The sequence below is a fragment of the Canis aureus genome, chromosome 32, assembly GCF_053574225.1.
Source record: "Canis aureus isolate CA01 chromosome 32, VMU_Caureus_v.1.0, whole genome shotgun sequence".
NCBI lineage: Eukaryota > Metazoa > Chordata > Mammalia > Carnivora > Canidae > Canis > Canis aureus.
Genome location: NC_135642.1, coordinates 42,837,901 through 42,981,294, shown reverse-complemented (window position 1 = coordinate 42,981,294; position 143,394 = coordinate 42,837,901). Strand labels below are relative to the sequence as shown.

Genomic DNA, 143,394 nt, shown 5'->3' with positions numbered 1-143,394 from the left:
CTCTTGAGCTTCAGTAATCTGCCCTAATATGAATATACCCCAGAGAGTGCTGCTCTTTCCTTCTGTATCCTGGAATGAGTCTCCAGGATCAGCCCATTTGGCCTGGATACCACTGGTCCAAGGAGAATGACAGCCATGTCGAGCACGCCTGAACTCAGCCTGTAGCTTGGAGCATGAAGCTAGTCCAGTCGAGGGACCGCTGACCTACAGACCCATGAGCATGACAATTTGTTTGTTTGTTTGTTTTGGGTATAGCACAAATAATCATTTTATGATGACATTTAGCAGGCTTTTACAACCTCAACCGTCATTTGGCTAATAGCAGTTTTCCATCCGGAAACATTCAATCCCAAAGACAGAAGGCTTTCCAGAGGCAGTCAAGAGAGTGCCGAGATGGTTTCAACCCACGAACATTCATGTACAGACTATGGGTGAAAGCAGAGTAAAGAATCCCAGGATATCATTTCATAGATGGGAGGGAATATAGTACCTAAGACCTAAGCTCAGTCGGGATGGAGGTATGATCTCTATAGGAAAACATGATTAACAGCTCTTAGTACACATAACCTTTCTGGAGTGACTTGAGTCTGGAGATTAAAATTAGTAGATTTCTTACTGGTTGGTATTATTTGGTTAAGATGCTGTTTGGAATAAGTGTTAATCCATAATCCAGTAAGTGTTAATGAATCACTGGCCCTTGCAGGATGGAAGCAGCCCAGAATCGTTAGCTCCCCTTCTGGTTAACATGCTACTGAGGAGGCGGTTGATCTCCTTGAGGAATAGTACTAAATGGGGGACGAGGTGGACGGTCTTCAGCAGCAGTAGCTAAGTCACCCTTTAGTGGGTGCCTCTGCTGTTTGTTGGGTCCATGCATAGCCTCTGTCCCTCTGATTGTGGCTATTTCCCTTATGTATCCTTTATGCCAGCATTAGAGTGGCCAATGATGTCAGATGGCCAAGTCATCTTGATAGTTAAGCATCTCTTTAAAGGTGGACAAACTTCTGAGTTTTGGAGGGCCGGTTGTTACACAGTCACATTGCAGCTATAACAGACTAATACAGAAGTGTTAAAAAACTTACTGTGGAAAATCTCAGACATATACAAAAATAGAAGAAATAGTATGAATCTCCAGGCACGTCTGTATCAAATGGCCAATCTTGTTTCACCTATACCCTTACCCACACCTCCTACAACCCCTGGATTACTTGAAGCAAGCTCAAGACATATAATTTCATCTGTAAATATGTATGTAGCTTCAAAAGATAAGAAATTTTATTTTCTTATTTTTTAAAAGATTTTTATTTCTTTATTTATTCATGAGAGACACCCAGAGGGAGAGGCAGAGACACAGGCAGAGGGAGAAGCAGACTCCATGCAGGGAGCCTGATGAAGGACTCAAACCCAGAACTCTGGGATCACGCCCTGAGCCAAAGGCAGACGCTCCACCACTGAGCCATCCAAGCGTCCCTTCAACATTGGACAATTTTAGAAGCAATATTAAAGTACATATTAAGCATTTTGAAAATAGTGACATTATTTCTGTATCAGGCAACATGCAGACTAGTTGAATAGTGAAATCTCTTCCTAAAAATGCTGAATATAAAATCATGTTTGTTAAAGCACAGACGAACTGGTGTTAAGAAAATCAATCAGGGATCCCTGGGTGGCGCAGGGGTTTAGCGCCTGCCTTTGGCCCAGGGCGCGATCCTGGAGACCCGGGATCGAATCCCACATCGGGCTCCCGGTGCATGGAGCCTGCTTCTCCCTCTGCCTATGTCTCTGCATCTCTCTCTCTCTCTGTTTGTGACTATCATAAATAAATTAAAAAAAAAAAAAAGAAAAGAAAAGAAAAAAGAAAATCAATCAGAAGCCAGAATAACAGGAGAATGTGATCCCCCAGAGATAGGCCTACACTAGAGCCTGTGCTCCTCTGTGGTCCTGGGTTGTAAATGGTGCCCCCTCAGCACTACTGCTGTCCTTTCGGCTTCCACTCTGATTCTGCCCACTGCAGAATTTTACCCACTGCCCACTTTTGTATGGATTTTGACCAGCCTCATGTAGGTGCCACCCACCTTGGGCACTTGTGTTCTACTTCTCACTTCCTGCCCAAGTCTATTCTGACTCCACAGGGTAGGGTCCCCTTGGGAATCTCTTGGACCTTCACACCTGTACAACTGGGGAGGTTAATGTCTACAGGGCCACTCTTGACCAATGGGTGACAAAAGCAAACAATAAATGTTTCTCCCTTTAAACCTCCATTTCACAAGGCTCCTCAGAAGGTCCTGTGATAATCAAGAAATATCAGAGGCCCCTTGATAAGGTGACCTTGTACTGGCTTCTCTTCTTTCTTTGTTCCACTCTTCCCATCCCTGACTCATGCTCTCTGGAACTGCTTCCCAAATTAACTATATGCAAACTTTCGTGTTTAGCTCTGATGTTAGGAGAATCAAAACAAAGAAGGAAAAAGAAGACAAAGCCTAGGTTGGCTTTTTAGCCAGAAGGGACCCTACACCTTCTGATTCCCCAAATTTGGGGCTTCTCAAAAGTCAGTGCTCTAGGGGAGAAACAGGGGGGGAAATTCACCCACACGAGGCTTTTCCATACCTACTTAGCTTTGGGTGGAGTAGGAACACAGGGAACAAAATAAGCTAACACTCATACAGAAGGAAGGCCCAAATCATATTCCCCGTGTGACTAGATAAATCCCAAGCCAAAAATTCACTTAAAAGTAGTTGTGAGTTGGAAGTAGCCCTGAGTGACTAGGCAGAAGCAAACAAAATTCTCTCTGGAATAATAGATTTTAAACACAATCTCAAAGAATTCCAACAAACATAAGCTCAAAATAAAAAAAATCAATAAACTCACGAGGAAAAAAAACACAGGACCATGAATTAGTGGAAACAACACATAACATGGTGAAATCTGCAAATGCTCCATAAATGGAATAAGAAACAAAACAGGAAAACGTTCTTTAATATGTTTTTAAAAGTTTTAAAAATATATTGAAAATACAATGGCAGATAATAAACTATCAAAAGTAACTAGACATATTTGAATACGAGCCAGATAAAACTTCTAGAAATGAAAACTGTGATAATTCAAATCAAAAACCTCAAAGGACAAAATCAAAAGAGTAGAAAAAGTCAAAGAGAGAGTTACTAAACTGAAATATAAAGCCTAGAAAATTACCAAAAATTCAATAATGAATGATAAAAATATGAAATATAAAAAAGAAGTTAAGAGGAATAGTTAAGAGGGATCCCTGGGTGGCTCAGCGGTTTAGCACCTGCCTTCCGCCCCGGGTGTGATCCTGGGGTCCCGGGATAGAGTCCCGCATCAGGCTCCCTGTGTGGAGCCTGCTTCTCCCTCTGCCTGTGTCTCTGTCTCTCTCTCTGTGTGTCTTTCACAAATAAATAAATAAAATCTAAAAAAAAAAGTTTAAAGGAACTTCCTCAATTCAATTAAAGATATCCACTAAAAACCTACACCTACTGTCATATTCTATGGTGAAACATTGAATGCTTTTCTAAGTACAAGAACAAGAAAGGATCTACGCTCTTATCACTCCTGTTGAACATTTAAATGGATGTCTTAAACAGTATAACAGTCAAGAACAAGAAATGAAAGGCATATAAATTAGAAAGGAAGAAATAAAACTGTCTCTGTTAGCAAAGAACATAATTGTCTATGTAGAAAATCACAAACATCTACAAAAAAAGCTACTCTAATAAATGAGGTTACCAAAGTTACAGGATGCAAAGTCTACAAGAAATCAATTGTATTTATATACCTGCAGTGAAAAATTCCACTGGAAATTTTTTAAATAGTACCATTACAATAGCATAAAAAGCACAAAATACTTGGTATAAATTAACAAAATATATGCAAGCTTGATATACTGAAAACAACAAAATAAGAGAAACTAAAGAAGACCTAAATAAATATTTATGGATTGGAAAAATCAGTATTGTTAAGAGGTCAATCCTTCCCAATTTACTTAATTTATTTTTTTTCTTCCCAACTTAATTTATAGATTTAATGCAATTCCACTTAAAATCCCAGCAGGGTTTTTTTTTTTTTTTTCATAGAAATTAACAAGGTGATTTAAAAATATTGATGGAAATAAAAAGGAATTCGAATACCCAAAACAATATTGACAAATAAAACCCTCTATTTTCAAGATTTACTATAAAACTATAATACTGAACACAATGTAATATTGACATAAGGATAGATACACATGTCAATGAAACTGTTAAGTAATCAAACAAGATGGACATTTGACCAAGGAGGCTCTAATGCTTTGGCATCCTACATAAGCAAACTGAACCCAATCCAGAGTAAATTCCTGTAACTGCCTCATCATTAAGAAGTCAAAATTTCAGGGGTATCTGGGTGACTCAGTGGCTGAATGTCTGTCTGCCTTTGGCCCAGGGCGTGACCCTGGAGTCCCAGGATTGAGTCCCACGTCGGGCTCCCTGCATGGAGCCTGCTTCTCCCTCTGCCTGTATCTGCCTATCTCTCTGTGTCTCTCATGAATAAATAAAAAAAATATTTTTAAAAAGAAGTCAAAATTTCAGAACAACCAATTACAAATAGCCAATTAGACTTTCCCACATAAGGAAACTGAGGTGTCTGAGTGGCTTAGTTGGTTAAGTGACCAAGTCCTAGTGTTGGCTCAGGTCATGATCTCAGTCATGAGACAGAGCCCCACCTCAGGCTACTGGCTAAGCAGGGAGCCTACTTGGGATTCTGTGTCTCCCTCTCCTTCTGCCCCTCCCCACCACTACCACCACCACCACCACCACCACCGCCGCCGCCACTGGCACATGTATACAGGCATAGGTGCTTTCTCTCTCTCTCTCAAAAAAAAAAAAAAAAGAAAAAAAAATCCAAATAAGGCAACTACTTAAGCCATACTGACTCGAACAATTTCCTTGCTTTGTTTCCACGTCTGCTTTATAAAATAAAAGTCTTTCCCCATAGCTCTTGCAGGTGGAAGGCGTCTCACCATTTTCATTTCCAGCAATCTCTTACATGGGCTCCCAGAGAGGGGGAAAAAAATACTGTGTCCCTCCCCCATCATTAAAAAATTACAAATGTAGCTTTATTCCTGATGGTCAAATTTCAGTGTTCATATTTCCTTCCTTCTATGAGTAAATGTGTTTATATAATTTGTCCTAAATGTTTAAGATATTGTTAAACCACATCAGATATAATTTTTCTTTAATTAAAAATTTTTCTACTTAAAAAAAAAGGAATAAGAATTGAGAATCCAATGAGTTATACTCATACATGTATGGTCAATTGATTTTTGAAAAAGGTGCTAAGTAAATTCTATGGACAATTAATATTCTCAGCAAATTGTGCTGGGACATTCATTAAAAAAAACTTCAATCCATAAATCATGTCCTATTAAAAAGTTACTTTAAATTGGACCATGGACAGATATATAAAACCTAAAACTATAAACCTTCTAAAAGAAAACAGGGTAGAAAAATCTTTGTGGCCTTGGTGAGGCAAAGCTTTCTTAGATATTACACCAAAAGTACAATCTATAAAGAAAAAAAATCAATAAACCATATTTTATAAAAATTTTTTTAAGAAAAAAAATTTTTTTAAGGTTTTCCTCTTCAAAACACACAAGTAGATAAAAAGGCAAGCCACGGCCTTGAAGAAAATATTTGCAACACACATATCTGATAAAGAACTAGCATCCAGAATGTGCAAAGAGTTCTCAAAAGTCAATAACAGGAAGGGGGCCTTCTGGCTGAGGTGACACGGAGAGGCTGGCAAACATTCTCCCCACAAAACAAGTCGAAAACGACACATTAAAAAAAAAAAAACAACAAACCAACCTTTAGAGTGTTCTGGAGATCAACCAAAGGCAAACCACAAATTGAGAAGCATTTATTCATGAAAAAAATGTTAGAACTTGGAAAAGCAACAATGGAATTTTGCAGTTTCCTTCTCAGGGCTGTTCCCCCTGCCTCCCAGCTCGGTCATTAAGAATGATAACGTTACCAGAGCGAGGATAGTAATGAAAACCAGAAGGATATCCACAAGAGGGGAGATACTTGAAGTAAGTAAAAACTTAAGCCAGCAGCATTGTTAGTAAAAGTAGGAAACAAGTGGGAAAAGTCTGCAGCTTTGCCAGCGCCTACCTGAGGTGAGTAGCCAACCACTGAGAAATTTATTTATTTATTTATTTATTTATTTATTTATTTATTTATTTACCACTGAGAAATTTAATGGGGAGACTCTTGAACATTAGGGAGCCATGGAAGGGTTATAGACAGACTCCATACCTGCCTGGCTGACTGAGAAAGCATAAACATTCACAAAGGGGATCCATGAGAGGTCTAGTGAAAAGTAAAAGTAAAGGCAGCCTTGACAACTGGGTGAACTGTGAATAAATTCCACCACCCATACACAGGTTCCCTGGCAAAGGGTGAAACCTCACCGATTCAAGGTGTTTGAGCACATCCTCTACCCAATTTCTTGGCTGATCGCTAAGCTATGGAGATGAAGGGCAATCACTAGGAGGCCAGGATAAGCATGAAAATAATAAAGGAATGTGAGAAAACCCCTCTAAGCAGAGATGCCAGTGGAGATACACCACAGGGGAGACCATCCGCAATTTAAGTCCAGGTAAATTACAAACAGAAGCAAAAACAAAACAAGCAAAAGCCTTTTTTAGGAAAAAGTAAAATCATAACCCAGAGTTTCTATAAATTATTATCAATAAAAAATCAGGAGATATAGAAATAAATAAGGAATACAATCCACACACGGGGAAAAAGATGACTAGGAACAGACTGATTGGGTGTGGATGCTGGTTTTATCAGACAAACTTTCAGAGGTGCTATTATAAATGTGTTCAAATAATTAGGGAAAATATGATGACAATAATCCAACAAACAGAAATTCTCAATAGAAAAAGAGAAAATTTTAAACCTGAAAAAGTGAGACTCCTGAGTCACTCAGCGGTTGAACATCTGCCTTCAGCTCAGGGCGTAATCCTGGGGTCCCAGGATCTAGTTCACCATCAGACTCCGTACAGGGAGCCTGCTTCTCCCTCTGCCTGTGTCTCTGCCTCTCTCTGTGCGTCTGGGGAATAAATAAAATATTTTTTATTTTTATTTTTTAAAGATTTTATTTATTTATTCATCAGGGACACACACAGAGAGAGAGGGGCAGAGTCACAGGCAGAGGGAGGAGCAGGCTCCATGCAGGGAGCCTGATGTGGGACTCGATCCCAGGTCTCCAGGATCATGCCCTGGGCTGAAGGCTGCGCTAAACCGCTGAGCCACCCGGGCTGCCCAAAAAAATATTTTTTAAAAAACACCTGAAAAAGCTAGAGTTGAGTTTCTGAAAAGAAAAATTCACTGTAAAGGCTGAACTGCAGATCTGAGGTAGTAGAAGAAACAGTGGATTTAAAAACAGATCAAAAGAAACGATCCAAGCTAAAGAACAGAAAGAAAGATTGAAGAAAATTGAAACTCTGTACCTGTCAAACACATTCCTCATTCTTCCTACCTCCCGGCACTGGCGATCACCATTCCACTTTTGTCCCTATAAATTTGACTACTCTAGGAACCTTATATAACTGATATCTTACGATATTTGTACTTTTATAACTGGCTTGCTTCATTTAATTTCCTTAAGAAGAACAAAATTATATAAAACAGTAATTACAACACTATTTTTTTTAAGATTTTATTTATTTATTCATGAGAGATACAGAGAGAGAGAGAGGCTGAGAGAGAAGCAGGCCCCATGCAGGGAGCCCGATGTAGGACTCGATCCCAGGACCCCAGGATCACGCTGTGAGCCGAAGGCAGGTGCTAAACCGCTGAGCCACCCATGGATCCCCAACATTGTATTATTAAGATTATTATATATATATGTATCCATATATATATACATATTGTATATATCCCCTAAAGAAGAGAGGAGGTATAGAGTTGTATTAGAGGAAAGTTTGTATATTTTACCAGAGGTTTTTTTTTTTTAAGATTTTACTTATTTATTTGAGAGACAGAACGAGAGAGAGAGAGAGAGAGAGAGAGAGAGATCAAGAGCAGAGGGGAAGGGCAGAGGGAGAAGCAGACTCTCTGCTGAGCAAGGACCACCCCCTACCTCCCCACCCTCCCCACCACCCCCCTCCTCACCCCGGCACCCCATGCAGGGACTCAATCCCAGGATGTCAGGATCATAATCTGAGCTGAAGGCAGACATTTAACCAACTAAGCGGCCAAGGTGCCCACAAGGGGCACATTTTTTAATTTAAAGACATAACGAGGTTGAAAGTAGAAAGGATAGAAACAAATATATCATGTAAACAGTAACCATAAAAGAGTGGTAGTAGCTATATTAATATCAGACAAAATTAGACTTTAAGATAAGAAACATTACTACAGACAAGGAGGTACTAGACAATGATAAAAAGAAATTGCTACATCAGGAAGATAAAACAATTATAAATAAATAACTATGCGCCTAATAACATGGTCCCAGCATTTAGGAAGCAAAACCTGACAGAATTAAAAGGAGAAATAGACAATTCAACTCTTATAGCAGGAGATATATTTCAGTATGCCTCTCACAGTAACTGATAGAACACATTACCACAAAATATGAAGGATGTAGAAGACTTGAGCAACACTATCAAACAACTTGATCTAACTTTTACAGAAAACTCAAATCAGTAACAGTGGAACAACACATTTTCAAGCAAACATGTAACATTCTCTAGGGGAGACAAAATTTTTAAAAATTGAGATCATACAAAGTATGCTCTCCATATGCAACAGAATCAAATTAGAAATCAAAAAAGACAAAAGACAAAAAAAAAGGCAAAAGAATTGTGAAATCTTCAAGGATTTGGAAATTAAACCAGGCATTTAATAACTCATGAGTAAAAAAAATTAAAAAAAATAACTCATGAGTCAGAAAATAAAATAAAATGCAAGTTAAAGAATAAATTGAATTCAAACATAGCACATCAATGTGTATAGGATGTCATTAAAGCAATGCTTAGAGAGAAATTTATAGTTTTAAGATTTTATTTATTTATTTATTTATTTATTTATTTATTTATTCATAAAAGACACAGAATGAGAGAGGGAGAGAGGCAGAGGGAGAAGTAGGCTCCCTGTGGGAGTCCTAATGTGAGACTTGATCCCAGGACCCCAGGATCACAACCTGAGCCAAAGGCAGACGCTCAACCACAGAGCCACCCAGGTGCCCCAATTTTATAGTTTTAAATGTTTACATTAGATTGAGAGAAAAATCAGATACTAATAACATAAGCTTTCGCCTCAAGGAGTTAAAAAAAAAAACGAATCAAGTACAAAATAAGAAGGGAGAGTAAATAATAAAAATAAAAGCAGAAATCTGTGAAATAGCAAATAACTACAGACAACCAGTGAAACCAAAAGTTGGTTCTTTAAAATGATCAACAGAAGTGTTGGGATGCCTGGTGGCCCAGAGATTGGGCATCTGCCTTGGGCTCAGGGTGTGATCCCGTGATCCCAGGATCGAGTCCCATATCAGGCTCCTTGCATGGGGCCTGCTTTTCCCTCTGACTATGTCTCTGCCTCTCTGTGTGTTTCTCATGAATACATAAATAATTTTTTTTTTTAAATTGCTAAATTGAGGGCGCCTGGATGGCTCAGTAGGTTAAGTGTATGCCTTTGGCTCAGGTCATGATCCCAGGGTCCTGAGCGAAGCCCCACATCAGCTTCAGTGGGGAGTCTGCTTCTCCCTCTCCCTCTGTCCTTCCCTTTGCTTATGCTCTCTTTCTCTCACTCTCTCTCTCTCAAGTAAATAAATAAAATCTTTTTTAAAAATTGTTAAAGCTGACCAAGAACAAAGGAGAGAATATACAAAGTACCAATATCAGCAATGAATGAGGGGACGTCAAAACACACCATTTACAAAAAGCTTACAAGTAACCTAATAATGCAAATTGAATGTTTCCTAAGATCAGGAATAAGGCAAGGATTCTCTCTCCTGCACTTTTAAAAAAAGTTTGAATTATTTAAGTAATCTCTATACCCAATATGGAGCTCACCACCCCAAGATCAAGAGTAGCATGCTCTTCTGATTGAGCCTGTCAGACACCCCCATGTCTCTCCTGCATTTCTATTCAACATTGTTCTGGAGGTTTCAGCCAGTACAACAAGAGAAGAAAAAGAAATTAAAGGGATGCAGATTGGAAAGTAAGAAATAAAACTGTCTTTAATCAGAGAGGACATGATACTAAATGTAGATAATTCTAAGGAATGTACTTTACAAATTTTTTTTTAATTTTTATTTACTTATGATAGTCACAGAGAGAGAGAGAGAGGCAGAGACACAGGCAGAGGGAGAAGTAGGCTCCATGCACTGGGAGCCCGACGTGGGATTCGATCCCGGGTCTCCAGGATCGCGTCCTGGGCCAAAGGCAGGCGCCAAACTGCTGCGCCACCCAGGGATCCCTACTTTACAAATTAATAGAACTAATAAGCAAGTTTAACAGGGTCACAGTGTACAAGATCAATATATATGATTTTTTAAAATTCCCACAAAGAAAAGCTGAGGCACAGATGACATCACCAGTAAATTCTATCAAATGTTTGAAGAAGAATTAACATCAATTCTCTATAAACTCTTTGAAAAATTAGAGAAGGAAGGAAAACGTCCCAGTTCTCTCTATGAGGCCACTATTACCCTGATAACAGAACTAAACAGAGACATCACAGGAAAAAACAGAACAAAACAAAACAAAACTATAGACCAATATCTCTCATAAATTAGATGCAAAAATATTCAACAAAATATTATCAAACTGAATCCAGCAACATCTGAAAAAGATTATACACCATGACCAAATGACATTTTCCTCAAGAATGCAAGGTTGGCTCAACATATGAAAATCAATAATGTAATACAGTATATTAATAGAATAAAAGATGAAAACCATATGATTATCTCAATGATGCAAAAAAGGCATTTGACAAAATCCAAACCCTTTCATGAAAAAAGTACTCAGAAAACTAGGAATGAAAAGTAACTCCTAAAAAAAAAAAAAAAAAAAAAAAAAAAAAAAAAAAAAGAAAAGTAACTCCTTCATTCTGATATAGGTTTTTCTGTATGAAAAATCCACTCAGTGTTAAAAGACTGAAAGGTTTTCCCCTAAGATCAGGCACAAGGAAAGGATGCTCAATTTCACCACTTCCAATCAAATATTGTATTGAAGATAATATCAAGGCAAATAGAAAAGAAAAGAGAGAGAGATCATATTAGAAAGGAAGAATTTCTATCTCTATTCTCAGATAATATAATCATATATATAGAAAATCTTATTGAAGTCACAAATGCAAAAAAAGTTACTATAAATAATAACCAAATTCTGCAAGTTTACAGGGTTTAAGATCAGTAAACAAATATAAATCGCATAAGCAATAACCAATCCAAAAATGAAATCAAGAAAACAATTCCATACTCAATAGCATAAAAATAATAAATTACTTAGGAATAAATTAAACAAAAGAAGTATAAGATGTACACTGAAAACTACAAGCCATCATTGAAAAAAATTAAAGAAACATCATTGGAAGAAATTAAAGACATGAATAAATAGAAAAACATCCCACAAAAAAAAAAAAAAAAGAAAGAAAGAAAGAAAAAGAAAAGAAAAGAAAAACATCCCACATTCAGGGATTCAAAGACTTAATATTTGTTGAGATGGCAATATTCTCAGGATGCCTGGGTGGCTCAGCCGTTGAATGTCTGCCTTCAGCTCAGAGAATCGGTTCAGAGTCCCAGGATCAAGTCCCTCGTTGGGCTTCCTGTGAGAAGGCGGCTTCTCCCTCTGCCTATGTCTCTGCCTCTCTCTCTGAGTCTCTCATAAATAAATAAATAAAATCTTTTTTTTTAAATGGCAATATTCTCCAATATTCTCCAAACTGAATCTACAGATTCAATGGAATCTCTATCAAACTCCCAGTTATCTTTCTTACAGAAACTGAAAAGCTGATTCTTAAATCCGCTTAGAAATTTAAGAAACCCAGAATAGCCAAAACAATCTTGAAAAAGAAGAACAAGTTTGGAGAACTCACATTTCCTGATTTCAAAACTCCCTACAAAGCTATGGTAACAAAGACTGTGTAGTACTGCTATAGGACAGACATATAAGTCAATGGAATATAATTGACAGTCTGGAAATAAACCCTTATATTATAATCAATTAATTTTCAGTATGGGTTGCAAGACAATTCAATAAGGGAAAAAGTAGTCTTTTTAAAAAATGATGCTAGGACAATTTGGATCTCTATATGCAAAAGAATGAAGTTAATCTATTCATTCCAACACACACAAAAATTAGCCCCAAATGGATCATATACCTAGATATAACACTTAAAACTATAAAGCATTTAGAAGGGAATATAGGGATAAACTATTATGACTTTAGCTTAGGCAAATCCTTTTTAGATGAAAGAGCCAAAGCACAAGTAATGAAAGAAGAAATAGAGAAACTATACTTTAAAAATTAAAAACTCTTGCGGCACCTGGTTGGCTTAGTCAGTAGAGCATGCAACTCTTGATCTTGGTGTCATAAGTTCAAACCCCATTTTGGGCATAGAACTTACTTTTAAAAACCTTTTTAAAAAAAATCTTGGCTTCAAAGGACAGTACCAAGAAATAGAAAAAAATAAGCCAGAGAATGGGTGAAATTATTTGTAAATTATACATCTGCTAAGAGACTCACATCCAGAGTACATAAAGAGCTTTACAATTCAACAATAATGACCCAGTTTAAAAATGGGAAATCAGAGTTAGGTACCTGGGTGGCTCATTTGGTCAAACATCTGACTCGTGATCCCAGCTCAGGTCTTGATCTCAGGGTTGTGAGTTCAAGCCCCACATTGGCACCCAGATGGAGACTATTAAAAAAATGGACAAAAGGTTAAATATTTTACCAAAGAAAGTTTCCTAAAAATTTAAACATATACAATCAAGGAAAAACACTCTTAGTTATCTACCCAAGAGAAATGAAAACATATGTTCAATCAAAGACTTATATGTGAACAGTCATAGTAGCATTGTTCGTAATAGCTGAAAACTGGTCACAATCCAAATGTCCATCAACTGATGAATGGATATACAAAATGTGATATATCCTTAAAATGTAATATTATTGAGCAATAAGAAAGAAACAAACTATTGGTAGATGCTATAACATCAAAGAATCTCAAAAACAAGGACACCTGGGTGGCTCAGCAACTGAGCACCTGCCTTCAGCCCAGGGCGTGATCCTGGAGTCCTGGGATTGAGTCCCACATCAGGCTCCCTGCATGGAACCTGCTTCTCTCTCTGCCTATGTCTCTGCCCTCTCTGTGTGTCTCTCATGAATAAATAAATAAAATCTTTTTTAGAAATCTCAAAAACATTAAAGTAAATGGAAGAAACCTGACATAAAATATTACAAATTGCATCATTCCATTTATATAAAATTCAAATAATGCATCTCTATAAATACATAAAATAGATAAGTTGCATGGGCTTTCAGGTGGGAGCAGAGATTGAGAGCAAATGTGCACAAGAGAAGTTTTGGGGTAATACAAATGTTCTAAAACTGTATTGTGCTGATAGTTGTACAACTTTACGCATATGATGAGTTCATTTTATGTCATGTAAATAATACTTCATTAAAGCTGCTTCTTAATATTCAATCATAAGACCAAAAACCAACCTAGTTTTAAAAATTGGGAAAATATTTTAACAGAAACCTCCTCAAAGGCAATATATGGATAGCAATAAGCACTATTTTAAATGCTCAAATCATTAGTCATTAGGGAAATGAAAATTTAAGTCACAATGTGATACCATTACACACCTATTAGAATGACTTAAAGAAAAATGGAGAGGATGGAGAACATCTGGAATTCTTATGTTACAGAGTGAAATTATAAAATAGTGCACATGTTACTGGGAACATCCCAATACCCACAGAGCTGGGAATAGTTCATGTTCCCAACAGCAGAGTGGAAAGTCCTTCTGACAAACCAGGCATCACACAGGGGTCTCAGAAGGGTATTGCCAAGGGAGTTCTAGATTAGAGACTATCCTGGACACATGCAAAAAAGCTTACAAGTAAGTCTCAAGAGTCAGATTGTTTCCAAGTAACTTAACTGCTTCCAAGATCAAAGCTCAAAATGAAAAGAATACAAAAAACTCCAGAACCCAACAACTTAAAATGACAATATTTGATATCTAATAAAAGATTGCCAGGCTAGGGGAGTATTCTGGGATGATGTAAGAAGAGTAAGAAGCACCAAGAATCTGTCTTCTCAAAAAAAAAAAAAAAAAAAAAAAAAGAATCTGTCTTCTCACCTAGACAACAGTTGCACTGGCACAACATGTTTAATACAGCCATTGTAGAGCTCTGAAGTCTGTTGAAGGCCTCCAGTTTCCAGGGAAGGATTTGGATGGTAAATTGTGGTTAATTCCAGTCAATTTCAGCTCTCAGCACTGTAGCAGCTAGTCATCCTCCACCTCCAACTACATGGCAGGCAGCTGTACACATATCCTGGGAGTTGCTAGCACATAACTTAAGAGAGCTAGAGAGCACAAAAAGGGCCCTGTCCTCCAATGTCAGGGATCTCTATTCTGATTGCTGATTGCTACTTGTAATCATAGAGGTGCAGACAGAGGAGGGCAGCCATTGTGTTTGCAACACCCCCTCTGGCTCAAGTGACTTCGAAGAGATTTAAAGAGTTAGCACCCTACTATTCCTCCCTTTATTTTTCTCTTTTTCCCCTTCTGAAAACCAGACATTAAAAACTAGTACATTCAAAAACAACTGCATATAGAGGGAAAATTAGAAAGTAATGCAGGGGTCCCTGGATGGCTCAGTTGGTTAAGTGTCTGACTCTTGATTTCAGCTCAGGTCATGATCTCAGGGCCATGAGATCAAGCTTTTTTTTTTTTTTTTTTTTTTTTAAGAAAGCAACCATGCATATGCAGAGAAAGGCTCAGAAAACACCTGAAAAAACCTTAAGTTGGGATCCCTGGGTGGCACAGCGGTTTAGCACCTGCCTTTGGCCCAGGGCGTGATCCTGGAGACCCGGGATCAAATCCCACGTCGGGCTCCCGGTGCATGGAGCCTGCTTCTCCCTCTGCCTGCGTCTCTGCCTCTCTCTCTCTCTCTCTGTGTGACTATCATAAATAAATAAAAAATTAAAAAAAAAAAACCTTAAGTTTACACCTCAGGCTGACCCTCAGCACAGAGACAGCATATAACAATATAAATAAATAAATAATCAAAGAATAGCAAACCCTGGGGAAAGGAGAGAATCTGACTTTCAAAGGTACCACATAACTAGATTAAAATGTCCATTTACCAACAAAAAATGACAAGGTATATAAAAACACAAAACAAAAATAGGAAAGTGTGGACCATTCAAAAGCAAAACAAACAAAAAAGCAAAAGCAAAAAACCCCACAGATACTATTGCTGAAAAAGACATTATGGCACATACACTAGGCAAAAAGTTAAAACAACTGTCTTTTTTTTTTAAAGATTTATTTATTTATTTATGATAGACAGAGAGAGAGAGAGAGAGAGAGAGAGAGAGAGGCAGTGACACAGGAGGAGGGAAAAGCAGGCTCCATATCAGGAGCCTGACGTGGGACTCAATCCTGGGACTCCAGGATCACACCCAGGGCCAAAAGCAGGCGCTAAACCACTGAGCCACCCAGGGATCCCTTAAAGCAACTGTCTTAAAGATGCTCAAAAGAACTAAAGGATGATATCAAGAAAGTCAAGAAAATGATGTGTGAGCAAAGTGGAAAAATCAACAAAGTGATAGAAAACCTAAAAGTGAACCAAAAAGAAATTCTGAAGCTATGAGCACAATAACGAAAATGAAAAATCACTAGAGGAATTAAAATACAGATTGAATGGGCAGGAGAAAGACTCCGTGAACTTGAAGACAGGGTAATGGGCATTATCGAGTCTAAGGAACACGAAGGAAAAAGACTGAGAAAAGATGAACAGAGCCTCAGAGACCTGGAGGACATCATCAATCACACCAACATATACTTTGTGGGAATACCAGAATACCATAACGAGAAAGGGGAACAGAGAATATTTGAAGAAATAATGGCTGAGAACTTCCCAAATTTGATGAAAGATATGAATATAAACATCCAAGAAGCTCAACAAACTCCAAGAAAGATGAGCTACAAGAGACCACACTGAGGGACATTACAACGAAACTTTCAAAAGACAAAGACAGAATCTTGAAAGTGGCAAGAGAAAAAGCAAAGCATCACATGCAAGGGATCCTCAATAAGATAGATATAGACTTCTCATCAGAGACTTTGGAGACCAGGAGGTAGTGAACCAATATATTCAAAGTACTAAAAGAAAAAAAAAAGTCAACCAAATATACTCTATCCAGCAAAACTTCAAATCCTAGGGGTACCTGCGTGGTACAGTTGGCTGGACATCTGACTTTTGGTGTTGGCTCATACCATGATCTCAGTGTGGGGAGATCAAGCTCCGTTCAGGCTCCATGCGCAGCTCAGTCTGCAGGAGATCCTCTCTCTCTTTCCCTTTGCCCCTCCCACTCATGTGCTAGGTCTCTCTCCCTCTCTGGAATAAATAAATAAATCTTAAAGAAAAAAAACCTTCAAATCCTATACCTTCAAAAGTGATGTAGAAAGTAAGAAATTCCCAGAATTTACAAAGAGGTGAAGAAGTTTGTGACCACTAGGCCCGTCCTGCAAGAAATATTAAAGAGAATCCTACAAGGTGAAATGAAAGGACATTAGACTCAAACCCGTTAGAGAAATAAAGATCTCAATAAAAGTAGGTGGAGCAATTATAAAAGCTGGTGTTATTGTAACAATAGTTTATAGCTCTACCTCTAGTTCTCTACATGACTTAAGAGACTGATATGTTTAAATAAAATTATTAGAGTAAAAGTTAGTATTAATGTAAATTGGTCTTGTTTAAAGATTTTATTTATTTATTCATACACACAAGAGGCAGAGACACAGGCAGAGAGAGAAGTGGGCTCCCTGCAGGAGTCCAATGTGGGACTCGATCCCAGGCCCTGGGGTCATGACCTGAGCCAAAGGCAGATGCTCAACCGCTGAGCCACCCAAAGTTACAGGTGCCCTTGTAACTTGGTTTTAACTCCAAATCTTGTTTTCTACACAATTAATATTAATGCATTTTATTTATTTCTTAAGATTTTATTCATTTATTGGAGAGAGAGACAGAGAGAAAGAGAGGGAATGAGCTAAGGGAGGGGCAGAGGGAGAAAGATAAGCATACTCCCCCCTGAGTGTGGAGCCTGACATGGGGCTCAATCTCAGAACCCTGAAATCATGACTTGACCCAGGATCAGACACTGAGCCACCCAGGTGCCCTAACACTAACGCATTTTTTTTTTACACTAATGCATTTTAAAGAATCATTAACTTATGTTTGGGGACATGCAATGTATTGAGATATAATTGCATGATATCAACAACTGAAAGAAATGGATAAGGACCTGCATAGGGAGAGAGTTTTTGTATGTAATTAAAGTTAAGCTGGTATAAATTCAAATTAGAGTGTTATAACTTTAAGGTGTTAGGTGTGATCCCCATGGTAACCACAAAGAAAATAGCTATAGAATATACACAAAAGGAAATGGGAAAAGAATTTAAATATTTCACTACAAAAAACAAAAAACCCACAAAAGAAGACAGTAACACAAGAAATGAGTGACAAAAAGGTTATAAGACATGTAGAAAATGAATGACACAATGACAGGATTCCCTGCTTATCAGTAGTTACTTTAAAGGTTTTATGGGGATCCCTGTGTGGCTCAGCGGTTTAGCACCTGCCTTTGGCCCAGGACGTGATCCTGGAGTCCCGGGATCGAGTCCCACGTCGGGCTCCCGGCATGGAGCCTGCTTCTCTCTTCCTCCTGTGTCTCTGCCTCTCTCTCTCTTTATAAATAAGTAAATAAATCTTAAAAAGAAATAAAGATTTCATTTATTTATTCACGAGAGACACACGGAGAGAGAAGCAGAGACACAGGCAGAGGGAGAAGCAGGCTCCATGCAAGGGAGCCTGATGTGGGACTGGATCCCGGGTCTCCAGGTCACTGCTAAACCACTGAGCCACCCGGGATGCCCCAGCAATTACTTTATAAGTAAATAGATTGAACTCTCCAAAAGACAGAGATTGGAAAAATGGATGAAAACACACGGTCCAACTATATGCTTTCTATAAGAGACTCACCTGATATCCAAAGACACAGCAGGCTGATATTGAAAGGATGAAAAAAGATGCTCCATGAAAATAGTACCCAAAAGAGAATAGGGGTGGCTATACTGCTATCAGACTTTAAATGAATAAAAATTTTTTATATATTTTTTATTGGATTTCGATTTGCCAACATATGGCATAACACCCAGTGCTCATCCCATCAAGTGCCCCCCTCAGTGCCGGTCCCCCCGTGCCCCCATCCCCACGTCCAACTCCCTTCCCCAACCCCTTGTTCATTTCCCAGAATTAAGAGTCTCTCATGTGCTGTCTCCCTCTCTGATATTTCCCACTCAATTTCTCTCCTTTCTCCTTTATTCCCTTTCACTATTTTTTATATTCCCCAAATGAAGGAGACCATATAATGTTTGTCCTTCTCCGATTGACTTACTTCACTCAGAGTAATACCCTCCAGTTCCATCCACAGTGAAGCAAATGGTGGGTGTTCCTCGTTTCTGATGGCTGAGGAATATTCCATTGTATACATAGACCACAGCTTCTTTATCCATTCATCTGTCGATGGACACCGAGGCTCCTTCCAGTTGTGGGGTCATAGGGTAGTTCTTTTTTTTTTTTTTTTAAGATTTTGTTTATTTATTCATGAGAGACACAGAGAGAGAGAGAGAGGCAGAGACACAGGCAGAGGGAGAAGCAGGCTCCATGTGGGGAGCCCGACGTGGGACTTGATCTCCAGTCTCCAGGATCATGCCCTGGGCCAAAGGTGGCGCTAAACCACTGGGCCACCGGGGCTGCCCAGGGTAGTTCTATTTTTAACACTGAGGAACCTCCACACAATTTTCCAGAGTGGCTGCACCAGTTCACATTCCCACCAACAGTGCAAGAGGGTTCCCCTTTCTCCACATCCTCTCCAACATTTGTTGTTTCCTGTCTTGTGAATTTTCCCCATTCTCACTGGTGTGAGGTGGGATCTCATTGTGGTTTGGGTTTGTATTTCCCTGATGGCCAGTGATGCGGAGCATTTTCTCATGTGCTTGTTGGCCATGTCTATGTCTTCCTCTGTGAGATTTCTGTTCGTGTCTTTGGCCCATTTCATGATTGGATTGTTTGTTTCTTTGCTTTTGAGTTGAATAAGTTCTTTATAGATCTTGCATCCTAGCCCTTTATCTGATGTGTCATTTGCAAATATCTCCTCCCATTCTGTAGGTTGTCTTTGAGTTTTGCTGACTGTTTCCTTTGCTGTGCAGAAGCTTTTTATCCTGATTAAGTCCCAATAGTTCATTTTTGCTTTTGTTTCCCTCACCTTCCTAGATGGATCTTGCAAGAAGTTGCTGTGGCCAAGTTCAAAAAGGATGTTCCCTGTGTTGTCCTCTAGGATTTTGATGGATTCTTGTCTCACATTTCGATCTTTCAGCCATTTGAGTGTATCTCTGTGTCTGGTATAAGAGAATGGTCTGGTTTCATTCTGCTGCACGTGGCTGTCCAATTTTCCCAGCACCATTTATTGAAGAGACTGTCCTTTTTCCAGTGGAGAGGGTCTTTCCTGTTTGTTGAATATTAGTTGACCATAGAGTTGAGGGCCCATCTCTGGGTCCTCTATTCTGTTCCATTGATCTGTGTCTGTTTTTGTGCCAGGACCACACTGTCTTGATGACCACAGCTTTGTAGTACAGCTTGAAATCCACCATTGTGATGCCCCCGGCTCTGGTTTTCTTTTTCAATATTCCCCTGGCTATTCGGGGTCTTTTCTGATTCCACACAAATCTTAAGATGATTTGTTCCAACTCTCTGAAGAAAGTCCATGGTATTTTGATAGGGATTGCATTGAACGTGTACATTGCCCTGGGTAGCATTGACACTTTCACAATATTAATTCTTCCAATCCACGAGCACGGAGTGTTTTTTCATCTCTGTGTGTCTTCCTCAATTTCTTTCAAAGGTGTTCTGTAGTTTTTAGGGTACAGATCCCTTACCTCTTTGATTAGATTTATTCGTAAGTATGTTATGGTTTGGGGTGCAATTGTAAATGGGATTGACTCCTTAATTTCTCTTTCTTCAGTCTCATTGTTAGTGTATAGAAATGCCACTGATTTCTGGGCATTGATTTTGTATCCTGCCACACTGCCCAATTGCTGTATGAGTTCTAACAATCTTGGGGTGGAGTCTTTTGGGTTTTTATGTACAGTATCATGTCATCTGTGAAGAGGGAGAGTTTGACTTCTTCTTTGCCAATTTGAATGCCTTTAATGTCTTTTTGTTGTCTGATTGCTGAGGCTAGGACTTCCAGTACTATGTCGAATAGTAGTGGTGAGAGTGGACATCCCTGTCTTGTTCCTGATCTTAGGGGAAAGGCTCCCAGTGCTTCCCCATTGAGAATGATATTTGCTGTGGGCTTTTCGTAGATGGCTTTTAAGATGCTGAGGAATGTTCCCTCTATCCCTACACTCTGAGGAGTTTTGATCAGGAATGGATGCTGTATTTTGTCAAATGCTTTCTCTGCATCTATTGAGAGGATCATATGGTTCTTGTTTTTTCTCTTGTTGATATGATCTATCATGTTGATTGCTTTATGAGTGTTGAACCAGCCTTGCGTCCTGGGGATAAATCCCACTTGGTCACGGTGAATAATTTTTTAATGTACTGTTGGATCCTATTGGCTAGTATCTTGTTGAGAATTTTTGCATCTGTGTTCATCAGGGATATTGGCCTGTAATTCTCCTTTTTGGTGGGGTCTTTGTCTGGTTTTGAAATTAAGGTGATGCTGACCTCATAAAATGAATTTGGAAGTACTCCATCCCTTTCTGTCTTTCAGAACAGCTTTAGTAGAATGGGTATTGTTTCTTCTTTAAATGTTTGATAGAATTCCCCTGGGAAGCCATCTGGCCCTGGACTTTTGTGTCTTGGGAGGTTTTTGATGACTGCTTCAATTTCCTCCCTGGTTATTGGCCTGTCCAGGTTTTCTATTTCTTCCTGTTCCAGTTTTGGTAGTTTGTGGTTTTCCAGAAACGCGTCCATTTCTTCTAGATTGCCTAATTTATTGGCGTATAGCTGCTCATAATATGTTTTTAAAATTGTTTGTATTTCCTTGGTATTGGTTGTGATCTCTCCTTTCTCATTCATGATTTTATTAATTTGAGTCTTTTCTCTTTTGTTTTCTAATAAGGCTGGCTAATGGTTTATCTCTTATTAATTCTTTCAAAGAACCAACTCCTGGTTTTGTTGATCTGTTCTACAGTTCTTCTGGTCTCTATTTCATTGAGTTCTGCTTGAATCTTTATTAACTCTCTTCTTCTGCTGGGTGTAGGTTTTATTTCCTGTTCTTTCTCCAGTTTCTTTAGGCGCAAGGTTAGCTTGTGTATTTGAGTTTTTTTCCAATTTTTTGAGGGATGCTTGTATTGCGATGTATTTCCCTCTCAGGACTGCTTTTGCTGTATCCCAAAGATTTTGAACGATTGTATCTTCATTCTCATTAGTTTCCATGAATCTTTTTAATTCTTCTCTAATTTCCTGGTTGACCCTTTCATCTTTTAGCAGGATGCTCTTTAACCTCCACGTGTTTGAGCTTCTCCCAAATTTCTTCTTGTGATTGAGTTGTAGTTTCAAAGCGTTATGGTCTGAATATATGCAGGAGACAATCCCAATCTTTTGGTATCAGTTGAGACCTGATTTGTGACCCAGTATGTGGTCTATTCGGGAGAAAGTTCCATGTGCACTTGAGAAGAATGTGTATTCAGTTGCATTTGGATGTAAAGTTCTGTAAATATCTGAAATCCATCTGGTCCAGTGTATCATTCAAAGCTCTTTTTTCTTTGGAGATGTTGTGCTTAGATTTGTCATTTGCAGAAAGGGCCGTGTTGACGTCTCTTACTATTAGTGTATTATTATTATCTAACTATGTCTTTACTTTGGTTACTAATTGATTGATATACTTGGGAGCTCCCACATTAGGGTCATAAATATTCATGATTGTTAGGTCCTCTTGTTGGACAGATCCTTTAGGTATGATATAGTGTCCCACTTCATCTCTTACCACAGTCTTTGGGATAAACTCTAATTTATCTGATATGAGGACTGATATCCCTGCTTTCTTTTGAGAACCATTTGAATGGTAAATGGTTCTCCAACTTTTCATTTTCAGGCTAGAGTTGTCTTTAGGTCTAAAATGAGTCTCTTGTAGACAGCAAATAGATGGGTCTCACTTTTTTATCCAGTCTGAAACCCTGCGTCTTTTGATGGGATCATTCAGCCCATTCACGTTCAGAGTTACTATTGAAAGATATGAATTTAGTGTCATCATAATACCAATCCCTGTTTTTGTGGATTGTTTCTTTGGGCATCCTCTTTCTTTTACAGAGTCCCCCTTAATATTTCTTACAGAACTGGTTTGGTGGTCACGGATTCTTTCAGTTTCTGCCTGTCTTGGAAGCTCTTTATCTCTCCTTCTATTCTGAATGAGAGCCTTGCTGGATAAAGTTTTTTTTTTTTTTTTTTTTTTTTGGATAAAGTATTCTTTTTTTTTTTTTTAAACAATTTTTTTAAATTTTTTATTTATTTATGATAGTCACGCAGAGAGAGAGAGAGAGAGAGGCAGAGACACAGGCAGAGGGAGAAGCAGGCTCCATGCACTGGGAGCCTGACGTGGGATTCGATCCCGGGTCTCCAGGATCGCGCCCTGGGCCAAAGGCAGGTGCCAAACCACTGCGCCACCCAGGGATCCCTGGATAAAGTATTCTTGACTGAGGTTCTTCTCATTTAGGGCTATGACTATATCCTGCCAGCCCTTTCTGGCCTGCCAGGTCTCTGTGGAGAGGTCTGCTGTTAATCTAATATTTCTCCCCATATAAGTTAGGGATCTCTTGTCTCTTGCCACTTTGAGGATTTTCTCTTTATCTTTGGAATTTTCAAGTTTCACTATTAAATGTTGAGGTGTTGAACAGTTTTTATTGATTTTAGGGGGGTTACCTCTCTATCTCCAGGGTCTGAATGGGTCTGAATGCCTGTTTCCCTCCCCAAATTAGGGAAGTTCTCAGCTATGATTTGTTCAAATATGCTTTCTGGTCCTCTGTCCCTCTTGGTGTCTTCTGGACCCCCAATTAAACATAGATTTTTCCTTCTGAGGCTGTCATTTATTTCCCTTAACCTTTCCTCAGGGTCTTTTAATTATTTTTCTTTTTTCCTCAGCTTCCTTCCTTGCCATCAATTTGTCTTCTACGTCACTCACTCTTTCTTCCACCTCATTAACCCTCATCATTAGGACCTCCAGTTTGGGGCAGCTCAGTGGTTTAGCGCCGCCTGCAGCCCAGGGCGTGATCCTGGAGACCCTGGATCGAGTCCCACGTCAGGTTCTCTGTATGATGCCTGCTTCTCCCTCTGCCTGTGTCTCTGCCTGTCTCTCACGAATAAATAAATAAAATCTTAAAAAAAAAAAAAAAAGGACCTCCAGTTTGGATTGCATCTCATTTAATTGATTTTTAATTTTGGCCTGATTAGATCTAAATTCGGCAGACATGAAGTGTCTTGAATCCTTTATGCTTTTTTCTAGAGCCACCAGTAGCTTTGTAATTGTGCTTCTGAATTGATTTTCTGACATTGAATTGTAATCCAAATTCTGTAACTCTGTGGCAGATTCAACTGTTCTGATTCTTTCTTTTGTGGTGAGTTCTCTAGTCATTTTGCTCAGTGCAGAGTGGTTAAAAAACGAGTTGTACTTGTTAGAAGTGCAAACTCTTCTCTCTGTAGCGTTCCAGCTGTTCTCTCTTTAAATCTCAGGTTGAATTCATAGGTTTTCAGGATAATTTGAAGGTTATCTAGGTAAGTTGGTGGGAACAGGTGATTGGGGACCCTACTCCTCTGCCATCCCACCCCTAAATTAATAAATTATTAACTAAAATACACTTTAAATAAAAAATAGATTATAAGAGGGGTACCTGGGTGGCTCAATCAGTTGAGCGCTCGGATCTTGATTTCAGCTCAGCTCATGATCTCAGGTTCATGGGATCAAGCCCTTGTCAGGTTCCCCACTCAGTGAGGAGGCTGCTTCTCTCCCCCTCCCTCTGCCTCTCCCCCACTCTCTCTCTCTCTCACTAAAATAAATAAATAAAATATTTTTAAAAACAGGTTGTAGAGGAAGGACAGTATATATTTTAAATATGTATTTATTTATTTGAGAGAGTGAGCATGACGGGGGTGGGGCAGGGGCAGAAGAGAGAGAGATATCCTCTAGCAGACTTCCTGCTGAGTACGGAGCCTGATACAGGGCTTGATCCCATGACCCTGAGATCATGACCTGAGCCAAAATCGAGTCAGCGGCTTAACCGACTGAGCCACTCAGGCACCCCATGGGACAGTATATATTAATAAAAGGTTTACTACAACAAGAAAATGTAACAATTATAAACATTTATGCCCTTGATGATTGACTATCAAAATACATGAAGCAAAAAAACTGACAAAGAAAAGAAAGTCTTTAAAAAATATATTGGCATTCTAGCCAGAGCAATTAAACAAGAAAAATAAATAAATGGCATCTAAATCAGAAAGGAAGAAGTACAATGATCTACAGATTGTACAAATTGTACATTGTACAGAAGTACAATGATGTACAGATTCTACAAATAATATAATGTCATAGTTTGAAAACCTTAAAATTCCACAAAAATAAACTGTTAAAATGAGTGAATCCAGCAAAGTAGCAGGATACAGTCAACACACAAAAATCAGTTGCATTTCTATACAAAATGTGCAATCTGAAAATGAAATTATAAAAACAATTCCATTTATAATAGCATCAAAAACAGTAAAATATTAAGAATTAACTTAAACAAGGAGGTGGAAGGCTTGTACAAAGTCAAAGAAAACTACAAAATGCTGCTGAAAGAAATTAAAGAAAACAAGTACATGGAAATACATCCCACATTCATGAAGTGGAACAGTTGATATCTTTAAAATATCAGAAGTGATCTACAGAGTCACTGTAATCCTATCCAAATCTCATTTTGGGGGGAAGAAATAGGAAAATTCATCCTAAAATTCAAACAGAATCTTAAGGGACCCCAATTAGGAAAACAATCTTGTAAAAGAAGATCAAAACTGGAGGACTCATGTTTCCTAATTTCAAGACTAACTACAAAGGTACAGTAGTCAAAGCACTGTGGTATTGGCATAAAGACAGACATATAGAGCAACAGAATAAAAGAGAGAGCCCAGAAATAAACCCTCACACATACAGACAAATGATCTTTGACAAGGGTACCAAGACCATTCAATGGGAGAAAGGATAGTCTTTTCAGTAAATGGTGCTGGAAAAATTGGGTATCCACATGCCAAAGAATGAAGTTGAACCCTTATTTGACATTGTATACAAAAAAATAATTCAAAATGGATCAAGGGGCAGCCTGGGTGGCTCAGCGGTTTAGCACGGCCTTCAGCCCAGGGCGTGATCCTGGAGGCCCGGGATCGAGTCCCGCATCGGGCTCCCTGTATTCAAGAAAAGCCTGCTTCTCCCTCTGCCTGTTTCTCTGCCCCTCTCTCTCTGTGTCTCTCATGAATAAATAAATAAAATCTTTAAAAAAAATAAAAGGATCAAAGAAGGACCTCAATGTAAGACCTAAAACAATCAAACTCAGAAGAAATCATAGGACAGAAGCTTCATGATACTGGATTTAGCAATGGTTTCTTGGATATGACACAAAAGGCACAGGTAACAAAAGAAAAAAAATAGATGTATTGGGCTTCATGAAAATTAAAAGATTTTGTGCATTAAAAGACATCGCCACACAGTAAAGGGTCAACTCACAGAACAGGAGAAAATAGTTGCAAACGGGGATTAATATCCAAAATATATAGAGAACTGTACATTGTGAGTGTATTGAATACCACTGAACTGTACACTTAAAAAAGATGACGTTGGTAAATGTTATGTGTATTTTACCACAATTTTAGAAAAGGAGGGGTGGGGTCCCTGGGTGGCTGAGTCTGTGAAGCATCCAATTCTTGATATAGGCTCAGGTCATGATCTCAAGATCCTGATATGAACAGGGAGTGGGGCTCCTCTCTCAGCAGGAAGCCTGCTAGAGATTCTCTCCCTCTCCCTCTGCTCCTCCCCCCTTTTCTCTAAAATAAATAAATAAATCTAAAAAAAAAAAAGAGGAGGAAGAAACTGGAGAACCCTGGGGACTACAATGGCCACAGGCACCATGGGGTTCATAGAAGACATTTGTGTGAGTAGCTCTGGAAGGACAACTGAGTGATGGTGAGAAGTAGAGAAAGAGCTTGGCTCCTGGAGAGGCTGGGAGGGGAGAGGGCTGGCAAGAGCAGAGGTCAGGCTGGCACACACTAAGAAATTCCATGGCATAGTCACAGCAAGGCCATACTGCAGGCATCACTAGCAGTGATATTCTAGAAAGGTCATCAGAAATACAGCGGGCAGGCGAGCTGGAGCGCACCAGCCACGGGTCAGAAGCTGTGAGCCCAAAGGATTTGAACTAAGGAGGAGCAGCCAAAATAGGGAGGGGGAGGGAAGGAGTAAAGAAGGATGGATAGAGGGAGAAAAGGAGAGAAAGGGACTGATTTAGTGAGAGAAGAAATGGTAGGCCTGAAGAAGAAAAAGGCAGAGCCAACCAAGGTTGGCCCAATGGAATCACTGCCAACAGAACAGGCGTCCTAGGGAGCACTAGTAAGACATCCCACCGTGCTCTCGGATCCTGCCATGCCCAGAAGAGTACAAAAGAGAGGCTGCTCATGTAAGAGAGTAAAAGTGCCCCTCGCCCTGGCCCTGGCAGGTGCTGTGCCACAGAGCCTGCAGGCTAGCGTCCCCAGGCCACCGGGGAGAGGGCAGCGGTCTAACTCGGTGGCACAAAGTGCGTGTGGTGGGCATGAGGGTGCACAGAGAGGGCGACACTGGCCAGCACTTGGGAGGAGCCCGCCCAGGAACCTGCAGCCCCCTCTGCCCCCAGCAGGGGCGTAGGTCGGAGCTGGGCCTAAGGGCAGGCTGATGGGACCCCGCGAGGCAAAGCCAGGGGCCGGGCGCTGGGGGGCCACAGGTAAAGACACACCAGGAGCAAAGGGACTCTGGCTGGAGCCAGACCTGGAGGAAGCTTTGATGCCGTCCTCTTGTGAGTGGGCTGCCTGCAAGAGAGCCACGGGAGTGAAGCAGACACCAGTGGTTGCGGAGGCGCAGGTGCTGACCGGGGCGCAGCGAGGAGTTCCCGCAGAAATGGGGCTGCATGGAGACCCCCGCTTGTCCCAACACTCAGGGTTGGGTAACCTGAGCAAAAGCCCTGGCAGTAGCCTGCGCCAGGTTCCAATCCCCTCCTGTGCCGAGGTGACACCGCTTCCTCCCTTCTAATCCACCCAGAGACACTCCTGGTTGTTGAGGCCTGTGGGTCCAATTCACACACAATGTGTGTTCATCCTCATCGTGCCTTTCTGCTACTGATGACAGGCACCGCAGGCCACCTGACACAGGGTTTCTCTGTTGACAACTGATAAAATGATATAGACTTCATGTTGCTGTGATCTTGCCCAAAGAACTGCCCCCTTTCCTACATATGCAATGTTCTGCTTAGGCAAGTGTCTATAGCCATACTATTTCACTCCTCCTTCTCACACCCTCCCTGAAGCAGCATACTTTGGTCAGCTTGCTGGCTCCTTGCTATCAAGTTAATAAACTTGACATACTCTCAAGAAAAAAAAAAAAAAGAAATTACTAGGTATATAAAGAAGTAGGAAAATATGACCCAAAAGGAGAAAAATAAGTCCAGAAGACGGACTCAGAAACTACGCAGATGATAGAATTAGTAGACAAGAACATTAAAACAATTATGAATATATTCTATATCTTCAAAAAAGTAGACAAAAGCCTAAGCATAGTAAGAGACACGAAATCTATTTCTAAAAACCCAAATTTAATCACTAGATAAGAAAAATACAATATGTGAGATTAAAAGTACACTTGATAGAATTAGCAGCAGACTAGACAATGAAGAATGATTAGTGAATTTGAAAATATAGCAGTAGAAACTATCCAAAATGTAATACAGACAGAAAAAAAGAGAGAAAAATCTAATATACATGTAATTGAGTTTCCAGAAGAAGAGAAGAGAGAGGGAGACACAGAAAATGGTTGGAAGAAATAATGGCAGCGTAAAATTCCCAAATTTATTAAAATTACCAGTAATTGCAAAAAAGCTCAATGAACCCCAAACAGGAAAAATGTGAAGAAAATTATACCAAGGGACATCATAATCAAAATGCTTAAAATCTTCATTATCAAAATGACCTTCAAGACACTTTACAAAATGAAAAGGCAATCCAGAGCCTGAAAGAAGATATTAATCCAACGTCCAAAAAATAGAAGTCTATTGAATTTATAAACATCAATAAAGTTAGAAAATGAAATAAAAAATTTACAATAGCAATGAAAAATATAAGGTAGTTGAAAATAATTCTAACAAAAGATGTGCAAAACATTTATGTGGAAAATTATAACACCTTGTTGGAAGATAGAAAACCAAATAGAGGACAATACCATGTTCATTGATAGAAAGTTTCGATACTGTAAAGTTGTTATTTCTCCCCAATTGATTTATAGTTTTATTGCTATTCTAATCAAATCCTAACAAAAAATTTTACACACATAAAACTCCCCAAATTTTATTATTATGTAAAGATTTTATTTAGAGAGCATGAGCAAGGGGAGCAGCAGAGGGAGAGGGAGAAGCAGGCTCTCCGTTGAGCAGTGAGCCCAACGCAGGGCTCCATCCCAGCACCCTGAGATCATGACCGGAGCCGAAGGCAGATGTTTATCTGACTGAGCCACCCAGGCATCTCCCCCCAAAACTTAGTAGTCAGATCCCATAAATCTATTAAGAAGACAATCAGTCCAATAGAACATTTTTCAAAAACATAAGCAGACATTTCCCAGAATAGAAAACACAAATGGCCCATTAAATTTATGAAAGTATACCAAAACTTATAAATAAAAAGAGAAATGCAAATAAAACCACAAATTACCATTTTATGCCTCCTGATGTGAAAAAAAAAATGAAAAGATTGACAGAATCCTGGTGAAATGTAACTACTAAACTGCTGTGGGACTAGAAGTTAGTGCACTCACTCTGAAGAACAAATTGACATTATTTGGTCACGGTAAACATTAACACCCTAATGATCCAGCAATTCTATTTCTGGAGACGTGAGCAGAATATTCATTGAACATCGTTTGTAATAAAGGTGGGGGGAGACAACCCAAATATTATAGTAAAATGAATAAATTAGGGCTCAATCATGCAATAGGATAGTAGTGAAATAGAAAACTATAGCTCCGTGCATCAACATGGATGAGGCCAATTATATTTGCCAAAGATGGCCACCACAATATAGCCATCTCACATGCTCTTCTCTCCTTAGATGAAAATGACATGAATATTAGATCTTTTGTTATAGTCCTACAGGTTCCTGAGGATTTGTTTACTTTTATTTTTGGCCTATTTTCCCAAACCAAAGTTGTTCAGATTAGGATTTCTATTGTTGTATCTTCCAGTTCACAGATTCTTCTGTCCACTCTGTTCTGCTGATGAGCACATCCACTGAGTTTTTATTGTGGTTATTGTATTTTTTAAATTCTAAAATTTCCATTTGGTTTGCCTTTATACCTTCTATTTCTTTGCTGAGATTCCTCTTTTTTCATGTTTCTAGTGTGTTTGCAGTTGTTTATTAATGCATTTTATGATGATTGCTTTAAAACCTTCCTCAGATAGGAAATTTTATTCTTTTAAAAATTTTTTTATTTTTATTTTTTTTTATTTATGATAGTCACAGAGAGAGAGGGAGAGAGGCAGAGACATAGGCAGAGGGAGAAGCAGGCTCCATGCACCGGGAGCCCGACTGGGATTCGACCCCGAGTCTTCAGGATCGCACCCTGGGCCAAAGGCAGGCGCTAAACTGCTGCGCCACCCAGGGATCCCAGATAGGAAATTTTAAAAATACATAGAGAAAATGAAAACACAATGGTCCAAAATCTTTGAGACGAAGCAAAAATTGTTTTAAGAGGGAAGTTTAGAGCAACACAGGCCTACCTCAAGAAGCAAGAAAAATCTCAAATAAACCTAACCATACACCTAAAGGAGCTAGAAAAACAACAACAACAGCAAAAAAAACAAACAAACAAACAAACAAAAAAACCCCCAAAACAAAAAACAAAAACCAGCAGAAGAAAGGAAAAAATAAAGATTAGAGTAGAAATAAATGAAATAGAAACTAAAAAACAAAAGCAAAAACACACATACACACAATAAAACAGATCAATGAAACCAGGAGCTGGTTCTTCGAAAAGATCAACAAAATGGATTAACCTTTAGCCAGACTCATCAAAAACAGAGAGAAGACTCAAACAAAATCAGAAATGAAAGAGGAGAAATAATGACTGACACCACAGAAATACAAAGAATTGTAAGAGAATGTTATGAAAAATTACATGCCAACATATTGGACAACCTAGAAAAAATGGATAAATTCCCAGAAACATATAACCTCCCAAAACTGAACCAGGAAGAAACAGAAAATTTGAACAGAACAATTACCAGCAGTGAAATTGAATCAATAATTTAACCACCCCCCCAAAAAAAAAATTAAAAACCCCAACAACAAAAGTCCAGGACCAGATGGCTTCACAGGCAAATTCTACCAAACATTTAAAGAAGAGTAAATACCTATTATTCTAAAAACATCCCAAAAAATAGAAGAGAAAGAAAAGCTTCCAAATTCATTCTATGAAGGCAGCATTACCCTGATACCAAAACCAGATAAAGACACCACAGGAAGAGAGAACTACAGGCCAACATCTCTGTTGAATATAGATGCAAAAATCCTTGACAAAACATTACCAAACCAAATCCAACAATACATTAAAAAATCACTTACCATGAGCATGTGGGATTTATTCCCAGGATGCAAGGGTTGATCAGTATTTGCAAATCAGTCAACATGATACATCACATCAACAAGAAAAAGGATAAAAACCATATGATCATTTCAATAGATGCAGAAAAAGCATTTGACAGAGTGCAACATCCATTCATGATACAAACCTTCAACAAAGTATTTTTATTTATTTATTTTTTTTTTAATTTTTTTTATTTATTTATGATAGTCACAAACACAGAGAGAGAGAGAGTGGCAGAGACACAGGCAGAGGGAGAAGCAGGCTCCATGCACCGGGAGCCCGACGTGGGATTCGATCCCGGATCTCCAGGATCGCGCCCTGGGCCAAAGGCAGGCGCCGAACCGCTGCGCCACTAAGGGATCCCAACAAAGTATTTTTAGAAGGAACATATCTCAACACAATAAAGGCCATCTATGAAAAACTGACAGATAACATCATACTCAATGGTGAAAAACTGAGCTTTTCCCCTAAGGTCAGGAATAAGACAAAGATGTCCATTCTCACCACTTTTATTCAACATAGTACTGGAAATCCTAGCCACAGTTATTAGACAATAAAAAGGAATAAAAAGCATCCAAACTAGTAAGGAAGAAGTAAAAATTTCAGTATTTGCAGATGACATGATATTATACGTAGAAAACCCTAAGGACTCCATCAAAAACTACTAGAGCTGATAAATGAATTCAGTAAGGTGCACGATACAAAATCAATTTACAGAAGTCCATTGCATTTCTATACACTAATAATAAAGCAACAGAAAGAGAAATTAAGAAAACAACTTCATTTACAACTGTACTAAAAACAATAAGACACCCAGAAATAAACCTAACCAAGTAGTGAAACACCTGTACTCTGAAAACTATAAAACATTGATGAAATAATTAAAGATGACACAAACAAATGGAAAGATATTCCATGCTCATGGATTGGAAGAACAAATATTGTCAAAATGTCCATTCTACCCAAAGTAATCTACAGATTTAATGCAATCCCTATCAAAACACCAACAGCATTTTTTCACAGTAGAACAATTCTAAAATTAATATGGAACTGTGAAAGACCCTGAGTAGCCAAAGCAATCTTGAAAACGAAAAGCAAAACAGGAGGCATCATGGCTCCAGATTTCAAGTTATAGTACAAAGTTATGTAGTCAAAATAGTATGGTGCTGGCACAAAAATAGACACATAAATCAATGGATAGGATAGAAAGCCCAGAAACAAACCCACAATTATATGGTTGAGTAATATTTGACAAAGGAGGCAAGAATATGCTGTGGAAAAAAGACAATATCTTCAACAAATGGTACCGGGGAAACTGGACAGCTACATGCAAAAGAATGAAACTGGACTGTTTTCCTACACCATACACAAAAATAAATTAAAAATAGATTAAGGACCTACATGCGAGACCTGAAACCATAAAAACTCTAGGGGAGAGCACAGGTGGTTATTTCTCTGACATCAGCCATTGCAACATTTTTCTCAATATGTCTCCTGGGACAAAGGAAACCAAAGAAAAACTATTGGGACTACATCAAAATAAAAAGCTTCTGCACAGCAGAGGAAACAATCAACAAAACTAAAAAGACAACCTATTGCATAGGAGAGGATATTTGCAAATGACACATTCCATAAGGGGTGAATATCTAAAATATATAAAGAACTGATAAAATTCAACACCAAAAAAACAAATAATCCAATTTAAAAGTGGACAGAAGACATGAACAGATATTTCTCCAAAGAAGACAAATGATGGCCAAGAGACACATGAAAAGATGCTCAGCATCCTTCATCATCTGGGAAATGCAAATCAAAACTGCAGTAAGATATCACCTCACACCTGTCAGAATGGCTAAAATAAAAAACACAAGAAAGAAGTGTCAGGGAGGATGTGGAGAAAAAAGAACCCTCATGCATTGCTGGTGGAAATGCAGACTGGTGCAGCCACTGTGGAAGACAGTATGGAGGTTCTTCAAAAAATAGAAATCCCTATGACCCAGTAATCACAGTACCAGGCATTTAGCCAAAGGATATAAAAATGCTAATTCAAAAGGATACATGCAACCCTATGTTTATCACAGCATTATTAGTTTTTAATTACTTACTTACTTAACTAATGTCTACACTCAACGTGAGGCCAAACTCACAAACCTGAGATCAAGAGTCACATATTCCCCAAACTGAGCCAGCCAGGTGCCCCTACAGCATTATTTACAGTAGTCAAGACATGAAAGCAACCTAAGTGTCCATCAGTGGATGAATGGATAAAGATGTGATATATATATATATATATAATGGAATATTATTCAGTCATAAGAAAGAATGAAATCTTGCCATTTGCAACAACATGACTGGTTCTAGAGAGTATAAAGCTAAGTGAAATAAGTCAGAGAGAGACCAATACCATATGATTTCACTTATATGTGGAATTTAAGAAACAAAATAAATGAACAAGAGGGTAAAGGAGACAAAATAAACAAAAACAGACTCTAAGGGACCTGGGTGGCTCAGTGGTTGAGCATCTGCCTTTGGCTAAGGTCATAGTCCTGGTTCCTGGGATGGAGGACCGCATCAGGCACCCCACAGGGAGCCTGCTTATCCCTCTGCCTGTGTCTCTGCCTTTCTCTGTGTGTCTTGCATAAATAAATAAAAATCTTAAAAAAAAAAAAAAAAACAGACTCTTAACTATAGAGAACAGATGGTTAACAGGTGAAGGGGATTAAGTACACTTATCATGATGAGCACTGAGTAATGCATAGAATGGTTGAATCACTATATTTTACACCTGCAACTAATATTAACACAGTATGTTAACTATACTGGAATTAAAATTAAAGTTAAAATTTTTTAATTCAGGAAAACAAAAACCTTCCTTAGATAATTGTAACATTTCTTGTCATCTTCATTGTCTTTTTTCAGTGTGAGGCTTCCCTGGTTTTTGGTATGACAAGCAATCTACTGAAACCTTCACAGCTGATGGTGACTTGGTACCTCGTCTGGCTGTAAAGTGGGCCAAATAGTCTCTTAGGAATTTCATTGTTTTTTTTTTTAAGAGATTTTATTTATTTATTCATGAGAAATACAGGAGGAGCAGGCAGCAGGAGAAGCAGGCTCCCCACAAGGAGCCTGATGTGGGACTCGATCCTGACCCCGGGATCACGCCCTGGGCCAAAGGCAGATGCTCAACCACTGAGCCACCCAGGAGTCCCAGGAATTTCATTGTTACAAAATATTCCTCTTTTCCTCATAATACTTCTTAAAGTCTTTCTTTTTTAAAGATCGATTGATTGATTGATTGATTTATGAAAAGAGAGAATGTGCATACATGTGCACTCAGCAGGGGGAGAGGGAGAGAGAGAATCCCAAGCAGACTCCCCACTGAGTGCAAAGCCCACACAGGGTTTGATCCCATGACCCTGAGATCATGACCTGAACTGAAATCAAGGGTCAAATGCCCAGCCAACTGAGCCACCCAGGCACCCCAAAGTCTTTATTTCTAATATTAATGTGTCCATATCAGCTTTCTTTGGTTAACATTTGTAGACATGCTGCTCTATAAACTTTCTTTTTTTTTTTTTAAAGATTTTTATTTATTTATTTATTTTTTAAATTTTTATTTATTTATTTATTTTAAAAAGATTTTATTCATTTATTCTAGAGAGAGGCAGAAACACAGGCAAAGGGAGAAGCAGGCTCCTTGCAGGGGCCCGATGTGGGACTCAATCCCCAGGACGCTGGGATCATAAGCTGAGCCAAAAGTAGGCGCCCAACCACTGAGCCACCCAGATGTCCCTATTTATTTATTTAAGAGAGAGAGAGGAGAAAGCATGAGCAGGGGAAGCCGCAGAGAGAGAAGCAGGCTGCCCTCTGAGCAGGGAGCCTGATGTGGGGCTCTTTTTTGAGTTCTAGCTATTCATAAAGATTGATGTTTTATAGCTTTCTTTCACAGAGGTCTTCCAAAAATCGAAGTGAAATTTGAATTTCTTTTTAATAGAATGAGCCTATTCTATCTCACAATTACCATATCAATCCATTGGATCCTTTATTTAATCCAAAACATATCCTTTCACAAAGATGGCATTGAAGGTGAAGAGGGAAGTGCCTGCTCCTCCCAAAGCCAAAGCCAAAGCCAAAGCAAAGGCTTTGAAAACCAAGAAAGCAATGCTGCAAGGTGTCCACAGTCAAGAAGAAGAAGGAGGAGGAGGAGGAGGAGGAGGAGGAGGAGGAGGAGGAGGAGGAGGAGGAGGAGAAGATCTGCACATCACCTACCTTCCGATGCGATGGGCCAAGACACTGTGTCTCTGAAGGCAGCCCAATTATACTAGAAAGAGAACCTCCAGGAGGAACAAGCTTGACCACTATGCCTTCAAACTAGCCCCTGCCTATGGAGTCAGCTATGAAGAAAATAGATGACAACACACTTGTGTTCATTGTGGATTCAAGGTCCACAAGTACCAGGTCAAACAGGCTGTGAAGGAGATGATGTGGCCAAGGTCAACACCCTGATCAGGCCCAATGGAGAGAAGAAGGCATATATTTATCTGGCTCCTGACTATGATGCTTTGGATGTTGCCAACAGAATTGGGATCATCTAAACTGAGTCCAGCTGGCTAAATCTAAATATAAATGTGATCACCATCCAAAAATAAATAAAACATATCATTGGACTTGAGTGATCTTTTTTTCCTAGATCTTAAAATATTTTGCTATTCCATCTCCTACCTACTATTTCATCATTACTCATCAATTATTCTCAATCATATTTATATGAAAGAGAGGGAGACTAAAATAATAAGAAAACAGAAGAATGATGGAGATGCCTGGAAGACTGATTTGATAGTGACATGAATCATTCCTATTCCATCATCCTTCAGTTTTCTTACTGTTTCGTCCAAAGCATTAGATCATCTTTTAAGAAAATGTAAAAGAAGTCTGGAGACATTAACTTTGTACCTTTTTTTTTTTTTAGCTTCCATTTCACACAGATGAGAATTCAGAATATTTCATTTTCCTACAAAGAAGAAGAAGAAGAAAATGAACAGAAGAAGACATTTCACACTTAATCCAGGAATCAGTAGATGAATGCAATGTGATGGACGGCAGCTCTCCAGACTGTAATGATGATGGTAAAATTATTGTATAAGCAAAGTTGCAGACTCTGTGTCTTCAGGTGAAGACATCCTAGATGAATTTTCCCAAATTCAAGAATTATCCCTATTTTCCTGGGGGACCAGGGAGGAGGAAACCAAAGAGCAGTGGTTCTTTTCCCAGGCTCTTGTTCTTGCTCTGTTACACCGAGATCTGTGACTGAGCCATTCTTTGTCAGGGCGTACGATAGGTTATGCCCTGCCAGATGGGTCAGGGATGGCTCTTGAGGTGAGGAGACTATCCAAATGCTCATTTCCTGAGTGCTGGCTCTCACCCAGCTTACCTGCCACCTCTCCTTGAGCCTTGGGGCTCTTGAAGCTGTGGTTTTCCTCTGGGTTGGGTGGTGACTCAGTGGCCAGGGCTCACCCTGCAAATGATCTTTTTCCCTGAGCCTCACTGACCACCCTGAGGAGAAGGCAGCTGTGGTTTCCCCTGAAGCAGCAACCACAAACTGCCAAGCCCACTCCACCTACCCTCCATTTCCCACTCCACCCCTCAATGCCCTAGTCCTAACCTCAGGGTGTCAACTGTAAGAGAACTGAAGGCCCTACATTCATAGGCAGTGGTGTTTTTAATGGGCTTAGCCTTTCACAGCATGAGTGTAGAAGACATACCCACTAAATAGATGGAGAGAATGAGGTCAAAAAATTTTTTTTTAAGATTTTATTTATTTATTCATGAGAGACACAGAGAGAGGCAGAGACATAGGCAGAGGGAGAAGCAGGCTCCATTCAGGGATACGGGACTCAATCCCCAGACCCTGGGATCATGCCCTGAGCTGAAGGCAGACACTCAACTGCTGAACCACCCAGGTGTCCCTCAGGAGTTTCTTTCAAAGTAGTTCATTCATTCATTCATTCATTCATTCAGCACTCCTCAAAAATGCACTAAAAAGCAGGACAGTAGGCACAGAGATGCAATGTCCATGTTCCCCTTCAGAGAAAGACTTGGTGCCCAAGAGAGGTGAAAGGTCAGGGTGGGGCTGTGGCAGACGATGGGTCTGGTCTCAGCTACCTAGAGGGGAGAAAACAAGGGGCCAGCAGGGAGCAGGTACAGAATCATGAGCTTGATATACCATTGAATCATAAAATGTCAAGGCAGTCAGGAAGCTGTAAGACTCTTTTCTGCTCCCGCACCAGACCAAGAGAGAAGTGAGGTCCCTGGCAGAGGTACTTTCCTAAGATCCTACAGTGACTTAGGAGCAGAGGGGGGCCCCCAAAGTATGGATTATTGTTCCTAAAATCAGCCTTGGGCAGAGGGGCAGACCACATGGCCCCCAAGGCCAGCTGAGGACTCTTGGAGAAGGTCCAGGGAGACAGAAGGAGGGGACAGAAAGAAATCCTTCCTAATTATCTGACTTATCTAGCTCTGAGACCTCTCCTAGGGCTGATAAGAGATGAGAGTGGTTAAAAGTCAGCCTCCTCTCCCAACTGGCCCTAGACGACTGCCTAGAGGAGATGTCCATCGCTAAGAACAGGGCAGCAGCTGCAACAAGCCAGCCTTCTGGAACCCCTGGAAATCATGTTGAAGAAATGCTGACCTGGTGAGGGACAGGAGTGAAGAGTCCAAGGTGGGAAACAGCCAGTTCAAGGTGGTACTTTAACATTTTGATTGTGAGGTTCCTCCCTTGCCCTCCCTGTGGGGACAACGGGCCCCACAGTCCTCCACCACACAAGGAGCAGTGGGAGGGGACAGAAATGGACTAGCCACAGATTGTGGCTTTGATTCTAGTCCAGGATGGAGGGAAACCACGTCAGAGAGTTTAGCCAAGCTGCAGCTGCACCAACTCTGCCCCTGAGACAACACTGGAGAGGGATGGAACTCAGCCACCCATGACTTCTAGGCCAAGCCCAACTCAAGTGCAGTTGTAGACACTATTAAGGAAGCTAGTGAGTGGCAAGTGAGGGCTCAGTCTGCAACCAGCATCAGGATTGTCTCTGACCGGGATCAAGGTTTAGGGTGTGACCAGGATGACCAGGATGAGAGCTCAGTCTGTGACGGCATCAAGGGCCTCTCATTAAGGATCACCCTCCAGAGCCAGGGAAGTTGTACACCGTGTCTGAAGACAAGGGGCTGCCAGCTAGCAGGGAGGGGTGAGGAGGAAACATGAGTGCTAAGACGAGGCTGGGCCTGATTGATGTCAGCTGAGTAAAAACAGGACAGGGGGTCAGAACCCCAGCTCTGCCACTACCTGGCTGTGTGATTTGGGGGGGGGTTCTCTATTTTTGTGTATGTGAAATGGGGAATTTCCTTCTGTCATGCCCGATAGCAACCATCTGAACAACCTGGAATTCCCTATTGTGCAAGTGCCATCTCTTGACCCTCACAAGAACCCTATCAGGGTCTGCCTCCCAGGAACACTTATGAGGGTGAGAATGTGCTTTATGGCACAACTGAAAAACTGGATAGAACCGTTTGCTCAGTTTTAAAGGAAGAATTGCTTCAGAGGACAGGAAACTCTCAAGAGGGAAGACCCTTATTGTTGTCATGGTTTCTCCTTATACGTCTTTTAATTAATTTTTATTTTCCCAAAGTAATACGTGCAAAGCACTTACAGAGTCAAACTGTGCTAAAGGGCTATAACAAAAATAGCACTCTCCTACCCCCCTCCATCCTGTTCTTCAAAAGCAGCCACTCCAACCCATTCTGTTATTTCCTCTGGTTCCTATCTCCTAAATAAAGTATTTATTGCTATTATTGCTATCTCCAGAGAGGTCTGATTTAGATACTGTCTCTCTGGCCTCCCTACCATGACAAGTGAAGTTCACTTACACTCTCTCTCCTCTCCTTTCAATATCACAACATCACATTTCTTAATTACCTTCTCAATCAGTAAATAGTGTTCACTGCTGTTGAAGCAAAATGAATGAAGCTTTTAGAATTTCTAAAGATGGGATGACTGGGTGGCTCAGCAGTTGAGCTTCTGCCTTTGGCTCAGGTTGTGATCCCGGGGCCTTGGGATCGAGTCCCACATTGGGCTCCCTGCACGGAGCCTGCTTCTCCCTCTGCCTGTGTCACTGCCTCTCTCTCTCTCTCTCTCTCTCTCTCTCTCGGTCTCTCATGAATAAATAACTAAAATATTTTTTTAAAAAAATAATTTCTAAAAAAAAAAAAAAGGAATTTCTAAAGAGAAGGAAGAGTTTTATTGGAGCCCAAGTTAGGACGGCTACCCAGGATACACAATCTTTACAAAGCAGAGAGTGCTCCAGCAAGGGAACATTTGGGGTAGGGTCATATACATTTTTTACATGAAAAGTTACAAATCATTAGACAAAGACATTTCCAAAAGATGCAGATTTGGTTTCCAGTATATGCAGGGCTATATGACTCTAATCTTATGGGGATCAGGGAGGTTGACTGCTTTTTATTTTGTGTTCAGAATACTCCTTTTTGGTTATTTTCTTTAATGAAGATGTACAGTGTGTGCTCAGGGTAGATATAGAGCCCATGCTTGGAGGTTTTGCCCAGTCATTTTTTAACTTGGTGAATTTTTAAAAATATTTTACTTATAAATATTTATTAATATTGCTTCTATATATTTTTTGACCCATAGTTAAACCTTCCTACATCCTGTGAAAGCCCTACAAAATGACTGTCATTACACATTTTCACTATCAGTTCCAGTTCCTTTAAAATATTTTTTTTTCCTCTGAGACACTCCTCCTGAGCCTTTGGTTCTCCTGCCTCCACCTGAACTAAAGGCTCTCTAGATCAACTACACAACTGTAATCCTGAAATTGGAATTGCTCTTTGCCATATCCTGAAATTTCTTTTTTCTTTACTTTCCTTAATGGATCTCTGTTTTTTCTGGATTCCATTTCTTTTTCTTCTTTTATGTATGCCCTTCTATGGCAGAGCACATCATCCTCCAGTAGCTTCCTGAGGAGGTTTGCTTGGAATATAACTTTTTCAAACCTTGCATATCTGAAAATATCTATATTCTACTCTTGTATTGTATTGATACGTTGGCTGGGTATAGAATTCTGAGTTGAAAATTATTTTCCCTCAGCATCTGTAAAGCAGACTTCTAGCTTCAAATGTTGCTATTGAGGGGTTTGATGCTGGTCTTATTCCTGATTGTTTGTATAAGATCTGATGTCACTTTCTGGACTTTTCTGGGATCTACTTTCCATTTTTAAAAACAGCTTTAAAAAAAAAGATTTTATTTATTTATTCATGAGAGACACACACACACACACACACACACACACAGAGATTGAGAGAGAGAGAGAGGCAGAGACATAGGCAGAGGGAAAACAAAGTTCCCTGTGGGAAACCTGATGCAGAACTCAATCCCAGGACCCCTGGATCATGACCTGAGCCAAAGGCAGACACTCAACCACTGAGCCACTCAGATGCTCCAGAAAACAGCTTTATTGCAGTACAATTCACACACCATCCAATTCACTCATTTAAATTAAACAATTTAATGGTTTTTAAGGTATTCATAGAGTTGTATAACTATCCACAATTGATTTTAGAATATTTTCATTACCCATAAAGAAACTACATCTATTACCAGTCACTCTCCACCTCCCCACAAATCGCTCAGCCTTAGGTAAACTCTAATCTACTTTCTCTATATATAGACCTGTCTATTCTGGACATATATATATATGTATAACTGGGATATATATATATATATATATATATATATATATATATATATATATATATATTTAACCGAACTGGGTTTTTCGATATTTTGACTATTATAAATATAGCTATTATGAGCATTCCTGTACAAGCTTTTGTGTAGACATATGTTTTCATTTCTCTTGGGGATATACCTAGGAGTAGAACTGCTATCATATATGATAACTCTACATTTCACCTTTGGAGAAGCATCCAAACCATTTTTCTTTTTTTTTTTTTTTTTCCAAACCATTTTTCAAAGCAAATGTGCCATTTTACGTTCCCAGCAGTATATATGAGGGTTCAAATTTCTCCACAGCATTGCCAACACTTGTTACCTATCCTTTTTATTATAGTGGTTATGACATGGTATTTCATTGTGGTTTTGATTTGCATTTTCCTAATGGTTAATGATGTTGACATTGTCTTCATGCACTTATTGGCTATTTGTATATCTTCTTTGGAGAGATGTCTATTCATATCTCTTGCCCATTTTTAATTGGATTAAATTTGTCTTTTTATTATTGGGTTGAAGGAGTTCTTTATATATGCTAAATACAAGTCCCTTATCAGACCCATACATTTTAAGTACTTTCTCCCATTCTATACGTTGTCTTTTTACTTTCTTGACCAGTGTATGCTATGGGTTGAATTGTGTTCCCCAAAAAGATATGTTGAAATCCTAACCACCCAGTATCTCAGGATGTGGTGACCTTATTTGGAAAGAGTCACCGCAGATCATAATACAAGCCTGTGGCATTAAACTTTTGATTCCTGAGGCATCCATTTCAAAGACATCTTGAATAAATATATTTCCAGCTCTATATGCAGCTACTAGTTAAACAACTAGATAAGGAGTCAGGCCACCCCCACCCGTGAAGTTTCCCTTTCAGAAAATCCTGAGTAACCTTGATAATGGACATTTGATTGATCCCTGTTTTTCTCTTCCCATACTCTAATTCCCACTCTTATGTTTTAAATTTTCTCTCTCTTTTTTTTTAAAGATTTTATTTATTTATTCATGAGACACACACACACACACACAGAGGGAGAGGCAGAGACACAGGCAGAGGGAGAAGCAGGCTCCATGCAGGGAGCCCAACATGGGACTCGATCCTGGGTCTCCAGGATCACGCCCTGGGCTGAAGGCAGTGCTAAACCGCTGAGCCACCCAGGCTGCTCTGTTTTTAATTTTCCAATACAAAGCAAATTCATGAAACTCTAGGCACCCACCCCAACCCCAAGGGCAGAACCCCAGGTCTTCACATTTCCTCTACCTCTTTCTCTCTATCTGCAGCTTTGCTGTGTGACCCTCAGGGAGGGCATGTATCCTCCAAAACCTGCCAAGTTATAAGCCTTGTTTTTATTCAAAGTCCTCTGATGGTTATTGCTGAGGTATGTCTTGAAATCATAAGACCCACAAGGGCCAGTCTAGCTTCAGCATTGACTCTAGATGGAGAAATGTTGGCAGGATGGTGGTGGTGGTCAGTACAGTAGTATGGGCCCAGGCAAGTGTCTTGGGCCTTTCTATTCAATAATTCAATAGTATCACTATGGATAGACTGAAACCAACAGAAAATGGTCCTTTGAAGCAAAAAGGATTTTAATTTTGATGGTCTTTGTTTCGTTGCTTATGTTTTTAGTGTCATATCTAACAATACCAAATTCATGATCATGAAGCTTTACCTTATATTTTCTTCTAAGAGTTTTTTTTTTAGCTTTTATATTTGACTCTTTGATCCATTTTGAGTCAATTTTTGTGTAATGTGTGAGGTAAGGACTCAATGCCATTCTCCACATGTGGATACCCAGATTCTCAGAACCATTTGTTAGAAAGACTATTCTTTCCCCATTGGATGGTCTTGGCACCCCAATGGAAAATCAATTGACCTTAGATATATGGGTTTATTACTGGACTATCAATTCTATTGCATTTATCCATATGTCTATTTTTGCGTTAGTACCACATTGTCTTAATTACTATTGACTTGTGTTAAGTTTTGAAATCTGGAAATGTGACTCTTCTAACTTTACTTTTTTTCAAGATTGTTTGATTACTCTGGGTTCCTTGAATTTCCATATGAATTTTATAATCAGCTTGTCAATTTATGCAAAGATGCCAATTGTATTCAATCTGCAGATCAGTTTGGGGGAATATTACTATCTTAATATTAAGTCTTCCAATTCACAGACACAGGATGTCTATTTATTTAAATCATCTTTATTTTATTTAATTTTATTTTTAAGTAATCTCTACACTCAATATGGAGCTCAAACTCACAACCCTGACATTAAGAGTCTCACACTCCACCAATTGAGCCAGCCAGGTGCTCCTAGGATCATCTTTAATTTCTTTCAGCAATGTTTGTGTTTTCAGAGTATAAAATTTGCATCTCTTTTTAAAAATTTACTCTGACAGGGGTGCCTGGGTGGCTTAGTTGGTTGGGTATCTGACTCTTGATTTCTGTTCAGGTTGTAATTTCAGGGTTGTGGGATCAAGCCCCACATCAGGCTCCATGCTCAATGTGGAGTCTGCTTGTCCCTCTCTCTCTCTCTCTCTGCTTCTCCACCCATTCTTTCTCTCTTTCTCTCTCTCAAATAAATTTTTAAGATCTTTAAAAGTAATAATAAAAAAATAAAAATTTACCCCTAAATACTTTATTCTGCTATAGTAAATGGAATTTTTCACGTGTTAATTGCTAATGCATAAAAAGATAGTTGATTTTTGTATATTAATACTATACTCTGCAAACTTACTGAACTTGTTTATTAGTTCTAGCAGTTTTTTAGTGGATTCTTAGAATTTTCAACATTCAAGATCATGTCTTCTGCAAATAGAAGTTCCTTTCCAATTTCAATGTCTTATATTTCATTTTCTTGGCTAATTGCCCTGGGAAAACCTTTAGTACCATGTTGAACAGAACTGATGAGAGTAAACATCCTTGTCTTGTTCCCAATCATAGGGGGAAGTTTTCAGACTTTTACCATTAAGTACATAGATACCCTATATCAGGTTGAGACACTTCCCTCTCCCAGTTTGCTGAGTGGTTTTTGTTTTTTTGTTTTTTGTTTTTTGTTTTTCTGAGTGGTTTTTTAATCATGAAAGTGTGTTGTATTTTGTCAAATGCTTTCTGTATCTATTGAAATGATTGTGTAGCTTTTGTTCTTTATTCTATTAATGTGGCGTATTTTATTAAGCAAACCTTACATTCCAGGAAAAATTCCGCTTGGTCATGGTGTTTCTAGATTTTTTAAAAAGAATTTACAAAAGAATCTAGATTCTTTTCATAGTCTAGATTTAGTTTGCTAGCATTTTGATGATGCTTTTTCATATCTATATTCAAAGAGATACTAGTTTGTAATTTTATTTTCTCATAATGTCCTTGGTTTTCATATCAGGGTAGTACTGGCTTCATAGAATGAGTTGGAAGTTTTCCCTTCTATTTGTTGTAAGAGTTTATAAAGAATTGGTATTAATTCTTCTTCAAATGTTTGGTAGAGGGATCCCTGGGTGGCTCAGCGGTTTAGTGCCTGCCTTCGGCCCAGGGTGTGATCCTGGAGACCCGGGATCGAGTCCCGCGTTGGGCTCCCTGCATGGAGCCTGCTTCTCCCTCTGCCTGTGTTTCTGCCTCTCTTTCTCTCTGTGTCTCTCATGAATAAATGGATAAAATCTTTTTAAAAAAATGTTTGGTAGAATTCACTAGTGAAATCTGGGCTTGGGCTTTTCTTGTGAGAAGTTTCAAAATTACTAATTCAAATCTATTCATATTTTCTGTTTCTTCTGGAATCAGTTTCAGTCGTTGTCTTTCTGAGAGTTTTTCCATTTCATCTAATTTATCTAACTTATTGGCATACAGTTGTTCATAATATTCACTTATAACCCTTTTTATGTTTCTAAGGTCAGTAGTGTGGTTTTATCTTTCATTTCTGATTTTAGAATTTTGAGCCTTCTTTCTCTTTTCTTGGTTAGTCTAGCTAAAAGTTTGTTCAATTTTATTGGTCTTTTCAAAGAAGTGACTTATTTCATTGGCTTTCTGTTTTTCTAATCTTTATTCCATTAATTTCTACTCTATATACTTTCCTTCCATCTGCTCACTTTATGTTCAGCTTGATCTCCTTTTCTAATGTCTCAAAGTAGAAAGTGGAGTTATGGATTGATATTTCTTGTTATTTATTTTATATATATATTTGGGGGGGGCACCTGGGTGGCTCAGTGGTTGAGCATCTGCCTTTGGCTCAGGTTGTGATCCCAGGGTTCTGGGATCAAATCCTGCATCCAGCTTCCTGCAGGGAGCCTGCTTCTCCCTCTGCCTATGTCTCTGCCTCTCTGTCTCTCTCATGAATAAATAAATAAAAATTTTTAAAAAGAGAGGGAGAAACAATGGGAGGGGGGGTGTAGGGCAGAGGGAGAAGGAAAGAGAGAATCTTTTTTATTTATTTATTTTTTATTTTTATTTTTTATTTTTTTTGGAAAGAGAGAATCTTAAGCAGGCTCCAGACTCAATGTGGAGCTGAGCATTGGGCTTAATCTAATGACCCTGAAATCATGACCTAAGCTGAAATCAAGAGTTGGATGTTTAATTGACTGAGCCACCCAGGTGCCCCACTTGTTTAATATAGGCATTTAAAGCTATAAATTTACCTTGAAGCCCTGCCTAGCTGCATCCCAGTTTTGATATATTATGTCTTCTCTGTTATTCACTTTAAAATATCTTCTAATTTCCCTTGTGATTTCTTATTTGGTTCTTCAGGGGGTTGTTTTAGAAGTATGTTCTGAAATGTAGGGGAACTGAGTGGGAAAAATGTAGGGGAACTGAGTGGGAAAACCATGAGAGACTCCTAACTCTGGGAAACAAAGAATTGCGGAAGGGGAGGAAGGTGGGGGGATGGGGTGACTGGGTGACAGGTACTAAGGAGGGCACATGATGGGATGAGCACTGAGTGTTATATATATGTTGGCAAGTTGAATTTCAATTTTTTTTAAAGGAGTATATTCTTATTTTCCGCATATTGTGAAATGCTCAAATTTCTTTGTGCTATTGATTTCTATTTGTATTCCATCATGGTCAGAGAACATACATTTTATAATTTCAATCTACAGCTACAGAGGCTTGTTTTATGGCCTAGCATATGGCTTACTTCAGAGAATGTTCTATGTGCATTTGAGAAGAATATATATTTTGCTGTTTGGGTGGAGAGTCCCTAAACGTCTGTTGGATCTATGGGGTTTACAGTATTGTTCAACTCTTATTTCCTTGTTGATCTTCTGCTTAATTGTTCTTCCCATTATTTATAGTCGGACATTGAAGTCTTCAACTCTTATTGCTGAATTGTGTATTTATCCCTTCAATTCTGTTAAGGTTTTGCTTAACATACGTTGTTGCCCTGTTTCCAGGTGATTGTATATTTGTAATTGCTATGTCTTCCTGACAGATTGGCCCTTTTATCACTATAAAATATCTAGTTACATATTTGTTTTGAAGTCTATTTTGACTATTAGCAAGGCCAGTCCAGCTTTGTTTGCAGCTGTTGTTGTTTTACATAAGATCTTCATCCATAATTTTACTTTCAATCTATTAGTATCTTTGATTCTGAAGTGTGTCTCTTATAGACAGCATAGTTAGGTGCAGCTTGCTTTTTCAGACCAGTATGACCATCTCTACCTTTGATCAGATTGTGTAACCCACTCACATTTAGTGTAATTTTTAAAAAATCAGTTTAAGGCTATGTAGCTTATATACACTAATAACCACTTTTTATATATACAGTACAATTCAATGACTTATTTAAAATTCTGGGGATGCCTGGGTGGCTCAGCGGTTGAGCCACTGCCTTCAGCCCAGGGTGTGATCCTGGAGTCCCGGGATGGGGTCCCACATCGGGTTCCCTGCATGGAGCATGCTCCTCTCTCTGCCTGTGTCTCTACCTCTCTCTCTGTGTATCTCTCGTGAATAAATAAATAAAATCTTTTAATAAATAAATAAATAAATAAATAAATAAATAAATAAATAAATAAATAATATTCTGATTATAGCTGACACATTTAGTGTAATATTGACATAGTTGGATTTATGTCTACCATTTTACTTTTTGTTTTCCGTATATTTAACCATTTTTCTCTCTTCCTCCTTTACTACTTTGTTTTGCATAAATGTATACTTGCTAGTGTAACACTTTAATTTCTTTAATAATTTTTCACTATATTTTAATTATATTTTTAGTTATTTTCTGAGTAGTCGTTCTAGGATCTCCATTTACATCTTAACTTATCAGAATCGATTTCAAATTTATTCTACCTTAATCAGAGTGAGCTATAAGAATATTATTCCTATACAGCTTTGTTCCCATTTCCTTGTGTTATTATATTATATGTTACATATTGTTATGGATATGTTAATATGTTTATAAATTATGTGTTTAAAATGTCTATGCAAGTTACAAACTCAACACTACATTGTTGAGATTATTACATTTATATATTTGTATGTATTTTAAAGAAGCCGAGAGAAGGAGAACCAGTATATATTTACAGAGTTTATTACTTACCAATTTTTATCTCATTTGTTCCTGTGGATCCAAGTTACAAGCTGTTGTCATTTACTTACTCCAATACAGCTTTGTTTCCACCTACTTTCTTTCTGCTGTTATTATCAAATTTATTACATTTCTATATGTTATAGACTCAATAATACAACTATAGACATATTGTTCTATACAACTGTTTTTAAATTAGTTAAGAGAAGAAAGAAAAAATATACACTTACATTGTCTTTTACATAATTACCTTTACCTTCACTCTGATTTTTCACATGGTTTTGAATTACTTTCTGGGTTCACTTGCTTTTAGCCTGATAAACTTCCTTTAGTATATCTTGCAAGATAGGTCAGCTAATAACAAATTCCCTCAATTCTTATTTGAGAATGTCTTTATTTTGCTTTCATTTTTGAAAGCTAGTTTTGCTGAATGTAAGATTCTTGGTTGACAGGGTTTTTTTTTTTTTTCTTTTTTTTTCTTTTAGCATTTTTAATATGTCATACCTCTGTCTTCTGGCCTCCATTGCTTCTGGTGAGAAGGCAGCTGTTACTTCCATTAGGGCTTCCTTGGATATGACAAGTCATTTTTCTCTTGCTATTCTCAAGATTTTCTTTGTCCTTGACTTTCAAAAGTTATTTCAATGTGTGTGTGCAGATCTCTTCATGTTTATCCTATCTGAAGTTCATTAAGCATCTTAGATGTGTAGATCAATGTTTTTCATCAAATTTGTGAAGTTATATTTCTTCAAATATTTTTATGTTCTTTCTCCTTTCTTTCTGATACTCCTATTATGCTTATGTTGGTACATTTAACAGTATCCCACTTTTCTCTAAAGCCATGTTCATTTTTCTTAAATCCTTTTTTCTCTCTACTTCAGATTGCATATTCTCTATAAATCTGTTTTCAAGTTTGCTGATTCCTTCTTCTGTGAGCTCAAATCTACTATCAGTAGAGCCTCTCTACTGGATTTTTCATTTCAGTTCTTACATTCTTCAACTTCAGAATTTCCATCTGGTCCTTTCTTATACTGTCTATCTCTCTATTGATATTATCTATGTAATGAGATATTATCATTACACCTTCTTTTACTTCTGTATATAGTTTGCTTTCATTCTTTGAACATAATTTATAATGATTCCTGTGAGGTCTTTCTATGCTATGTTTAACATTGGATCCTCTAAGAGGAAGCTCTGTTCCTTGCTCTTTTTTTCTTGTATGTTTGTCACACTTTCCTGCTTCTTTGCATGTTTCATAATTTTGTTGAAAACTGTAGTTTGTTTTTTATTTACTATATAATAATGTAAATGTATAATATATTTGTAATATAAAAATATATTAACATTTTAGGGGATCCCTGGGTGGCTCAGCAGTCTAGTGCCTGCTTTTGGCCCAGGGTGTGATCCTGGAGTCTGGGGATTGAGTCCCACATCAGCCTCTCTGCATGGAACCTGCCTCTCCCTCGGCCTGTGTCTGCCTCTCTCTCTCTCTCTCTGTCTCTCATGAATAAATAAAACCTTTAATATATATATATATGTATATGTATATATACATATATATATATTAACATTTTAGATAAGATAATGCAGCAACTGGATACTAGCCTCAACTCCAACACAGAGTTTCCTCTTGCAGTTTGCTTGTTTATTTATTTAGTGATCTGGCTGGACTTAATAAATTAAGTCCCTTTGCTGGGGCAGTATTTGAGACTAGACTTTGAGATTTTGAACCCAGAGGACTTTTTTTTTTTTTTTTTTAATAACTGAGCATCTTCTTTTTCGTTTTGTTTTGTTTTTATTGAAGTTTGATTTGCCAATATACAGTATAACACCCAGTGCTCATCTTATCAAGTGCCCTCCTCAGTGCCTGTCACCCAGTTACACCATCCCCCCGCCCACCTCCCCTTCCACAACTCTTTGTTCATTTCCCAGAGTTAGGAGTCTCTCATGGTTTGTCTCCCTCTCTAATTTTCCCCACTCATTTTCCCTTATAATCTCTTCCACTGCTGTCTCTTTCCCTGCTCCTCTCCGGCAATCTTCTAGCTGGTTAAATGTTTAGTTTGTTTTTCTCATGGAGCTACCAGCTTTCTCCTCATTGCTTAACACCAATATTGCCATTGTTTTTGAGAGCACCTGCAGGCTTGAACTTTCCCACCCTCTATTCCAAGCAAAGTCAGTTCCTTTGGGGAGAGAATCAGAGTTCTGTTTCAAAGGTCTTCCTCCCTCCCTGTACAAAACCTTTGTGCCACTGCTCTAAAGTGTGTGTGTTGGGGTGAGACCCCTACTTTATTAAAGGTGGTGGGTTGGATCTAAACTGGCCTCTCCTAGTTTAGAAATTGTGGAAACCCTGTTCTATGAATGAACCAGGGTGAAGAAGATTGGGGCTTCCATATTCTCAGCCTGCTATGCTTGGGGTAGATAGGGGTTCCACCCTATGAGTTGGGGATGTGTTGGGGAAGAAAACCCCAATCCTCTCAGCTACTCTTCCCTGGAATAGAACTTCTGCAACACAGGGGTAAGGGAAACGGAAATGCTGGTGGTCTGTCACCCCCAGGGAGGTATAGTAGCTCTCAACTGGGAGCCAAGGGTAACAAGAACCCTATGTTCTTGGCTGTCCCTGCTTAGAAAGTATTTCTGTTACAATCAGCTGGAAGGGGAGAGGGAAGAAGCAAGTCATAGTTCAAATGCTACAGTCTCATTCTCTTCTTACCAAGTTTTAGTAGGTTTTCTTAATGTTTCTTTTCTTCTTCTTCTTCTTCTTCTTCTTCTTCTTCTTCTTCTTCTTTTTTTCTATATGCCTTTAGGATAGATTCTAGACAATTTAATTTTTAAATTAAGTTTCATCAGTTATGATTGTTTTACTGGGGAGAGGATCTGCAGGGCTCTTGTCACCATTCCAGGAAACATGTCCCTAAGATCTCTTAAATCTTGGTGTTCTAAGATTGGTGAGAGGTTTAGCTTTGTTTGGTTTTCATTGATTGAGCTGGATAGTCAGTGGACTCTTAATCTGAAAATGTTTATTGTGGGTTTTGGTGGTATATAAATATAGATTTATGATATCTATCTATATATACAATAATATATCTATCTATATCTATATATCTATCTATATACATATAGCCACACACACACAGTTGTCTCTGTCCTCTTTTTGAGGAAATGGTATCAGTCAGATGGTTAATCTCAGATTGATTAAATTTTCTTTCCTTTTTTTTTAAGACTTTATTTATTCATGAGAGACACACAGAGAGAAGCAGAGACACAGGCAGAGGGAGAAGCAGGCTCCTTGCAGGGAGCCCGATGTGGGACTCAATCCCAGGACTCCAGGATAATGACCTGAGCCAAAGACAGATGCTCAACCACTGAACAACCCAGGCATCCCTGATCTAATTTTCTTATCTCTTTTATTCCATTATCTATCTGTTTTTTTTTTCTGTTTAACTTTTTGAAAGATTTTCTTGACTATCTTTCTTATCACTTAACTTACTTGTTCTCAGATTGTTCCCCTTCTTGTGGCATCTTGTTCTTGTCTCAGGATACAGTATTTCTCCCAGTCTCTGAGATTATCAATGATAGTTTATTTGAGGTTTTCTTCTGCTCTTTGCAGCATCCTTGTTTCTGAGATCTTTGTTTCTAAGTTCTTTTTTTTTTTTTTTTTTTTTTTTTTGGCCTCTCTTACATGTTGAAGGCTTCCCTTGAATGTCTGGAGATTGGCTCTTTGTTTTGGAGCTAAATATCCCAACCTGAAGACATATTCAAGGCACCTGAAGATCACTTCCCATGGAGGAGAAAAAGAGCCAGCATTGCAGTTAGTCACATCTTCACATCTTCCTGTTTCTTGACGCTGATTGAGTAAATCCCCTGAGCATCAGTTTCTCTAAAAAGAAGGATAACAATACACCCTAGCAGGTCCCAGCCTTTCCCATTCATAAATTAACCTTTTTTTTTTCATAAATTAATCTAAGGTACTTTAGTTAATCTTTATCATCTGCATTAAGCATTGATGTGCACCTCCCCTCCTTTTCTCCCTCCTTTCCTATCTGACGTCATATGCTCACGATCATGCCTCTATCAATTACAGAGGGACAGGCCATCCCTGATAATAAGATTCTGCTGTCCTGCTGCCTTATGCAGAGTGGTTAAGAAGATGTTGGTGTTAGGTGGACCTGGGATGTAAGCCCTGTACTGAGCCCTGGAGTAACAGAGATGATATAAAAGCCAAGATTCAGCCAGGGTCCCCAAGCCTCATGTGAGACATATTTACTACAGTCAAAAAGATGAGAGGAAATCTGAACAATATAGTCTGAGGGATGCAGAGCTCACCCAAGGGGAAGACCCTCAGTGACAACTGGCATCTGGGCCCCAGAAAAGAGGTCCCTCTCTTTTCCCCAAAGAACTGGAGAGTTGTGTCTTAGAGCAAAGAGCAATCTTCAAGTGTCAATAGCCTGGGAACACAGTTCTCTGGGGCACTGCTGGACTTTGTGTGCCACATACACGTGCTGCCCGGCTTCCACACTTCCCTCCAATTCCTTCCTGCTATTCCCATTTTGCTGCTCAAGCCCAAGGCCAAAGCTCTATTTCCTTGCCGATATCATCTCCCAAGCAAGGTTATGGATTAAGAGGAGGGAAGGGACAGGCTATCCCAGGAAAAGGCAGCCAGCAGGGGAGGTCTTGGCCTCCCAGTGAGAACCCATGCCCTCTGACCTCCCTCAGGGCATTCTTTTTTTTTTTTTTTTTTTTTTTTTTTAGATTTTATTTATTTATTCATGAGAGACACAGAAAGAGAGTCAAGAGACACAGGCAGAGGGAGGAGAAGCAGGCTCCATGCAAGGATCCTGATGTGGGACTGGATTCTGGGAATCCAGGATCCGGCCCTGAGCCAAAGGCAGATCTCAACCGCTGAGCCACCCAGGCGTCCCTCCCTTAGGGCATTCTGCACCAGGCATTCAAACTCGCCTGAGTTGGGTCTGACCCTATTCCTTCAGCTCTCTGAACCAGCCAAGGTGAGTGCTCAAACCAGAGGCTTGGGAGCTGCCAGGCTGGGAGCTCTGCTAGCTCCATGCTATTGCCAGTGCCCTCAGGGAAGGGCATTCCATACAGGGCATTCCACACACCTGAGCCCTCTGTTGAGAATGTGCGCCTCCAGACCGGTACACATCACCCTGGGGTTGACAGGTCACCTGAACCGAACCAGCACACTCAGTGCTCAGGGATTCTCCTGCACTCCAGTGACCCCATCCTCCATCTCTGTCACCTCTCCCACATTTCTGAGGGACAACTGAGCACATAGTATGAGATATACTTGGCAAATTCTACATCCCTCCATCTAATGGGCCTCAAGGGGCACCTCCTATGGGCATGGCTCTGTGCTAGGCCAGGTGGGACAAGGAAAAACAGTAAACAGGATGCATTCCTGTCCTCCAGCTAGTTGGAATAAAAGGGAACACTTGCCAAGTGTCCAATAATAATGTAGTAGGAGTCTTGAGGATGGATCTCTTTTAAAAGGATAGACCTGGAAATGTTCTCTAGCTTGATCTGGGTGCTAGTTACATAGGTGCATGCACATGCAAAAATTATCAAGCTGTACACTTAAGATATATACACTTCAATTACAAAAAATTGCAATTGGCCCCAGCTCCAGAACTTAGCAGAGAGCAGACAGGCCAAGTGGGGAACAGAAGGCATGTGGCAGGGCCATGTGGAAGAACAGGTCTGGAGGTTATAGTGCCAGTGGGAAGGAGCAAAGGGCACAGGTTGGAGTTCTTGTCAAGAAAGAAGACAGGTCTGAGGTCTAACAGAATGTCAAAGACAGAGGGGAGGGAGACGTCTGGGTGGCTCAGCGGTTGAGCACCTGCCTTTGGCCCAGGGCGTGACCCCAGGGTCCCCGGATCAAGTCCCACGTCGGGCTCCCTGCATGGAGCCTGCTTCTCCCTCTGCCTGTGTCTCTGCCTCTCTCTGTGTGTCTCTCATGAATAAATAAATAAAATCTTCAAAAAAAGAAAAGACAGTGGGGATCAAGAGTGAGAGTTCTGGGTTATGAGAGCCACAGCAGCCCTCTCTTTAAAGAAACATAGGAGTTCTGGGAAGTATCAATATGCACACAGTTGGTAGGTAAGTGGAAGAGGGATTTGTTGGCTTCTCTTAGATTCTGACTGAGTGCAGACCATGTGACAGACAACTGGACCATCCCGGTTACCAAAAGTACTCCGGATTCTTAAAGAGGTGCCCTGGGAAACAGCTTTAGGTGGCAAACAGCAGCAGCCAGTGCGCAGGCCTAAGACCACCACCACCCTCGATGCCTGGTTTCCCCAGAGCAATCTACACAGAACAAAGCTAGAGCCCACCCTAGGCTAGCTAAGGTCACCACTGTGATTGTGGCCCAGGACCCTGTGTTCTTGGGACCTGCGTGGTGGGTCTCCAGCTCAGAGGGAGCAGGGGGAGGGCGGACAGTATGGACTGAAGCTAGACCACACATTAAGCTAAGCAGGCTCCTCCTCTATATCTCAGATCCCCCAGAGCAGGAGGCTCAGTGCCTCACAGTAGCTCACTCCGTCTTTCATAAACCTGAAGTGCCGGGATGCTTTGCTCTCTATGGAGTTGAACTGTGTCTCCAGGAGATTCCTCAGAGGTCTAGCACACACTCCTTTTACTGGGGCTACTCTTCTTGGCACATCCAGCTATTTTTGTAAATCTGTTCAGTATGCTTGCTCTTCTGTAGATATTGGACAGCAATGGCTCTGAGAGGATCACAACCCTTCAGGTGCAGTCTGGGTCAAAAAGAAAAACAAACACCTCCTTTGATCCGCATGCCATGCCACTATTAATGCAGCCCAAACTTTTGGGGACGCTACATGCATTGTTGTGTATTCTCATTTAGCTCATGGCAAACAGAGGAAGCTCTCATTTCACACGCGCCTGCCTCGGTTTCCCACAGCTACTTGCCGTGGCCCCCCAGGCCACACCCCATTAGGCTTCTGTGTATCCTATCCACCTTCACTTACTATTCTCTGCCCTTCTTTCAGTTTCCCCAACTAGCACTCTCCTTCCTACCTTTGCACAGGCAGTAACCTTGGCCTGGTGCATCTTCCCCAGCTAACTACTGGTCATTCATTTTTCCTCTGTTCGTTTCCTCCAGGAAGTCTTCCCTGAAACCCTCCCCTCTTGCCCTCATGAAATTAGGCCCTGTGGTCACCACTCCCATAGCATTCTGTACTTTTTTCTGTGGTGTTTATCAGAGTGCTTCTTCTTCCTCATCTGATAAAGGTCTGTCCCTCCCACTAGACAGCCAGCCCCCAGGGCAGGGAGCATATGTGGTTCTGCTCCTCCCTGTGTGCCTCCCCAACACCCAGCACAGTGCTGGCATAAGGAATATGTACAACAGAGAGGGAATCCAGCGATGAATGAATGAAGCACCGTGCTATTTGATTTGATTAGGCTACGCCCCTGCAGAGCCGCCCGGCTCCATCCTGCCCAGGTGGAGAAGGCTGCCCGGGGGCTTTAGACGCGGCCAGGCCTGGGCCTGTATTCCAAGCACCGCCACGTACCAGATTATGCCTTTGGTGAGTCACTTCACCTCTCTGAGCCTCAACTTACTCACCAGTAAAGTGGAGATGGTAACAGTGTCCACCTCACAGGATGACACGAAATAGTCATGTGTGCAGGATGCCTCGGGGGCTCAGCAGTTGAGCGGCTGCCTTCGGCTCAGGGTGTGATCTCAGGGTCTGGGATCGAGTCCCAGGTCAGGCTCCCTGCGTGGAGTCTGCTTCTCCCTCTGCCTGGGTCTCTGCCTCTGTGTGTCTCATGAATAAAATCTTGTAAAAAAGAAAAAAAGAAGAACTACTCATGTATGCAAAGAACCTGACCCCCGATGCTCAGAACACAAGCGTCCTGCCCACGACACTGGCGGGAGCAGCGCGTTGCCCCTCGGGCCCTGGCACGTCGGCCCCCAGGCCCGGGAGGGCTGGTCCGCAGCAGGCCCGGAGCAGCCGCGGGAGAGGTGTCCCTCGGGGGGGGGGGGAGGACGGCTCCGGGACTTCCCCACCTCGGACGTCTTCCCTCCCGGACCGCCTCAGCCCTTCGTCCTCGCCTCTCCTCCAGAATCCCAGGGCAAGGGCACACCTCCTGGCTCCTCTGCAGCCGAGGAAGCAGAGACCCGTCCGGGCCGCACGGGCCACGCGCACCTGCTCCGGGTGGCGACGCCGGTCAGGGCGACTCGGGCCGGGGACGCCGGCTGTGCCTCGGCCTCGCTGCAGACAGGAGTCGAGTCCTGGCCCTCTGGGTGCCTTGCTCACTTGGTCAGAAAGGGGTGTTCCCTTCTCTCACGCCCCTTCCCCACAACCACCCCCAGGGATAAGGACGTGGAGAAACCCGGACGGGACCCAGGAAGCCCTTCTGGGCACAGACCTGTGCCAGGTGCGGCTTCGCTGCTTCGGGGGACAAGACTGTTGGTCAAGGCTATTTCTGGGCAGAGGGGAGGGGGCATCGGCCCGTGGACCCTCAGAAAAACGGCCCATCCTCAAGGGACTCGCACTGGAGGCATCGGGGAACACCCCGAAAGCATGTTCAGAACACATTTAAGCCACAGGTTGCACAATCCAGTAGCTGAGTTCTCACAGATTTTTTTAAAGACTTTATTTATTTATTCATGAGAGACGAGAGAGAGAGAGAGAGAGAGAGAGAGAGAGAGAGAGAGGGGCAGAGACACAGGCAGAGGGAGAAGCAGGCTCCATGCAGGGAGCCCGACGTGGGACTCGCGGAACTCGATCCCGGGACCCTGGGGGCGCTCAGCCACTGAGGCCCCCCCACCCCGCGCCCTGCACAGACTCTTTCAAGGGCCTTTGCCGGCCCCCCCATGCCAGTCAGCCCCCCTGCCGGCTCTGGCCCACCGGGACTCTTCCTTCTCCGACTAAACCCTTTAGCTTCAGGCTCTGCAGGAAGGGAGTCCTCCTGCCTCCACCTACCACAGCCAGCCTCAAAGCCGGACCCAGAGCCCGGCTCAGATGCGAAGCGGGCCCGGGCCTCTGCACACACTGCCCCCCACTCCGGCCTCCCTGACCTCTTTGCTAAATGCCTCCCCCCTCTTAGAATTCAGCCCAAAAGAGCCTCCTGGAGAGCTCCTCCTTCCTCAGGCTGCCCCAGCAGGGAGTGGGCTGTCCTGCGCTCCGGCACCCTAGGACTACTTACCTCCATCCCTGAGCCCCTCCCGGGCTGGCCTATCTGCCCTTCCATCTACTTCACTAAGCTGGAAGTACCTTGAGGTGAGGGCTGGGCCTCGGTCCAGGACAGTGTCTGGACACAGAGTTCGAAGGATGAATGAATAGGAAGGGGCTGTGCGTGTGTTGGGGTTCGGGTACCGGGGAACTCACTATACTTTCCACACAGTTTTGCAGTGAACCTGAAGCTACTCTACAAAGTAAAAGTCTATTCATTTTTTTTTTTTAATGAATGAAGAAACATGATCAGCCTTCGATTATACAACATTGGCTTACAGAGGCCTCAGGCCATTGCACTTGTGTGAAGTGCCCCAGACTGACTGGTCCTCCCCAACGGAAAGGACTTCCTTCCCTTTGCCAGCCCTGCCTGCCTGCAACCCACCCCGGCGTGGGTGCTAACAGGTGGTGCGGACGGCCTGGCTGGACGACTGGCAGCCTAGGCTGCGCATCCACCTGTGATGCAATATGTCAAGGGGCCTGCAAAGGCCATCTGACCTTTGGCCCGGGCCCTCCATATCTGCCGCCACCTCCCAGCCCCCCGGAAGGCCAGCCTGGCTGGTGAAAGTCAGAAGGAAATAACCCGGAGGCTCACAAACCCTCCACCCATGCATGACCTTACCCACTGCCCATAACCGAGCGTATGCCTGCATCCCAGGCTACCAGTCTCCCCGGGAGCCCCGGGGGGCCAGTCCTGGCTCTGGGAAAGGTGCCCTGAGATCTCTCAGTGTTCCTATTCACCAATCCTGGAAATGGGCCAACTCAGTGAAGATGTTTTCTCCCCCCCAAAATTGCCTGCCTTGGCCACTGCCTCCCTGGAGGCCCAGGAAGCTCAGGGAATGCTACAGAAGCCTTTGGGGCCTCCACCCTGCTCAGTCCCCCACCACACACACTCAACTTCCTCAGCCACTGCTCACATGCCAGTCCTGGAAGAGGCCACCCAGAGACTGCAGGGACGGCCTGCCACACAGCCTGGCACACTCGAAGACTCGAGCTTTCTAGCTGCTTCTCCAGCTGCTCTCATCCTCTGGTCACCTCCAAAGGTTCAGGGCCTGAGAGGCAGCAGGGCTTGAAGCCAACTTCAAAGCTATGGGATCTTGAGGAAGTCAAGCCCCAGTTTGCTCATCTGCCAAATGGGTCTAATGTCCACCTCAGGGATTGCCATGAGGATTGCATTATAAACACTGGCGGTTACCCCTGAGCAGTGCTCGCGGGGTAGGGTGACCACACATCCTGGTTCACCCGGGTCAGTCCCAGTGGACGCCTGTTGTCCTGATGTGTTCACTGTCCCCTTTTTACTCTCAGAGGTGCTCACTCTGGGTGACAAAATACTCGGTTAGCTTACCTGTGCCTCTTTGTGTTCCCAGCTCAGGCCCAGCCCGTGAGAGCAGCACCCATTTCTGCACCCTCTAAGGGGCCGTGTCTCGGCTTGTAGTTCTCTCTGAGCCTCGGGTTCTTAATTTTAATGGGATCGCAATGCCTATCCGGAAGGACGGTGAGGACGAAGAAATGAGATAAAGAATGCAAAGCACATGCCAGGTGCCCGAGAGAAGCATGCCCGCTCCCCATGATGCCAGTTTCCCAGGAGTGGAGCTCCAGAGCTCAACTGCTCTCCTCTCGAGGGGGTGACTTTTAGGAGTTCCAGGCGACAAGTGAGCTGCCTAGCTGTGCTCTTTCCTGAGAGCAAGAAAGGGCCTCCACCCCCACCCCAAGCTCCACTGCAGGCTCAGGGGCGCCCCAGCCTCGCCTTCCGGCCTCAAGCGCTGCTGCGCGGCCAGGCCAGCCGGGAAGCCTCAGCCCCCACTCACACGGAGTGAAGGCACCTTTGAACTCTCCCCGCTCTTCCAGGAATCCGGAGACCCACAGGGAGTTTGTTGGGCCTCCAATCCCCCAGGGACCTGCTATCTGGGTCAGCAGGCAAAGGGTAACCACGAAACTTCAGCAGATAAAGCCACCATGAGACCAGCCTGTTGCAACCAGGGAAAAACATGCTCCCAGATCATAGCTGGATTAGCAGCATGTCCTCCACAGGCCCCAAAGCCCAAGTCTCCGAGCCTCTTGCCCTCGCACCCACCCACTCCTGACATTCCTTTGCTATTAGACAACTGGCAGTTCTGGCCTGCTCCTCGCCTTGCCCCAGGTAGTCCCAAACCTGCCTTGAATATTGTAGAATATTTGGTTCCACCAGGAAGCTCTTGGTGTAAACAAGCTGTCAGTCACTGGGATCTGATTCCAGGGCTCTTTGTTCAGGGGCATTTGCGTGACATTTCAGATTTCTGTGCTGCCCTAGAGACCACAATGTATGTGTGAAGGAAGCTATGGGAGGAAAAAGGTAATGAGGCAGCTACTAAATTGGGACTAAAAAAACCAAAACAGGTATCTGGTGGTAGTGGTGGTGTGTGGTGGAGAGAGCATCTCAAAGGACCTCAGCGAGGTAAGTGCTAATAAGGGTGGAGCTCGGGTTCTGCTGCAACAGCCAGAGGAGAGGCGCCCCTGGGCAGGGCGAGGAACTGGCCGGTGACTCTCACTGTCACGTCTGAAATATTCCAGCTGACCCCATCACCCAGCTGTGGTGTTAGGAGGGGAGAAGGAGATCCAGGAAACTCAGCAGGACACCCAACACGTGTACATGACCCAAACAGAAGCAGGGCTCCAGGTGGCTGAACCCTGCGCAGTCTCACTCAGAGAAGCACACGCTGGCCAAGGAACTGAAGAGCCTCCTGAAGAACCTAAAGTGTGTCCAACTCACAATCGTCAGCCACATTCCTTAAAAACTCCCATAGCCCCCACCCCCATCTTCTTGTACCCCCTCAGCAGCTCAAAGACTCTTAAGCCAAGTCCCAAATGGAGCCCCAACTCCTGGCCACCCACATGGCTCTGCTGCCCCCCTCCACTCAGGCCTCTCGGCCCCTTACTGGAGAGTTCATCAGCTCTCGGCTCCTTGCTTTAATTTCTCCCCCTCGACCCAGTACCGGAATTTGCCACTCAAAGGAGACACAATATAAAAACTAAGACTCCCTTCCCCTTTCTTGCCATCTCCCCAGTTCTGTAGCTCAGTCTGTTTTTTCCCTAATTCCCCACCACAAAATGCCCAGGAACCATGAGGGCAGACTAAACAATCCTGAGAGAAAAAAACTGTGGTAAGCGAAGCAAAATTCTTTTTAGTGGGTGGCACTAGGGGCTGTTAATAAATCTTGCAGCAACGCACACACAATTGTCATTAAGCATCCCCCAGCCCCACGCCCTCTAGCCACAGGGCAGTGGTTCTGCTACTTTCTAATCATGCCGGATTTTCTCACTCACTTTTGCACCCCCTTCCCCTCCAGAAGCACGGGGCTGGCCAAGGCCTTCAGCACACCTTGCTTCCCCAGCTTAGCATCTGGCTTCCTCCCTGACCCTCCAACGTGTCCCGCGAGCCACCCAGCGAGCCTCCACACCACACTGCACAGTCGCCGGGCTCCCTGCTGAAGCTCCGGCGTCCCCAGCACACGGAGCCCGGGTTCCTACACACGTGTCCCCCACCAGGTACGCGGCTGCAGGGCTTCCCCCCGTGTCCACTCTTCAGTCCTCCAGAAAGCATGGGCGCGGGTTCTACGGCCTCCAAAGGCCCACCCACACTACTCGATTCGGAGCCACACAGCTTAGACTAGCACAGTCGCACGCTGGATTCTCATGGTCACTTGATTGTTTTAAGGCCTTGGATCTTCCCGTAAGACCATCAGCTGCTTGAGATCAGGAGTCTCAAAGGCTTATGAGTAGCCCTCCGGGGTATTCAAAAGCTCTCCTCCTCTATTAATTAGCTCATGACAAGAAAACCAGACCCATTTCTACTCCAGAGGCCTCAATGGAAATCTCCAGATGCCCCCGTCAAGTCATTTTTAGGAACTTCTGGATAAAGGACAGAAATAACCCATTTTGAAATTTGTGTGGCTTGGGATCCAGGGGGGCTCAGCGGTTGAGCGTCCACCTTCAGCTCAGGATGTGATCCGGGGTCCTGGGATCGAGTCCCGCGTCGGGCTCCCTGCATGGAGCCCACTTCTCCCTCTGCCTGTGTCTCTGCCTCTCTCTGTCTTTCATGAATAAATAAATATTTAAAATAAAATAAAATGTGTGTGGCTCATTGAGTTACGCAGCTGCCTTCAGCTCAGGTCCTGACTCCAGGGTCCTGGGATCAAGCCCCGTGTTGGGCTCTCTGTTCAGAAGGGAGCCTGTTTCTCCTCTTCCTCTGCCTGCCGCTCCCCCTGCTTGTGCTCTCTCTCACTCTGTCAAATAAATAAAGAAAATCTTTTAAAAATAATAAAATAAAATGTGTGTATTTACTGCCTTTGTGGGAGATAATATACTCATCTGCCTCACAACTTAAAATGAAGCTGGCCTCCCACCTTTCTCAGTCACCTAGTTCTGCTGCCAAGAGGCAAACAATGGACTGGTTTCTTGTTTATTTTTCAATAGGTGTTTGATGCATCTACAAGCCAGCAGGAATACATCCTCCTTTCCAGCCCTCACTTTTTTTGCACACCAACTAGCATGCAATAGACATTTGTTCTGCAGCTTGCATTTTCTGTTTAGCAGCATATCTTGGATGGCACCTAGAGGGCTTCCTCACACTCCTCTTGTGGCTGCATTGTGTTCCAGTCCCTAACTGATGCAACCAATCTCCGGTAGTTAGTTAGTGAAGGTGCTCCCGGCCTTTTACTGCCACCTACAATGCTGTAATGAATAGCCTTATTCAGACTAGATACATCATATGTGTGAGTGTATCTGTGGGACGAATCCCTGGAAGCAGAATTGCTGAGTCTAAGAGTAAAGTACATATGTAAGTTTTTTAAAGATTTCATTTATTTATTCATGAGAGACACAGAGAAAGAGAGGCAGAGACACAGGCAGAGGGAGAAGCAGGCTCCATGCAGGGAGCCCGACATGGGACTTCATCCCGGGACCCCAGGATCACGCCCTGAGCCAAAGGCAGATGCTCAACTGCTGAGCCACCCAGGTGCCCCCAGTACATAATTTATAAAAATGTAATTTTGATAGATATTTCCAAATTGTTCTCCAGCAAGGTTGTATGCAGTCCTACTAGCAAAGTAGCAGGTGCCAGTCCCCTCGTCCTCACCAATCTAACAGACAGAAACCTCCGCTGCAGTGCAGTTTGGTTCACATCCCTCTCCCCATGAATGTGGTTGAGTGCTTTTTATGTTTAAGAGCCATGTGGGGTGTCTGTGTGTGTGCGTGCGCACACTCGAGCATACATATACATGTGGACTTGATTTCTTATCCTCTGCTCACTTTTCTTTTGTACTCTTGGTCCTTTTCCAGTCAATGAATAGCTCTTTATATATTAGGAGGTATTAGTCCTTTGTTATGTGAGCTGCAGATAATTTCCCATTTGTTTGCCTTCTGACCTTGCCTTTGGGCTATTGCTAGGCAGATTTGTTTATTTTTCTGTAAGCAAATTTATTAGTCTTTGTTTTTATGGCTCCTAGGTCGTTTTACTCAGAAAGGAGCTCCTTTCTGAGCAAGACTGCCCCCTCCTACACCCCCACACCTTTTTTGTTAATACAAGAAGCCTGGGGGGATCCCTGGGTGGCTCAGCGGTTTGGCGCCTGCCTTTGGCCCAGGGCGCGATCCTGAAGTCCCGGGATCGAGTCCCGCACTGGGCTCCCTGCATGGAGCCTGCTTCTCCCTCTGCCTGTGTCTCTGCCTCTCTCTCTCTGTGTCTCTCATGAATAAATAAATAAAATCTTTTTAAAAAGTCAGAGAAACTACCATATTCTCTGAGAAAACACTTCTAACTTCGATGCTGCCAACTTTAAGACCTTTGACTCCTTGTGGGGAAAGCTGTGGCTCCCACTCCCACCTCAACACTCCTCTTCAGTTGGGGCCAGGTAAGTGCAGCTTGACACTAACTCCCCTCTCCTCTTAACTCCAGCCTCAGGGGTTCAGGGGACAGCTGGGCTCTTCAGTAGCAGCTCAAGCCTCACCCCCATTCAAAACAGGCAGCAGGGATAAAGGATTGCAGCGATGGCCTGGGGGAGCCTAAGGATGGAGCCTGCAGCTGGCCCTTGCCATGGGGACCTCTCTCCTTCCAGCCAACAAGTCTCGGGCCCGCTCTGAGGAGCCACAGCTGTCTGCAGAAGTATTAGGTAGAAGCCTATCAACATCTCTGCTCCTGTGGCCTTCTAGAACAGGCATGGTGTAGCAGCTCTGCTGGGTAGCTGTCCTCCCCAAAGTGCCCAGCACAAAGCCTTTCATACAATAAGCACTCAGTAAATGGTGGCAGTTTCTTAAAATTGGAGCGTTTCATTACTCTTTAGCAGGCTGCTGAGGGAAAGAAAGGGAGATGTGGACATGGGGAGGGACATTGGAAACCACTTAAATAGAACTTTGGGACGGTCTCTGGATTTTAATCATTCAGGCCCTCCTCATGCTCCAACCCTCAAACCTGCCAGAGAGGTTGGGTCTGTGATGCTACTATTTTAGTTATATTTTCTTTATTGCCCTTAGGCAACTTTATCCCAAAGCACTTGATGAAGTCAAGTGCTGCAGAAATAAAGGCTCTTGGGAAGACTTGGTCCCAGTCAACAGGCTTACTGGTGCCCTTCAAAGGTAACCGCTACGCTCAGTGGTCCAAGGGCATGCATGGAGTGCTCACTCACCCCTGGCCTGGAAGGCAGCAAGCCAGCCCCCAACCTCAGCTCCAAATAGGCGAATAAGCCCCTCCCTCCCGCAGCCACCAAACTGCAATTAAGTCAAAGGCAGGGTGATGGGGTTTTCTAGGGCAGAACTGTTTCTCTGTAGAGTTTACTTCCCACCTTCATGTGTGCTGTTGGGTGGGGCTCAGGGAGAGGCACAGACACCCAGGTCCTAGTCTCAGGTGCACAAAGCTGATGAGGACATCGGGAAGCGAGGGGCCTGGATTCCAGGGCAGGTTCCAACCCAGCTGGCTATCTGCCTGTCATTTGCATAAAGGCCACGACAGCTAAGGGCTGGTTATTTTATTTTTCCCAAAATGAGAGGGTCTATTTAAGTAAATGTTAGAAAAGCTCTCTGGTGTGAATACATACTTAGCTTTAACTTCCCTTTATTTGACATTTACTAAGTAAGAGGCAGTGGGGTAGGGATCTTGCACACATAATCTCATTTAATCCTCTCAACAAGTCCATGAAGGCAGGATAATTGAGATGAGGAAAGTGAGAGAAAGGCTGAGCCCTGAGCCACGGTCCCACTGCTAGCACGTAACAGAGCTAGGATTTTTTTTTTTTTTTTTAATTTATCCATGAGAGACACAGAGAGAGGCAGAGACACAGGCAGAGGGAGAAGCAGGCTCCCTGCGGGGAGCCCGATGTGGGACTCGATCCCAGGACTCCAGGATCATGCCCTGGGCTGAAAGTGGGCGCCTAACCGCTGAGCCCCCTGGATGTCCCCAGAGCTAGGATTTGAACTAGGGTCCCCCTGCCTCGGTGCCCTCTGCCCTTAACAACCATTTGATAGTAGCTCGAAGATACGCTGGTCAGCTGTCCACCCCAACCCTTCCCCAGCCACACCAAGCAATGCCCCTGATCTCCAAGACTACAAACTGAGGTAAAGGAAGGACAGTCTCCCACAAGTCACTCTTCTCTATTCCCACGTACCCCTGACCTCACAGCATGGCCTGTGGAGAATCTCGGCGTCTTGCCAGTTCCAGGCTTCCCTGACTCTGCAAGCATGGCACCCGGGCAGCCCCCCACGGAGCTGAAGTGGCTCCCAGGAATAAGGGAGAATCGAGGTTTCTGCGACCTTCCCAGAGCACGGGGACATACAGCAGCTTGCTGTGCCAATCCTGGGGAAAGGTGAGCGGGTTCTGGAAAGCAGGCATCTCTAGTTGGAAAGAAGTTGGGACCTGGGCCTTTGGTCTAATTGAACCTGAGGCAAGTCAGGCCCCCGGGGAGGCTCTGGAGCAGGCCCAGGCCAAACCCCTACCCAGCAATCACAGAAGTCTTCACTGTATTTTGCCAATGTCCACCTTCTTCACAGATTGGCCTGGAAACACACTCAGTACAGAGGGATACACAAGCCAGAGATCCCAGCTTCAACTCTCCTGAGAGTCACCATGCCAGAAGAGGACTTCTTTCACTTTGTCCACAATGGTGCCCACCTCGGCCATGGCCCCTAGACCTAGGAGGCAAGGTTCTGCTGTGGCTCATAGACTGAGGCAGGGCCCATCCCCCACCCACCCTGCTCAATGCTCCCGAGTGCTCCACCCAGAGCCCAGCGCTTTGGAGGCCAGGACCATCTCTGCAAGAGCCAACTCATATCTTATATCTTATGACCCATCATATCCCTTCCAAGCCACCCACAGGACAGGCCCCGGAACAGTAACAGTAGCCACCATGAACTGCATATGGGCTACATGCCAAGGACACCAGACACTCGACATACACTCAAGCTTTCCCTGAGGTCACAACAGGCTGGGATGTAGACCCAGATCTGACCCCAGGGCTGAGCCCTTCTGGGACCCTGGGCTGTGAGGATGGGCTGTGGGCCTGCCCAGATGCCCACCTTGGTCTCCACACACCAACTTCTTGGCAACGCAAGGTATTTCAACATAGCCGAAGGCCTTGAGCTGGCCAACTTGCTGCGCAGTGATGGGATGCTCCCACATGACGGTGTTCATCGCTGGGCAGAAGAGCAGGGGCTTGCGGCAGTCCCAGGCCCGGATGACGCAGGTCTGTGAAGAAGGGCCAGGGTGGGACGGGTAAGTGCTCCCAAGCTCCTCTCCTGGCCAGCCCTCTCCAATGCTCCCAAATCCTGCCCCCCATCCTCTGGGTCACAGCCAGCCATGGGCTTAGGATGACTGGGTGCTACTTGTCTGTGTCCCTGCATCTCTCATCTCCTCATCCCCTCCATGTCCCTACAGCTGCCAGCACAGGGCCTACCCACAGGAGGGTCTCTACCAACACTTGCAATGGCCCAGCCACATCCACACAGACCCCTACTCCTGTGCAGAAAGCGCTCTCCGAGCTGGAGCACAAGGCCTCTCCACTGTGAGACACACTTCAGAGAGAGAAACCGGCCAGGGGAGCAGAGGTCAAGCTTTGCAGTTACCCCCAAAGCAAAGGCCCAGACCACTCATGGGGTGGGGACCCCTCTACCCCAACACCAGCCCTACTTCAAGGCCAACTAAAGCTTTTTTTTTTTTTTTAAAGGTTTTCCCTCTTTTTTTTTTTCCAAAGATTTTATTTATTCATGAGAGACACACAGAGAGAGAGAGAGGCAGAGACACAGGCAGAGGGAGAAGCAGGCTCCATGCAGGGAGCCCGACGTGGGACTCGATCCCAGGTCTCCAGAATCACACCCTGGGCTGAAGGCGGCGCTAAACCGCTGAGCCACCCGGGCTGCCCAAGGCCAACTAAACCTTGGTAGTGAGGACACCTTCCACATGACAAAACCCCTCTCATATGTAGTATCCCACACACCCCGCTGCAACCCTGTGAAGAGGGGCTGCCTGTTTCAAAGACGGGAAAGCTGTGCTCCCCAAGGTCCCACGGAGACAAAGATCAGGGCACTGCACACCGGCCCTGCCATCTTCCACCATAGCACACAGCCTCACTACCTCCCGAGTTCCAGCCATCCCACCAAGTCACACACCAGAGGAGTGTGAAAGGGACCTCCCAGCTCAGTGGGTGGCAGAATCACAGAGACCTGGGTTCAAATCCTGACTCTGCCATCTACTGTTACTACTAGCTGGGATAACTGGGAAGCTTGGAGGCCAGTTTCTTCCCTGCAACAGCCTCCCTCACTGGATGACTGTGGGGCATGGGCTGAAAAGGCTTAAAGCTCTTCACACAGGGCCTGGTATCCAGGACGGGCTCCAGAAGCATTAGCTCCTATTACTCCCCAGGCATAGGCTCCTGGGGCCAGGAGGTGCTCTTCTGTGCCCTGACTACTCCGGCTCCTCGCTCCAGCTGTGGGCCCCTTGAGGAGACAGTGGTTAGCACATCCCTTCCCTGAAGCAGCCCATCTGGGAAAAGAGGGGAGAGCCCAGAAAACAATGGCTTGGATGGACCAAAGCCGATGCCCGCCCCTCTCGGTGCCCCCATTTTCTCCCGGGGACAGGAAGGAAGTGGAACAGCACAGAGCCTCAGGATCTGGCTACCCGTGTAGCCCCAGACACCAGCGTCTGTTTCCCACCAAGTCCTCTCAATTTGGCAACCAGGCTGAGTGGACAGTTTCAGGCACACTTCCTCTTGGCCCTGTGCCACCTGCCGCTTCTGCAAAAGTCACAAACGTACCTAGAAGAGCCCCCCTGGCTTCGTGTGCAGTGTGGGGGTGGGGGTCAGGGTGGGGGTTAGGGTTTCTAAGTGTCTTCAGAGCAAAGCACACCAACCAGAGGACAAACCCAATACCTCCATGACCCATGCCTCTCTAGCTTTTCCCATCTCATGCCAAGCTCAGCGCTTCCAGACAAACCACAGCTCCTCTGAACCTTCTGGCAGCGGGAGGGATGAGAGGAGGCAGCAGTTCCCACGGTCACATCTGTTTGGCCAACGCTCTGTTCTGTACCTCAGGCTCTGCCCTGGGAAGCTGCCTGGCGGAAAGAAGACCTAGATCCCGAGCAGGAGACCAGCTCCCAGCTACACTGGTGACCCAAGGAAGTTACTCCTCTTTCTGGATCTCCTGGCTTCTTTTTTTCTCTCTTTTTTTTTTTTTTTAATTTTTTTTTATTTTTTTTTTTTAAGTAATCTCTACACCCAGTGTGGGACTCAAACTCACAACTCAGAGATCAAGAGTTGCATGCTCTACTGACGGAGCTAGCCAGGCACCCTTCTGCTCGGCTATTTAGCACAAAGAAGGGGCTAGGGCCTGCGTGGGCCAGAGGGCAGATGGAGATGCACGTCACCCAGGCTGAGGGCCCAGAGGCCTGGCGCACAGGTTCACACCCAGCACACTGCTCTACTGGCACCCAAGTTCTGGGCACTGGGACGGGAGATCTGAAAGCAAGGGGCAGCAGGGTGCTCTTTCCAAGAATAAAAAGACAAAACATCTTTTGAGTAAGGACAGAGCCGTGGAGTGAAGATGATGACTTAAAGCTTAAACTTTATGAGATTTGTAATTCCTTGAAATATTTGGGCCTTCAAAGGAAACCTTTTGAGGCAAATGGCCTGGAGATTGGTCATAGGAACATGTTCCACTGCTCAGCCCACTCAGGAGGAGGGAATCCCAAAGAATTCAGGGAGTGGGGGCAGCTTTGAAGGGAAAAAAGGGAAGCAGAGCTTTGGAGGGAAAGAAAGGAGCCCTCAGAGAGCCAGCGCAGCCCGGGGCATAATTCCTAGATGGCAGTGTGCTTCATCACATCAGCTGGTTCTGACCAGCCAGTGGAAAGCCTAGAAATTTGGTGAGATGGTGCAGGTCATGCACAAGTCAGACCTACTGAGATCAAAGTGGCCAGGAGCCTCACCTGCTCCAGCTGCCCTGTCAGCCATGCACCCACCTCACTGGGAAGCCTTCAGGATAACACTGCCACTAAGCTCGCCTTCCCTGTACTCCCCTCCCCCTGCTCCTGGCTATACAGTCTGTGTGCTGCCCTTCTTCTGGTCACCCTGTACTCTTATTCAAGTGATGTTTCAATCCCTAGCAGGTTCTTTGAGAAGTGCCCTACACACCCATCAACAAGCATACAAGACTAAGCTCCTATCTGACCCCCAAAATTGGGACCCAGCTTCATTATTCACTTCTTGATCCTATTAAACTCCGAAAAAGTCCTTGCTCTTTGCCAAAGTAGAGTAACTAATTACCTTATATATACAGTAAGTATTTATTGAACTTACTAAATGCTCAGCACTGTGCAAAGTGGTGACTCCATGGTCAAAGGACCAACTGGGGTGATTTAAGACTGTACCACACAGCACAGCATACTCCCTTCTCACCTGTACGGGTCACCAGAAACCCTCTCCTTCCAGACCATGAGCTCCTGTGTCCTGTGTGTCCCTCAGCATGGGGCCCAATTCATGTTAGGGAAAAGCTCAATGTATGAGGGAAGCAGGGTAATAATGGAGAGGGAGGGAGAAGAGAGATCACACACCTAGCTCCTCCCAGGATGATCAGATAAACAAGACCTTTTAGGACAACAGCTTCCTGGAGGTTCCTTAGGCCTAAAACAATCCCCACTTTGTGCAGCTGGACTTCTGCTCCTCTCCTCCACCATTCACCGGCTGGCACGCCTCACCCAGTCTTTCTCCTCCCGTCCCCTCTAAGCCTTCCCTAACACACAGGAAAACCACATTTCTGCCTTGTGGCCAATGCTACAGGAGAGATAAGTGTGCATAAGAGATCCATGAGGAAGTAAACACTCTTATCAGATTGCCCATGTGGATATCCAGATCCTGGGGAGAAGGCAGAGCTAAGAGGGGGCAGGCAAGGGGGCTGGGCAGGGAGACCAACAGAAGAGCTCATCAAGGGCAGCCAATGACAAAGGGAGAGGAGCTGAGCATCAAGGAGCAGGTGAGAGGTGCATGCCCTCAGAGAGCATACACAAGCCGAGCCCATTTACCTGCCCACCTGCCAGAACATAGGTGAGACCAGGAGGAGGGTAGGGGATCCAGGAGGACTGTGTTCTGAGCAAATCAGCCCACCATAAAAAGAATTCCAAGGCAAGAACCCTGCACAAAGGCAGTCTGCAGCTCAGCAAACCGGGAGGGAGGCCCAGGGAGGGAGGAGGGCAGAGTCACTCACAAGCAAGTTGTCACATATGCCACTGGCCACCTTCCCCAGGGTGTTGGCATCAAGAGGAGCCACCAGCATGAGGTCTGCCCACCTCCGCAGGTCAATGTGGAGAACAGGGTCGGATCGGCACTTCCACATCTGGCAGAGGGAAGGAAACAGAGTCATTGAGCTGCTACTCTCTCAGTGTGTGTGTGTGGGGGGTGCGCGACACGGGCCAGGTATGCTTAAGTCAGAAACAGAGGGAGACCCCCTGAGCGATGCCTGCCCACGTCCACCGCTGTTCCTCTCACTGCTAAGCTGGTGAGCACTGGCGGTGGAGCCAAGAGCCTGAGAGAAAGCAGGCCTGAGGAAACAAACGCCCCTTGTCTCTCCGAGCTATTCCCTTTATGGTTTGGTTTTCAAGAGAACTGACATCTGGCAGGGAACTCCTGGCCTGTCTGCTTGAGGCGGATGCTTGGGTTGTCCAAGCCAGTGGAAGGGCTCTGGGGCGGTGAGAATGGAGGGGGTGGGGTAGGGGAACGGGCCAGCCAGAAATGTTCTAGGCTGAGAGTGTTTAAAAATGCCTGGCAGGGCACCCCTGTGAGGCCCACACTCGATGTCTGGTGAATCGGCCGGGGCCTGCCCCTCTTCGGGGGAGCAGAAGCAGGGCCCACGTCCATGGGAAGCGAGGCATCTCGACAGCCCTGACACTGGGAGCCACGTGGACAAGGGTGGTGGGAACAGAGCTCCTCTGCGGTTTCATCAGCCCCGATAAGTACAAGGACACTCAACCGGAGGCACCCAGCCAGGCCTGAGCTCTGCCTGGGGTGGGAGGAGTCTCCCGGCCTCCTGCAGGCCAGAAGCTAGACAGATGTTTTCCTCATTGCCTCTGCCCAGAGGGCCCTGACCACTGACTTGAGACTGGCCTGTCTGCTCTGGCCTCCAGGACCACGGGCTGCAGAGAGGCCACTCCTGTCCTGTTGGTAGAAACACGATGGAACTCGGCCGTGGGGCCCCCGCGCACTGACCTCCCATTCATCAGCGTCGCCGTAGAGAGTGACGGGAATGTCCTGGGGGCTGTAGAAATGTTTGGCTCTCTCAGTTGTGACCACTGCTACTTCCAGCTGTCACAGAGAAAAAAACAGGCGGGCGGGGGAGAGAGGGAAAGGAAACTGTTACCAGAGCCACTGGCCTGGAAGCCACACGGGGCCAGGACAGGCAAGTGCTTTCTGCATGGCCTGGCTCTGGAAAAGGCTTCTCCCTCCCTGGCAGTGAGCCTCCTGTTTGCACAGCTACTTCCGCTGTCACCCAAAGGTCAGGCCCCAGCAGATGTGGCCGTTTCACTTCCCTATCTGAGGGGCTGCGGAAGAATGAGTCACCCAACTGCCCAGCGCATATAAAGCAGCAGGCTCCTGCCACTCAGGCCAAGAGGCAGAGGCAGACGGGAAGGAATGCAGGGCCAGAGGGCCACGGAAGGCAGGAGGGGTGGCAGGAGGGGCCGCCAAGGCTCGCAGGTCCTGAGCTCTGATGCGCGCCCCAACCCTGCCCTCTGCAGGCCACGCAGGGGCAGCCGGGCCTGGCGCGGTGGCCGCCTCCGGCCCCAGCGAGAGTCCCCTCTGTACTTCTAGGAACAGGGCCTCGTGGGCTCTGGCGGCAGACAGACTCCAGGAAACCCAAAGCCGAGGGCCTGACGCTCGCGGAGCAGCAATGAAATTCACTTTCACGCTCGTCATCCACAAGGAATCCATCGTGCCCGCGGGGAGGCTGGGCCGCCCAGGAGCCAAGGCCGCGCAGCACTAGGCCGGGCCATCATCTGCAGAATGAGACGCTGAACTGACAAGCTGGCCGAGTGGAAGAGCTCCGAGGAGGCGGCCGAGAGGGGAAGGGGGTAGAAAATCACAGGTCTGGGAGGGACATTCCTCCAGGAGACAGGAGAGTGAAGGGTGGCAAGGATCGTCACCTGGCTAGAGCAGGAACCACGGTGGCACAGAGGCCAGATCCAGCCTGCAGACGTGCCACTTGGCCTTCCTGAGGTTATAAACATTTTCGAGCCAATATATACAGATCGGGAGATTTCACACAGAAAATCCAATTTCCTGGCTTCTCTTGAAAAACTAAAAGCTTTGGCACCGTGGGGCCCGCGTTCCTACCTGATAACGGTGGCATCGCGCAAGGCTGCCACTTGGGATGGGGCTTGGGATGGCGGGCCCCTGCCAACTCACAGTAGCCCCATCCCTCCCTGTCGTCTGAGGCCCCCTCCTCCCGCTTCCCCGTCTGTCCTGCGGCAGCATTCCCCACAGCACGTAAGAGCCAAGTGGGGACCAGGGCGCAGAGTGTCAGAGAGGCGGAGCGCACGACTCCAGACTCCGAGCTCTCCAAGACAGCTCTCAGCCCGGTCCCGTCCCTCAGAATCCACCACCCCAGGACTTGCACCCTCCGACCTCAGCGACCTGTTTAAAGGTCACTCAAGCTACACTCCCTCCAGGACAGCTCTGAGCAAGGACGACAGACAGGGATGGAGTGGACACGGGACCAGCGCAGGTAGGGGAGCAGAGGGAGGCAGGGCAGGGCTGAGGCCCTCCAGATACAAGACAGAGACCAGGAAACACATGGCAATGGCCAGTTAGAGCTAAGCAGGGCAGGTGACTTTCAAACCAGCAGGAAACTCAATCTAGACAATAAAGGATTGGAATGGGGAAAAAAGAGCAGCAGAGAGAACACGTGACAAGTAGAAAGCATTCAACAAGAAGGCACAAGTGAAGTCCTAACAGAATAGCAACTATAGTAACACATAATGAGCTAAAATACCTGATCAGAACTCAGGCTCTCATACTGGATCTTTATAATCCACCGATCACATCAAAATGTGTCTGGAAAGGCACATTTAAAACATGAGGATACACTGGGGCACCTGGCTGGCTCAGACAATGAAGCGTGCGACTCTCAATCTTGGGGTTGTGAGTTCGAGCCCTACGCTGGGTGTAGAGATTACTTAAAATATTAAGAAATAAAAAGGTGGGGTGCCTGAGTCAATTAAGCATCTGCCTTCTGTTCCAGTCATGATCTTGGGTCCTGGGATTGAGCCCTCCAGCCAGTTCCCCTGCTCAGCAGGGTCTGCTCCTCCCTCTCCCTTTACCCCTCCCCACCCCCACTCCTGCTCTCTCAAATAAATAAATAAATCTTTTTTAAAAAGGTAAAAAAGGATATATAAATGTTAAGCAAAAGAATAAACTTTCAGTTTAATAAGGTAGATTCAACTCTGCTTCCTCCCAAAATCTCACTAAAATAAAAGGGATTTTTTTTTTTTAAGATTTTATTTATTTATTCACGTCAGACACACACACACACACACAGAGAGAGAGAGAGAGAGAGAGAGAGGCAGAGACACAGGCAGAGGGAGAAGCAGGCTCTATGCAGGGAGCCCAACGTGGGACTCGATCCCAGGACCCTGGAATCACACCCTGGGCTGAAGGCTACGCTAAACCACTGGGCCACCAGGGCTCCTCAAGGGATTTTTTTTTTTTTAACGATATGAACCAAGAACAAAGAGAAGACGACCAAAAAACAAAATTAAATTAAAACAAAGACCAGAAACCAGCAGGTAAGACATGTCCACACATTTCTGGAAGATGGAAGTGAAAGGAAGCATTAGCAGATCAGTTAAGATGAGACACTAAAGTTTCTTTCTTTTTCTTTTTTTTTTTGATGCTAAAGTTTCTTATGAATATTCAGGGAACAAAAAAGAACCCTTGGACACTAAAATTACAAACAGTGGGCAGCCCTGGTGGCTCAACAGTTCAGCTCCGCCTTCGGCCCAGGGCGTGATCCCAGAGACCCGGGATCCAGTCCCATGTCAGGCTCCCTGCTGGAGCCCACTTCTCCCTCTGCCTGTGTCTCTGCCTCTCTCTCTGTCTCTCATGAATAAATAAATAAAATCTTTAAAAATAAATAAATAAAATAAAATAAAATTACAAACAGTGAAATAAAAAACTCAGCATAAGTGTAGAAGAAATCTTCCAGAAAATAGAACAGAAAGATAAAGAAAAGACAGATGTTAGAAAAATAGATGAGAGCTGAGTGAAGTAAGTCAATCGGAGAAGGACAAACATTATATGTTCTCATTCATTTGGGGAATATAAATAATAGTGAAAGGGAATATAAGGGAAGGGAGAAGAAATGTGTGGGAAATATCAGAAAGGGAGACAGAACGTAAAGACTGCTAACTCTGGGAAACGAACTAGGGGTGGTAGAAGGGGAGGAGGGCGGGGGGTGGGAGTGAATGGGTGACGGGCACTGGGGGTTATTCTGTATGTTGGTAAATTGAGCACCAATAAAAAAAAAATAGCAACAACTTTCAAAGACAAACCTTAAAAAAAAATAAAATAAATAAAGTCAATAAAAACAAAAAGAGAAAGAAGCCAACCATTAAATATTTGTTTTACCTGAAAAAAAAAAAAAAAAAAGATGAGAAAAATCAGAAGATCAATTTAAGAGGTCCAAAATCTGCCTGAGGTGCAAAAAGAAGACAGAAAAATGAAGGTGAGAAAAATCACAAAAGGAATGGAATGGAATCTCCCAAAGCTGAAGAACTCAAGAGACAGGAGGCATCTCTTCTGCTTGCCTGGTGTCGTTCAGTCACTCAGGGGACCCAGAGCATCACGTCCCTGGTACCTGCTGAGTGTCTGTCTGTGGAGCCAGAGCCCACACCAGCTCTTCCGGAAGCCACATCCTCCTGCTGAGATATATGGGGTTTGCAATCAGCAAAGTCAAAAGAGTTCTTCTCTCCATGTTGCTGCTAAGCCACAAACCCCAGCCTGTACCTGCACAGCTACTTTCCTGGTCCTAAATGCAGCAAGTCACATTTCCCTGGTAAATTCCACTTTCCAGAGGGGGCCCACAGAGAGCCCCTAAGATCTCAGTCCTGTTCAGCCAGCACCACCATCCACAGCCCCCCACCCCCACCCTGAGACATGAATCCAAACCACAGACAGAACAAGGTTCAGAGTGGAGCTCTTCTCTGAGGTCCACAGGGTGGGGGTAGGAGTTGGGAAGGAATCAAGAACAAACCCTTTAAAGTGGGATCTTCCATTGCTTATAAACCCACAGACATCACCATCAGGTGGTCCAGGGGGATGTCCCAAGACTCTACTGAAGGCCTCACCTCAATCCAGAGTATTCTGATGTCCAAATAAATAAACTGAAGTTGTTAGGCCTTGTTCCCAATGAGCCATATCAAGCCCCAGTGACAACCACCTGCTGAGAGCTTTCCTAAGTGTTCCCAAATCTCCTCTATGGTAATCTGAGGAGCCCACCTCCTTTACCTTTTATTTTTTTATTTATATATTTTTTCTTTACCTTTTATCAAAAAGTCATGACATTAGTCATCTCCAGCTCCCAAGTCCTCTGCTGTTTCCCACACATCCTGTAGGCCCACCACCAGACAGAAATTGGCCCAGGTGATGAATCACCCAACCTGGGTTCAAGTTCCTCCTATCAACATTTGTCCTGCTCTTTCAAGCCCAAAAGATGGAAACAAAATGGGACACAAGAGTCTCTCTTGTTTCCTTCTGTTCCCTCCTAACATTATACCACTGGCCTCCAAGACCAGGTCTGGTTTCTTTTCCCAAATATACAGAACAGCCCTGTTGGTCATGCTGAGTTTCAGTGCAAGCTTCGGCTCACTCTGGTGGGCTCTGGGCCACGCTCCTAACTCCATATTTGGTTATATGTCCTTGTTTCCATTTAACAGTTTCCCATCTCCTTCAACAGAGACCTTCCCAGGTAGACATTGGCTTCTGGTCACTGCCTTCTTTTCCTCCTGGGGGCCATTGTCATTCATCTCTAAGAGCTTCCCAACCACCATGAATAATTTGCAACTTAAGAATATCCCAGTTCAGGGGCCCCTGGGTGGCTCAGTCAGTTAAGTATCTGCCTTCAACTCAGGTCATGATCCCAGGGTCCTGGGATTGAACCCCGCATCATGGTCCTCGCTTGGTGGGGAGCCTACTTCTCCCTCTCCCTCTGCTTGTGTGCTGTCAAATAAATAAATAAATAAAATCTTAAAAAGGAGTGGGAGTAGTGCCTGAATGGCTCAGTCAGTTGAGCATCTGCCTTCAGGTCAAGTCATGATCCTGGAGTTCCAGGATCCGTCTGCATTGGGCTCCGTGAGGAGTCTGCTTCTCTCTCTGCTCCTCACCCCATTCATGCTCTTGCTTTCTTTCGCTTCCCTCAAATAAATAACTAAAATCTTAAAAAAGAAAAAAAAGAAAAAAATCCCAGTTCATCTTCTATTCTGCAATCTGGAAGGCTGCTTCCTGAAAATCTAATTCCCCTATTTTCCCTAACTACCAAACTGCCTGTCAGTTCGCAAAAGTAAAGATTGTGCCAAGGGCTAAGAAACATTCCCAGTTTGGTAATGGCCCTGTTCTGGGGCTCCATCCTCCGTCTCAGCTCTGCCACGTCCCCCCTCACGGCATGAGGCTCCTCTGGTTCCTAGGGAGTTCTAACCAGGGGTCCAGGTGAGCCTCCCACTCTGGGCCCCTGCTTGAACTCTTCCCTCTGAGCTCTTCCCCAGGCTGAGTCCATCCTTTTCTGACTACCCTCCCAGGTTACAGTCGTTGTTAGGGAGCTTCCTGGGGTCAGTATCTTTACCTCAAGAGTAATCTGAAGCGTATGCGATGAGCCAATCCTTCCCAGTGCCCATCCCGACTCCACTGAAGCAGCTACCTTTCCTTGGCAGTGACCTGGCCCACATGTCCGGCAGGCCCAAGCCCGTTTTTCTGGTTTCAGAGGGATGTCACTTGATCTGATTCATCAGCCCTATGGGCTTTGTTCTTTCATTTTCATTTACTCTGTCAAATGTCCTGGGAGCCAAGGGCTAAGGCCTGGGTTTTCACACACTTCAAAAAAAGGAAGGGGGGCGGGGTGGGAAACATGTTTTGTTAACTTCTGAGACACTAAATAACTCAGACTATTCACTCATTCACCCTAACGTTTCCCCTAGCAAATGCCAAGGAGCCCTGGCAGGGCAGGAAGCTCCTAAGGGCAGGAACCCTCCTCGGCTTTCTCTGATACCCCTCGTGGGTCCTGGCAGAAGCAGGGCTGTGATTAAAACAATCTCCCACACACTGGAGAGTTCCTGAAAGGAAGCGCTGTGTTTGGTCCCCTGGTGAGACCTCTGCCAACAGTTTTTATATCTAATATTTAAAACCTGAACTTCTTTGGGTGATGTGACCAAGGCTTCGCGACCTTATATAAGCTGTCTACAGTTTGCCTGGCATTTATAGAGGTTCCTTCCTGAAACCAGCTGGCAAATCTAGTTTTCTTTTCTCTGTTGAAGGTCCATTAGCAATCCCATCAGGGGTTCCTGGAGAGTCAGGGAGGGGGTAATGGAAACCTCCACTTTTACTTCTAGGCCTAGTCTGGCCTGGGCTGCCTCTGGGGCCGACTACCAGAGGGACCTGGGGAGAAGCACTTTCACAGCCAGAGGATAAGACAAAGCCCATGGCCTGAATTTCCCCCACCAACCCTATCTCTGGCCTCTACCTACCATAACCAGGAGCCAGTAGCACCCGCTCCCCAAGTTAGGACGATGAAAAAGGTCCCTGAACAAAGTCCAATGTCCCCTGGGAGGCAAAACTGCCCCCAGTTGAGAACCACTGCTCTACAGGATTATCCAACAGAACTCTGCAGAGATAGAAACAGGTCACACCTGTGCCGTTCAGCACGGCAGCCAGTAACCACATGTGGCTTCTGAACACCCGAGGTGTGGCTAGTGTAACTAAGGAAATGAAATTTTGGTTTTAATAATTTAAATTTGGATATGGCTAGTGGCTACTGTATTAGATAGCACAGCCCTGGCATGCTGTGCCAAGTGAAGGAGAGACCCAGCTGGAACCCCCAACTGAGTGGCCCAAAAAGAGCGGGTGTTTCTAGTAAGGCAGGTGATGATAGCTTCACAGGATGCTGGTGAGGATTCTAAAGAGGAAGTGCCCGCCATGACTTAACCCGCCACAAGGCAAGGAACCAGAGCTTTGGTGGCTTGGGCCTCGGGGGCTGGCACACACAGCAGAGGACCCTGACACTGAGGTGACCAGTGTTGGCCCTGGCAGTGCCCAGAGCCTGAAGACCAGCCAGGAAGCTGACACGAACCTGAGCGTGGGGGTGGTGGATATACTCTAGGAAAAAGGACTCGTGGTGCCCAGGGCAGTCAGTACACAGGGTGGGGAGCTGTGGAGGAGTTGGCCTTAATGAATCCCTGAGGGGGTTCCGGTTGGCTGAGTGGGTGTCCCAACTCATCATATGCCAGCTCATAATGTCTTTTTTTTTTTTTTTTTAAGATTTTATTTATTTGAGAAAGAGAGAGAGAGAGGGAGAGAAGGACAGAGGGGTAAGCAGAATCCCTGCTGAGCAGGAAGCCCAATGTGGGGGCTCAATCCCAGGGCCCCAAGATCGTAAACTGAGCCAAAGGCAGAGGCTTAACCGACTGAACCACCCAGGTGATGATGTCTTAACTTGTCAAACATTTACTGAGCTTATGTATACATGGGGGCCACAGCTGGTAAGGTATGCGCTCTGCCCTCGGCAAGGACGCAGCCTGACAAGGGGGTGCGGTATATAGGACCTTGACCAAGAAGCAAGGCAGACCAGGTAAGAGCCTACAATTTCCTGGGAATTCTCATCCTCACGGCCATGGTCAGCTTGAGCAAGAATGCCCATGCTCCAGATCCACGTTCAAGTTCACTTGCTGACCGGAGTCGAGAAGGCTGGCCCCAAGCACCAGTTTTTCCAGCTCACTGCCCCAAGGGGGGGGTGGGGGGTGGGCCTAGGGCAAATCCCTCTTCCTCTCTGGCCCGGTTTCCTCTTCTGAGCCATGAGCCATTTAACCCACTAGGCCTTCAGGGGCCGTCTAGCGTCCAGCTCACTATGCCGTCCCAGCCCTCTTGCCCTTTCCCACCAGGCTCCGTGGGGAGAGCCATTCTCCACTGGCCTCCCAGTGGGCCTCCGGGGGAAGCTGGTGCTCTGGTCTCATCAGCCCTTCCTGCCATTCAAGCAGGACCACGCTTCCAATCCCTCTGTGCCCTTCCTCAGCTAGAGAAAATTCTCAAGGGTGCGACTCAAAAGGCAAACTGCAGAGCTCCCTCCCTGGAGGAGCCGGCCAGGCATGGAAGGGGCCAGCCGAACCAGCAGACACCTCAACAAATGCCTCAGAGCAGTACTATTGAACAGACCAGCTTCCACAACAGGACCACAGAGGAGGCAGGTAGCCTCTGTCCAGAAAAAAAGGAAAACCTCAAACCAGGCCTTGTGTCTCCTGCTTCCTTTTCTCAGCGAACATTGAAAAAAATAAATACATAAAGTTACAAAGAATGTTCCATAATATTCCCACCAAGAGTCCCAATGACTTTAAAAATACATACAGAGGTTAAAAAATTAAGACTGAACAGAATGATACAAGATACGAGTCTTCCTTCCTGCCCCCATTTCTACACAAAGGTGACTACCTCCAGAGGAAAATTTGCAGGCAGGAACTCAGATATGTGAACATATAAAAGGAACCAAACAATATGCTAGCGGTCAGCAAATTTTTTCTCTGAAGGGCCAGATGCTATTTTCAGTTTCGTCACAACTACTCAACTCTGTAATAGCAAGACTGCACTTGTGGGCAATACTTAGATGAATGTATGGCTGTGTTCCAACAAAACATTATGGACACTGAAATTTGAATTTCATGTAATTTTATGTGTCTCAAAATACTCTTGTTTTCGATTTTTTTAACCACTTAAAAATGCAAAAATCATTCTTAGCTCACAGACAAAAACAGGTGACGAGACCAGACTTGGCCTGTGGGCCCCGGTGTCAACCCCCATACCATGCGCACTTCATTTCCATCCTGAGGACGGTGCCACGCGGACACCGAGATGCAGCCATCCTCTGAACCGTGGCCCGTAATCCGTTATGAGGCTGGACCAAAAGTGCACCAGAGCTCTCTCTCCATCCCTGGACAGTCTGTTGTCAGTTTTGGTTTTTGTCTTGCTTTGAAATGATAAATAATGCTATAATGAACATCGTGTACATACAGTGAATCTCTGTACCCTACAGGATTCAATCCTACATGTGAATCAAGGGCACGAATGCACGGTCTTTCCAGATATTGCCAGCTGGTCCTCCACAGAGGCAGAATTCACTTCATGCTACATATGAGTGGGACCTTTTTTCCTAGAAACATGACCTTCTCTATGCCCAAGGCCCATCAGCTCCCCAAATGGGAGACTTTCTCCACCTTAAGAAATCCCCTGCTGTCTGCAGCCTGTTGACGCCGCCCTGGCAAAAGCTAGAGGTGTCGTCTTCTCCTCCAAGAGACAGGGTGCTGAGGCGGAACTACCGCCCGATCACATGACAATTGTGGAGCTGTGAGACACCCCGAAGCCCCTGCATTCCAGGACCTTCTCCCAGGCTCCTTCAGGTCCTATTCCTTTCTGCCCTCACATCTAGACTCTTCAAGCACTAGTGCCAGAAGAGGCTTTGGAGATGGATCGCTTAATACATGCCCACCACCCCCACTCCATTACAGGGCTAAGAAAACTGAGGCCACAAAGGAGACCTGAGCTGCCCAGAGTCCCAGCATGAGAAGTCCTCTATGCTCGGCTGCCTCGCTTGAGGTACAGCTGGCCCCCACTATCCAATTCCCCCCACCACAAAGAGTCTCCCAGGATTCTTTACAGTGGCCACTCTCCTCGACTGCTGGTGTGTGAGTCATGAGGCCAAACCCAGCTCCTCTCCAGCACCCCTCCACCATCTCCCTGGTCTGGATCTAGCCAGTGGCTCTCCTGGGATACGTGGACACACTGGTGAGTCAGGAATATAGGTATAGCTTGGGATATTACAAGTTTGGTTCCAGACCACTGCAACGAAGCAAATATCACAATAAAACCAGTCAAATGATTTTTTTTTTGTTTCCCAGTACACATAAAAGTCATGTTTACATCATACTGTGATCTCCTACATGTGCAATAGCATTATGTCTAGAAAAGCAACATACATACCTGTAGGAGTGTGGACAACAGTGACTCTATATTGGACTCTCCATCTTGTTCATGCCTGTGCAATGACCTCCCTCCAGGAGTGAGGTGGTTAATGTATGCCCTGACCAGAATGCAGGAAGCTTTGCTCTGATCTTCCCTAAAGTGATGCACAGAGGGCATCACTTTAGATAACCAGTAGAGATCCTCTGCTGCACAGATGGCACCACATTAGAAAACTACTCTTTGACCCCACCATGCCCCTCACTCTATAAAAGCTATAGGTGAAGGTCTGGACTTGGCAGAGAACAGCTGTGTAGCGCCCAGATCGTCATCCACCCAACCTGCCTGCCCTCCCACTCATCAGTTACCCTGAATAAATCTCTGTAAAGCTATGGAGTGGCTCAGTTTTCAGTCTCAAAGTGCCTTCTCCGTCTGGAGGACACTTTACTCTCCCTCCTCCACTTCTAACAACACCTTAATTAAAAGTAGTTTATTGCAAGGTGCCTGGGTGGTGCAGTCAGTTGAACATCCAACTCTTGGTTGTGATCTCAGGGTCATGATTTCAGGGTCGTGAGACTCACTCTCCCTCAGCCCCTGCCCACCCCCCCAAAAGAAATAAAATAAATAAATAAAAGTAGTTTATTACTGAACCTTCAGCAAGCTGTAATCATTGACCACAGGTTACCAAAACAGACATGATAATCAAAAAGTCTGAAATATTATGAGAATTACCAAAAGGTAACAAAAAGTGAGCAAATGCTGTTGGAAAAATGGCAGCAACAGACCTGCTCAATGCAGGGTTGGTACAAATCTTCAGTTTGTAAGAAAACTCAGTATCTGTGAAGCACAATAAAATGAGGCACACCTGCAGTTATGAGCCAGATCTGCAGAATCACCCAGCTCCCCGCAGCCCGCACTTCAGCTACTTGTTTGCTGGCCAAAATTTAGAGCTGCCTAGGGAGTTCAGGAAAGCCCTGAGCATATAAATTCATAATGTAGGCAAAGAGCTGAGAAGGACCTTCCATGGGACAAAGACCGCTCCTGGGGTGACCCAGAAAGAGGGCAATGGGGGGGATCAGTACCATCAGGGAGCATGGGGAGGCCACAGCAGCAGGCCAAGCAAGGACCCCCCTTTGGTTGCCAACACCTCACAAGGCCCCCACCAAGCAAATCCAGGCTTCTTGGAGAGCTGTTGTACCTGTAGGATGAGCTGGCAGGTGTGGTGTGGGCGGCGGGCCCCTCCACATGAGCAGATGGGCTCTGGCTCCTACAGCTCCTCCCCCATGGGCTGTCTCACCAACCCCAGCAACCCCACCACGTGGCTGGCCCAAAGGACACGGCAGGATGGGTGAAGGACAGGAAACAAACACCACCAGGCGCGTCTGTGTGCCAGGAGCTGTGCTCCAGGAGGCTAAGTCAGGGAGCCCGCCCTCCAAGGCCAGTGACCTTCTGGCTGCCAGCCTTTCAGCTTGACGCCGGCCAGGGAGGGAGAGCCCAGTTCCTGATCCAGGCGAGGCCTGTCCCCCTCAGAGGGCCAGGGCCTGCGGTGGGCTGGAGAGCCTCCCCGCTTCAGGCAACCCTTCCCTCAGCGCTGTAAGGCGGGCTGCAGGGCAGCAGGACGCGGGGGAGTTGCCATTTCCCCCAGCTCTAAGGCTGCCCATCTGTTTCCTGGGATAGGATGCCCTGCCCCCAGGCGCCCCCGCGCGCCCTCAGGCCGGAAACTCACTTGCTCCAGGGGTGTGGGAAAAGGGAACTGCCTGGCTGGCTCCCACCAGAGGGGCACAGGCTGTCACGGCTGCAACAATTCCTTGCAGCTCCCGGGGCCAGTTAACCAACTCCTACCAACAGTGCTGGGCCTTTCCGGGAGAGGGGACAGGCCACAGGTGGTACTGCCCACCAGCTCCAGTGCCCAGCAGCCACAAGACTCACCTCCTTTCCCCCATCTGGACTCGCTGCCATCCCTGGCTGCCTGCTTCACCGCTTGCCCAGCATGAGGGGGACAGTGAGGGGGTGACTTCCCAGGGGGAAGTTTGCGGAAAGTAAGGGTTATAAAAGAAAAAAAAAAAGTTCTCACCCCTGCCTGGAGTCCCCACACGGTCACCTGCAAGCGAGCACTGCCCCCTGCTGGACGCCCTGGCAACGTGCACCCGTGCCACCGCAGAAGGCGCAGTGCACCCCACAAGTTGTGCAGCAACGTGGGCAATGTCAAACGTGACCTGTGGTCCCTCATATCTCGGTCCAGATTCTCTCCCAGACCAAACTCTAGTCAGGCTCCTCTGCGCCACTTTTTTAACTAGGCCCATCCTCAGGCCTGGTCCTTAAGAGCAAGATTCCTGTTCAGTGGGTGTAGCCCCCACCCTCGCTATCCGTTCACCCTTGACATCACATCAGGCTCCTCATCCCTCAACAACCCCCAGGTGGTGACTGATCACCTTGGCCTATCCGCACCAAGAATCCTGGAAGGACAGTTGAGCCAGAACCCTCCTGACTTGTGGTATTTCCTCTTAGAAATTTTCCATCCACTGCCCTTCACTTGCTCCTTGACTAGAAACCCCTACTCTTCCCTGTTGTATTTGGAATCACCCCAGTTCTCCATCGAGGTCTCTTTTCCCTTATTGTGATAGTTTTTCTGAACAAAATATGTTTTTACCACTTTACTGGTTTTTAAGACACCAAATGAGGGGTTTGGGTTTGTTTTTAAGACACCAAATGAGGGGTTTGGGTTTGTTTTTGTTTTTGTTTTGGGGTATTTTATTTATATATTTTTAAGTAAATTCTATGCCCGGTGTGGGGCTCAAAGTCACAACCCGGAGATCAAGAATTGCATGCTCTACCCACTGTGCCAGCCAGGTGCCCCTCATCACTTGAGTTTTTAAAATGAAAGGAGCAAAGCCACATGGGCCGAGGCAGGCCAGGAAAGCTTTCTTGTAAAGTCTTTGTGCAGAACTTAGAGAAGCAGAGGAACAGGAGGGCAGTGACAGCCTGGCAGGGAACAGGCCAAAGCAAAGGCCATTAAGGTGGAATGCAGCCAGTGGGAGTTCAACAGACCTTAGAGACCAGACAAGGAAATGAGGTCAGTACCTCCTGGCTTTCACACCGCTTAAGGCCTTGAACTTTTCCCGAAGAAGAATCTGCCCCAGAACCCCAATATATAAAAACGTATATAACTATATCAAACTGATCAAAATGGAGGTGCCCCACAGGCATCTCTGAACACCTGAAGGAGCAGTTTGAAACCAGAGCTGCAGGCAAGGGGGTACCCGAGGTTGCAGCGCATCTGAACGGACAGGACAGTCAAGGTGTCTAACAAGGAGGGAGACTAGAGCCACAGTGTTCAAGGTGAAATGGGGGTGGGGCAGCAAGGGGACGCTCCTCCTCCCACACCAGCACCCCAGGGAACCAGGATCAGCACATGGGAACCCAAACCCTCCCTTCAGCGGTGTTTCTTTCCCAGTCTCCCCTCATTCTCTATCCACACCCTCTCACCTAGCTCCCGGTCATACTGGACTGCCTCCTGCATCGCCTGCACACCAGGCACACGGAGGGCCTCCACACGCACCACCATTAACAAAAAACCCCCGTGCAGTGCATAAAAACGGGCTGGCCCCTGGAGCGGCAGCTCTCCACGATCAGAGACCACCACGCTGTCTAATCAGCATACTCACACCAGGAATGTCCAATAGCCGAGACACCAGAAGAGGCAACTTCAGGGCTGCAACACTCCCAGTGACGCCCACGAGAACATGGAATGGTCTCTTCACCAAGGGGGCGGCGGCCGGACATGAGGTGCTGGGCTCCATGTGGGCTCTAAGAGCTTCAAATCCTCGGCGCCTGCCAGGACTGGCCTCCACGAGGCTCTGTCAGGACTTCAAATCTAAAAGCAGAACAAGGGGCACCCACTTCACTCATACGTTCTACCACAATGTATCGAGTACCCTGGGCACGACACTGGGGTTGCTGAGGGGATAGCAGTCCCCGCGGCTGGGGGCACACAATTTGATGAGGTCAAGTACCATGTAATACGGCCCAGGGGTGCGAGGAGGGTCGGTACCAGGGGCCGTGGCTGCCCAGGAGTAACTGAGGAATTCAGAGACCCCCAAAAATGGTCATCAGGTTGAGTCCTGAAGGATGAGTGCGTTTCCCAGAGCAAGAAAGAAATAACTATGCAGGAAGGAATAATCTCACAAAGGTGAGGAGGCCTAAGGAGGGTGGTGGGTTTGGGGAATAAGGAGCAGCTTAGTAGTGAGGTAGTGATGGGAGGTAGGGGGTGGCAGGAGGTAAAGCTGCAGTAGGTCAAGGGCAATGTCAAGGGCAGTGAGGGCCAGGGCGGGTTTTCATGTTAGAAAGATAGTGCTGGTGCCGAGTGTGGAGGGGGCCCTGGAGATGAAGATGGGAGGAGGCTGGGTTGACTGAAGGTAGTAGCAGGATGGGACGGGTTCAGGGACACCGGAGAGGTGGTGAACCCTAGGCAACAGGACTTCGGTGATCCAGGGAGTGGAGAGATTTGCCTCTGTCACTGTCCCTGTGGATCAAACTGGACACCACTCTACAAATCTAAGCCCAGGAAGAAACAAGCATAAAGGGGATGTTGACCATCCCCATGGGACCAGGGCTTGGTCTCTTCCTCTGGCCCGAAGATGTTGCTAGAAGGGAGTGTCTAAGATAATATTGCTGATGGACACACCCAAACCCGCAGTCTGCAAGCTGGGTCAGCAAAATGCACCCACTCCATCAGCAACTATCTGAGGGCCAATGACATCTAGCACTGGGCAAAGGAATTGTGGAAGACATGCCACTGTCTTCAGGGAATCTGTAGATGAGTCGAGAAGACAGAAGTCACAACTGAAATAATTTGAGATGGGCCCTTCTCTGAGATGCACCTTTCTGGTGATTAGTGATTCAATTTGTTCCTGTTTCCTTGCCTCTCCCTCTCCACTCCCCACCACCACCACCGTCACCAGCAAGTTCCCTGAATGTGTGACCAGGTCTAACTGCCAACATCCAGGCACCTGGTGGGTCCTGAACTGCTGGAGGAATAATCAACTGTACCTTCTAAAGCAGGGTGGGGCACAGGACACTGACACAGAAGCCTGGCTGGTGCATCAGGAACCCTGGGCCCTGTCCCCTGTCGTGCTCCTCGGCTGGTGTGTGACCTTGGCCCCAGGTACTTCCCTCCCTGGACCTGTCTCTTCATCTGAAAAATATAGAGGTAGGGCCAGGTGATCTCTGACGCTCCTTCCAGTAGAAACTTGAGTCAACGTGTGAAAGACAGCTGTGGGCGCTCTCTGTACAAGGGTCCTGGAAGATGCACTCAAAACAGGCAGCAGCAGGAGGGGAAACCAAGGCAAACTCCAAGGCGGAAGTATCTGTGAATCACTACCTCCGTGGCTGCACACCCATAGGGGCTTCCTCTTCTCTCCACAGGCCCCTAGGTTCCCGAGGACCGCTTTGTCCGGTATTTGCCTTCAGGATTCAGGCACACACCCACATGAGCTAAGGATCATATTTGGATTATCCTACTCCTACCTGGAAAGATCTCCCAGAAGCCCAGACCCAGGGATTAATCAGCAGGAGCTAAGCACAAGCCAGTTCCCGGTAGCAAGACTCCCCCGTTTGCCAGCTCTGCTTCAGTCTCTGCTCTACATCAGGGCCTCAGCCAGGGCCAGGCTTGCCCAGAACAGAAATGAGTCTACTCCAGGCCTCGGGGAGCCCTGTTCGCAACTGGAAAGGTCTAGAAAGCCAATCAGCCAGCTCCTTCCCAGGACTAATCAGCACGCTGATTAGCACCCTCAGGTGATGGAGGCATTCTTGACTCTCCAGGGACACCTACCTGCCAGATCTCAAACCCTGACCCTGTCCCACCCCAGCCAACTGGTGCCAGGTCAGGGAGATTCCTGCCGCACCACAGGCTGAACTTCATCTCTGCAGTCCCCGAACCGCCTCTACATCAAGCTGATATCATTTCTAAGGAAGAGGCTACTGAAAGTAATCACTTAAAATTAGGGCACAGGGCACCTGGGTGGCTCAGTTGGTTAAGCAGCCAACTCTTTTTTTTTTTTTTTTTAAGATTTCATTTATTGATTCATGAGAGACAGAGAGAGGCAGAAACACAGGCAGAGGGAGAAGCAGGCTTGCAGGGAGCCTGACGTGGGACTGGATCCCCAGACCTCGGGGGATCACGCTCTGAGCTGAAGGCAGATGCTCAATCACTGAGCCACCCAGGCATCCCTAAGCAGCCAACTCTTGATTTCAAATCAGATCATGATCTCAGAGTCCTGGGATCAAGCCCCAAGTCAGGCTCCATGCTCAGAAGGGAGTCTCCTTGAGGATTCTCTCTCTTCCTCTTGCTCACACTTGTTGTCTAAAATAAATAAATCTTAAAAACAAAGACAATACTTAGGGCATGAAGCCATGTAGCCATGTTAGGGATTTCAATTGCTTCCCCACAGTAGGTGGTATAGCCCAAGATTTACTACTTAGCCTGATGAGCAAGGTTTAAAAGGACCGAAGCCTACTTACCTTTAGAGAAAAGTGAGTGTGGGCTGGGTGTCAGGGGTGAGGGACAGATGTATTTGAGTAACAGAAAGTGGATAATTCAACCAATATTTGAAAGCAAAATCAGGGATCCCTGGGTGGCGCAGTGGTTTGGCGCCTGCCTTTGGCCCAGGGCGTGATCCTGGAGACCCGGGATCGAATCCCACATCGGGCTCCCGGTGCATGGAGCCTGCTTCTCCCTCTGCCTGTGTCTCTGCCTCTCTCTCTCTCTCTCTCTCTGTGACTATCATAAATAAATAAAAATTTAAAAAAAAAAAAAAAAAGCAAAATCAAACTGGTTCAACCTAAGAGTCTTGTGAAGTGTGATAGCTGGCAGCTCTTTGTTTACTCTCAAAAAAGATCAAATCCCAAACCACTAAGTCTGCTACTCTAGCCAGGTCCTGGTAGAACCACCTACTTGCACAGCCAAGGTAACTATGGATAGTGCCTGATTTTTCTGGGCTTTGCTGGACTCAGGAACTCCTGAGCAGCAGAAAGAGTTGGCAGGCAGAGAGGTTGTAAGAGCTGAAGGCTATGATTACTAAGCCTCCAGCTCCCGGCACCTCTCATGCAGGTAAGCCACAGCCAGAAAAATGGCAGGTTCTGTTAGAAAGACAGAACCAGACAATGGCACCTGGGTGGCTCAGTAGGTTAAGCATCCGACTCTTCGGTTTCGGCCCAGGTCACGATCTCAGGGTTGTGAGATAGAACCTACGTCCAGAATCATGCCAGGCTCCATGCTGTGAAGTCTGCTTAAGATTTTCCCTCTCTTGGGATCCCCAGGTGGCTCAGCGGCTCAGTGGTTTGGCACCTGCCTTCAGCCCAGGGCGTGATCCTGGAGTCCTGGGATCGAGTTCCGCATCGGGCTCCCTGCATGGAGCCTGCTTCTCCCTCTGCCTGTGTCTCTGCCTCTCTCTCTCTCTCTCTCTCTCTCTGTCTCTCATGAATAAATGAATAAAATCTTAAAAAAAAAAGACTTTCCGACTTTCCCTCTATGTCCCTCCCCTGCTTGAGCATGCACACATTCTCTCTCAAAAAAAAAAAAAAAAAAAAAAGGCAGATCCAGAGCTTGCTTGTGGCAAGCTTGTGCTTTGTAAGGCTCCTCTGATGAGCGTAATGAAGGCAGAGTTAAGTAAAGGTTTCAGGAATACCTGCCAGTCACAGTAGGGGCACATGTGGAGCCACAGAGAACCAGGTGGTACAAGCACTGCCCAACACAGCAACAGTGAGGGGCTGGGGCCTAGGACAAAGCAGAACCAAACATGAGCGGCTCGGGGATCCATTAAGTGCTTGTCATCTCTAGTCTGAGGTCAAAGCCCTTCATTTCTGGCTCTAGGCTTTTGCTCTGACCCCATCTCCAACCAGTCAACACACTATACTCCGCCCCACTATTAATGAACAGCTTCTAGCTCCCCAAAATGTCACCCTTGCCCCAAACCCAAAGACATTAAAAGGCCACAGGGCTGGGGCACCTGGGTGGCTCAGTGGTTGAGCGTCTGCCTTCAGCTCAGGTTGTGATCCCGGAGACCTGGGATTGAGTCCCGCATCAGGTTCTCCTGCAGGGAGCCCCGCTTCTCCCTCTGTGTCTCTGCCTCTCTCTGTGTCTCTTGTGAGTAAATAAATAAAATATTTAAAAAAAAAATTTTTTAAAGGCCACAGGACACTTTAAATTCCTGTCCCCGAGGTAAGACAAGGAACTCGAGAGAGAGCTCAAGGCCTCGGCATTCTGCTAAAACTGCTCTTCTCGGGCAGCCTGCGTGGCTCAGTGGTTTAGCACCGCCTTCAGCCCAGGGCCTGATCCTGGAGACTCGGGATTGAGTCCCGTGTCGGGCTCCCTGCACGGAGCCTGCTTCTCCCTCTGCCTGTGTCTCTGCCTCTCTCTCTCCGTGTGTCTCATGAATAAATAAATAAAATCTTTAAAAAAAATAAAACTGCTCTTCTCTCTCACTAGAGGCAGGCAAGCTGGACTCTGCAGCTTCTGAAATCCCATTCAGGCACTCCTCCTCAAGCCCACATGTTGGGGATATATACATATATTATACACTATATTATATATATTTTATACATTTGTATTCTATGCCTTGTATATCAATATATATGTATACTGTATATTAATTAAATATCAAATTCACACACACACATACACACACTGGCTATGAGCCACACACTGGCAAGAGAGGTGAGGAAAAACCCTATTCCCAAGACCTTCACTACTTCCCCAACTATAGGAATCTCTCCTGCTTATCAGCTGGCACAGGCCTCTAAATACATCTCAGGACACTAGGAAGTTTTTCTGTGGCAAAATTTTGAAACACCATTCAGCACTTTTACGCAGATCTAGGGGATAAAACTCCAACACACAAAGGCTTTTTCTATTTTGCCAATTTTTAAATTAAGGGGAAGTATAGGGCCACCCTTTAACCTAGTCTGAACAGCACTGAGCAATCACAGTGCAGCACAAAGCAGCAGTGGGACGCTCGGATACACACCACCCACACTCCGGACTTGGGCAGATACACACCCACTCGGGCACATACACACCCACTCGGGCAGATACACACTCACCTGGACTCAGGCAGATACACACCCACTCGGGCAGATACACACTCACCCGGACTTGGGCAGATACACACCCACTCGGGCACATACACACCCACTCGGGCACATACACACTCACCTGGACTCAGGCAGATACACACCCACCCACCTGGACTCAGGCAGATACACACCCACTTGGGCAGATACACACTCACCCGGACTCGGGCAGATACACACCCACTCGGGCACATACACACCCACTCGGGCACATACACACTCACCTGGACTCAGGCAGATACACACCCACCCACCTGGACTCAGGCAGATACACACCCACTTGGGCAGATACACACTCACCCGGACTCGGGCAGATACACACCCACTCGGGCACATACACACCCACTCGGGCACATACACACTCACCTGGACTCAGGCAGATACACACCCACCCACCTGGACTCAGGCAGATACACACCCACTTGGGCAGATACACACTCACCCGGACTCGGGCAGATACACACCCACTCGGGCACATACACACCCACTCGGGCAGATACTCACCTGGACTCGGGCAGATACACACCCACCCAGACTCGGGCAAATACACACCTACTCGGGCAGATACACACTCAACACACTCACCTGGACTCGGGAGATACACACCCACTCGGGCAGATACACACCCACCGGGACGCGGGCCGGAGGTCCCTAAGGCGCCGGCCGACCGCAAGCGCAGCGCCGAGGCGTCCCCAGCCCCTCACTCCGTCCACCCACACGGGCGACCCGAGCTTCACCGGCACAGACAGGAGACTGAGGTCACACACGCGAGCACACGCCCCCGCGGACCCACGGCCTCCACACACACACACGCACAGACACGCGCGCGGGCGGAAAGTGAGGTCACGCACACTCAGTCGCGGACCGACAGCGAGCGAGGCTCCCGGGGCTCCTACCGCGGGGCCGAGAGGACACAGCCCCCTAAGCCCCCAAGGTCCTCACCCGCGCCTGGGGCGGCTCGCGCAGCCCCAAATACCGCGATATCTCAGCCGCCCCGCCGCTGTGTTCCGCTCTAACGCGTAGCCACGCGAGAGCGGCCTGCTACCCACGTGAGGCGCAGCCTTCTGGGAGTTGTAGTCTACCTCTCTGCTTCCTGGTAGTTGTAGTCCACCTGGGAGTCCTGCCGCGAACGCCAGGTCCGAGCTGCTCCCCGTGGGGCTGGCGCCCTCTCCGGGGTCTGGCCTATCTGCCCTCCTCACCGCACACGTACGCACTGCTCATCACTGGGCACTTAATACTGAGCTTTGCCGAGCTTTCCTGTGTTTTAAATGCACAGGTGACAGAGCTAAATCAGAGGGCAGCCCGGGGGGCTCAGCGGTTTAGCGCCGCCTTCAGCCCAGGGCCTGATCCTCGAGACCTGGGATCAAGTCCCGCATCAGGCTCCCTGCATGGAGCCTGCCTCTCTCTCTCTCTTTCTCATTAATAATAAATAAATAAGGGCAGCCCTGGTGGCGCAGCGGTTTAGCGCCGCCTGCAACCCAGGGCGTGATCCTGGAGACCCTGGATCGAGTCCCATGTCAGGCTCCCTGCATGGAGCCTGCCTCTCCGTCTGCCTGTATCTCTGCCTCTCTCTCTCTATGTGTGTGTCTCTATGAATAAATAAATAAAATCCTTAAAATAAATAAATAAATAAATAAATAAATAAATAATAAATAAATAAATAAAATCTTAAAAAAAAAAAAAAAAAAAAAAGCTAAATCAGACCTGTCCCTGCTCTTGAGACAAGCAGGGGGACAGGAAATTAGATTAAGATCCTCCATGAAGCAGAGGGACCAAACAACTAGAGGCAGAGAAGCCCTCAGAGGAGTCACTCAAGCTGAATCCTGAAGGATGACCAGAAACTTAAAGTTCCAGCACAGCACTTTCGGGCAGCCTGGGGAGCTTAGCGGTGCAGCGCCTGCCATTTGGCCCAGGGCATGACCCTGGAGACCCAGGATCGGGTCCCACGTTGGGCTCCCTGCATGGAGCCTGCTTCTCCCTCTGCCTCTCTCTGTGTGTGTCTGTGTGTCTCATGAATAAATAAATAAAGTCTTAAAAAAAAAATTCCAGCACAGTGATCTAAATGGAGGGCACACGCTCCTCCAGAGCAGAGAGAGCATACGGGGTACCCTTCGCTGCTGTCTCTCTGCCATCTTCATTCTTCACCATCCAGAGACAACCCTCCCCCCCCTCCAAGCCCTGTGTTTGTTGAGGTTGCTCAGTCAGCTGCCAGTCTCCATCAGTGAGAGCTGAGGTGGGGTCCCTCTGTGTTCTACCCTTGCTACCCTTGCCCTTGCCTGCAGTGACTGTCTGGACCAAACCACCCCCCATCCATTAATCCAGCCTTCCACTTCCTCCTTTCCTCAGGCAACTCTGAACTCCTCCTCCGAATAGGACAGGCAAGGTGGCCTGTGTGGCCTTTTCAAGGCCTACCCAAGGTTGCCTCGGAGAATCACACAGAGGTGTGTGACTTCCGGCCTCTGGGAATGACAGGCCACAAACCCACTTGACCCACCCTACCGCCATGTCCCACACCCCCCAGTGAAGCTCCACACAGGCCCACATGAAGACACAAGATGCAGCAGGGCACACAGGGCCAAATGTTCCCCTTTATTATGGTTCACTTAGTTACCACAGACAGACATTAGCTCAGGCAGGTCAACTGCCAGTTGGACAATGGTCTGTGTCTCCCAGAAACAAGGAGGAGCAGTAGGCACCAGTAAAATGCAAAGCAGATCACTGGCTGGCCAGACCTGAGGATTCCCAGAACTGACCTGGGCCTTCCTCCACCACACCCCCAACCCAGACCATCCAGCAGAGATGAATTCATGCCCAGCCCCCATATCTCATACTAGTTCCCTCCCTAGGAAAGTGCATAGTTGCCTGGAGATGCAGCATCCCAGGGCCTGGACCAGCTAGGCCACCACACAGGTAGCAGGCCTTCCCAAGAACAGAGCCAAGGCATGGCCATATAGGTCTGGGCCAGGAAAGAAGAGAGGCAGGTGGGACAGGAAATTGACTGCAGGTGGCATCCAACAGGGATGAGATCTACCACAGGCCTCCTGGGGCTACCAGAGAGACTAAGAGAAAGGGAGCCAGAGGTCTAGGGCAGGGGAGAGGAAAGGCGAAGAAAACCTAGACCTTGGGTCTCTTCTTAGGTACTAGAGGCTGTGACACCTGCTTTCTGGAGAGAAAATGGTAGGGCAGAGAGCCAATCATATTCTGGCCCAAGCCTAAGGGACCATTAGGAAGATAACTTTTCAGAGGTCTTGGCTCCCCTTACAGGAAAATGAAGTGCCTGGAGCTCTAAGCTCAGGATGGCACCTGGAAGCCCAGATGTTGGGTTCCAAGCTGGAGCCAGCCCAGAGTGACCAAGCTGGGTTGGCTACATTTTGCAGGCCAAATAGCCCAGGCAGGAGATGGGAGGATGGAAAATAGGCAGCTGCTCCTTGGGTGAGAATCCACTCCCTCCAGAACTCAGAAAGAGCCAGGGACATTTTCACAATGCTTGGAACAGAACATCCCCACGGGCCTTAAATCACTATCCTGCAAGGGAAAGGGGGTCCTGACAGGGTGAGGAAGGGCCAAAAAACAAGTCTAATAGGCAGAAGGGAAAAAGCAATCTTGATTTGAAAACAAAAAATCAAACCAGAGGGCTTCTACTCCCACCCCATCCAACCTGAAATCCCATTCCAGCCATTGTGCTTGTGGACAGGACTGGACATGTGCTTCTTCCGGGGCCTGAGTTCAAATGCCCAGAACTGCTCCATGACCAAAAGCAAGCTGGGGTGGGAAGAGGCATGCTCTCCTCTCACTGGGCCCCGTCTGCCTTCTCCTTCGATCTTCCCAGCCTCTGAGCCTGCCACTCTACCAGACCCAAGCAGAACAGCTATTTGCTCCTAGGAATCCAATGGTCATTCAGAGATAGCTGGTACCTGCCCAGTGGGCTTGGGCCAGCCAGATCTCACACAGAGACCAATAATTATTTATATATCCTTGGCTCCAGTTGCACCTTTACACCTGAACATTACCTGGACACCACCCAGCTCTTCAGAGAAGGCAGTGGAATCTGCCCTCATGGATGGCAGATGCCACTTAGCATAGGATGGGGCTAGGCTAGCAGCTGAGGGTATGGGGAGGGACACAGGCAGAGAAGTTCAAGGGGGCTCTGGGAAGAGAAGGAGGGGAAGCAGGACAGAGAAGAGAGGAGCCTACTCCTGCAGGCCAAGCTCTGAGATGACCCTGCATTTCCACTTTCTGGGAGTCGGGTACCCAGGTAGGCTGTGCATCTCCAGCTGTGTGCCCTCCTACATGGCGCCTAAGGCTCAGCTCCTGTCTACTTCCTTGGTTTGGGAATGGGCTCAGTCTCAGGAGCAGATACAATTGGGACACTCAGCCTTGGGGAAGACAAAGATAAGCCACATGGGGAAGAGAGAGACCCTGGGCAAGAAAAGAAGCACAGGGAATCTGACACCAGGAAGAGAGGAGGGAGGAGAAAGAGAGAGGAGACCAGATCAGGAAGAGCAAAGAAGATCCCTAGCCTGTCTCCACCTTCCTATCGACCCCCCCACCCCAATGAGTGCTAAATACTGTTACTTCCCAGTGACATCAAAAGTGGAGACAGTTTCAGCTCATAACCCTGGGGAAGGAGCCAGGCTTTCTGCTCTGCCTCCCCCTGGTTCATGAGGGGTCCCTGGGCCAAGGTCAGAGGGGGCACCCTGGTGGAGGGTGGGGGCTGGTTTAGTTCTAAACATACATCTAGCACCGCAACAACAGAGACCTCCACTGCATACTATTTCACAAGGGGACATGGACACAGCTACCACCGCACGGGACAGCTCCACGTGCAGCCCACAGCTCTCGGGGCGCTGAGAGCAGAATCCGAAGGAGTGGGGGAAGGGGGAGTTATATATATATAACTCTGATTCTTTGTACAAAGGTGGGGAGGAGAAAAGGGAGGGAGGAACCCTGCTTGGTTACCACAACAGACAATGTGGCTTGAGTCCCCGGCCCACTGACCCCCAGCCCTGCCCTCCTGGTAGGCGTGGATGGCTCACATCTCATTGGAATATGTGTAGTTGGGGGTGGCGGAGTATTGAGTCTGCGGCTGATTCATGGCCCCCTGGGCCGCCCCCATGGCTGCGTTCTGGGCCGCCTGCTGCACGTGTGGGTTCTTCCAAGCCCCCGTGGTCCACTCCTCCTGAGCTTTGCTGAAACTCCCCCCACTGCCCCGGTAGAATTTATGAACCTGTAGGAGGAGGAGCACAAGGAAAGGTTAATCAAAGCGAAGGGGCAGCCTATCCAGGAAACACCTGGAAGCCAGAGATAAGTCCCTGTAAAAGCCAGTCCTCCCTCCCACACCTGCCCTGTGTACTAGGAGCAAAGTCCACCAAGCCATTCTAGACTGAGTCCCTTGGAAGACCTCTGGGTCCTCCTGTCACATGGAGGAGGGGTTGTTACAGATCGTAGCCCCTTCCCAAAGCCGCCCTCTCAACCTTGAGGTGACCACATACCATGCTGAGGGCGATGAAGGAAAACACAGCCACGACCGTGAACATGATGGTGGGAATGAGCATCACCACTGCTGAGCCAACATTTGTTCCGAAGAAGGAGATGGTGGCGATCCAGCCGCTGCAAGAAGAGGCCAGCTGTGGGGCTGCCAGCATGGTGAGAGATAACCGGGAGCCACCCCACCACAGCCAGGAGCCATCTCATTGTCACAGGGAGGGGCCACAACATCGGATGCAAAGAGATCATCCAAAGGGCCTGTGGCAATGGTTCAGAAAAATCCTTTCCCAGGACTCAGGAGATAAGCTCCTCAGACTAAAGCTTCCTGCCCTTGGGTTCTCCCATGATGCTTCCTGCTCTTGGGTTCACCCCTTGGTAACCTCAAAAACCACTGCGAGGTTCTCCTTCCCCTCTGCTGCTATGGCTGTGTCTACTACACTACCCTGAATCCTCTTGCAGGCCAAACAGCTAGCCCAAGATGTAAACAAAGGACACACCCAAGGTGCCACAGATGCCACCCATCCAGGCATGGGTCCATCCCAGACACCCCAATCTCTTACCAGACTCCCCAGCCTGGGATGCCCACGGCCTGGATGATGCTGATGACCAGCTGGGCCATGAAGGTAAAGAAGAATGCCATGAAGCTGAAGGAGCTGTCAGTCCTGCAGCAGAGGAGATGATTCTCATTAACTGGGTAGAGGGCCAGGGCTTCCCCTATCTTCAAGACCCCCCAGGCCTCTCAAGTTTAAATGATTATACAATGGACAGAAGACGCTTACAGGACTTAGTGGAGAGGCAAAAACGGGACCATGTTTACATGGATCTTCGCAAGCTTCTATGTGTTAGTCTTGTGTGTGCAACATTACATAGGGAGAGATCTCCCTACAAATGGACCAGTCAGATGCACAGTAAGTACATGGAGGGTTGGCCCTACTGGCATAGAAATAGATGGGTCAGTTACGGCAGGAATAAATGACTCCATTGTCAAGGGGATGGATAAGCTTACTGGTACCAAGATATGTAGCTCTGCTGGTACATGGATGGACGTTCCCATAAGCTCAGAGACAGAAAGTCCATTGGTATAAGAATGGAACCCTACTGGAACTAAACTAGCCTAACTGACATACGGATAGATGATCTGATTGGCAAAGACATTTGAGGCCCCGTTAGCGCTGAGATGGATTCTCCATTGGCACCAAGACAGATATCCTTGTTGGTATACGGATGAATAGTCCCATTAGCACCAAGATTGAAAATTCATTTTACACAAGGTAGACACCCATCGGCACCAAGACAGCCCCACTCATACATGGATGGGTGGTCCCTTTAGCACAGAGTTGGATGACATCATTAGCACATAAACCATGTCAGTAGTACATGGATGACTGATTCCATTCGCACATGGATAGATGGTCCGCTTGGTACCAAATCAGCTGGCCCCACAGGTACAAAAATAGGCAGCCCAACTGGGACAGGTGGCCCCATTGGCAAATCTGACATACAGCTGCCTGGGGAAGGCAAAACAAAAATAGACCTAATCTCCATGCTGTGTGCACCCAAAGAAGTGAAAAAGGAAGTGAGGAGTGAGGAAAGAAGGAACCAAGGCTCTGCCTCCTAGCTCTCTCACCCCAGCACTGCGTTCTCAGGAAGCCCACATCCTATCGGCCATCTGAGCTGAAGATGAACAAGTGAAAGTGAGTTTGGAACAGGGGGTAATAAAAAAAAAAGGGGAGAGAATATGTAAAGAAGAAAAGGGGAGGTAGGCAAAGAGACCAGGTTAGGAGCTGGGGTCGGCACCAACCACTTACTTGAAGGCCTTGTAAATGGGCCGAAACCAGCAGACGTAGGAGCAGGGTGTGAAGAGGATGAGCCAGAGAAAGGCGAGGCCAAAGTTGGTGGCTCCCCCGCCTCCGATCAGCCACGCGAGACAGCCCACCAGGTTCACGGCCAGCGTGACGCTGTTCACTGCAGACCCAGGAGTACATGCACACACAGAGACAAACACCAGGTGCACACACAGACACCCAGGCCCATGCACAGACACGTGAGCAACCAGACATGGACACACACACCCATAACTCAACAGACCCACAAGCAAACAAATGGAAGCAGCACAATGTACAGAGAGGTAGAGACACACAAACATACATGAGAACCACATTTACAGAGATTCGCGCCCACAACCACATCAGTGAATGCACACACACAGATACATGAGACACACATACATACACACACAGAAGGAGTAGAGACTGTAAGAAAGAAAGCTGGGAGCTTAGACCAATTCCCCTCCCATACCCACTCCTAGAGATCTGAGAAATCTGGAGAACAAAGAGTCTCCAGACCATGAACCCAGAGCCTCAGCCCGACAAGCCCCACTGAAGGGCCCCAAAGCCTCCAAGTGGTAGAAATGCTCTTCTCCTGGGCACCTGGTGGCTCAGGCAGTTAAGCATCTTCCTTCAGCTCAGGTCATGATCCCGGGGGTCCTGAGATCGAGTCTTGCATTGGGCTTCCTGCTAAGTGGAGAGTCTACTTCTCCCTCTACCCCTCCTCCCTGCTTGTGATCTCTCTCTCAAATAAATAAAATATTTTTTAAAAAGAAAACAAATGCTCTTCTCCTTCTTAAGAATGGCCTCAGCCCTTGGCCCTCCCAGGCTCACAGCAATCACCAAGCCCAAAGCATCGGAAACCCTTACATCTTCTCTTGCAAGGGGCACAAAAAGTGGAAAGTAAAGGGCCTTGTAGCAGCATCTCTTCAAGCCATTGTACCATCTGCCCTGTTCTTAAATGGGGCAGGCAGCATTGGCCGGGATTTCAGTCTTTATCTACTTCATTTCTGAGACAACTACCATGCCACTTCCTCCACGAAGCCTTCCTTCACTCCTGCAGCATTATTCATATCCCATCCCTCCGACCTCGTGCAGACTTGGGCTGTTCTGCATGGTTCCCCAAGTACAAATCCCCAGCCCATCAACCATACTAGAAACTCCCAAAGAGTAGAACTCAGGCTCCCACTCCTCTGTGCCCACCTACTCTAGATGAACTCAGAACCACAGGGTCACTGAATCACAGCCAGCAGAAACCGTAAAGACTCATGCTGGCATTAACATACACTCAGGGCTTCTGACATCAGGGTGCTTCCTTCCTCCCTTCCTCGAACATCAGATTGAGTCCCTTGAAGGCTCCAGAAAGACCCGCTGAATAAACCAAAGGCAGGGGGCCACAATCTTGGCCTCAAACAACCAGGGATCTGGTTCTTGGCTTCTGAATAGAGCCCTTAAGCATCTCAAGGGTCATAGGCATTTCCTTGGGAGCAAAGCATCTGGCAGATGCCTAGTGAGGACTTAGGAAGGTATTTATAGCCCTTAAATCCAGCTCCTGGATGAGATCTTCTCAGGGGCAGAGTTCTCAGAGCCTGGGGCCAGGTGGGGTGCTCCCCAAGACTGGCAGGACAACATGGTCATCTGTGCGGGTACACCCATCTTGGGGCCCCTCATAACAAGGGTGAGCATTTCTTCCTCTGCACTTCAGCTGCATTTCCTCCATCTCTGTTTATTGCTCCCCCCACCCCAATTTCCGAGAATGCTGGAACTCCCAGAACTGCTTTTACTTGCTCAATACATAGAACAGACATTAACCTGTTTTTATATTGGTTACACCTCTCCTCCCAGTCCTGTCTCCCTCTAGCTCACTGGTGCTCGTGTCTCTACTGGGATTATTCTACTTCTTTGGAACAGATCCATTAACATGGCCACTCAGCTTTTCACTACCTCCATTTCTCTCCCTGTCCAGATTTGATTCCATAATTCATTACATGTTTTCTAATGCTCTCCCCTGCCTCGTTTTCTGGTCACATTCCCCCTGGATGGACACAATTCCCATCTGTACCTGAGCTGAGTGCTGCTAGGAAAGAAGGAAGCCTACGGAGAAGCCTGCAAGGACCATAAATTCATCAGCCAAACTCAAGCGGACCCTGTGAATGGCCTAGAAATTTTAGGGGTCATGTGTCTTTGGATAGTGTCCTCACCCTCTGTCCACAAATGTGCTTTCATTCTAATCCCACTTTCCTCAAAGCTCCCATTCCTGCTTCTACATCACATTTGATTGGAAAAAATAGAAGCCATTAGAGGCGACCTCCTCGTCCTCTTCCCCACATCTACAGACCTAGCCACACCTGCCCCATCTCTTCCTTTCCTCATGTTACTTGGAGAAAGGCTCCTTCTCTGCCCAAAGGCGAAGCCAAGACTTGAAACTGAGTCTGTCTATCTTACACTCCTTCTACCATCCCATGAAGAACCTGCAAAGACAGCGTTCTTTACCACCTCGCTGGCATGAGCAATCACCTCCCCAAGTCAGCAGCTAAGTGTGGGCTGACTCAAGGAACATCACATGTGACAGACCCTGGCGGTGGTCCACTGCAGGTCTAAGGTTCCAGGAGGCCAGGTACCCACTCAGGAAAGCCAGCCTGCCCTCCCCCTCCTTGTACATGCCTGGAAGGTACTAGCCTGGGCACAGCCAAGTCCCATCCCTCTAAAATGATACTTTCCCACCGACCTGACACAGACTATCAGCAACTAGAGCCTTTAAACTCTGGACCTCGACTCTGTAGAACATTAGACCTCTATATTCTTAGAGAACAACACAGAACTCCTTGGAACCATAGTGATCACTGACTCAAAACTCTCCTGCTATAAGTGAGGGGACCGTTGCTTAGGAAGAAGGACAACCAGCCCAATTTGATCCCATATCTCCCAATTCCCAGTTAATGCTCTTTTCTCTGAGCAGTTTTCCAAAGGAAGCCAAGACAAATGTGGCTTTGAGACTAGGATTTCTCTCTGAATCCAGAATCCCAAGGTCCTGGCAGCCACTGGAGGCTCCCTGGCAAATCACCCAAGCGGGAAGGGGAAGGGAGCACAAGAAAAGAGAAATGATACTGCGGCCAGAAATGCTCATCCAGATGCTCTGTGAATGAGAAGTGGAGGGCAAGGGGATGAGGGAAACCGGGGCCCAGATGGGGGGTCGGCCCATGAAAGGAGGCTGCTGGGAGATGGCCCATGCAGATGCTGCAAGTGTGGCTGAAGGACAGCCAGGCCTACGGGCCCCCATCCTGATGGCCAGCACCCACCAGCCTTCCTCCCTCCTCCTCCCACCCTCCATGGGCCGCCCCCATCCCACAGCACTTACACATCCAGAGGTAGTAGAGGCGCTTGGTCATGCTGAGATGCTGGGGAGGGATGTCTGCCTCAAAGTCTTGGTAGAAACATGGCTTCAGGGGGATGAATTTGGGCAACGGTGGGAAGTTGTTCACTTTCTCTGTGGGTGAAGCATATTGCACAGCATCACCTTGAATGTTCCCCTCCCTGATGACCCAGTATGATCCTCCTTGCCCTGGTTTCAGCTGCCCGCCCCGCCCCCGGCCCCTGTGGTCACAGGCTACACTGCAATCCCCACCTGGCCATCCCTGGTTCCTCAAGTCTGCTCTTAGGTTCCCAAAGTAACCAAAGGCCTCGAGGCAGTGTTACCATCTCTCAGAAGAACAACAATTAAATGGTGTCCAGTTCCAGGCAGATGAAGCAGGATGGGCGAGCCTGGAGATGAGGGTTTCTATGTGCACACCAATACTCCTGTTTTCTGTTTATCTGGTATGGTGGGGCATCAACTAGATAGTCTCTCAACGTCCCTCCAGCTCTGGCATTCTGTACCCGAGCCTTTGGAAACCAGACAATTGAGAAGCCAGAAGGAAAGGGTCTCACAGTATTAAAGAGCAATGGTGACCACGGGACAGGGAGTGAGCCACCTGTGCTGCTGTATCAGTCAGATGGCCAGCAGGACCAGGGCATCGGGATGCTCAATCAGAGACCTGACAGAGCTGGACAGTGTCATGCTGAGGGTTTTGGAGATACAGGCCTCAGTGGGGGACCAGGAAAAGCCTGGGGACAAGAGGACAGAAAGAACTCGACCTCCAAAAATCAGGGGATAAAGAGACTAGGAAGGGGGCACCCATCCTATGCTCACTTGCATGTTCTATCCACGCGACCCTGTCCTTACCTGCCATGATGGCACCGATGGCACCAGCCGGCCCAGCGGCCTGCCCACGCCTCTTTGTCTTGACCTGGAAGGAAAGAAAAGCCAGAGCATGATGAGGATCAGGCCCAGCTCAACCGAGTCCCTCTCTCAGGCCTTGCAGGGTTAGAACCTGGTTCTAATGCCTACAGGGGGGTGAGCCCAGGCACTCCTGTCCTTTGCCTCAAGGCATAGGGTCTATCTTCAGAAAATCCTATTTGAGGAGGGGAAAGGTACCTGGGAAGGGACCCCCATGAGAAGGCAAGTGACAGAGAAGGCCTGAGGACACTAGAGGCCTCTGAAAGAGAAAATTCTTTTTATTTATTTATTTATTCATGAGAGACACGGGGCGGGGGAGGGGCAGAGACACAGGTGGAGAAGCAGGCTCCATGCAGGGAGCCCGACCTGGGACTCGACCCCGGGTCTCCAGGATCACACCCTGGGCTAAAGGCGGTGCTAAACCGCTGAGCCAGCCAGGCTGCCCATGAAAGAGAAAATTCTGTTCCTTGATCCTGAACATGACAAAGCCGGCATCACTCACGGCTGGCCTCCCCTCTCTCCTGCCTTTGCCTTCAGTCATCTGTTGGGGATGTGTAATGTGTCAAGCACCCGGAGACAGCGTAAGACAGATGTGGCTCCTGCCCTCTGCATGAAACAGTCAATAACCTGTGCAGTACATACTCTAAAAGGGAAAGGTGGCTACCATGAAAATATGCACAATAGATAGCAAGGTGATCTAACCTGGTAAGGGGAGTCAGGGAGTCAGGGAAATTTGACGTAAGCAGTGAGCAAAGAGACCTGAAGAATACAGAGGAGATGCCTAGGGCAAGGATTCCTTCCGGGCAGAGTAGAAAGCTTGCACAGACTCTGATGTAGGAAGAAGCCTCACACTTTTAAGAAAGGGAAAAGCAAGCTACCTTAGCCAAAGCAAAGAGTACAAAGTGGAAGCAGCAGCTGGAGAGGTGAGGTGGGGAGTGATTCTTGAGGCGCTTAGGAGGCCAGTTTGAAGGGACCCTGAGGTGGATTTGGGGAGTGGGAGGAGGGGGCCATCAAGAAGACTCCCTGCCAGCTAAAACCGTAAGTGCATGATGGTGGAGCTATTCACTGAGAGTCCCATCGTGGGAAGAAACCAAGAGAACAGACACAGTGTCCCAGGGAGATAAGAAGTTGCCTTATGGACACACTAAGTCCCAGTTGCTGTGAGAACCCCCTCACCCCAGACAGGGCTGCCTTGTAGACATTGTGAATATTCAAAATCGAAAATGGTCTTTGTGGGTGCCTGGGTGGCTCAGTGGCTGAGCATCTGCCTTTGGCCCAGGGCATGATCCTGGAGACCCAGGATCAAGTCCCACATCGGGCTCCCTGCATGGAGCCTGCTTCTCCCTCTGCCTGTGTCTCTCTCTCTGTGTCTCTCATGAATACAAAATTTTTAAAATCTAAAAAAATAAAGAAAATGGTCTATGACCAAGTACTAAGGTAATGCAACGCTTAAAAGTTCAGTAGAAATTTCTATCAAGGTTAAAAGCAGGCAAAATGAATCTGTGGTGTTAAAAGTCAAGATGCAGGAGAGGAAAAAAAAACTAAAGTCAAGATAGTTTTACCCTTGGGGGAACAGGGAACATACACAGAGGTACTGGTGATGGTCTGTCCCTGGGCCTGGGAGCTGGTTACACAGTGTCAACTTTGTGCAAATTCATCAAGCATGAGACTACACCCTTCTGCTCAGGGTGTGATCCCGGTTCAGGATCGAGTCCTAATCCCAGAGTCCTGATCCCGCATCTGGCTCCCTGCGAGGAGCCTGCTTCTACCTCTGCCTCTCTTTCTGTGTCTCTCTTGAATAAATAAGTAAAATCTTTAAAAAGAAAAGAAAAGACATCCCCTTACACAGCTGCATTAATTGTAGCACTATTTGTAACACCAAAAGATTGGAAACAATTTACACATCAATAGGGGATGATGAAATAAAGGGTACAATCATACAGTGGACTGTTCCGCAGTTTTTAAAATGCTCTGCAAAATAAAATAAAATAAAATAAAATAAAATAAAATAAAATAAAATGCTCTGCAGCTATATATTTATTTATTTTTATTTTATTTTTATATTTTTTTTTCTCTGCAGCTATTTAAAAAAAAATACTGGTGTGGAAAGATCTCCACCATTACTAGTTGTTGAATAAATGACATAAATATAGAACAGTCTAGTCTAGACAATAGGCAAACAAAAGACAAAAGTCAAAACAATATGCTATCTTTTATAGTAAAAAAATAAAAGAGGGGAGAGGAAAATAAAAATATTTTTTCCTTTTGACTCAACAATCCTACTTCTGCTTATTTACCCACAAATAAGAAACAATAAATACATGTCATTCAGTGTGACTCTATTTTGCAATAGCAAACTGTTGGAAGTGACCTAAATGCAACCATTTGAATAAACTGTGGTGCATCATTCAATGGAGTAGCTGTAAAAAAGAATGAAGAGGATCTCTATTAACTGCTGTAGAACAGTTAAATGAAAAAAAAGCAAAGTACAAATAAGTATAAATAGTATGCTACCTTTTATGCAAAAAGGGGAAGGATAACATACAGACAAAGCTGCTTATTTTTGCAAAAGAAACACAGGAAAAGTAAACCAGACACTAAAAAAATGGTCACCTACGTGATGTCAGGGCTCAGATGACTAATGAGACTTCCCTGGGTAAAGATTAATACATACTTTTGTACATATAATATCTAAATACTCAAGAACTTACACCAGAATGAAAAGCAAACCCTAAAAATGAAATAAACAAAAGCAAATGAAGTTAACTGTACAGGAAATTGATAACACGACCACATAGAAAAAAGAACTGGCCAAATAACTTGATCAGAGCACTCTGTGTTCTCTTAAAAGGATATATCTTAAGGATAAAAATAACTGGAAAGAAAGCTTAAGGGGGGGCACCTGGGTGGCTCAGTGGTTGAGCACCTGCCTTCAGCTCAGGGTGTGATACCAGGGTCCCGGGATCGAGTCCCACATCAGGCTCTCCTCAGGGAGCCTGCTTCTCCCTCTGCCTGGGTCTCTGCCTCTCTCTCCGTGTCTCTCATGAATAAATAAATAAATAATCTTTAAAAAAAAAGAAAACGAAAGTTTAAATATAAGCAGGTTTACTGTTACCGCTGTTACAGTGCGGTGATGCTGAAACTTTGTCATGTGTATCATAGGAGAGAGCACGAGTGTACAGGGTGGATATCGTTGGGACGTGGGTTCTCACTGTTAAAACATGGAGAGAGAATATGCAATGTGGGAAGGTAAGAGCCCTATGATGTTGAATTTGAAATGGAGGAATCAGTATGTACTCACGGCTTAAAAAATATATACGGATGGTCTCAAGCCAGGACAAGGAAATACCAGGAGAGCCTAGAACATCTTGTGGTACCAGAAACAAGTAGGTATTCAACAAATGGACGCATGTCAAAAAGACACCAGTTTGAGGGGATCCCTGGGTGGCGCAGCGGTTTGACGCCTGCCTTTGGCCCGGGGCACGATCCTGGAGACCCGGGATCGAATCCCACATCAGGCTCCCGGTGCATGGAGCCTGCTTCTCCCTCTGCCTGTGTCTCTGCCTCTCTCTCTCTCTCTCTGTGACTATCATAAATAAATAAATAAAAATTAAAAAAAAAAAAAAAGACACCAGTTTGAAAGAGCTACCACCAGCCAAATTTGATACAATTAAGAGTCTCAAAAATAATGATAGTAATATATGACATCCTGAATGTTAAACAATAATCCATGATACACCAAAATGCTCTCAGGAATTTTCATTTGATGGTGGGGATCATAGGTGATTTTTATCTTCTCCATTATTCCCCTATGTATTTTCCAAATTCTCTACAATGGATATATACTACTTCCTCAATAAGATAAATAGTATTTAAAATACAAAAGTTGGGGATCCCTGGGTGGCTTAGCGGTTTAGCACCTGCCTTTGGCCCAGGGCGCGGTCCTAGAGTCCCGGGATCGAGTCCCGCGTCAGGCTCCCGGCATGGAGCCTGCTTGTTCCTCTGCCTGTGTCTCTGCCTCTCTCTCTCTCTCTCTCTATGTCTATCATGAATAAATAAATAAATAAATCTTTAAAAAGTATAAATAAATAAATAAATAAATACAATACAATACAATACAATACAAAAGTCAAAAATAAATATCACTATTTTGTGGTGAAAAAAAATAATAATCCATGAGTCCAAAGAGACAATCTTATTTTTTAAAAAGAGAGGGAATGGGCAGCCTGGGTGGCTCAGTGGTTTAGCGCCTGCCTTCAGCCCAGGGCCTGATCCTGGCGTCCCGGGATCGAGTCCCACGTCGGGCTCCCTGCATGGAGCCTGCTTCTCCCTCTGCCTGTGTCTCTGCCTGTGTCTCTGCCTCTGTGTGTGTGTGTCTCTCATGAATAAAGTCTTTTAAAAAAATAAAAAATAAAAAGAGAGGGAAGAGTTCTTCTTTGCAGAAAAGTTAGCCATAAATGTAGGAGTGACAATTAGAAAATCTCCCAGCTCCACCATCACTAATGTAACCGCTGATTCAGGCAAGAATCCTCAATGGCTTCCAAAACCACTGGACCAGAGACTATGGGGAGGAAGAGTCACGGTCACAAAGTACCAGCCCAGCCCAAAGGGGACTTGCTAATTACAAAAGGGAACAGGTATTTTTATCGTGAAAAAAGCTTGCAGATACAACCTTAAGTGATCACACTTAACATCACCAATAATGGGACAGATGAACATTATGGCCTCCCAGTATGATGTACCAAGGATGCACTATCACCTATGTAGTATTCCTGCCCCAAAATGTTTAACTTGAATCCAATCATGAGAAACAAACGAATTTAAGTTGTGGAGCATTCTAAAAACTAAACTGGCCTGGAGGTGCTTGGGTGGTTCAGTCAGTTAAGCATCCGACTCTTGCTTTCACCTCAGGTCATGATCTCAGGGTCATGGGATAAGGTCCTGGGACTGAGCTCAGCAGGAAGTCGGCTCGCTGCTAGTCGGCTTGCTCATCTCCTTCCGCCCCCCTCCCCAAACACTAGCTCTTTTAAATAAATAAATCTTTAAATAAATAAATAAATAAATGAGTGACTATTAAAAATTAATAATAATAATTCATAAAAATAAATGAAAACTAAACACATCTGGACTGTTAAAAAATGCCAACATCCAGGGGCACCTGGCTGGCTTAGCCAGTGGAGCAACTCTTCATCTCAGAGTTGTGAGTTCAAGCCCCCCACTGGATATTGAAGTTACTTAAAAATAAATCTTGGGTGCCTGGGTGGATCAGTGGTTGAGCAACTGCCTTTGGCTCAGGTCATGATCCTGGGGTCCTGGGATCAAGTTCCACATCAGGCTCCCCCATGGAGGGCCTGCTTCTCCCTCTGCCTGTGTCTCTGCCTCTGTCTCTGTGTCTCTCATGAATTTTTTTAAAAGATTTTATTTATTTATTCATGAGAGACAGAGAGAGAAAGGCAGAGACACAGGCAGAGGGAGACGCAGGCTCCAGAGAGGGAGCCTGATGTGGGACTTGATCCTGAGACCACGGACCACGCCCTGAGCCAGGGGCAGGTGCTCAACCACTGAGCCACCCAGGCGTCCCAATAAAGTCTTTTTTTAAAAATCTTAAATAAATAAATAAAATATTAAATAAAAGATTTAAATTAAAATCTTACATAATTTTTTTTTAATTTAAGATTTTATTTATTTATTCATGACACACAGAGAGAGGCAGAGACACAGGCGGAGGGAGAAGGAGGCTCCATGCAGGGAGCCCGATGTGGGACTCGATCCCAGGACCCCGGGATCACACCCAGAGCTGAAAGCAGAGGCTCAACCACTGAGTTACCCAGTGCCAACAAATAAAATCTTTTTTAAAATGACAACATCCGGGATCCCTGGGTGGCGCAGCGGTTTAGCGCCTGCCTTTGGCCCAGGGCGCGATCCTGGAGACCCGGGATCGAATCCCACGTCGGGCTCCCGGTGCATGGAGCCTGCTTCTCCTTCTGCCTATGTCTCTGCCCCTCTCTCTCTCTCTCTCTGTGACTATCATAAATAAATAAAAAATTTAAAAAAAATAAAAATAAAAAATAAAAATAAAATAAATAAATAAAATGCCAACATCCTAAAAGATTTTTTAAAGTAAAAAATAAAGGATGATCTAAACTAATGGAGACTAAAGATGTATGGCAACAAGAACCAACGCAACGTGTAAGTAAGCCTCGATTGGATCCTTGTTCAAAGGGGAAACACTATAAAGGTCATCACTGGGATGAAAAGGAAACTAAATAATAATTATTGTGTCGATCTTTACATTTCTTGGGTGTGATAATTTAATTGAAGTTTTACAGGAGAATGCCCTTATTCTTAGCAAATATGTATTCAAGGGCTTAGGAGTAATGTGTCATATGTCTGAAACTCGCTTCAAATAGTTCAGAAAATAAAAATGACATAGATACAGAATCAAAGCAAATGTGGCAAAAGTTAACAAGGTGTGAATCTAGGCAAAGCAATATAAATGTCCCTTCTACTTTAGTTTGGTGTAAAAGTTTTCAAAATACAAAGTTGGAGAAGAGTATGAATAATGTCAGGAATAGATTATAAGGAATGAAAAAAATGCATAAGTCCATGGAGATACCCAAAAGAAAAGGAAGGAAAGAGAATGTTCTAATAAACATAAATGGAATGACAATTTTTAAAAGTCATTATCTGGAAAAAAAAATAAATAAAAAATAAAACTCATTATCTGGGACGCCTGGGTGGCTCAGTGGTTGAGTGGCTGCCTTTGACTCAGGGTGTGATCCTGGGGTTCTGGGATCGAATCCCATTATCAGGCTCCCTGCAGGGAGCCTGCTTCTCCCTCAGCCTATGTCTCTGCCTCTCTGTGTGTCTCACGAATAAATAAATAAAATCTTTGAAAAAAAATACAAACAGAAAATAAATGAATGAATGTATGAATGAATGAATGCCAGGCAGAAGAAGATGAGCTGGCAAAGAATGAGGAGAGCAGTCACTGAGGCAGGAGGAAAATCAGGAGCATGGAGTCTCCAAAGTTAGGAGCAGACAGTGAACAAATATGACAGATGCCACTGAGAGGTCTGGCATGAGAAGGGCTAAAGACTGGTGTGTGTAACACTCAATAACAGCTAGTCATCTATGCCCCGGGCAAGAATTGTTTTGATGGCCACAGATGGGTGAGGGTGGGCAGAAGTAGAAGTCAAATTAGAGCTAGTTGAACACACAAGCTGAGAGCAGGCATAGAAAGCTCTTTGAAGAAGCCTGTCTAGGAAGAGAAGAGAGACAGGTACTATGTAGGTGGGCTATGGGGTCCTGGGAGGGCTGCAGCTGCTGGGTGTTTAAGATGGAAGTAAGCTAGAGATGGGAAAGATCCAGGCAAGCTGCAATGACAATAGAAACAGAGGTTAACACAGAGCAAGCCCCTAATAAAGGGAGAAGGATGAGGTCCAGTGCCGGGAGGTGGGACAAGCCTCAATACTAGCAAGTGGGAAGGAAAACATGATGCAAACAAATGCGGGTTTGAGGCCTTGGAAAGGACAGTGAGAGTCCTGTGTATCTGCTTCAATTTTCTTTATAAAAGAGGAGACAGGATGGGATTGAGAGGGAAGAGGGAAGAGTGGAGAACCCAGTTAAGTCAATGGGCAATTATAACACAGCCTGAGAAGTGTCGTGGAAGAACAAGTACAAAAAGCTGTGAGAACACAGAAGAGCCCCTCCCTGGTCTGTCCTGGAGGAGCCATGGAGGGCTTCAGAGAAGACCTGAATCCTGATGGATGAATAGGAGTCAGCCAGGGAAAGACAGGGAAACAAGTGTGGAAGTCAGGACAGCGATAGCATGGCATATTCAAGGGACTGAATGAAGCTCAAAGCAAAGGGAAGGAAAGAAAGGCAAAAATCGTGTTGAAAGGTAGAAGGGCTGGGTCATCCTGGCCTTGAAGGCTATGGGCAGAATTTGGGCTTTATCCTCAAGAGTCTTGAAAGCCACTGAAATATTCTATTCCTCTCCTCTTTAAAAAAAAAAAAAAAAAAATAGCCTCATGGGGTGACTGGGAGACTCAGTCAGTTAAGCATTCAACTCTTCATTTTGGCTCAGGTCATGATCTCAGGGGTGTGAGATTGAGTCCTGCACTGGGCTCCACACTGGGCCTAGAGCCTGCTTAAGATTTTCTCTCTCTCCCTCTACCCCTCCCCCCCAAAAAATAAAAACAAAATTAAAACCAACAAAAAGAAAGAGCGCCTTGTGTTAACTAGCTATAATTTAAATAGAAACTAAAAATATGTATATATAGTCTCATAGGTTTTTTTTTTTTTTTGTAGAATGAAAATGTTTTTAGCTTTGTATAAAAATATTTGGGGGATCTCTGGGTGGCTTTGGGGATCCCTGGGTGGCTCAGCGGTTTGGCGCCCGCCTTTGGCTCAGGGCGTGATCCTGGAGTCCCGGGATCAAGTTCCACATCAGGCCACCTGCATGGAGCCTGCTTCTCCCTCTGCCTGTGTCTCTGCCTCTCTCTCTCTCTGTGTGTGTCTCTCATGAATGAGTGGGTGAAATCTTTAAAAAAAAAAAAAATTTGCAAGTTAAAAAAACAAAGTGTATAAAGTTGAAAATAAAAGTTCTTCCAAATCTACTTCTCAAAGGCCATCTCTTTAAAAGATTGACCTCTAGATTTCTGTTTTGCATATATGACAAAAACAAGATCATTTTGTACATGCTGTTTTACAACCTGTTTTTTTCCACTCAACAATATCTCTTGAAAATTTTTCATGTTAATGATACAGGTTATCTCAATATTTTTAATGATTGATCAACTGGATCGACAACATCATGGGCCATGGAGCGGTGAGGTGTGTCATGGGCTATTTGGCAGTTTAGAGGTCACAGCTTCAGGAAGTGGTAGGGCAAAGGCCAGCTGCCAAGAAATGAAAACAGGAAAGAGAAGAAGGGACAAGTCTAGCAGACTCATCTTTCAGAAAAATTGCTGAGATTTTAATACACACACACACAAAGATTATCAGTGGCAACACTGTAACACCATGTGCCAAAGAATGAATAGTAGTCATGTTTGGATAATAAGATTATAAGTTATTTGTTTTCTTTCCTTCTATCTTTGTTTTCGAAAATTTCTACAATGGTCTCATATCACTTTTTTTAAAAGATTTTATGTATTTATTCATGAGACACACACAGAAAGAGAGGCAGAGACACAGACAGAGGGAGAAGCAGGCTCCCTGCGGGGAGCCCGATGCGGGACTCGATCCCAGACCCTGAGATCACGCCCTGAGCCCAAGGCAGAAGCTCAACCACTGAGCCACCCAGGCGTCCCCTCATATCACTTTTGTAGTAAGATACAATAGGTTTTAAACAGCAGCAGCTGGAGGAGGACATAGGGTTAGAAAGGTTTTTCCAGATAGGATACTTGAGTATATATATTTGGAAGTGGGAGGAAGGCATCAGGGAAAACAGTGGCAGATACAATAGAGAGGGAAACAGCTGATGGACACTGGGACCCCAGAAGACAGAAGGGCCAGCATCCATAGCACAGAGTAGACAGCCCTTCTTCCACTGGGATTGAACAATCAAACTCAAGAAATGGAGAAACGTGGGCGCAGTCCTACCTCCCACACACCCACCCAACTCTCCTCCTTGGGAGCAAAAGGCTTTGCGAAAGTGGTCCAGTTTGGGATACTTCTCCACAAAATGGAATGGGGAGCTGATGGGAAGAGGGGAAGGGTTTCTAAAGTGACAGAGGAACAGCTGAGGCTGGAGACCATGCACCGACATAGAACCAGATTGCCCTGGTATGTGATAGCACCCAGAAACTTTTGTGTTCTGAGTGTAGAATCCAGAAATGGGGGGTCTGCTGCTGTAGTGGGACACACAGACAAAGTGGTATGGCTGTTGAGGGCATGAACCAGAGAATGGTTAAAATCCTGGACCCTGGGGTCCAGGAAGGACATGGAAGGTGTAATGCTCATGGAACAGAGGAAATGGAGGTACCAGAGAACTAGAGGTCTCCTTGAGATCACAAAGCAGATAAAATGAAGTTGGGCCTGACGGTGCTCAGAGGATACTGTAGTTTAATATTTTAGAGGTAGTCACATGCCAATGATGGCCAGATTCAAATGTGGCTGGTAGAAAGGATGGTACAAGGAAGCAATGGAGTGAAAGACTGTGGCCCAGCACTAAAATCCTCCATAAAAACAAGGAGGAGGGAGGCAGATAATAACTTGGGTTGTGGGATGGGATGCCTGGGTGGCTCAGCAGTTGAGTGTCTGCCTTTGGCTCAGGGCGTGAACCCGGGTTCCTGGGATTGAGTCCCATTTGGGGCTCCCGGCAGAGAGCCTGCCTCTCCCTCTGCCTGTGTCTCTGCCTCTCTCTCTGTGTCTCTCATGAATAAATAAATAAAATCTTAAAAAAAAAATAACTTGGGTTGTGGGAGAGTCAAAGGAGGAGACTCCAACCCTGCTCCAGCCTGACCCCCATCCTACTCCCGGGGTTTCTCCCAAAGGTGTGCCCATGGTTACAGAGAAGTCAGTGTAGCAAAGTATGGATGACTCAGTGCAGAAGCCAGAGCACAGAGCAAGGCTGCTAAGACGTAAGTTCCCCACTCTTGCTTTACCTCTGATCCGCTTATCACACCCCAAACCCACATCCCCAGCCCTAAAGTCCCAGAACTATGAATCATCCTCAGAAAACAGCACTCTTCTGGCATGTGGCTGTCACTGTCCTGTGATGCCTGTTCAGTACCCCTGCTGATCCTGAGCCTGGCTGGCATTTTAGGCATCTGCCTTCGGCTCAGGTCGTGATCTCAGGGTCCTGGGATCAAGCCCTGCATCAGGCTCCCTACTCAGTGGGAAACCTGCTTCTTCCTTTCCTGCTCCCCCTGCTTATGCTTGCTTCTCACTCTCAATGTTAAATAAATAAGTAAAATATTAAAAAAAAAAAAAAAAGACTTAAAAAGCCTCCCAAGGGGTGGGAGTGGAGCACCTGCTGCCCTTCCCCCATCAGGCTAAGCCCACAAACTTCTGTCAACCCTGCTGTACCATGCTTCCTCCAGGAAGCCTTGAAAGATTCCAGGCTATCAGTGGGGAAGGAAGCACAGCCTGTAGAGGAAATGCTGTGGGGAGGGGGCAGAGAGAGGGGGAGGAAGGCGAAGGGAGGAGGGAGGAAAAGAAAATGAAGAACTGGGAGGGACGCTCTAAACTAGATCAAGCAGCTTCCTCAAGGGAGGACAGTATTTAGTCCTATTATTTCTTCCCCAGAGAAAGGTGCTGGCAAAGAGCCGCCCAAAAGGGGAATCAACTTGTTCAGAGGTAGCTGGCCAGCCAGGGAAAGAGTTAAAGAAACAGCGGCAGAGCCCAGAGCCCGAGGCCCCTCTCCAGAGTTCTCTTCCCCGATCCCGCTGACTCTCCACCGGGTTTGCTACACCCGCGACCCTTTCTTCTGTGAAGAGAGACATTCGCCAGAGACATCCTCTCTCAGCTCCAGGGACTCTGCCTTCAGGCTCCCGGAGTACACCCCGGTCAGATCTAAACTAGCAAGTTTTGTGAAGCCCCACACAAAATCCCCCTTGTCAGTCATGCCCCTGCAAGAACCATCCCCCTCTTTCAGGGCCCTGTGCCTGTGCAGGTAGAGCAGGTAAGGCTTGGATCCTTTCAGAGTCCCCCTGCCCCATGGGCACAGGCACAGAGCTGGGGTCACGGGCGGGCTCCCCTCTTAGCCCATACCACTCCCCGGGAATGCCCTCTGGACTCTCCCCCCAACCAAATCTCCCCTCCCCCAGGAAGTCCATTCACTGGCTCTTGCCTCCCTTTCTCCTTCTGTCCCTGGGAAAGTCGGCCAGGCCCTAACTGATCCCCCCATCCCGGAGCTGGGGCATTACGAGATGGTGAATTCTCAGTAGGAGTCCCTCCTCGGTTTCCCCAACCCCCTGCCAGGAGCTCCTCGGGGCAGGGACCGGGATGCATCCCCACGCACCTCACCCCCCTCCTCATGGTCACCTCCTGCCAACACGGGAACGAGCTACCTCGGCGTCACCCCTCCAAAACCCCGGGCTCCGGCAGCCAGTGCACCCATCCCCCGCCGACTAAAGGTCGGCAAAGCAAGGGAGGAGACCGTGGGGGGGGGGGGCGGTGCACAGGCTGGGTCCACCTGCAAGCACCCACAGGAGGCCACCGTCACCCCGCCGCCAGTCGCGTGCGCCATCCCCCAGAGGAGGAGGCCGGTTTCCAGGGAACGCCAGGTGGGGCTGGGGGGGAAGGGGGCCCGAGCCCAGGCTCCAGGGTCTGACGTCACCCAAGACCCAGGTTCCCGCTGCGGGAGCCGGGAATGGGGGTGGTGGGGGTTGGGAGGCCCGGGGCCACCTGGAGCGATCTTCTCCCGCCCCCGACGGGGAAGGTCACCTGGAGCCCACCTCTCCAGCCGCTCGGCCTGCCCTGCCCGCCAAGGTGGCGCGGAGGGGGGCCCAGCGGGACGGGGGTCACCGCCCCTCGCCCTGCGCCCAGCCTCCCTGGAAAGCCCTGCCCCCGGCCTGGAGGCCCAGGACTCACCGCCGCCGCGGCTCGGCTGCAGAAAGGCCGCGGCGCTGCGCCTGCTCAGCCTGCGACGCGGCGCGGAGCCCTGCCGGGAGCCACTCCGGGGCTGGGGGCCGGGAGCGCGCGCTCCGGGAGGGATGCTCACGTGCCCGCGCCGCCCGCGCCCGCTGCAGCCGCCGCTCTCGCGAGACTCCCTCGCCTCCTCTAGGGCCGCCGCTCCTGCGCTCGCGAGAAGACAGGCCGGCCGCCCCCGCACCTTGCGGGAACTGTCCGAGGTGCTAAGTTCCCAGGCACCGCCCGATCCGGCAGTGAGTGGGCCCCGAGAGGGCGAGGGTGCACGGAGAGCTAGGGCCGGGAGAGAAAGGCCCGGAGCTGGTAGCCTGGCACCTGTAGCCAGAGCCTCAGCTTCCAAATCTGTAAAATGGGGAGAATAACCTCCACGCCACTCCGAGGGACATATCAGAAAGGAAGAGCTTTGCGAGCAGGACACCTGATGAAGCTCCTTGAGGTCCACAGGCCCGAAGTGGCAAAGAGAGGATGGAGGGTGAAAAATCATAGACGAGGGACGCCTGGGTGGCTCAGCGCCTGAGCATCTGCCTCCAGCCCAGGGCGTGATCCTGGGGACCCAGGATCGAGTCCCACGTCGGGCTCCCTGCATGGAGCCTGCTTCTCCCTCTGCCTGTGTCTCTGCTTCTCTGTGTGTGTGTGTTTCTCATGAATAAATAAATAAAATGTTAAAAAAAGAAAAGAAAAGAAAATCATAGACGAGGGGCAGCCTGGGTGGATCAGCGGTTTAGCGCCTGCCTTCGGCCCGGGGCGTGACCCCGGGGTCCCGGGATCGAGTCCCACGTCGGGCTCCCCGCAGGGAGCCTGCTTCTCCCTCTGCCTGTGTCTCTGCCTCTCTCTCTCTCTGTATGTGTGTGTGTGTGTGTGTGTATCGTGAATAAATAAATAAAATTTAAAAAAATCATAGACGAGACAGACAAGACATATGGAGAATGGACACATAGATCTATGGAAATATGGAAATAGGAAGACAAGAGAAGAGCCACCAACATAGAGACATAGAAACATGGAGAGACAGAGAGAAATGCAAACAGATCAAGATTTGGAAAGAAAAAAGATATGGAAAGATAGAAGAGAGAGGGAGAACATGATGAAGTGAGAAAGAGATGAGAAATAGGGACAGGCAAGGTACACAAAGGAATAGAAAGACAGAAGTTTAGCAAGACACAGAAAAAAAGAATGAAAGAGACTGTAATATGCAGAGATGAACACCTAAAGAGAGTAGAGACTAGGGTAAATAGTTAAAAGCCCAGAACTAGTGACAGTGGAGAGACCCGCTTGGAGAAATGGGGCTGAGAGTGAAAGACAAGCTTTTATTGTGAACAGTGTTTATGTTGCAAACCTCCTGTGGAGACCTCTAAAGCCAGGGCCACCCTCTGTCCTGCCAGCCAATGGCTCCTGCCCTCCACAGCGCCCTCCACTCACACCATCTTGGGCCTGGAAGGGAGCCTCAGTGGGTGGGAGACACTGAGGGGATTCTTTGCCCAGAATAAGGGCCTATTGTCTGGCTCTAGCCTGCTGCGAGTAGGGCCACACTCCCACAGCTGGGATGGAAAGGGGGTGGGAGTAAAGAAAGGCAGACAAGAAACAGGGAGAGGGAAGGGAAGGGAGGGAGTCTCAGGGGCTATGGAGAGTTGAGTAGGATGCATAATCTAGCCACCAGGCCAATCAGGAGCGGAGAATCATGTGATAAAGGGAAGGACACTGGGTTCTGTTGTTAGTCCTGTCCCTGGTTCACTCATATGGTCAGTGCTCTCCCCCTGCTATAATGCAAGCTTTAGCAGATTTACAGAGCCTTAGGGAGGACCCAATAAGATGAGGAATGGGAACCTGAGGACATTTTCAAACATGGCTCCTACAGGAGAGATGTTGGGAGTCCATGTGAGCCTCAGGAAAGATATAGGGGTTGACATGAGCCTTTTGGAGAGGGGTCTGAGGTCCACATGGAAATTTACAGGGTAGGGAATCCTGGGTGGCTCAGTGGTTTAGCGCCTGCCTTCAACCCAGGATATGATCCTGGAGACCCGAGATCAAGTCCCACATCGGGGTCCCTGCATGGAGCCCGCTTCTCTCTCTGCTTGTGTCCTTGCCTCTCTCTGTCTCTCATGAATAAATAAAATATTCTTTAAAAATAAGTTTACAGGGTGTATGTCTGGATTCCACATAGAATTTACAGGAGATATCTTGTGGTTCCTGTGGGTCCTATGGGAGAAATGTTTGGGTTCCCAACTGATGACCTCAGATGATTTTTCTTCCCCAGTTAGGAGATTCAGAAGGGCTTCTTATCTGTCCAACAAATAAGGCAGGAAAAGCATCCAGGCCCAAAGTCATAAGCCCATCTCTGTCCCAGTGGATTACACCTTTGGAGTGTGGGTAAATGGGAAGGAACAATGTTGTCAGTGATAACAATCATTTAAACATACTTTTATTCAATAAGCATTTGCTGATCACCTACAATGGGTGGTTAGAATATGGACTGACGAAGCAGACTGCCTGCCTTTCTCCAGCTGTGTTAGTTTGGTCAAAGTACTCATTCTTACTGAACATTAGTTTTCCACATATATAAAATAAAGGTGGTGATAACAGGACCTGTATCTAGGTTTTCTGTGACAATGAAATGAATTAATACATGTAGACACATGAAACACAAAGACAGTACCTAATACACAGTTAATAAGTGCTTGTTTATACTATGTGCTGAGCACTGGGAACATGTTTTTCTCATGGTTAGGGGCAGGAATGAAAAAGCCTGAGCCAAACCATGCTATAATACATTTAAAGCTTCTCACATATGGCAATTGTCACATGCCACTCACCAAAGAATGTCATAGGGCTAATGCATGAGAGACAGAAGATACGCTCTCTCTAGAGGATGCAAGGCATGACAGACAGTGGGGACATCTAATTGCAGGGAGGGAGCAAGTAACTGGGAGCAATAATCCAATCACTCATTGGGCCAGCTCCAGGCTGCTTGGCTTTTCTTGCCCAGCTATGGTTGAATGAGGCAGGTCCACCAAAGAACCTCTGGGATAGCACCTGTTACAGGCCAGTAAACAACTGAAAATAAAAGAGGATTTTTCTAGCATTTACTAAACCATTAATATATCTGAGTAAGATGTTAAGCCTCATGACTATTCCATGAAGTTGTGCTATTATCCCCAATCTGTACATGAGGAAAGCGAGGTTCAAAAAGGTAAAGTGATCTGCCCAAGGAAATAAAATGGATGTATCTAAGACATGGAAGAACCAGTATTTTTAGGTTGGGTTTCCTCAGAAGCAGGCACTGAGATAAGGATGTGAGTACAAATGGTCTTTTTGAGAGATGATCCCAGGAAGCTCTAGTAGAAGCAAAGAAATGAATGGAAACCAATTCAAGGTACAATAATGAGCAGGTTACCACTGTGGGCAATGGTGGCAGGGGTGGCAGGCATCCTACTGGGGACCTCTGAGACACAGTGCACAGTACAACACAGCTGTCCTGCCAAGAAAATGAGGAAACTAAGGATTGAGAACTGCTCCTAGCACTTCCAGACTTTCCTGTGTGCCTTCTGAGCAGAGAAATCCCTCAGGCAGCAAATCCCAGGGACTTGCAGTAAGAAATCATCAAAAATGGTTAAGGAAGTATGGAGAGAACACTATGTAGTAGCATCTACTACAACCAAAATCTAAACTCAGTCTATCTGGCTCTCAAGCCACATCATGCTGCCTTCAAGGTAACCCATTAGTCCTTGAAGTTTGCAATATGGAGTCTCCTTTCTTAAGAAAGAAGCTCCTACTCCCCATCCCACCCCATGCTTCTGGTCTCGTGAGATACCAGCTCCCTGACACCTAGCATATATGCTTGATCACACAGCACTACGTATACGATGCCACACATTCTTGCCTGCAGAACCATGGCACTGTCAGAGCAGTTCATCCAGTCCACTTACTACCAAGGTGGGGAACCCTCAAACTCAGAGAGTTTACCCTAGGTAGGCCCCCTGGACAGTGCCTCTCCCCCTCCACACCTCCTCCCTACCACCTGCTCCCTATGTTTGTCTTCTCTCCCCCACCAAACTGGAAACTCCACCAAAGCAACCCACAGAATGGGAGAGAGTGCTGACAAATCACATATCTGATAAAAGATTTGCATGTAGAGTATATGGAGAATTCACAAAACTCAATAAAACAACGAGGGGCACCTGGGTGGCTCAGTAGATTAAGCATCTGCCTTCAGGTCAGGTCATGATCGCAGGGTCCTGGGATTGAGCCCCGCATCATGCTCAGTGAGGAGCCTACTTCTCCCTCTGCTCCTCTCCCCACCCCCCCCTCTCTTTCTCTCATATAAATAAAACCTTTTTAAAAAATACAATGAAAAATAACTCACCTTTAAAATGGGCAAAGGATCTGAATAGAAATTTCTCCAACGAGGAGACACCTGGTTGGCTCAGTCAGTAAAGCATACAACTCTTGACCTTGGGGTCGTGAGTTAAAGCCCCACATTGGGCATAGTGCTTACTTGAAAAAAGAAAGGAAGGAAGGAAGGAAGGAAGGAAGGAAGGAAGGAAGGAAGGAAGGAAGGAAGGAAGGAAGGAAGGAAGGAAGGAAGGACGCCTGGGTGGCTCAGCGGTTGGGCGCCTGCCTTCAGCCCAGGGCATGATCCTAGGGTCCCAGGATTGAGTCCCACATCGGGCTCCCTGCATGGAGCCTGCTTCTCCCTCTGCCTGTGTCTCTGCCTCTTTCTCTGAGTCTGTGTCTCTCATGAATAAATAAATAAATCTTTTTTTAAAAAAGGAAGGAGGGGATCCCTGGGTGGCTCAGCGGTTTAGTGCCTGCCTTTGGTCCAGGGCGTGATCCTGGAGTCCCGGGATCAAGTCCCACATCAGGCTCCCTGCATGGAGCCTGCTTCTCCCTCTGCCTGTGTCTCTGCCCCCACCCCTCTCTATGTCTATCATGAATAAATAAATAAAATCTTTAAAAAAATAAAAATAAAAAAGGAAGGAAGGAAGAAAATTTCACCTAAGAAGATATACAGATGGCTGATACAAGCACATTAAAACATACTCATCGGGCAGCCCAGGTGGCTCAGTGGTTTAGCGCTGCCTTTAGCCCAGGGTGTGATACTGGAGACCTGGGATCGAGTCCCACGTCGGGCTCCGTGCATGGAACTTGCTTTCCCTCTGCCTGTGTCTCTGCCTCTCTCTCTCTGTCTCTCTCTCTCTCTCATGAATAATAAATAAAATCTTTAAAAAAAATACACGCATCATCATTAGTAAATTGAGAAATGCAAATCAAAACTACAATGAAGCACCATTGTGCATCCACTAGAATAGTTATAATCAAAAAGACAGATACTAAGCACTGACAGGGATGTGGAAAAATTGGAACCCTCATACTCTGCTGATAGGATTGTAAAATAGTGTAGCCACTTTAGAAAATAATCTGGCAGTTCTTCAAAAAGTTAAACATAGAGTTACTGTTTGACCTAGCAAGGTATAAACCCAAGAGAAATAAAAACATAACTTCACAAAAGACTTGCAAATTGGTTGCAACTTTATTCATAGTAGCTGAAAACTGGAAACAGCCAGCAACAAGAGAATGGATAAACAAATTATTATATATTCATACAATATAATATGACTCAAGGAGAAAAATGAATGAGCAATGGATACATGCAGCAATATAAATGAATCTAAAGGGTAGCCCTGGTGGCGCAGCGGTTTAGCGCCGCCTGCAGCCCGGGGTGTGATCCTGGAGACCCAGGATCGAGTCCCACATCAGGCTCCCTGCGTGGAGCCTGCTTCTCCCTCTGCCTGTGTCTCTGCCTCTCTCTTCGCTCTCTCTGAATGAATAAATAAATAAATCTTAAAAAAAAAATCTTCATTTAAAAAAAATGAATGAATCTAAAATACATTATATTAGGCAAAATAAGCCAGACCAAAAAAACCAAAACAAAGCTATACTATATGATTCCACTTACATGAAGTTTAACAACAGGAAAGTTAATGTGATACAAATGAACCTAGGGGCTGCTGATTGTGGGGTGGGTGGGAGGGGCGAGTTGACTGACTAAAAAGAGAACAATTTTTTCTGGGGCGATAGAAATATTCTAGATCTTGTTTTGGGTCGTAGTTACAAGTAATATAAAATTATCAAAACTTATTAAACTGAAAACTGAAGATCTGTGTACTCTATTGTGTGTAGGTTATAACTCAGTTTTGTTAGCTTGAAAAGATGGGGATCACTGGAACAGCTTGAGTGTAGGAAACAAGTACAATTCCCAATCCCCAACCTCTTGTGGGTGTCACAGGCCCTAGTCCACGGTGGCTTCTCAGTGCTTCCTTCCTGCTCCCAGCAGTGCCTCCGATGGACCACTTGGGGGCAGCCACGCCCGCAGTGACTAACCCTGGCAAGAGCTGCTTGGCCACCAGCCTGGTTGCTCAGCAGGCAGCAGAGCTGGGTGCGGGGAGCCGGATGGCCTGTGCAGCTCATGTTCATCGCCGCCACCTTTTACAGTCTAGCCAGAAGCTCTGAACATGCAACACCTACTGTTTACTTGTCGAATTAGCACAGAATTGCCCATCCAAACCTGACCCCACTAACTGCAGGCATAGCACGCCCGGGGGTCCTCAACTTTCCATCCTCTGTCGCTATTGTTCCTGCCCACAGCTGAGCATTGCTCATGGTGTTCCTTTGGCTAGCTGATTCTTACTCATCCTTTGAGCGCCCATGTGAGTCTCAGATCCTCTGGACACCTCCCTGGACTAGATTCCTCAGCACCTTCCTTCCTCATCACCCAGGGCTGTATTATTACCTTCGTATCTGACTCCCCATCAGACAGTTCAGGGCCAGGGGTGAGGGAGCAGGCCGTCCTCTGTGTTGCATACCCTCATCCCACTGCTAGTCTCAGGGACAGTGGACCTCAGTTGAGTAGTGTGTTTGGTAAATGTTTAACAATCGGCTCTTCAGGGAAAAAAAGTACCGATATATTTATTATAAACTTTACTGATATAAAGGATGTGGAACACACAACTTATACATAATAAAATATACAATACAGTTTATTATCAATTCCATAGAGCCAATCAATCCTCAAAGAATGCTTTCATTGGTCTTTCCTTTACTCTTGTCTCCATAACCTATAGTTACAATTGATGAATGAATGTGATAATTAACAAATAAATAACAATACGTCAAACTCTGTGTTTGTAAGTAATTTCTGTGCTGTAAGTACATCCCCCATGGCTGATTTCAAGCTACTAACATGATGTTACTAAATGCTGGGTCCAGCAAAGAGGCACCACAGCATACTCTTATATAGTGTTACTGCCACAGCGATACAAGAAGCGTACCTTAATTCAAGAGCATGAGGGCAGCGCAGGTGGCTCAGCGGTTTAGCGCCGCCTTCAGCCCAGGGCGCGATCCTGGAGTCCTGGAATCAAGTCCCGCGTTGGGCTCCCTGCATGGAGCCTACTTCTCCCTCTGCCTGTGTCTCTGCCTCTCTCTCTTTCTGTGTCTCTCATGAATAAATAAAATCTTTTTAAAAAAAGAGCATGAATAGTAAAATGTCATAAAGTTATTAGAAAGCGATGAGTTTTGAATGAGTTTAATATTTTCTTTTACTGCAACAAGCTTAATTGTAAGCTGATATAATTAAATTTTTAATAATGGTTATAGTTGAACAGCAGATTACAAAATTGAAATTTTAACAATTGGCTCTCATGGGCCAGCATGAGCTGCTTTTAGCACTCATATTAGGCTTTTCACTATTGATTTCAAAGATCTGTCTGCTTTATTCTTTTGTTTGTATATGCAACTTACTATGAAAATAAAAACATGGTTATGCATATGCCTCCAAAAATCATCTTTTTGGACCAACCAAAATAATAACCAGTTAATATCATACATGACAATCCTCAGAATATTTTTGGTTATCACCAAACTCAGAGACTTATAGCCCTGGCCTTGTCATCCCAAGGCAGAATGGGCCACTGTGATGCTAGGCTCCCTTGTATACTTTGACTCAGGGTTCCCTGGGTTCAGGCCTCTCACCTCTTCCCAACCCTCATTTCTCTCTGGAACCCCAATTCTGTAGCGTCCCCAATTAGCCTCTACTTCCTACTCTCTCAAACATTTTTGTCTGAGAACAATTTTACTTTTTTTTAAAGATTTTATTTATTTATTCATAGAGCCACCGGGGCTGCCCCAATTTTACTTTTTTTTTTTTTTTTAAGATTTTATTTAGGGATCCCTGGGTGGCACAGCAGTTTGGCACCTGCCTTTGGCCCAGGGCGTGATCCTGGAGACCCAAGATCAAATCCCACATCAGGCTCCCGGTGCATGGAGCCTGCTTCTCCCTCTGCCTATGTCTCTGCCTCTCTCTCTCTCTCCTTGTGTGACTATCATAAAAATTAAAAAAAATATATATTTTATTTATTTATTCATGAGAGACACAGAGAGAGGGGCAGAGACACAGGCAGAGGGAGAAGCAGGCTCCCTGTGGGGAGCTCCATGTGGGACTCGATCCCAGGATCCTGGGATCATAACCTGAGCCAAAGGCAGATACTCAACCACTGAGCCACCCAGGTGTCCCCATTTTACATTTTTATAATTATTTTTTTTTACATTTTTATAATTATTTATAACACCATAGAACTTTGTAAACTTGAGTTATTTACCAATATTTACTATATTATAAATTAAAACCAGTAATTTAAAACTTTTTTCTCCATAATTTAATTTAAAATAACAATGACAGGGGCACCTGGATGGCTCAGTTGGTTAAGTGACTCTTGATTTTGGCTCAGATCATGATCTCAGGGTCTTAAGATCAAGCCCCATGTCAGGCTCTGTGCTGGGCACAAAGCCTGCTTAAGATGCTTTCTCTCCCTCTGCCCAACCCCACCTCATTCATGCATGCTCTTTCTCTAAATAATAATAATAATAATAATAATCATCATCATCATCATCATCATCTAATTACATGGTAACATTAAAAAATTTATATTTTCCAAAACAAACACACATATAAAAGTAGTGAGAAGTATGGCACTGTTCTACAATTTTGCAGATCTCTTTAATATCTGGATTCATAGAAGATAACTGAAGTCCCATATCTGCTTCTGCATTTATTATTATTTTTTTAATTATCATTTCAGTCGGGGGAGGAGGCAGAGGCAAAGGGAGAGAGAGAATCTTAAGCAGACTCTATGCCCAGTGCAGAGCCCAACAGAGGGCTCGATCTTACCACCCTGAGATCATGAGCTGAGCTGAAATCAAAAGTCGACTCTTAACCAGCCGAGCCACCCAGTCACCCCTGCCTCTGCATTTAATCTGTTGAAATATCATATCATGCAATCTTTGGAAAATTCCACTGAACCTTTGTGAAATAATAAGAATGAAAAAGGCAAATAATGTATTAGTTTGTTATAAAAAGTTTTGACCTCTGGGGATCCCTGGGTGGCTCACCGGTTGAGCTCCTGCCTTTGGCCCAGGGCGTGATCCTGGAGACCCAGGATCAAGTCCCAAGTTGGGCTCCCTGCATGGAGCCTGCTTCTCCCTCTGCCTGTGTCTCTGCCTCTCTTTGTGTGTGTCTCTCATGAATAAATAAATAAAATATTTTTAAAAAATTAAAAATAAATAAAACTTTTGTTTTTTTAAATATTTTATTTATTTATTTATGAGAGACACACACAGAGAGAGGCAGAGACACAGGCAGAGGGAGAAGCAGGCTCCATGCAGGGAGCCCGATCCGGGACTCCAGGATCACACCCTGGGCCCAAGGCAGGCTCCAAACCGCTGAGCCACCCGGGAATCCCCTAAAAAAACAAAAGTTTTAATCTCACAGCTCTCCCTCCCCTCTCTCCGGCCAAAGGAAAGGTCTTAAGGATCTCCAAAGATCCCTGAATCACACTTTTAGAACCACTCGCTGTTCCAGACCATGTCTTAGGGTGGGATGCTGACTTTTCACACTCAAAGAAGCCCAGCACTCGTTCATTCGACAAATACTGTGCACTGAGTATCAGACACTGTTCTTGGGTGCTAGAGATGCAGCTGGGAACAGAACAAAGTTCTGGCCCTCACAGAGCCTACATTCTAATGGGAGAGATTGAAGGAGGAGGATTGTTATTTTAGGGTGGTCAAGGAGGCCTCTTGAAAAAGGTGACATCTGAGCAGAGCCTGCCAACTCTGAGGGAGCTGGTGGGATGCACCCTCCAGGCAGAAGGAGCAAAAAGTACAACAACCCTGATGCACAAGTATGTTCGTAGTGTTGGAGGAAAAGCAAGGAAGCTGGTAGGGCTTAAATGGGATGAGTGAGGAGAGCGGAAGATGAGGTTAGAGGAGGGAGGAGTGCTCAGACTCTGGGCATACTTTTTTTTTTTTTTAAAGATTTATTTATTTATTTATTCACAAGATACAGAGAGAGGCAGAGACATAGGTAGAGGGAGAAGCAGGATCCATGCAGGGAGCCTGATGTGGGACTCGATCCCGGGACTCTGGGATCATGCCCTGAGCCGAAGGCAGATGCTCAACCATTGAGCCACCCAGGCGTCCCGACTCTGGGCATACTTTAAAGGGATAATGACATGCATGAATCCATGCCCTTCTTTGAGGCGGCAGCAGGTTATATTCTCCAAAAAATGGCCACAGCAATATTTCTAGCCCCACATGTTCTCCCAGAACATTGCCATGTCCTATCAAGAAGTAAAGCGTACTTCCTTTCTCCTTGAACTTGGGCAGGGCTCAGTGACTTCCTTGATAACCAGAATGTGGCAGAAATGACATTGTGTGACACCCAAGGCTAGGTCATAAAGCACAACATGGTTTATGTCTGCTTCTCTCTCTGTTACTAGATACTCACCCTGGAATCCAGTCACCATGCTGTGACGAAGCGCAAACTAATCCAAGCAGACAAGACCACATGGAGAGGCCCACACGGGGATCTGAGGCTTTCAGGTGACAGCTAGCAGAACCAACAGACAAGCAGGTGAACAAAATTTCAGATTATTTCAGTCCCCAACCTTCAAGTCCTCCAGCTGAAGCCACAGATATCATGGAAAAAGAGAGAAGCCATTCATTGCTAAGCCCTGCTCAAATTCCTAACTCACAGGGATGCCTGGGTGGCTCAGTGGTTGAGCGTCTCCCTCTGCCTATGTCTCTGCCTCTCTCTCGGTCTCTCATGAATAAATAAATACAATCTTAAAAAAAAATTTCCTAACTCACAGAATCTGGAAGCATAACAAACTATTGCTTTACATAAAGACGTTTTGGATAGTTTGTTATGCAGCAATTGGTAACTAGAACAGAGGCCTCTTGCCATTCTATGTGACCTTTCCAAAGTACTAATCTAATAATATAGGCCTGATTAAAATCCTTCAATGACAGGGCCTGATCCTGGAGACGCGGGATCGAGTCCCGTGTCAGGATCCCTGCATGGAGCCTGTTTCTCCCTCTCTCTCTCTCTCTCTGTCTCTGTGTGTGTGTCTTTCATGAATAAATAAATAAAAATCTTTTTTAAAAAATCCTGCAATGATTTCGTAGGCTAAAGTCAAAGGTGGTGATCCCACCAAGGCATTAAAAAAATCTCAGCAATCACTCGGCCTTCTTCCCTCCAGGTTATAACTGCGCAGCTTTGAGATTCAGGCTGATGGATGGTAGTCCCAAAAGCAGATTAATAAGAAGGAAGTAATAATAGTCTGGCATGGGCAGTGCCTAGTTCCAAGAGAAAACCCAGGGTCTCCTTTACTGGCTATTCCCCCACCTCTTCCTCCCACCATAAAAAACAAAACAAAACAAAACAAAACTCCTGGTCCATGAGGGATTTCCAGGTGAATTTGTTAAAAGTTTAAGTAGAAACCGCAACTGTGAGCCACACAGACCTGTAGGTAAGTGTGTTTTAAAGTATGAGTTACTTGATGTGTTAGACTGTCCAGAGAATGGCCACCATTTCTACAAAGGCTCCCATGGCTGTATATGAAGGTCAGGCCTTCCGCTAAGAAGTACAATTTCCCTACAACTAGAATCCAGGCTGGATATTTATCTTGGTTTGACCAACAGACTGCAAGGGAAGTAATAATGTGTGGCATTAAGGCTTGGGCCTTGCAAGGCATCACGGCCCCCACTGTCATCTTTTGGGGATCATGCCACTCAAGAAATAAGCTTGAGACCATGTGGAGAAAAGCACAGCCTGCAGCCCTGGCCATTCCAACCAGCCCAGCTCAGTCACCACACATGTGAGTGAAGCCACCTGTGGTGTTCCAGCCCCAGTCGAGCTCCCAGCTGAATGCAAAGGAGTGACCCCAGCCAACATTGTGGTACAGAAGAACTGCCCAGCAGAGTCTAGTGAAACTACAGAGGCATTAGAAATAATAAATTATGATTTTTAGCAATGATGTTGTAAAGTAATTTGTTACCCAGCAATAGGGGGCTGAAACAGGTTGATAACATTTTTAAAACATGAAGCTGTCACATAAAACCATGACATTTTTTGGCTTGTTTTCTTGAAAACACTTGGTCTTCAGGGCAGAATCTGAAGGATGTGCACCCCCAACCCACAGTGAAGACATGTGGGCAGAAAAGACAACTACTTCAGAGATCTGCCTGTACCCATGACCTCTCCTGGAGGAGGCAGGAATGATGGGGGCTAGTGACACCCACTCACAACTCTATTACTTTTTCCGAGGCAGGTTCACCAGGAAGGCCATTAATCAGCAAATATACATAATTTCTAGGCAGAGGGAATTCTCCTAGAAACTCTGCAAACAAAATGATGTTCTTTCCCCTGATGAACTACATACAATTTATCTTCCGGGACAGTATGTACAGGGCACCTTGTGACTTACTTCGAACAATAGATGGCAGGCACACTTGGTTAACTTCATCTTTTGCTCAAAGGAAGGAAAGACATAATTAATTACCTGGTGGTAACAGGGAACCCTCATGGCCATAAAGGGGATTTGACCAAGCAGCTCCCTGAACTGGAAGGAGCCGCAATTCATCACCTTGATTTGGGGGCTCTGTTCTGGGCTGGTAGGTAGGATGGGGGATGAGGTGACAGGGGTCTTAGATAAAAAGACCCGTTTCTATTCTCACCACCACAGAGAGGTAGGGAAGGGACAATTGCTTGGAAGAGAGGTGATCCAGGGAAGAGAAGACTGTTTCCTGGCATCTTCCCAGGGCTCCAGACCCTGCCTGCCTCTACAGCAACAAAATGATACGGTTTATCATAAGCCTGACTCTAACAGGACGTGATGGGAGAAGGTTCTGTATATGTGATATTGAGAAAAGCTGAGACAGCCACTCCCCATTGAAATGAAGCCAAAAGTGTTAAATCACACACAAGCAAATTAAAGCCACTGGGCCCGCATTCCTGCCTAACAGCTGGGGCCCGACAGTTCTGGCTGCCTCATGGAGGTGAACATTCTGTTCTGCCTATGTTGTTTGCTTTTTTGTTTTTACCCCACCTTCCATCTGCCCCCAGCTTTACTGCTCAGTAGCTGAGTGCGCAAAGGGTTTGTCCTGTCTCTCAAAAGTAAGAGTAATGATCCCATAGCAGTACTGGGGGTATAACCTGAGACAATTCCAAGAGGTAAGTACTATTACCACTTACATCCCCATTTCCATTTAACAGGAGATGAAAGTAAGGCACAGAGAAGTTCCAAAGCTTGACCAAGGGCACAGCTAGCAAGGGGCAAAGCTAGGATTCAAACTCAGGCAATGGGCTCCAGAGTCCACACTCTTAACCACCCCACTAGCTGCTTCTGGGTGTTGGATGGGCAAGCATTTTATAACTTGTGGGAAAACTCAGTGCACCCCTGATGGATAGTTTTAATTCTAGGAAGGGATAAACTAAGCACCCTCGCTCTATCCCAGGTCAGAGCTGGAAAAGGAAGAGCAGCCCTGGTGCCCTCCATCCCAGGCGGAGGAGAACTCTACCCTGGAGTTCCAGGACCTCCGTTATGGATAACTAGGGAGGCTGATAGTTGATGGCTTTCAGCCCTGCTGCCCCTTCCTCCTCCAGGAGGGGTCTACTGCCAGGATTAAGAGCAGATTCTGGGGATACCTAGGTGGCTCAGTCAGTTGAGCTTCAGACTCTTTATTTCAGCTCAGATCATCTCAGGGTTGTGATATCGAGCCCCACATCGGACATGTGCTGAATGTGGAGCACACTTAAGATTCTCTCTCTTCCTGGATGCCTGGGGGGCTCAGCGGTTGAGCCTCTACCTTCGGCTCAGGGGATGATACTGGACACCCGAGATCGAGTCTCACATCAGGCTCCCTGCATGGAGCCTGCTTCTTCCTCTGCCTCTCTCTCTTTCTCTCTATCATGAATAAATAAATATAATCTTAAAAAAAAAAAAGATTCTCCCTCTCTTCTCTTCTGCCCCTCCCCACACTTGTGTGCATTCTCTCTCTCTTTTTATTTTTTTTAATATTTTTTTAATTTTTATTTATTTATGATAGTCACAGAGAGAGAGAGAGAGAGGCAGAGACATAGGCAGAGGGAGAAGCAGGCTCCATGCACCGGGAGCCTGATGTGGGATTTGATCCCGGGTCTCCAGGATGGCGCCCTGGGCCAAAGGCAAGCGCCAAACCGCTGCGCCACCCAGGGATCCCTCTTTCTCTCTTTTTAAAGATTTTATTTATTTATTCATGAGAGACACACAGAGAGAGGCAGAGACACAGACAGAGGGAGAAGCAGGCTCCATGCAAGAGCCCAATGAGGGACTTGATCCTGGGACTCCAGGATGGCACCCTGAGCCAGCCAGGCATCACCACCCCCCTCAAATAAATAATCTTTAAAAACAAACAAGCAAACATTTATTAAGTGCTTTCTGTATGCCAGGAAATACATTCAGCTTTCCTGATTCTTTCCACATATTTGCTTCAATATGTTGATTCCTGATTGCCTCTCCTCCTAAATTTGCCTCCCAAATACTCCCCTTCTGCTGCGGTTTCAAAATATCTGCACATTTTTTGAACCTGTTTCCTCAGGAAATAGAACCTAATTCCTCTTCAGAGGAAGCTGGGTTACAAAGTGCACTGTGGCTTCCTTCTCATCCTGTCTCTCTTTTCTCTGTCTCTCATCACTTGCTCTGCAGAAACCCACTGTTATGTCATGAGTACATCTATGGAAACATCCAACGTGATAAGGAACTGAGGCCTCTAACTAACGTGAGTGAGCAGGAGAGCAGTTCCCCCAGACTCAGTTGCCATCTTGGCGGTGACCTCAGGAAAGGCCCTGAGCTAGAACCACCCTAACACGCTGTTCTTGGGTCTGTAGCCCTCAGAAACTGTGTAAGATGTGAATTTGTTTCAACCTGCTGAGTTTGGGGGATAACTTTTTATGCAGCAATAGATAATCACTGTACCTTCCCCACTGTAGAAACCCCCACTCTCCCCAAAATCAACTCAAACCCTTACTGGGCAGCTTAATCATTAGAGTTTCCTTCTCTCTTATACTCAGGTGAGGTAGTAAAGTGAGTCAGAGCACCTGCATTCAAACACCTGTGGTTGCTGCTTTTTAGCTGTGATGATTAGGCAAGTTACTTAACCTCTCTGTGCCTCAGTTTCCATATGATGGAAAGGGAGATTATGAAAACTGAATCAGGGAATAGATCTTTGAGAGCATCTGGCCCAATGCTGGGCACTTGGTAGGTGCCTGGTAAGTCTGAGCTCCCTCTGGCCCCCTTCAAAATTTAGTTTTGCATGCTCCCAAGTCCTTGCCCAGAGAGGCTAGGACTAGGACCAGCGCTTTAGGAGCTCCCCATGCTCATTCTTCCTACTACTGGAGACAGAGGAGGAGACCTGTCCTGAGCCTGGGAGGTTCTCCCAATCTTGGGGTGAGAAGAGATTTGTCCACTGAGGCAGGGTGCACTGCTGGAAAGGTCCTTTTGCAAGGCAGGGACTGGTGCTGCATTAGCTGGGCTTGGGCTCCAGCCTAGCCACCCCTCCACCTCCTCTGAGAGTGCAAGGACTATAAGCTGCCACTGACAGTGGCATATAGGAAAACTGCTCTTGCCAAGGTTTTGCCCATTTTCTTTTCTCCCTCATCTCCCTTTAAAATTTTTGTAAAATTTTTGTAAAATGTATTTTAATCTCAGATAATACATGAAAAATATTCGCCGACATTCCTGAGAATTTACCAGCCAAGTTCCTAAGACTGCTATGTGTCTCACAGCCAGTTTAAGAGACAGGTGCCTACGTTAGCCCCATTTCATAGCTCAGAAAATCAAGGCGCAGGAGTTAAGCAAATTGCCCAAGGTCACACAGAGGCAAAGAAGCTCATGCTGCACGGTCAGTGCCTCCTTTACACAGGCTGTTCCGAGGCTCCGCGCTAAATTCTGTGTTCAGTAGGTCTTGAAGAGGCTCAAAAAACTGGATGCTGCCTCAGAGGTAACAGATGCAGTATGCTCTTTTCTTAAAGATATTTTAAAATACATTTACATCTACAAACACGCACATATGGAAATAGATTTCTCCCCACCCGTCCGCCTTAAAAAAAAAAAAAAAAAGAAAAATACTTGTGGCCCCACCCAGCTCTTTTATTTTTTTTTATTTTTTATTTTTTCCACCCAGCTCTTTTTAACAGAAAGCCTCGACCGTCTTTCCACGTTTCTCACCGTCGCGGGGTCGCGGCGCAGTGATCTGCCCACCTGCCCGGAGCCTGAGCCCTCTGCTCCGCTCCCATCTGCGGCCGCCGCTCCCCGGGGCGCATCCTCCCTCCGCGCGGCTCCCAGGCCGCGTCCGCTCTCCCGCACCGCCCTCCCCGCCTCCCCCCTCCCCGCCCCCGCGCGAACCTTCTCGCCTCTCCCTGCCCCCCCCCGCACCCCCGCGGCCCAGCGGGAGCGCACAGCCGGCGGGCTAGCACGCGCGTTGACAGGGTAATGAATGGCTTCGGCGGTAATTAGCGACCCTGCGGCTAATCACGATGTACATTTACATTTTAAGTGCTGCAGAGGGAGCGGGGAAGGGGGGGACGCGGGCCCTTCCCGCGCTCTCCCTCCCCTGGGGAGCGGAGTGAATCCAGCGCCCCACAGCTGGCGGGGCGGGGGGGGCGCCTTGGAGGGCCCACCCGGCGGCCGCGGAGCAAACCCGGAGCTCCCAGGCACCTTCCGCCCAGCCGCAGCCCTAGGCCCTCCTAGTGAAGGGCCGGCGCAGGCTTGCATGCCCCTGCGGATGGCGAGCTCGCTCCTCCCCGACTCCCCCCCCCCCCCCCCCAGTTCCAGGGCTGGCTCCCAGGCCGAGCCGAAACAGCTGCCCTCTAAGTGCCACAACTACCCCGCGCTAACGGAATGTGAGGTTCTCCGCTCCCCGCCACGCGCTGCAGGCCGCCTGCGTGTTGTCTGGAGGCTGGGGTGCCTCGGCCTCCGTGGCTGCCCCTCGCGGGGCCCGCGGGAGCTGGTGCACAGCCCCAGTCGCGGCTCCAAGCGGAGCACGACCCCGAGGGCCCCGAGCCCAGCGCGCCGAGTCTACCCTGCAGCCGTTCCCCGAGGGCGGTAGCGGGGTCAGCCCGGGGTCTGAACAGCAGGGGCCGGGACCCAGGACAAACCCGATGCCGAGGAGGCGACAGGAGCGGTGGGAAGGGAGAGGGGCACCCCGGCAGGCAGCCCCGGGCTCAGGGCCGGGCCCCGCCACCCCCAGGCCCTGCCAGGCCGCCCGCACTTTCAGGCTTCCCGGCCGCGCCTCCGGGGCTCGCCCCGCGCTGGTCGCCCCCACCCGGGCCGGGGCCGCCCCACTCCCCCGCCCGACGGCGCGGGCCAGGGCAGCGCTGCGGGGGGCCCAGTGCCTGCGAACTTCGCGCCCATCCTGTCCTCCCACCCCAGCCCCCGCTCTGTCCCGCCTCTCCCGGCCGGCGGGGTTCCCGGAGAGGGGCACCCGGTGGCTCCACACCGCCTCCGCGGCCTCCACTTCCCACCTGCCACCCTTCTCCCTCTCAAAACCTGCCTTCCTCGGGCCTCCTTTTTGGAAATGGACCCCACCGGGTGTCAGGGGGCCGCGGCTGACCGTCAACGAGTTCCTCCCGGGACAAGGGGGGGGTCCACGTCACCAGGGAGCAGCGCCGGGCTTACCCCAACAGTGGACGCTCCACGCGCGGAGGCGGCCCGGCGCCCTTGGGAGGGGCTCTCCCGGGCTCGTCCCACGCGCCGCAGGGGCAGCCTGGCCCACAGCCTCACCCCCGGCCCGGGCCTGCCGGGGTCCGCGAGCTCCAGCTCCGGCTCCACCCGTCCCCGGCCGCCGCGACGTGGCGCTCCGAGGGCAACGCGGGGGGCAGCGCGGGGCGCAGCTGCAGCCGGGCCCCCGCACTCTGCGGCTCGCGCCCCCGCCGTCCTTGAGGCGGGAGGAGCGGCTCGGGCTCGGGGGGGACGGGGCGCAGGCGTTCCCCCGGGGGGCGGGGGGCAAAACCTCCCTGCGAGGGCACGGGGGGCGCAAGGGCTGGGGCGCCCGGCTCGAGGCGGCTTTGGCGTCGCACACACAGTTTTTACGCAGGTCGCCCGTTGACGAGGGCTGGCTCAGGGAGGGCAGATGGCGACTCCGGGGGAACTGCGCCCCGCAGCTCCGCCCCGGCGCCGCCGCCGCACCTCCCCGCGCACCGCTCCGGTGGCGGGACTCGGGACTGGATCCCGGAGGCGGCCGGGGCTCGGGCGGGGGCGGGGCCTGGCGGGGGCGGGGCCTGGCGGGGGCGGGGCCTGGCGGGGGCGGGGCTCCGGGCTCCGGGGCGGGGCGGCCGCTGAAGGCGCGGAGCCCTGGGCGCGGAGAGCGCGGCGGAGAGCGGCGCCCGCTGGAGCCGGTCGGGGGCGAGGATCGCGCCGTCCCAGCCCGCCCGCCGGCGTCCGCGGCGCTCCCGCACCCCGGTACCTGCGGGCCCTGGCCAGGGGCGGCGGCGGCCATGCAGCCCCAGGGCTGAGGCGGCCCCATGGCCAAGTCCGCGCCCCCGCGGTCCCGGCAACGACGGCGCATGGAGAACTTCCGTAAGGTGCGCTCGGAGGAGGCGCCGGGGGGCGAGGGGGCCGAGGGGGGCGGCCCGGGCTCCGGGCCCTTCGCCGACCTGGCGCCGGGCGCTGTGCACATGCGGGTCAAGGAGGGCAGCAAGATCCGGAACCTGCTGGCTTTCGCCACGGCCAGCATGGCGCAGCCCGCCACGCGCGCCATCGTCTTCAGCGGCTGCGGTCGAGCCTCCACCAAGACCGTCACGTGCGCGGAGATCCTCAAGCGCCGCCTGGCGGGCCTGCACCAGGTCACGCGGCTGCGCTACCGGAGCGTGCGCGAGGTGTGGCAAAGCCTCCCGCCGGGGCCCGCGCCGGGGCACAGGCCTGGAGAGCCGGCCGCCAGCCTCAGTGTCCTCAAGAACGTGCCCGGCCTCGCCATCCTGCTCTGCAAGGACGCCCTGGATCCGCGCCAGCCCGGCTACCAGCCCCCGGACGCCCATCCGGGACCCTCGTCGCAGCCCGCCGCGCCGACGTCCAAGCGGGGCCCGGGGGGAGCCGCGGCTGCCGAAGGCTCCGCCAAGCGCCTGCGACCTGAGCCCGGGACCGCGGAGGAGCGTCCGACGGCCTGAGAGCTCGCGGGGCCGGCCCCCCCTGCCCCCGGAGCCCCGACCTTGAGCCGCATCTCCAGCCTTTCATGCCCCGGTGCTCGGTGCCCGGGAGGTGCTCGGGACGTAGCTCCTCGCGCCGTCAGCACCGGGCCCGGGGCCACGGGGCGGGGACCCCAGGGAAGCGTCGTGGGCGCTTGGCTGCTCCGCCACTTGGGCTGCCTGGAGACGCAGAAGTCCACCGAGCCATGCCGGGACCTTCTTCGGGGAGGGGACGGTGGGCAGGGGGACTCTTGAGCCTTGCCCAGGACCCCCGAGGATTGGAGGCATCCGGTGTTCCCGAGGACAGTGTGTGGCCCCAGGAGAGCTCTTGGCACCCTCTCCACCGTTGGCGGCTGAGGCAAGGGGCGAGGAAGGACAGCAGACGGCTGGAAGGCAGGACAGTGGGAGGGGGGGGCGGTCTATGTCACCGGGGAAGACCTCTTCCTCTCTAGTTTCCTTACCCTGCTGCTGTTAAGGAGCATCCTGCTATCTTGGTGCAGGGGCGTCCCCATGGGCTCTAGCTCTCTTAACAGTCCCCCTTCCCCTGCTGGCCCAGAAGGACAGACCCCAGACAGAACTCTCTGCCTTACCCCCTGAGCTGGAGTCCTGCTTCCAATAAAACAAACACAAAAATGGCTCTGGCCCCAGGTTTCTTTCTTAGCACTTAACCTATGTGGAAACTGCTTTGGCCTGTGGCCTTGGGTCTCCATCACCTCCAGCCTGCAGTCTTGTTCCAAGGTGGAACAAGGGGCACGTTGCCCAGTCCCTGGCCTCTTCTCTCAGCTTTCTGTCTGGCTCTAGGCTCAGGGGCTGGTAGCCAGAAGGGGGCCTTTGTGCCCCCCCCCCCCCCCCCCCCCCCCCCCCCGTGCACCACCACTGAGGGAAAGAGAGGAGCTCATTGCTTTCCTGGGAAGGCAGGCAGGCTGGCAGGCCCCAGTGAACTCCCCTGGGGGTCACTGCCAAGGGAGGCACACCCCACCGGGCTCCCTAAACCTGCCGCCTCCTGCCAATTGACAGCCATATCCAGAAAGCTGGCACCAAACCCCTCCTCGCCATCCGTAGGATCTCCCCTTCACTGCTCTCTCAGAAAGGACAGCACACCCTTGGGAGAGGGGGAGGAGACAGACTGAGCACAAATCCACTGCTGGAAATTACTATTCAGCAGAGAAGCTGGAACTTGGGCTGTGAATCACTGCAGGCTCCCTGATAAGCTGCTGCCTCCAGCCCTGCACAGCTGTCTGTTGAGAGATAACAGCCTCGTAAGCCTCTGGGTCCAGCTCAAGTCAGCTGGGGCTGGGGGTGGGGGGAGGAGTGCTGTGTGCCGGAAGGACTTTGGCCAGTGAAGGCGGACGGGGTGCTGGGGGGGCACGTAGCCCCAGGATCTCAAGCAGACCCTACCACTTGCAACTTAACAGCAAGTACGGAAAGAAGATGGGGAGGAATGTTGCTGGCAAGACCCTGAAATCAATCACTCCAGTGACAAGAGGTGAGTCTCCGCAGCTGACAGGAGGGGCTCTTTAGGGAGTTCCTCCCCCACCCCTACCTCCCCTTGAGCTTTGGATCAGTGAGCCCCGTCCCCCAGACTCAGGCACTGTCTGCCCTCCCCAATTTCTTGATGAGTCCTGCAAAAGGCCAAGGGGTTTATGTGTGCTTGTCCGACCCTCACGGGTGGGTGGTCCGAGAAGGTTGGAAAAAATCCACTAGCCTGACAGCTAAGCTGCCCTGGGCTGATCCTGGGCTTGTGCATTGAAAGTAAATGATGAAACTTGGAAGAGGTCCTGCATGGTAGACTCTTAAAGAAGACTGGTCTTGGTTCTGGAAAAGGGCCAGCTTTCCAAAACCAAGATCTGAAGTCCTGATTGCCAGGTCAGCAGGACCACGCAAGCAGAGGCTTTCTTTTCTTGTTGGTAGGGAGCAGATTAAGTCCCTTTCCTGCCTAGAGATTGTTTCCTCACCTTCAGAGCATTAACCTGCCCTGATGGTTGACTGAGTCTCTGCCGCCCATACCAGAAAGCAGGTTATGAAACCTTTTTAGCACCCCCACTCCACCCCCGCACGTTCAGTTCCTAGGCTTTTGATAGGTACGCACAAGGACAGTAGAATCCAGCACACCTGAGCATCCTACCCCTGCCTTACCCATCCTCTGGCCCTGCCGACCCAGGAGCAGGCTCCGAAGGAAGGGGACTGATACCCCTTTGCACCCCCACCCCCAAGACCGAGGGGGGAACCTGAGAAGTTCTGGGATAAGGGGGGTGGCTACAGGAGCACCTCAGGGATAGCTCACTGACTACTGGCAGAAGTGGAGGGAACGGAAGCAGCTCTGTGAGACCCCATCTTTCCACTAGTGACCTCTGTCTGGGAGCTTTCTGGGCCGGGTCTCGGGGCACTTGCAGACTAGGGGTGGCAGTGAAGGCTCACATCCACAAAACTGTCAGGTCACAGTCAAAGTCTATTTGGAAACATAAATGTATCTATCAGCCAAGGCCAGAGCTTGTGGTCAGGTGGGCAGTGGAGCCCTAGCTGGGCATTAAGGGATGTCGTGTTGTGGTGCCGGCTCCTAGGCACACGGTGTGGCGGGGCAGGGCAGGGAGACGTGTAGGGGGAAGATCACAGTATAATCCGACATTGTTCCCACCTCAAGGATGTCCCAGTTAGGGGCACCTGGGTGGCTCAGGCCCAAAGTGTCTGCCTTTGGCTTAAGTCGTGATCCCAGGGTCCTGGAATCAAGCTCCTGCATCAGGCTCTGTGCTCAGCGGGGAGTCTGCTTCTCTCCCTCTGTGCTTGCTCCCCCTCAAGTAAATAAATAAATCTTTAAAAAAAGAAAAAAGAAAGGAAAGGGACACCTGGATGGCTCAATGGTTGGAGGCTGCCTTCGGTTCAGGTCGTGATCCCAGGATCCAGGATTGGGTCCCACATCAAGCTCCAGTGAGGAGCCTGCTTCTCCCTCTGCCTGTGTGTCTCTGCCTCTCTCTGGGTCTCTCGTGAATAAATAAATAAGTCTTAAAAAAAAAAAGGAAAAGATGTCTCAGTGGAAAGAAAGTTGCAACACAATGCAATGATAGTGGGAGAAGGTGAGAGCTCTGAAAAGGGGCACTTAATGCATCCAGAGATGCTGATGGAAGTGGTTGTCCAAGGATCAGGAGGAGTTAGCCACCAGAATGGGACCGGACAGGCAATTCCAGGCAGAGTACAGAGAAGTGATGCTGTGTCTGGTGTAGAGGCAGCCACAAGTAGCTGAAGGGTACCTGGCAAGAGGCAAGTGGGGCTGGAGTACCAGATGGGAGCCAGGTCACTGGGAGCCACCCTGAAGGAAATGGGAGGCCAGTGGGAGCCAGGGAGTGCCCAGTCTGATTGGCATTTGAGAAGGATCCCTCTGACACCTGTGTAGGTGGGGGGTGGATTGGAAGGAGCCTGACCATCCTGGTCACAGGGAGGTAAGAGATGGTGCTACAGGATTCGTTTTACTTTGGTGCCTTTGCTTCTTGGTCACGCCACTTCAAAGAATGAAGAGGTGGCCAGGCAGAGTGGTGGGCAGTCAAGCAGGGTTTGTTGAGTGGTAATACAAAGCTCCCCAAGAGGGAGGGGACCGGAGAGGGTTGCCACAGGAGTTCCTAAGTCTAGGGCTTGTTGGCGGGCTGTTTTCACCTGATGAACCCTCCCTGAGCCTATCATCCTATCAGGTTTTTGTCACCTAGCTATCTCTTGGGAAAGGGTGGAGGACTCCTTCCAGAGTAGTGTCAGATCCTTTTAAGGGTGTCCCCACTTGCCTGCCTTCCAAGTATCCTTCATCAGTGGGACCTTGGGACCATGGTAGTAGGGAGGGAGACGGAGCCAGATTTGAGAGCTTCCCCAGGCTAGGCAGGATTTCACAGCCATTACGGCCAGGTCAGAGTGGGGCTTCTCTAGGCATTGACCCTACCCTGGCCAGGGCTTGGCCTGCTATCTTGGCATCCTAGGGAACATGCTATATAAGGGCCAAACAATAAAGGGATTTTTGGAGGGGAGGAGGTCCACAGCTTCAAATTGGTAAAAGCTTTAAGAGCTGTTACCCACTGGCCATGAATCTCCCAGGGCGTGTTCACTGCACAGTAGGGGGAAAACCCAGGTGGGACACTCTCCCACCCTTACCCTTTAACACGAAGCCTCCCACCCCTCTGTCTCCCAGCCTCTACCCCATTAATCCTGCAGTTTGGGTTGTTACTACGCCCACACTACTAGGAATGCTCTAATTCCCTCTATTTCACTGAGATTTTGCAATACCTTCAGGTGTCCCAAGAGAAGGTTAATTGATAAAAGGGAGGGAAGGAGGAAGAATGGGAGGGAAAGGAAGGAAGGGAGGGAGTAAATACAGCAACAGGAAGGTCTCCTTGGTGACACCAGGTTTCTTCTTAGAGCACAGATCTTAGTTTGTAATTGCGCCCTCATTAGTGTGATCCTCTGGTGGTCAGTCACCCCAATAAACCAGAAGCCATGATTGAATGGTTCCCACCTGCCTTGCTCCCTACCCAATCTTGGCACATGAGAAGCCTACAGAGCTGTTGACTGAATGAATAAAATCTAGTTGAGCCAGATTTATGAACTATTTTGATGCCAGATCAAAGTCCTTAACTGTCAAGTGCCATGCACAGAGCCCAAATCTCCCCCTGTGCCCACCACAGCTTCTCTTCCCATCTGGCCCTTGGATTGTACCTGGTTTTAGAAACTAAGTATCACCATAGTGATTGGGTGTGTAAGTCCAGCATTAGAATCCTGCTTTTGTTTGATACTTCCTGATTATCCTAGATATTTGGGGGGGTATTCCCCTCCCAAAAGGTATGTTGAAGCCCTAACCTTGGTACCTGTGAATGTGACCTTATTTTGAAACAGGGTCTTTGCAGATGTAATTAATATGTAAGAAGAGGTCAGACTGAAGTAGGGTAGGTCCTTAACCTAGTATGACTGGTGTCTTATAAAAAGAAAAGAGACAGGGGATCCCTGGGTGGCTCAGCGGTTTAGCACCTGCCTTTGGCCCAGGGGGCGATCCTGGAGTCCCGGGATCGAATCTCGCGTCTGGCTCCCGGCGTGGAGCCTGCTTCTCCTTCCTCTTGTGTTTGTGTGTGTGTGTGTGTGTGTGTGTGTGTGTGTGTCTCTCTATCATGAATAAATAAATAAATAAATCTTTAAAAAAAAAAGAGAGACATGTAGAGGGAACAACACATGAAGATGGAGACAGAGATTGGAGTCACATCGCTGCAAGTCAAGGAATGCCCTGGATTGCTGGGAAACAACAGAAGCTAAGAAAAATGCATGGAACAAAGTCTTCCCTAGATCCCTCAGAGAGACCATGATCCTGCCAACATCTTGATTTTGGACTTTGAGCTTCTAAGAACTTTGAGAAAACAAATTTGTTGTTTTAAGTCACCCAGCCCGTGGTACTTTGTTATAACAGGCTTAGGAATCAAATACAATATGTATTCTCACCACATTCAGTGGAAATAGGGAAGAGGAATGTAGGGTGTTTGCCAAGGTCTTTGTTGCCAGAATTTCCAGTCCTGCATGGAGAGAGGCTCTCTACTCTGCAGGCCCATGCTAACAAATGTAATGCCTGGCGTCATATGGAACATAGAGGCTTTGGAGAAGGTCAAGCTAACTGTGATTTGGGGCAAGTTAATTTTTCTCTGAGCCTCAGCTTTCTCATCTGCAAAATGGGCCACATCACTGTGGGATAAAGGGTATAATATCTTGCTTCCCAACTACAGTTCATCAGAATCACCTAGGGTACCTGTTAAAAATACAGATTGCCTGGGCTGAACTCCAAACTAAAGGGATTAGAATCTCCTAGGAAGGAATGGAAATGGAAATTTATTGTATTTAAAGATTTTATTTATTTATTCACTTAACACAGAAAAAGAGAGTACAAGCAGGGAGAGTGGCAGAAGGAGAGGGAGAAGCAGGCTCCCCACTGAGCAGAGACCCCAATGCAATATGGGGCTTGATCCAGGACTCCTGGAATCATGATCCCAGCCAAAGGCAGATGCTTAACAGACTGAGGTACCCAGGCACCCTGGAAATAGGCATTTTAATAAGATCCTTATATGATATTTTGTTTAAGGAATTTATTTATTTATTTATTTATTTATTTATTTATTTGAAAGAGAGAGAGATAGAGAACAAGCACGGGGAGGGGCAGAGGGAGAAGCCGACTCCCTACTGAGCAGGGAGCCTGCTGTCGGGCTCAATCCCAGGACCCCAGAATCATGAGCTGAGCCAAAGGCAGATGCTTTAACTGACTGAGCCATCAGGTGCCCCTAGATCATCATATGATTTTTGATAGTTAATCAGGGTTGACTATTCTTTGAGCTAAAATATAGAGAACAGCACTCACATTGGTAAGAGAGGCATGAAATTAAATCCCCTTTTCTGTCCCTGCACATTCAGCCAGTTTGAACCCTTTTCTGGAGAGAAACGTAACTGTTGAAGAACTGTTATGAGCTGCCCCCTAGGGGCGGTTCTGGGAGACAGAGACTCCGCTCCAGGAGCTCGCAGGCTGAGGGAGATCACTGTAGAAGAGCCACTGAAGGACACAAAGCACAGAGCTTCCCTGCCCTGGGCCCTGTTTCCGGAAAGGAAACTGAGGGTGTGGAGCCCAGCTCAAACAGCTACAAAGACTTAGCTTTCTTTGTTAAAAAAAAAAAAAAAAAAATTGGGGACTCAATTTTTGGGTGGCTCAGTGGTTGAGCGACCACCTTTTGGCTGAGGGTATGACCCTGGGGTCCTGAGACCCAGTCCCACATCAGACTCCCTGCATGGAACCTGCTTCTCCCTCTGCCTGTGTCTCTATATATCTCTCTGTGTCTCTCATGAATAAATAAATAAATTGTTTTTTAAAAATTATAAGGATGTAGAAAAACTGCAACCTGAATACATTGCTGGAAGGAATGCAAAGTGGTAGAAGCTGCTTTGGAATAGCTTGGCAATTCTTCAGAGTTGAACAATAGAGGGGCGCCTGGGTGGCTGAGTTGTTAGGCATCTGCCTTCAGTTCAGGTCATGATCCCAGAGTCCTGGGATGGAGCCCCATGTGAGCCTCTCTGCTCAGTGGGGAGCCGACTTCTCCCTCTCCCTCTGACACTCCCCCTGCTTGTACTTACTCTCTCTCTCTGTCAAATAAATAAACAAAATCTTTTAAAAAACAGTTACCATTTGACCTGTATTATACTCCTACATGTATACCTAAAAGAACTGAAAATAGATATCCATAAGAAGACATGTGCATGATGTTCATAGCAGCCTTATTCCTAACAGCCAAAACATGGAAACAACTCAAATGTCCATAAACTGATTTTGAGTTTATGAGTGGGTAAACAAAGTATGGTATATCCCCATAATAGAGTATAATTCCGCCATAAAAATGAATGAGGTACTGATTCATGCTACAACGTGGATGAACCTCGAAAACATTATGCTGGGGATCCCTGGGTGGCTCAGCGGTTTAGCACCTGCCTTTGGCCCAGGGTATGATCCTGGATCAAGTCCCATGTCAGGCTCCCTGCATGGAGCCTGCTTTTCCCTCTGCCTGTGCCTCTTCCTCTCTCTCTTTCTCTCTGTCTCTTATGAATAAATAAATAAAATCTTAAAAAAAGAAAGAAAACATTATGCTAACAGAGATACCAGACACACACACAAAAACACATATGGTATGACTCTATTTATATGACATGGCCAGAATAGACCAATCCATAAAGACAGAAGATAGATTAGTAGCTGTTTAGGATGTGGTTGGTGAGTGCCATTGGGTAGAGAGATTCTTTTTGGGGTGATGAAAATGTTCTGGAATTAGACAGTGATAGTGATTACACATCAGAGTGAATATATTACAACTGAATTGTACACTTCAAAGGGGTGCATCTATGGTATGTAAGCCACATAGCAATAAAAATCATATCCTTTAATAATTTTCTGATTAAAAAGTAATATTTTAGGGACACCTGGGTGGCTCAGTGGTTAAAGCATCTGTATTTGGCTCAGTGTGTGATCCTGGAGCCCCAGGATTGAGTCCCACGTCAGGCTCCCTGCATGGAGCCTGCTTCTCCCTCTGCCTGTGCCTCTGCCTCTGTGTGTGTGTGTGTGTGTGTGTGTGTGTGTCTCATGAATAAATAGATAAAATCTTTTTTAAAAAGTAATATTTTAGGAAATTACATAATAGATATAAGTAAGTACAGTGTGAAAAAAGACCATTAAAGCCTCCATTTAATGGCAGCCCCACAGGATCACCTTTGAAGGCTGCTTCCTTCTTCCTGATTCTCAGGTGACCAAGGTGGATATTTGTGCACATCACCTCCATGCCCTTTTCTCCATATCATAACCTGCCCTGCCCTGGTTAAATAACTATAATTTTACAACAGGAAAATACTTTTCCTAGTTACCATTTATTGTGCCCTGTGTGCCCACTGGGACAGTGTTTCCCATGCATCACATATATGACATCTTATGTAATCTGCCCAATAACCTATTGGATAGATTCCATTATTATTCCCATTTTATAGATGAGGAAAGTTTAGGAAGTGAAGTAACTTGTCTAAGGGCATATGGCAGAGCGGTAATTCAAAAGCAGCGAGAGGGATCCCTGGGTGGTGCAGCGGTTTGGCGCCTGCCTTTGGCCCAGGGCGCGATCCTGGAGACCCAGGATCGAATCCCACGTCGGGCTCCCGGTGCATGGAGCCTGCTTCTCCCTCTACCTGTGTCTCTGCCTCTCTCTCTCTCTCTCTCTCTCTGTGTGTGACTATCATAAATAAAAAAAAAAAAATGAAAAAAAAAAGATTAAAAAAATTGTATAAATTCTGTTCTTTAAAAAAAAAAAAAAAGCAGCGAGAACATCATTCTCTCATGTACCTTCCTCCTTCATCCCCATCCCTCTGGCAGTGGGATCCTCATCACTGGGACTGCTCACGGGGGGCCTGAGGACAGGGAAGCATGTAGGATCAGTCAGCCTACTGGCCTCAGGCACCACGTCCAGCCTTGACAAGCAGCATTCACACTTTCCCAGTATACACTTTGTTCCTACCAGAGAAAACAAGAGTTTTCCTGGACTGTGATCTTCCCTTTACTAGAAATTCCCAGGGTGTAGGACGCCAGGGAGGCTCAGCAGCTGAGTGTCTGCCTTCACCCCAGGGTGTGATCCTGGAGTCCTGGGATGGAGTCCTGCATCGGGCTCCCTGCATGGAGCCTGCTTCTCCCTCTGCCTGTGTCTCTGTCTCTCTCTCTGTGTGTCTCTCATGAATAAATAAATAAAATCCTTCTTAAAAAAATTCCCAGGCTGGAACAGCACCTTTATCCACACAAGCTCCCCAATATTATCATTGGTCCCCTCTGCACACATCAGAAGGGGCTCATCACACCTCCTCCAGGATGAAGGCTCTGGGCTGCAGCAGAAGGTGATGGGCTCATCAGTTGGTGGCCAGGACGTCCCTGAGGCATCATCTGGTGAGGGACGTCCCTCCCGAAAGGCGCTCAGGTGGCAAAGCAGGGTGCTATCCTAGGTGGGTCAGTGTGGTCTCAGGATTCCTGGGTTCACAGGAAGACTGGCGGTGCCTGAGTGTGGCAGGTTTCCCAGGCATCGGAGTAGGGAAGCCAGCTGCAATCAGCGAGCCCAAGAGTGGGCTCTCCGCTCGGGGTTGCCATATATGGCATACCTTAGCATGGTTGGGCAACTGCTCTCTGAGCAGGAGCCCAGCAAGCAACAGAACCACTGTGATGAAGTTTTGGGATATAAGGGAGGTTTGGGGGGTGAGGTCCGGAGTTGATGACCAAGAAAAAATTCTTGAGATGTCTTTGGTGCAAAATGGTGGTTTTATTAAAGCCCAGGGCCAGGACCCACAGGCAGGAAGAGCTGCTGCTGGGGCCTGTGAGGGGTAGCTGATTATATACCTGAGGGTTGGGAGGAGTTTGAGGATAGCGCAGTCTCTAAGGAATTTTGGAAGCAAGGTTTCCAGGACCTTGAGGGGGCCAGCTATTGTCGAGAAAGGTCAGTGACTACTGTCTATTAAAACCTGAGTCATGAGACCCTTCAGATGGATATCAGTGGACTTTGTGCTTGGGGGATGAT

The 143,394-nt window shown here is 46.5% G+C and overlaps 3 protein-coding genes across 16 annotated transcripts; 1 reads left to right on the top strand and 2 right to left on the bottom strand.

Moving 5' to 3' along the window:
* Window positions 1-47,521: 47,521 nt before the first annotated feature.
* Window positions 47,522-90,600, bottom strand: PPCDC (phosphopantothenoylcysteine decarboxylase). 13 transcript variants are annotated; one of them, XR_013370581.1, is made up of 10 exons: window positions 90,181-90,339; window positions 90,079-90,126; window positions 88,131-88,219; window positions 85,495-85,639; window positions 84,111-84,319; window positions 70,450-70,545; window positions 69,452-69,580; window positions 65,279-65,447; window positions 55,129-55,342; window positions 47,522-54,298 (listed from the first exon to the last, which is right to left on the bottom strand). XR_013370581.1 is itself a non-coding variant. In XM_077881943.1 (8 exons), exons 4-8 carry the CDS (start codon window positions 84,243-84,245, stop codon window positions 60,912-60,914), a joined length of 618 nt encoding a protein of 205 aa, XP_077738069.1. In that variant the 5' UTR covers window positions 84,246-84,319; window positions 85,495-85,639; window positions 88,131-88,219; window positions 90,517-90,591; the 3' UTR covers window positions 60,408-60,911. The 13 variants fall into 13 exon arrangements, 3 of the variants coding, with proteins under 3 accessions (XP_077738069.1, XP_077738070.1, XP_077738071.1); XR_013370579.1 differs by lacking the exons at window positions 90,079-90,126; window positions 90,181-90,339 and adding an exon at window positions 90,517-90,592; XR_013370580.1 differs by lacking the exons at window positions 90,079-90,126; window positions 90,181-90,339 and adding an exon at window positions 90,426-90,552.
* A 1,542-nt stretch (window positions 90,601-92,142) lies between these two features.
* SCAMP5 (secretory carrier membrane protein 5) lies at window positions 92,143-131,879 on the bottom strand. 2 transcript variants are annotated; one of them, XM_077881941.1, is made up of 7 exons: window positions 131,808-131,879; window positions 101,110-101,173; window positions 100,246-100,374; window positions 96,870-97,026; window positions 95,622-95,723; window positions 95,067-95,184; window positions 92,143-94,801 (listed from the first exon to the last, which is right to left on the bottom strand). In XM_077881941.1, exons 2-7 carry the CDS (start codon window positions 101,114-101,116, stop codon window positions 94,607-94,609), a joined length of 708 nt encoding a protein of 235 aa, XP_077738067.1. In that variant the 5' UTR covers window positions 101,117-101,173; window positions 131,808-131,879; the 3' UTR covers window positions 92,143-94,606. The 2 variants fall into 2 exon arrangements, with proteins under 2 accessions (XP_077738067.1, XP_077738065.1); XM_077881939.1 differs by lacking the exon at window positions 131,808-131,879 and adding an exon at window positions 113,707-113,859.
* Window positions 131,880-132,470: 591 nt separating this feature from the next.
* RPP25 (ribonuclease P/MRP subunit p25) lies at window positions 132,471-133,947 on the top strand. The gene has a single exon (XM_077881942.1). The coding sequence runs from the start codon at window positions 132,653-132,655 to the stop codon at window positions 133,292-133,294; it is 642 nt and encodes a 213-aa protein (XP_077738068.1). The 5' UTR covers window positions 132,471-132,652; the 3' UTR covers window positions 133,295-133,947.
* Window positions 133,948-143,394: the final 9,447 nt, after the last annotated feature.

What these genes read in the sequence shown, in the direction of transcription:
- PPCDC (XM_077881943.1), bottom strand. Translation starts at nt 84,245, where the DNA reads ATGGAGCCCAGCACCTCATGTCCGGCCGCCGCCCCCTTGGTGAAGAGA. An exon ending in GGCTATTGGACATTCCTGGT is followed by an intron (nt 70,546 to 84,110) that starts GTGAGTATGCTG and finishes TCTCTGTGACAG; the next exon opens with CTGGAAGTAGCAGTGGTCAC. An exon ending in GTTGGTGTGTGGAGACCAAG is followed by an intron (nt 61,001 to 65,278) that starts GTGGGCATCTGG and finishes TATTTGACAGAG; the next exon opens with TGAGAGAGAGCACAAGCAGG.
- SCAMP5 (XM_077881941.1), bottom strand. An exon ending in CCTCTACTACCTCTGGATGT is followed by an intron (nt 97,027 to 100,245) that starts GTAAGTGCTGTG and finishes CTGGGTCTGCAG; the next exon opens with TGAACAGCGTCACGCTGGCC. An exon ending in ATCCCAGGCTGGGGAGTCTG is followed by an intron (nt 95,185 to 95,621) that starts GTAAGAGATTGG and finishes CTCTTCTTGCAG; the next exon opens with CGGCTGGATCGCCACCATCT.
- RPP25 (XM_077881942.1), top strand. Translation starts at nt 132,653, where the DNA reads ATGGCCAAGTCCGCGCCCCCGCGGTCCCGGCAACGACGGCGCATGGAG.